Raw genomic sequence first — 140,272 nt, 5'->3', positions numbered from 1 at the left:
TATTTATTTATTGGACACACAGAGAGAGATCACAAGTAGGCAGAGAGGCAGGCAGAGAGAGAGGAGGAAGCAGGCTCCCCGCTGAGCAGAGAGCCCGATGCGGGGCTCGATCCCAGGACCCTGAGATCATGACCTGAGCTGAAGGGAGAGGCTTAACCCCCTGAGCCACCCAGGCGCCCCAGACTTTTTATTTTTTAAAAATTTACATGGGCTGATTTTTGAAAAAGAACGACAATTTTATCATTCCCATTTTTTTTTTCTAACGGATAAAGTTACATTTTTTCTTTCTTTTTCTGCCGATCGCCAATTTTGGTGTCTCTGCAGGGTAGTTGCTGGCACAGAAATTACTTCTCAAATTTGAGTTTAAAATGCATTATGAAACAGTCTACATAAATTCTGGAAAGGGAAACTGCATCTCCTTCAAATACACATCCCCATTTCTGTGCTGTAATTTGGAATTTAAAAAGAAATCTCATCACGCAAATGAGGAGAAAATTGCCCCAGGCGTCCGACTGATGAAATGTCAGTGCTGATAAACGTCACGATATCCAGCAGAATTGGTCGATGGACGTTGTGCACGCAGCTGGGGTTTTGCTATAATCTAGCACGGGCCATAAATATTCTGCCTTGTGTCCTTGAAGAAACAGGAAAGAAAGGTGATAATACGAAAAATCAGATTTGACAATTCAATCGAATCAATTCAATTGAATCGAGTTACTCAGGGCTGCAAAGATCAAGTCTTCAAATATAGGGTCTTGGACTGCGACATTGAGACACCTGACTTTCACTGGCCTCCAGTGAGATCCCCCGACGGAATGGGCATGTGCCGGACGGGGGCACCCAGGGCTCCCCGAAGCTGGCCTTGACCTGAGGCCTCTCTGCCATGCTCCTGACTGGCTCAGGTGGTGAAGATGAGGTCCTCCTTGCAGATGGAAGGGGCTCATGGGCCAGGTTATCGTGTCTGGGGGGGGCAGGCGCTCACCCCAACTTCAGGCACTGCTCAGGGCAGACGTCCAGACCAAGGAGGCGGGGGGCTGCCCATCTCTGCAGGGCACTCAGGATCACAGGGAACCTCGTTTCCTCACTGCACACTGAGGCCCAGGCTGGGGCTGATCCCGGGGCTCTGCTGACACAGACGCCCAGCGTGCCCCTCCCCCCTCCACACTGTGGAGGCCCCAGCGTGGCTCCGCCTCCTCCCGTTTTGGGGGCTGGCACATTTGACCTATTTGGCCTCAAATCCATTCCCAGACGGTACTCGCCAGGGACATGCCCCCGGCCCCCACGCCGCCGACACAGGCCAGATGGGCTAATTCCTTCCCTCCCACCTGCGCAGGGCTGCCCACCAGCCTCCCCTCCCCCACACTGACCTGCATCCTGGGCCAGCTTGGGGACAGTCCTTCCAGCTTCCATGGGCCGCTCCCCGGCCCGGTCCTTCCTGGCTCAGCGGCCTTCTGACCCCGCGTGCCAGCTCCTGGTCTGCGTGGATGGCCCATACATCCAATTACATGTGCATTTATCGAGCGCAGAGTGAGTGGTACCGGACAAGCCCCAGAGAGGGAGGAGGCTTCCCTTGCAGGGAAGGTTAATTGCTGTGCGGCCCGTGATTTCCTACTTTCTGGCAGGTAGTGACGGATCCCTCGGATCCTTCGAAGGGCCCTGAGGGACAGAGGCAGACAGAGCCGCCCCCCTGCCCCGCAACCTGTTCTTAGACCTAAGCTCTCGCCGCTGAGACGGGGGGGGGGGGGGTGGGCATGCAGCCCTCACTGTGGGTCCTACCGTGCGCCCCTCGCTCCCTGCCGTGGCCAGGGTCTGTACACCCCACCCCTGTTAAGGGCTGGAGAGCAAGTGCACCATACGGCTCCTGTCGCACCTTCCCACCCCGCCGCCGCCGGAAGTCGGCAGAGGACGTGAAGGCCCCAGCGTCTCTGCGCCAGTAAAACTTGGTTCACATTCACAGAAATCCGAATCCCATGGAATGTTCACGCACTGGGAACGGTCTTCTCTTTGGACTTTCTTCAACTGTCTGAATAGAAACACTCTTCATTTACAGGCTGTGTAAGAACGCGGTGCTGGAGTTGGGGCAGGGGCTGTCCTGTGCTGACCCCTGCTGCACGGTCGGCCCTGTGGGAGGTGCGAGGGTGGCCCTGGGCCCCTGCTCCAGGAGCCTGCTCACATCCCACGTCGGGGCTGGCCACCAGAGCGCCCGGAGCAAACTCCGCACCCCTCATGGAGTGGGGGTGCTGGGTGAGTTCGGTTACACATCCCATGCCCCAGCCCCGAATCCCGGGGTCACCTCGTCTGCACAGCCCAGTGTGACTGAGCTCCCGACTGCTCTTCAGGGTCCTTCAGGCTAGGGCAGAGGTTACCCCATTCTCTCCAAGATCTTGGAAAGCAGCAACGGAGAACAGGAGATCCACACTCCCCAGTGAACTGTTCCTGGTCCTCTGGGCAAGACAGCTGCCCCCAGGCAGGGGCTTCTGTGCCTGTTCCCTGTGGGACCCCAAACTCGAGGGCAGCAGGGTCCCTTGTCCCACAGCCACGTCCAGAGCTGGAGCAGCCCCTGACTGGGCCTCAGGAGAAGATGAGACCTGTTCCATGGCACCGGAGGGAGCTGACCGCCCTGTCATTCCAATGGTTGGTTATTCATTCAACAAACCTTTATTGTGTGCCTGTGTCGCCCATCCTAGGGGCATAAACTGGTGAAGCAAACAGATACTTCTGCTCTCACAGAGTTTGTGTTCTAGAATCTTCTTCCACATCATGGCAGGAAAACCTGGCTGCTGGAAGCAGTGAAAGCCCAAGACGGTCCTCATTAAGTCTCTCACCCGCCCACCCAGCTGCAGAGGGGTTCCAGGGTCAATCCCCTCCCCAGGGCACTGTTTCGGTCTCCTTGCAGGGTGCTTGAGCGCTGTCCCCTGGCGCTGTCTGTCCTCCAGCCAACCTCCATCCCCCCTACCGTCCCCCACGCTGGCTGGCTCCTTCCTCGACAGATCCTAGTGTGGTCACCCAGGCAGAGTGCAGTCGGCCGCCAAAGTTCTCCCTGCATCCGCCGCGGCTCTGCTCCCCACTCCGACCTCGCTGTACGGGCGGACATCTGGGCAGCCCCAGTGTGTGTGGTTGGTGATGGCCGCTGCCCAAGACGCCGTGAATGATTTCCCTTCCATGGCTTCCCGGAAATTCACCTGCAGAGCTCCGAGAGTTTGATCTGCGTTTTCTTGATTGGTAGTAAATACAGAACTTCCTTAAATCAAATCAGACTGTGTGAACGTGTATGGACCTTCATTAACATCGCAGAGACCTTCTAGGATGGTGGGAGCTGCCAAGGTAAATAAGACGTGGTCACTGGGGCACCTGGTGGCTCAGTGGGTTAAGCCTCTGCTTTTGGCTCAGGTCATGATCTCAGGGTCCTGGGATCGAGCCCCGCATCGGGCTCTCTGCTCAGCGGGGAGCCTGCTTCCCCCTCTCTCTCTGCCTGCCTCTCTGCCTACTTGTGATCTGTCTGTCAAATAAATAAATAAATAAATAAAATCTTAAAAAAAAAAAAGACATGGTTACTGACCTCAGGAGAGCAGCCATTAGGCTGCCTGCTGGTGACTCAGTGACTGGTAAGTGTGAGTCCTAAGCCAAAGGCAACAGGGACAGGCAGTGCCCGGAGCCAGGGTGACTGGAACATGTCCACATGCAGGAGAAGAAGACAGCGGGCTCTGTGCCAACGGACCCTGAGGTTCTCAGGGGTTCCCAGGACATCTCGGGACTAGGTCTGGATGAGCACGGGACAGAAGGTATGTATCCTACCAGTTATAAGAATAGAAAATAAAGGGAAAAAGTCTAAGGAATAACATTTAAATTGTCAATAATACTTCTACCGAGAGATAACCACAGTTAACCAGTGTTGTGTGTTTCCTGCTTTTTAAAATTTTATGTCAGGTGTAGAATTCTCGCATATTAGAGCCTGCTCTAAAGCAGAGCTTTATCGACGGCATGGTATGTGTGGCTGGTGTGCCTCTGTGCCTTTGCACACCCGACTGTTGGGCATTGACGTCGTTGAATTTTATTGCAACCCACACTTGTGAGAACTTCTTCCTGCAGGAGACTTTCCCTGCACGTTCACGGTCCCCTCGACTAGACTCCCCCAGGTGGGATGGCCCATCAGAGCTTACAGTCCTGGCAAAGCCCTTTTCCATACGGCACTGGCTGCTGCAAGGGAAATTCCAAGTTCCTCCTCCAGACAGGCGAGGAGGACTCTTCTCAGGGTAATCGCGTGTTGAACATCAGCACCGGCGTGTGAGTGCGTGTGTGTATGTGGAAGCCTGTGGGTTCCTGAGTGCGAGTGTGTGTGTGTGTGAATTTGTGTGCATGAGCATGTGCATGGGTGAGTGTGTGCACAAGTGTGTGTGTATGAGAGTGTGCGGCTGATGGTGTGACAGGCGTAGGAATACACATGTATGTGCACGTGTGTGCTTGCACATGAGTAAGTGCACAAGTGTGTGCATGAGTGTGAGTGTGCAAGTGAGCACGCATGTGACCATATGTAGGTGTGTGCATGTGAATGCGCATGGGTGGGTTTGCATGTGCGTGTAAGCGTGCAAGGGTGAGTGTGCCCATGTGTGCACGCGAATGTGCATGTGTGTGAGCATGTGTGGGCGGGTATGTGCGTGTGTGGGCAGGTGTGTGTGTGTGTGAGCGTGCGTGGGCGGGTGTGTGTGTGCGTGCGTGTGTGTGCGAGTGTGCACGGGTGGGTGTGTGCATGAGCATAGGAGTGAGGAAAGATGAATTGCAGAAAAGCATGAATGACCCCGCTCTGCGGAGACCCCGCTGCCAGGCTGTCCTGTGGTTCTGTCCGCCAGCTGGTCATACTGAGTCACAGGACACCAACGCCACCGACCTAAGGTTAGGACTTGGATCACTCCATCTCCTACCGCTGCCCTGTCCTTGCTGCTCCCGGATTTTGGTAGAAATAGCGGAGTTTAGAATCATGCTAGCAATCCGATCTTGACGGCTACACCTGCCCGGCATGTCCTTTGCCTTCCTCCTCCCCCGCGTCTCTGGACTCAGCTCTGCTCTTCTGTCCCCTTTGCAGGGTGTTGGTTGGTAACGTGACAGCCTTTTCTGTGATGAGCTGAGTGCTGCGTGCATTATTTCTAATAGGTCATGACATTTAAAAGCCAGGAAGCACGTCCTTGTAGATCAACGTGGTCAAGCAGATGTGCACTTTAAAATGCTCTCTGTTCCTGTGGCAGAGAGAAGCAGGCGAGAGGAAGAAGAACCGAAGCACAGCACGTTGTATCTCTGTCGACAAGAGGAGAGGACGGAGGGGCTTCTAGTGGCTGCTGAATCCATGGGTCCCCGGGGTCCAGTCCGGCTGGAGAAGCGCTGGCTGGGGCTCAGCCTCCCTCTGATCGTGGGTCAGAAGGGGCTGCGCCAAGCTCCCGGGGCCTGTGTCTGGGACGTGGCACCGCCTGCCCCCTGGGGCCATGTTATTACCAGAAGTTGTGGGCCATGGGGATGGAGGGACCGGCTGGAGGCCAGAACAACTAGATCCCCACTTGGGCTGGTGGAGGGGCCGAGGGCAGAAGGAGAGCCAGAGAACAACCCCCGCCCTCGCGACCTGTGCCTGAAAACCCAAATTCCAAACCATGTGAAGGGACCAAGCATCACAAATGTGGCACCAAGTGCTTTAAAATACAGGCCTTGCGGGTGTCTGGTGGCCAGGTGGGCTCCCTCTCCTCGCCCTCCACTGGGTTGTGCAAAATCAGGCCAGGCTGCAGTCCTCGCTTTATACTCTGTTCTTTCCAGTGGCGATACTCGGGAACATGTTAGGGCTCAACTGTGCCCCCAAGGACTTGTATGTGGAAGCCCCAGGTCCCCAGACCTCAGAGTGTGACTGTGTTTGGAAATGGGGTCAGTGACTGCGATAAAATGAGGTCGCTGGGGTGGGCTGTCCTCCCACAGGACAGGTGTCCTCATGGGGGCATCAGGACACAGACCTGCACAGAGGACAGCCACGTGAGGACACAGGAGGAGACGGGGCTGGAAGAGGCCTTGGGAGAGCAGCCCTGTCTGGTCTGGACCTCGGGTGTCCACCTCCAGGAGTGAGGACTGAAGGTCTGGGATCGAGCTCTTCTCTGGGGCCGTTACTGCGGCCCCGCTGACTGCTGTGGTCCGGACGTCACTCCTGGAGAATTGGCTCATGTTGGAAGCAGAGCGGTGTGCTTTCTGCACTTGCCATGCACACATCCCAAGAGCCTGCCTGCCCCACCCGCCCCAGGAACTGGGAGAGGGGGCCTAGGACGCGTGGGGACACCGCCAGGGACAGCCCAGAACCTTGGGTTCTTGCTTTCTCTTCTTGGCTTTTCTTCTGTTACTGCAGCATATTTTTAAGTAACTTCCAAGAAAGGTGCAAACCCAGATGCTTCTGGAAGCTTCTGTGCGTCTGGCAGGCTCTTGGCGTGGCTCCTGCCTGGGTGCACAGCTCAGGCTGGGCCAGCCTGGGAGTCTGGAATTTCTGGCGACCCCTCGGACCCTGCTGGGTTCTGTTCCCTCTGGGGGCGACCTGCTGGTTTTCCGTGAAAGCCCCGTGGGTCCGTTGCCATCAGCGCCGTCACCTCCTGGTGGCCTCCTGGACTGCAGCTTCTCCGTGTTACTTCAGGGGCGGACCCGAAACACCTCCCGTCCAGCCGCAGCCGTCCTGCTCTGACGTTCTGTCTGGCTTCAGCCTCAGCTGCTTTCTGTGCTGGCTCTCGGCCCCATTTTTACCCGAAAGGTTAGTACCATTAGTCAGTATGGTTTCTGAAAGGCCACCCTCGCTCTCCGAGTGTCCCTTTTTTGTGGTATCTGGGTTTTATGTTTGCTCCGTCTTCTTGAATAGCTCTGAAAACCCAAACTCAGAGACTCTGCAAAGAGCCCTTCTGGGCGGAGCTGTCGACTTTCTTCCGAGGTGGGCGTGGGTGGGCTCTCTCTGCTTTGCCCTCGTGCTCTGGGCTCTCCCTGGGTTGCCTCCTGGGCTCGGAGTGGCCTCTTTCGGGCCCTGATGGTGTAGGCCCACCTCCCAGAAGCCCTGGAGCTCCTGCCAGTCCACTCTTTGGGGCGGAGCCCTCTGGGTTCTGCCTCTCCATGAGTGGCTTGTGCAGGCCCGTCCTGCCAGAGTGACCGGGTGGCAGGAAGGGGGACGTTGAGGGCCTGACGGCACACCGGAGGTGGCACTGGGGCTGGTGCTGGGTGTCTCTGCCCCCCATGCCCGGCCTCATTATTTGTGCTGACCTTGAGGTCAGTCTGCCAACTTTGACTTTAGTGCACTGAACTTGACCTCAGTGCACCAAACTTGTCCTCGAATACTGATCTTGACCTTAGTTCGTGGACCTTGAGCTCAGCGTCCTTGGGCGGACCTCCAGGGGCTCCTGCCTGTGACTTCCCTTGCTCTGTTCCCACGTCCACACACACCTGACTCCCTGCCTCTGGTCACCCACTCGCCTAGGCACACCTTTTCTTCCTTCTGTGCGCTGGGCGTGTGTTCTTTTCTGTACTTCGAAGGGGCCATTCAGCGTGGTATCTGCAGGGGCGAAGCTAAGACAAGATCAGCTTTTACTGCCTCAAGTTCAGGTGACAAGAAGGCGTCTTGTCGGGGTCTTAATTTTCATTTCTTGGCTGGATTTTCCTCTGAGTTGTCCTAGTCACTTGTCTTCTCTTGGGACATGACTCTCTGCATCCTTGACAATAATCTGGGCTTCGTGTTTTTTTGACTGATCCGAGCTCTTTGTAGATAAGAAGTTGCTCACCGCTATTATATCTGCTCACAGGGCGCCTCGGGAATGTGAAGGAGAGGAAAGCCACAGCGAAAACTGCGTCTTGATCAGTTCCCGCCTTATTTGTGCCTCACCTGGGATCCGCCCTTCACGGCTCCCCTTGAACTTAACCCAGACGTCTCCCGCACACCATTTTGAGAGCCCCCCCCACCACCGCCGCCTCCTCTGCAGAGTAGGAGGGAAGCCAGTGGACCCGGGGAGTCTGGGTTGCCAAGGGACAACGTCACGTGCTCCCCGTAATTACCTGTGACTTGAGAACTTGTTTTTACATTTGTCAGAACCCGGTGGTACCAATCTGGCTTAAGAAAAAGCCACTTGACAGCATTCCGTGTGAGTGCATATGGCCTAATTACATAAATCAGCTATTTGTGCTCCAAATTGAGGTTTGAAAGCTGTTCTGAGTCCTTCACCGGCTCCCTTTGAGCCCGCACAGTCACGCCCAGGAAGCCAAACGGCCAAAAATACGCAGAGGTCACCACGCTGTGATGGTCTGCTGTCTACCCTAGGAGTCTACCCCGTGTCGCCGTCCTGTCAAGCGGGTTTGTCCCACCCCCTCCCCGAGTTCCCAGGCGGCTCCAACGAGGTGACCTCTGCCCCTGTCAGCTTGGGCATCCACGACAAAGCCCCACGCATGCGCGGCTTAAACAACACACAGTCACTCCGCACGCTCTGGAGGCTGGACATCCCTGATCCACCTGAGGCAGGGCCGGTCCCTCCCCAGGCCTCTCCAGGGCGTGCAGATGGCCGTCTCCTCCCCGGGTCCTCACAGGGTCGACCCTGCATGTGTGTCTACGTCCTTATGTCCTCTTCTGATGAGGACCCCAGTCACACTGGAGTAAAGCCCACCGTAGGGACCACGCTTCATCTCAATCACCTCTTTAAGACCCTTCTCCAAGTACAGAGCTGTTCTGAGGTCCTGGGGTTTGGGAGGGGACACAGTCCAGCCCACAGGGACTTGTGTGCTATGTGTACACCCTACAAGTCTACAGATATTTTGAAAGAGTCCCTAAAGGAGTGATGTAAGGGACATAGAAGATCCGAGTCCCTCGCCAAGAGCTAGTGGTCACCAGGGCAAGGGCTGCAGCTGGAGTCAGCTCATGGTCCAGGAGCCAGGCCTGTGGCATCTGGGAACAAGGTCCCCCCGCCCCCCGTAATGCTTGGCATCACTATTTCCCAATGATAAATCGTCATGGTGGCAGTGGTGCCCTTTGAACCAGATTTCCCCAGTCTCCCCTAAAAGAGCAGCAAGCTGGTGACCACGGAGGACGATGCCATTGACCCATGAAATTTTATAACTGGATGGTCTGGAGAGGGCTCAGGACTTAAAGCCAGCTTGAGGTGGGAGGTGACCCGAAGTATTGGTCCACACGCTTACACGGAGCAGGCCCTCCCGTGCACCCCACTCACCCCTCCGGCTCCCCAAAGCCTCGCACGCCTGGTCTCTTTGCACCGTGGGGAACTCTTACTGCCTTGGCCACAGTGAGCCTCAGAACATGACCACGCTCAGGAAGGAATTCTGGCCTCGACTCCCCGTCATCTTGCTGTGTGACCTCGGGGGAGTCCCCTCCAGCATCAGACCTGGTGTTCCCATCTGGAAAATGGGATGTTGGGCTCGGAGAGCTTTTGGGTTTCCTGTGTCAGGAGAGAGGTGTTTGCACCAGCCTCTGTGTCCTCTGTCTGTCCTTCCTACCCACATCCCTGTCCCTCTCCAGCACGCAGAAGTAGGGCTGGGGGTGATGCTGGGTCTCGCCACAAGGAGTTCCTATGGCTCCCCTTCCTTCAGGAGGTTGGCACTTGTCTCAAGGGCCAAAACTTGGAAATCATTGAGCAAACTCCTCTGGAATGAATGGCTTGACTTCCTTTCCAATGTTAATTGGTGGGAAGGGAAGACTTTTCTTATGCATCTAAAACTTGGTTTAGAAGGGTCTGTCTACTCAACCTGCAAACAGGAAATCCTGATTTCTCCTAGCAAAGCAGTGCTCAGTGCTCTGTACCTCACAGGACGAGAGCGGGATCGCTGGGTCATGTGATTATTCCATCGCCAACTTTTGGAGGACCCTCCATACCGTTTGCCACGGTGGCTGCACCAGCGTGCATTCCCACCAACAGTGCACGAGGCGTCCCCTTTCTCCACATTTTTGCCAGCACGAGTCTTGTGACTTCTTAGAGACTAGCCGTTCTGACAGGTATGAGGAGATGTTGGACTATACGTTTTGATTGGCATTTCCCTGACGATGAGCGATGTTGAGCGTCTTTTCATGAGTCTGTTGGCTGTCTGGATGTCTTCTTTGGAAGAAATGTCTTTTTAGGTACTTTGCCCATTTTTAAGTGGGTTTTTTGGTTTGTTTGTTTGCTATTGAATTATATAATTTCCTTATATATTCTGGATATTGTCCCCTTATTAGTTGTACAGTTTGCAAATATTCTCTCCCTTCCGCAGGCTGCCTTTATGCTCTGTTCCCTCCGCTGTGCAGCAGCTTTTCCATGTGATGTTGTCCCACTTGTTTATTTTTGCTTTTGCTGCCTTTGCTTTTGGTGTCGGAGCCAAGAAATCATGGCCAAGACCGATGGCAAGGAATTTTTCCTGATATGTTCTTCTAGGAGTTTTTTGGTTTTAGGTTTCACAGTCAAGTCTTTAATCCATTTTGAATTGATTTTGTGTGTAATGCCCCCCCCCCGTGTTTGTTGTAGCGTCCTCCACAATTGCCAAGTTAGGGAAACAGCCCAAGTGTCCGTGGATGGAGGGCTAGGTAAGGAAATGTGATCTGCAGAGTAAATGTGGTAGAAGATACACGTATGATGGGATGTGTTTGTCCATAAGAAGAAGGAACTAGTGCCATTCGCACCTTCGTGGATGAACCTGGGGGTGTTGCCCTGAGTGCAAGAAGTCAGACAGAGAAGGGTAAACCCTGCGTGGTGTCACTCAGGTGAACTCTAAGTACGATGGCGGAGCTCACAGAAGCAGAGTGTAATTGTGGTTGGATGGGCATGGGGACGTTAGGAGGGTGCGGGCCAAGGAAACTGACCCAGTCACAAGGTAAGCGTAGGGAGCGACCCTGCAGCCGGCGGCCATGGCCAGCCGCACTCGCCACATACTGGAAATGGCGAACAGACTCCACCTGAGACGTTTGCTTGGAAAGAAAAGAAAAGGTAACTATGAGAGGGGATGTGTTAATTAATTATTTCCATATGTGCGTCTATTAAATTGTCACAGTGCACACTTTACATACATGACAATTTTGTCAAACACACCTCAATCAAGCTGGAAAAAACAGCAAAGTCAACAGACACTCAGACTTCATTACTTCTAGTGATTTTGTTACGTCTTACTGTCTTCTCAGGGTTATTTCTGCGTCGATTACCTCTCTGTGGTGGACAGACTCTGTAAGGGCACACGACGTGCATTCCTTTATTGCTGTGTTTTTTCCCAAGAGGTGATTGTTAAGCTTTTGTGAGCACACGACTGATTATGCTCTTAAAACACCTTAGGTCACATACATACATTTATTTATTTATTTATTTATTTATTTATTTGACAGAGAGAGATCACAAGTAGGCAGAGAGGCAGGCAGAGAGAGAGAGAGGGAAACAGGCTCCCTGCTGAGCAGAGAGCCTGATGCGGGACTCGATCCTAGGACCCTGAGATCATGACCCGAGCCGAAGGCAGAGGCTCAACCCACTGAGCCACCCAGGTGCCCCAGGTCACTTTCTTGCTTGGGAATTGTCCTCGGCCTTTCCCTGCTAAGAGGGGTGACTTTAATCTCGGTGGGTCACCCAGGAGTTGGTCTCCATTGGCCCCAACTTCTTGCCCTCTGCTACCATCCCTGTTTTCTACTCCAGGTATACATTCATTCCAGCCCCATGAAGCTCTGACTGATGATAACATCCAGCCTTGACCCCCTACTCAAGGGCTAAGTGTCCAAGTAGTCTAAGTTGGATATTAAGGAGATGTGTACAAGTGTCACATGGTGAGGGGTACCTTCATGTCAGTGGGCTAGGCTATGAGGCCCAGTTTTTTTGTCAAACGAACGTTGCTATGAAGGTATGTTTTAGAGGTGGTTAACACATACATCAGGCACTCTGACCTCGAGTAAAGCAACTAACCATCTGCAGTGTGGGTGGGCCTTGTCTGGTCAGGTGAAGGTGCTCAGAGTACAGACTGAGGTTCCCACAGAAGAAGTCCTGCCTGAGGTTCCAGCTCGCTGACCCGCTCTGCACACTCTGGTGGCCCCACCATCACATGAGCCAGTTCCTTAAAATCTCTCTCTTGCTGCCAACATCCTGTTAGTTCACCTTCTCTGGAGAACCCTGACAGATACATCAAGGAGAGATCACTGAGCTGAAACACAGAGAAAAAGATGAAAAAAGGAAGAGGCAGAACTGCTGGGCAGCGTCAGATGTGTGATGTGTGTGGACCTGGAATATCAAGAACAAAGAATTCCATAGCAGGAAGGAGAAGTAAGTAATTTCTAAGACACAGCTGAGGGAACTCATTGCCAGCAGCCATGTCACAGCAGAATGTTCTGTTAGGAGGGATGTTCCAGGTAGAAGGAAAGTGACGTAGATCAGACATCCCCTCGTGGTGACGGGACGGCTGCTGGACAGGGTGCGCTTGAAGGAGGGACACAGCTTTTATTGGTCTTGCCCTTAGTTTATCTGAAGCACAATTGTTTTCCAAATGAATAGGAATGAAGTGTAGGGTGACTAAGTGAAGGAAATGATAGCAAGGCAAAGGGACAATTTGGGGACAGGCAGCACCTCTGTGCATATGGAGTGGTAGGTATCACTTTGAAGGTGAGCTAGGATTAGTTAAAACTATACAGTGTAATTTCTAAGGCAGCAACTAAAATTCTAAAAAGTGGGGCACCTGGGTGGCTCAGTGGGTTAAGGCCTCTGCCTTCAGCTCAGGTCATGATCCCAGGGTCCTGGGATCAAGCCCTGTGTCAGGCTCTCTGCTCTGCAGGGAGCCTGCTTCCCTTCCTCTCTCTCTGCCTGCTTCTCTGCCTACTTGTGATCTCTCTCTCTGTCAAATAAAAAATAAATAAATAAAATAAAATTCTAAAAAGTATATGTGCTGAGAAAATATAATACCCAGTCATATAAATGCTCAATCAAAACCACAGAAACCACCAAAAGAGGGGGAAAAAGAGCAAATAAGCAAATAATATGAAAAGAAGACTGCCACAAAGATAGTAGACATCCGTGCAACCATGTCACTAATCACTTTGACTGAGATAATTTAAAGACAGACTCACAGAGCGAATTGCCAGAACCCAGCTGTATGTTGTCTTTAAGAAACCCATATTAAATGTAGATATTTAGGTAGATTTAAAAAAAGGCATGGAGAAAGAACTGCCATGCTGCTAATCAGAGACTAATAAAAAAAAAAGCTGGAGGAACTGTATTAATTTCAGGCAATATTGACTTCAGAACATGAAGGAGGTTCAGGGATGAAAAGCACCATAACAATAAAAGGGCTGATTCTCCAAGGAGCCAGATTAACACTAAACACATATGCACCTGTGAAAAGTACGCCAAAACACAGAAGGCAATAGAACTGCGTGGAGAGGCACACACACCTACACCTGCAGTTGGAGACTCAATTCCCTTTGTCAGTAGGTGATGCACCAGGCAGAGCAAGGTGCATTCAGTGCAGATGACCCGCAGAACAGTAGTGGTCACCTGGGTCTGATGGACACCTGTGGAGCTCTCCCCGCAGCAGCAGAACTTGCTGTGCATTCCAGGCCGCAGACCACGTTCTGGGCCATACAACACGCCTCAGCTGATTTAAGAGAATAGAAATCGTACAGAGGATGTGCTCAGATGACAGGGGACTTAAACTTGGCGTGAATAGCAGGACGATGGATGAAAAATCCCCAAATATATGTAGAGTTAGGAACACACGTCTAAACAATCCATAAGTCAAAGAAGACTCCAGAGAAACTGCAGAATATTTCAAACCAAATGAAAATGAAAATTATGAAAATTTGCTGGGAGCAGCACGAACATTGCTTCCTACGACATTTTTCATACAGAAGAGAAGCCTTAAGTGAATAATCTGGGCTACGAGAACCAAACTCAAGAACCTACGACAGACAAAATAAATGAAGAGTGAGCAGACGGAAGGAGGTGGAAAAGGCAAGAACAGAAAATCAGTGAAATTAAATCACACTTGCACACCCCCCACATACACCTTACAACCACAGACACACGTGCACACCCACACCCACATACACACATGCACATACCCCACAACCACATAATAATGTGCACACCCTCACACACCCATAACCACATGCACCCACACCCACACTGCACACACACATGCACACACATACATGCATGCACACACCCCACAACCACATACACACGTGCACACCCATGCACACACCCACACCCACATGCACACGCATATGCACACCCCACAACCACATACACACATGCACATATCCCACAACCACATAAACACTTGCACACCCATGCACACACCCACAACCACACACCCGCATGCACACACGCACCCACACCCATAACTACATACATACACATGCACACACATGTGCATACCCTCAGCCACATGCACACACATGCATACTCCACAACCACATACACACTTGTACACCCACGCACACACCCCCACACACGCACACACATGTATACCCCCCACAACCACACCCACACATGCACACATGTGCACGTGTACACACCCATACTGCACTACACTGACATGTGTATACCCACACCCTGCACTGCTCCCCGCACAGGCGCACACAACCCACACCGCTCCATACGCTGCCCTCCCACTGCTCCCCCCGGGCATCCCCTGCCTCAGTGCCCCTGGCTGAGCCTTGCCTGCGTCAGGTGCTCACCAGGGGACAGGAAGGGTGAGCTTCTCGGCAGCCGCCTGTGGTTATGGTCTGGCTGCATTCTGAAGGGCAGGATTTTTTCTCTGCTGGGCAGGTGGGGAGGTGCTTCATTGTTCTGGCTGAGCCGTGGCTTCCAGAGGAAGGAGTGGGTATAACTCTTGTTTCCAACAGAGACAAATTAGGGCCGCTTTTGTTCTCTTCTCCCTCTCGGAGGGTTATTATGGACTCATGGATTTTTTTACAGATGGCACGTGTCTGAGTCAACCAGTCATTTTTCTTGCTGTCTCCTGGTCTTCTCCACCAGGGCTCGGTGGGAGCCCTGCGAAGCTTACTTCTGCATCCTTATTCCTCACTTGGGGTGGTCACGTCACACACTTTTGGGGAGCAAATCTCAAGGCTGCGTTTATTCCAATTAGACGTGATCTATGTTCAAGGCTGTTATGGTAGCATTTTTGGCCCAGGTTCAGCCCAAGGCCCACCATTTATTCCAACCTGGAGGTTCCTCATTTCCCATGATGTGCCAAAATACGCCCCCTCGCTTCAGCAGGCGGCGAGCGAGAGCATGCACACGTTAGCTTGTCATAGTGAGCGTCAGGCCTGCTCCTCATAGCCTCAGGGGGGAAGCTTTGGCTCCAGCTATCATGTCACCTTCCAGGCAGGAATGCATGGCTGACTTCTGTTCGCCTCTCAGTGCTCTTCAGGGAGGGGGGTTGTTTAGAAAAAGGCAGTGAACCATTTGACTTTTTAATTGTTTTGGAAAAAATTATATATATATATGTCATATTATATATATATAATTTTCAAAACCCTTCTGAAATATTCTGAAGGAAAAAATAGAGAAGGGAAAAGCTCTGCACATACATCTCAGGGAACAGTCTGACTGTCAAATCTTTTATTCATTTTTCCTAAATTGGAGACCTCAAGAATAATTTATGACGTTTGTCAACAGGTCCTGCTTAAGGAAAGATTTAGCTACTATTTTGTGTCCGTATCAGGGGCATCCTGCCTCTAGGGCATACGGGGTCAGCCGAGAAGTAGAATCAGGGAGCACAAGCTCTGGGCAGTCATCACCCCGGGGCCCCCGACAATCAGGAACCAGGAAGGAAGTTCCGGAAGGTTCCGGCACTCCTGCACACATCCTAGGGCTTTAGTGAAGCCAGGGCTTATGGAGAATGTGCAGATCTCAGAAAAGACATGACCACTTTTTTGAGTAAAATCTGGGAAAAAGTAAAAGACCATAAAGATTTTACCTAATAGCGGCCATGTCTACACGGAGCATCAGAGCCATGGTCACCGCGGGCCAGGTGTGTCTGTAAGGATGGGAAGCTCGGCTCCCCACCCCCACACTAGGAAATATGCTCTGTGCACGGTGGATTGTATCCGCAGAAGGAAGGGGTTCCTGGACCCGGAGGGTGTGGCACTCAGAAGATAAGCTGTCACCAAAGGACAGGTCCCACACGGTTCCACTCTGCGAGGCCCCTGTGTTCAAACCATAGACACAGAGAGTAGGGCTGAGTGAGGCGAACAAGCTGCTGGGCTCTGCTACACACGGCCGTGTCCACGGGCAGCACTACGTCGGTTGAGAGGCACGTGGAGGGCTCTTACCACGATAAAAAAGGAAAATCAGAAACTAGAGAAAGACGAAAGTCCTTCCAGGCCTGATTCCGAGGCCGGGGTGCTCTGCCCATCCTGTTGCTTGGGGGTGGAGGGAGCTCTGCCTAAGTGTCTAGCCGGGTGCCTGTGCCCCTGAGATCAAAGAACACTGCCAGGGATGTACCTAGCCTCAAACTATTTGTGGCTTATCTGACATGAATTGCAAATATCTGTTTCGTTCCTTCTCAATTACACCTCCACCAGGACGCGCTCTCCTTGTCAGTGCTTTGAGGCTGTGGAACTCCTTTCAGCTATATCACGCCTTCCACGTCCGGGGTCGTGCATCTGCAGCAGGGCAACAAGCTCCCGGCTTCCTTCCTGTGCCCGTTGACCTTGCATTGATGAGAAAACATGCTCAGCATCAGCACCGGGAGCTGGTCTACTGCACACGTCCTGGCCTCATGCGGGCAGGGGTTGCCCCAGGATTGGGATCCTGCGGCTGCACACTCCCCCCCCCCCCCTTCTACAGAGTAACTCCCTTCCCCATTTTTCAGGATTATAGTGCATCTCCTGTTCCATAATATTTGTTTTTTATTATTTTTTAAGATTTTACTTATTTATCTGAGAAAGCGAACACGAGTGAGAGAGCACATTGATGGCGGGGGAGGGGCAGAGAGAGAAGCAGACTTCCGCTGAGCAGGCAGCGGAAGTGAGATAAACGTGAAGTTTAACAACGAGGTGGGCCGTGCTTCAGATCCCTGGTCTTGTCAGACACGATGGACGGCTCGGTGTCCCAGGGTGGAAGGAGGACCTTCCCGGGCCTGTAGTGGCTGAGGTCACAGAGCCGGACTTGGGGTCTCCTTTCCCAGACGGCACACCCCTCGGGGCTGCTGTGTTCGTGGCTGGGCCACCAGGACTCCTCTGGACCGTCCGTGCCCAGGGTACTCTGCTGCTCCGTCTGCTGCCCTCGCTGCTGCCGAGGACGCCGTGTGGCAGGTGCACGCCACAGTTCCTGCAAAACCATCAGACCGTGGATGGGCGGGGCGGAAAGAACAGCTTCGCGGCAAATCTGAAAATGAGAAGTCTTGGCTTCCCCAGGAACACCTGTCAGGGCGCGGTGAGGAAAGGCATCCGGTGGGGACTAGGAATAAAACCACACAAGGCACGAAATAACAAGATTAATGAGAGCTGTCCTGGCCCTGGATGCCTCCCGGAGCACATCGGAGGAGACAGAGCCCGGGGTGGGTTCCCTGACAAGCAGGTAGAATATTGCTGTTGTGATGGCTTGCTCCAAACTAATCTGTGTCTTTAATGCAAAGCCAAGTCTTTCAATGTCTTTAAAGGATTTGGGAATGAATGAAGCTCTCGAGAAAAGAGCCTGAAGACCCAGGGAAGACAGATGTGCGGGGCTATCAAAGCTTCTGAAATGAATAAGGATCAGGAGCTCCCGTCCTGGAAGACGGTGCCACCAGATGAAATTTACAGGAGAAGGCGTCAGCAGAGGGGTAGGCTCACCGAGCAGAGGAAGACCCAGGAAACAGGCCCAGTCGGAGACTCTGAGATCGAGTTTCCAAGGAAGGACCCGTTAATGAGCGTTCTCAGAACAAGTGGGTATAGCAGCCTTGAGAGGGAGCATCCTGGATCCGCACCTTCTATCACCAAAATTAGATTCCGCTAAATTTAGACTAAAGAAGTACATGGAAAAGTATGATTTTAAAAACTAGCAGAAAGCATAAAATTATATCATCATGGAAGACGGTTTCCTCAGCACCAAAGCAATGGGAGAAATCACAGAGGAAAAGTTACATTTTTAACATGAGAATGTTAAACTCGCGTATCATTAGAAAGATCTGAAGTCAGATGGAGGAAAGCTGATTGTGGGTCCCTGCAGGGTGAGATAATCATCGTCATTCGCAGGGTCTGGAGGGCTCTGAACACGGCGATGGACAGAAAGCTCTAGGTGTAGACACTAGCAGAGCTCCTGGTCACGGCCACGTTCGGGCTCTGTGGCCCGTGGAGCCATCCCCGACTTGTTTGTGGGGAACACCGTGACTCTGTAGAAGAATCTTGAAGGGAAGAAATTGTTTTTTCCCGGGTTCTTCTTCTGTTTGAATTCTTTGGTCCTGTAAGAGGGAAGTACACACAGTAAACAGCCGTCTGATAAACGGGTCCCCTGCTTTAGGGTTTCTCAACGGACAAATGAGAGCTTCTTTGAATCTTTCAAGCCAGTTCAAGCATCGCGTAGAAGTGGGGGGAAGGATGCAGGTGGTGCTCAATGCTGGCCCGAAGCCCGTGCACTGCCGGACTGCTGTCCGTTCCTGCAAACCAGCGGAAGCAAAGGGAGGAGGGCCGCAGCCCAGGGAGCCCCGGGGGCAGGGACTGTCATCCCCACCCTGGAGGACGCTGTCTCGTGGGCACCGCAACCAAGAACTAACTGAATTCTTTAGAAGAGAATTCATCCTCCCTGTAAAAACCAGGGAGAGACGCCCACCTCCCAATCCCCAGAGCTTCTACTTCACAAAACTTGCGACTGTAAGTTCATTCTCTGCCCTTGGAAATGCGTGGAAATCCGTTCGCAAGCACGATCAGCTTCTTGCCAACATCACAAACCAGGGGTGTCCTTCTCAAGGACCTGGAGCAACCTCTGTGGGATGGAAGCACCCAAGAGATACCGCACCCCCACCCCCGCAGTGTCCGCGGGAGGCTGACCCCTGTGGGCGCCGTGCGATCTCCGTGTTGCTGTCTCCGTCCGGTCAGGACAGCAGGACGCCTTTACTCTTCTCCTTCTAAGACCAGCCAGCGCAGGGCCCCCACCGGAGCACGGTTCTGTGTGTCTTGAGAATGCACGTGGAACAGGGGACGTCTGCAGACCTCTCAGGGATGGGCTTTCTTTCCAGCTCCTCGTGGGAGCTCCTGGGGGAGCTCCCTAGCAGGCTCCTGGGGTGCACATCACATTCCTGTTACTGATTCTTCAAAAATAAAGCATTTTCCTTACTGCCTCTGAGAGCAGGTTTTCTGTGCTGGGAGAAGCTTCAGTGTCCCTGAGCCATGAGCTGTGTGGGCGGCGGGGACCACGAGCCTTTGCCAGGGACCAAACCCTCCCAAAATGAAGCGCCTACCACCCTTCTGTTGGGCTGTCATGCAAATTAAATATAGTGTGCAAAATCCAGGAGTTCCGATTGCCTTGGGCTCCTGTCCCCCCACCGGGCAGGGAAAGGAGGAGGCTCCAGGTGGACGTGGGGCCCAGTCCTGCAGCGATGGAGGGAAAGCCTCCCATCCACCCACCACCAGAGACTTGCCAGCAGGGAAGAGACTCCATCCCCTTTTACGTTTTCAGGAACATCTGCTGGGAAAGGTGGCCACGGAGTGCAGGCATGGTGTGCTCAAGGTGGGGCGAGGCGTGGGAGGACAAGTGATAGCTCCTTGGGCACGTGTTTTCAGGGGTTAACCCAGGGGGTCCCGTGCCTCCCTCTGCATCCTTACATCAGTGTGAGGCTGGTCCACCCTCGTTGGTCCAGAGGGGCCTGCTGGACATGGGCCGTATTTAAGTGAAGTGGATAGTATATGTAAGTCAGGTTGTCTGCAAGAGGCCAGGCTGGGAGGGAGAGGGAGCATCCTGCTGACAGTGCTTGGCCCCTTCTCTTGTTGGGGGGGATAGGGAGGCGCCCCTTCGCCTGGCAGACCCACCTCCTCCGGGAAGACCCCCACCCTCAGGATAGAGGGGCTGAAGCGACCCGTCTCTTGGGGTCTCCCCAAGGAGAGGCCTCCAAGGGGTCGGGCCCCTTCTCCATCCCACAGCCTCACAGAGCCCCCTGCTCGCAGGAGGAATATAGCACTTTTCATCAAATTGGGTTGAGCCCAGCAGAGTTTTAACTGGCTCCCCGGGAACCCCGTTCTGCCTCTTGGGTCCCGGAGAGATCGATTTTTAGTGACTATTTTAGTTTTGTTTTCTAAAGTGAATGAATGTGGCAAAGGCCCACTGGGGTCTCTCTGATCATGATGCTCCTGCAGTCAGAACCGGCCCCGCTGTCTGGGGGGGCTGGCAGCTCCTTCAGGGTGGCCCCCCTCCCTCCACCGGGGGAAGCGGATGCCTGGCAGACAGGATTCTCTGGCCGCAGCGGGGGTCCCACATTTCTGGTGCGACCTGACATGACCTTCCTGAGTTGGCACAGGCCCCACAGGTTAGGGGTGAGACCCCAGGCCTGACGGCAGCCAGCAATGGGGGACCGCCGGCTATGAATTCAGGGCTCCCACAACCCCTGTCCAGGCTTGGTGATTTGCTGAAACAACTCCCAGAACTTGGAAGGCACCATACTTGTGATCACAGCTTTGCCACGAAGGCCACGGAGGGGCAGCAGGAGGGTGGGGAGCCCACACAGTGAGGTCGGGGAGGGTCCCGCGAATGGGAGCCGCTGTTGGGGGCACGTGTGTCCTCACCGAGCCCCGAGCTCCCAGCCTCTTCCGTGTGGGTGGTCTGAGGCTCAGAGCGTTGTCCTTGGTGCCTGCTGGCCAGGGTCCGGCCCTTCCCTCCAGCAGTGCCATCCGTGGGGCACCTCATTCCCATGACAAAGGAAATTCCTGGGGTGCCTGAAGCTCATGGCGCCCCCACCCGGGGACAGAGACCAGGGCGGCCTTCACTTACTTTACAGGCTGGAGAGAGAGGCGAGGTGTAAGCGAATCCCACACTACTTGATTCCCTCCCCCGACCCCCCTTTCCTCCACACACAGGGCTCTTGGGCGGCCACTGGTTTAATTCAGCATCGGAGGAAACCGAACGCGTTCGATGGCCTCGATGTGGGAGAAGTTTCCCCAGCATGAGAGAGGCACGCCATCTGCTCCGCGCCCATACATGAGGCGATAGCAGCCTGCCTCAGTGGTACGGGCTGGACCGTGCACCCCCAGTCCACGTGGTGAGGCGCCGACCCCAGGATCTTGGCCGGGCCTGTATCTGGACACGGGATTCTCACCTAGAGGTGATCAAGGAGAAGGAGGGCACCAGGACGGGCTCTGCTGCTCTCTGGCTGCGGTCCCATAAGAAGAGGGACCAGGACACAGACACACATGGAGGGACGACCCTGTGAGGCCCGGCGAGGAGATGGCCATCTGTAAGACCAGGAGGGGACTCAGGGGGACCGGCCCTGCCGTGCCTATATCAGGGGCGTCTAGCCTCTAGACCGGGGGCAGTGGAGCTGTGCTGTCCCCCAGCTGTGGGACTCCTTCAGGGCAGCCTGGGGGACAACAGAGTGCCAGGCTGCTGGGTTCTGGCACGGGGCCTCTGCCGCCAGGGGCCGTGGTGGGCCATCATCAGCTGGGGCAGCCACGGACTGGGCTTTCTTGTGGCTCTGGAGGCTGGACATCCCAGACCAGCTGCTGGCTGGTCAGCTGCCTGGCGAGGGCCTTTTTGTGGCCCATCACGGGGGCCCCACTCTCATGACCTCTTCTAACCCGGACCACCTCCCATCCCATCTCCTGAGGGTTAGGGTTAACTGCATGAATGACCACCAGGACCCTGTGCGAGCCCAAATCTGGTGCTCACGGGGCTCAGCATGGCTGACCCCTGCTTCAGGGGGGTGTGTCTGGCACCAGCTGAGCCCTGAGCACCAGAGGAGCCTCGGTCCTTGCTATGGGCCAGCTGCTGATCTAAGTGCTGGTCTCCGTCTCCTGTAGGCCCCCTATCTGCCTGCAATGTGACCGTGGGGGCTGAGCTGTGCTTGGCAGGATGTTAGGTCAAATCCAGACCTGGGAACGACTGATTTTGAGTCCATGGTGGGACAGGAACAGTTCTCCTTCCTGGGGCTGTGAGGACCAAGGAACACAGATTTGGAAGCAACAAATGGCCTCAACAGTGGCCCCAACAGTGGCCCCCGTCACTGTCTGGGGGGCCACAGATCCAGGTGTCCCCGTGTCCTCCTCATAAGGACGCCCGTCTGGACTGGGGACCTTCCTAAGTGCAGAATGGGCTTGTCTCCAGGTCCTGAAGCAAGTACGCCTGTTTTGGGATAGGGCCCTGTTCTGAGGTTCGAGGGGGACGTGAATGTGGGGCAATGCTGGTCCACGGATGTGCGGACGTCTTTCCTTCCACCGGTGTCCTTGGGCTCCCCTGCCGTTTGCCTCCACACTGAACAAGGGGCTATGAGGTAGGTTCTTGTCTTTACGATCCGGTTGTCGCGAGCGTCCCTCTCCTCCCTCCGAGGGACCTGCCTGTTCTTTTCCTCGTCTGTCTTTCTGTCTCCTAGCCTAACTCCTGCAGGAGCAGAAGGGTGAGCAGAGGACCACGGGCCCCGGGAGGGCGGGTCAGCAAGGCCAGCCTGGTGTGGTGAAGCCACGTCTGGGAAGAGTCCACGAGGCCACGGCCAGGAAACGGGAGGTGCTGGTGAAGGGGGGAATGGGAGCAGACGGCTGGGTGCGGCTCCCACGTCCCACCCAGAACAGCAGGGGAGCTATGCTGGCTGCCGTACCGGGTCGAGGCCTGTCCCCCGGCCCCAGTGGGTGGCCCCCAGCTGCGTCCCTCCCCAGCTGAGACACCTGCAGGCTAAGCTCCCCTGCTCCCCTCTCTGTGCACACAAATCCCCGCCCCAGAGTCCACTCCGGGCCTGGCCATGATAGTGTCTTGGGAGGGGGTTGCTGTGAGGACTGAAGCCGAGCATTGCCGGATATGAAACCCTCGCCCTGCAGGTTGTCTTCCAGGGCATCTTGAGAGGAGGCAGGTAGATTTTGAATGGGGGGCCAGGGAGTGAGGCGAGATCCCCCCTCATTAGCTGAGGCAAGCTGGGGGGGTCCCCTGCTCAGCTCCACGTGGGAAGGAAGCCCGCCTCTACTTCCTCTGTGTGCGGCTTTGCAGCTCCGAGGCAGGTCGCGGCCGGAATCAGACCCCACGCGGGCAGGTGGTCCCGGAGCAGGAGCCCCGCGGGAAGCGGGTGATGGTACCGGGTGGTGACGTGAAAAACCACACACTTAATTGCTCCAGAAAGTGCTGCGAGCATCAGATCTATATCTGGATTGGAAGGGCTTATTGGCAAAATATTGGAGCAGATGCCGGAGGGAACGGCTTAAGGGGGGGGGGGGAGGGCGCCCGCTCGGTCTCCAGACTTTCTGAGTTCGGCACAATTTAATTTTTATGAAATATAACATCTCTTAAAAGGTCGAGAGCTACAATATAAGCCATTTGTGGTTGTTAGAACGGTGTTTTTCTTTTCAAGATAATTTAAAGTGATCTGTAAGGACTGGAGAGGACGGCGGTTTCCGGGAGCCTCAGGAAGGACATGCCGCCACCGCCATGTCCACCCCATGATTTAATCTGCCCTTCACACCAAGCCCCCAAAACTGAATAATGGTCTTGCTCCTTTCAAAATAAACGAGGCATCACAGAGAGCCAGTGAGGAAAATTGATTCCATCGTGTCTAATGAGGACAAAGCATTGCACTCGAAAGCCATAGGATCCTCGAGGCCCATTTGCAAACATCTTCCCAGGATGTGCAGTCAATGTCAGTGGGCCAGCCTGGCCTTCTTCTCCAGGAACCGTCTCAGGGCTGGCCCCTTTTCTTCCTGACCCCCAGCTGGCTGCTGTCGGACACAGAGGGACGCCTGACAGACTGAAATCTGGTTTCTCTGCGGGGCAGAGTGAGGAGAGGCAAGGAGAAGCCACACAGCCGGGCAGCGAGCTTGCAGAGGGACGTGTTTGCTCTGGGCTGACGGGTCCTGCCCGGCCCTGCATCATGTGAGAAGCAGAGAGCCTGGATCAGAGGCCCCAGACATCACAGAGCCGCCTGGATGGCGTGTGGCTGGGCCCAGCTCCACGTGTCTGAATCAGCAGGTTCGGACACGGTGTTTCTGGTAAGTTCCCCGAAGATGCTGATGCTGCTGGCCTGGGAACCACGTCGGAGATCCACAGCTCTCGGTGAGCCCAGAGACGCAGTCTGGAGCAGAGGACACTCCGGGAGGGCAGAGAGAAGAAAGTCATTGCTCTGTCCTGACACCACGGTCCTGATGCAGAACGGGGCCAGGACCCATGACCGTGTGAGAATGAGCTGCGCTCAGGTACAGTCTACTCTGGCCACTCAAAAGTTCATAAAATAAGCCAAGATGAGGTTTCCAACTTCAAAAAAACCCCAACATAAACACACATGCTTTTCTTAAAGTGTACTGACTTCTTCAAAGATTTTACTTATTTATTTGAGAGAGAGTGGGAGTGTGCACAGCGAGAGAAGTAGGAGGAGTACCAGAGCTGAGCCTGGAGCCCGACGTGGGGCTCTATCCCACGAGCCCGGGGCCATGACCTGAGCTGAGGTCCAGTAGGACGCTTAACCGAATGAGCCACCCAGATGTCCCCTTAGTGATTTTCCATGCTGGTCTTGCATCCCGTGACCTTACTGAACCCAGTCCCTGGTTCTAGGAATTCTTCCCATAGATTCCTTGGGTTTTCCGCGTAGTCTTGTCATCTGCAGAGAAGGACACCCTCGTCCCTGCGTTCGATGTCTGTGCTGTCTCCTTCCTTTCTCACCATACGGCCCCGGAGCAGCCATGCATCATAGAGAGTGAGTGGGAGTACTCGGGTCTCCGGCTTGTTTTCGGCTCAGGGGAAAGCGCTCCTGGTTCCCCTGTGAACTACAGTTTAAGTTTTTGTAAGTCCTGGTTATCAAGTGGAGAACTTTTCCTGCTATTCCTGGTTTTTTGAGGTTTTTTTTTTTTTTCCAGTTTTGAGTTTCTTGAGAGTTTTTTTTTTTTTTTTAACGATTTTATTTATTTATTTGACAGAGAGAGTGATCACAAGTAGGCAGAGAGGCAGGCAGAGAGAGAGGTAGAAGCAGGTTCCCCGCAAAGCAGAGAGCCCGATGCGGGGCTCGATCCCAGGACCCTGAGATCATGACCTGAGCCGAAGGCAGAGGCTTAACCCACTGAGCCACCCAGGCGCCCGAGACTTGTTTCTGAATTTTGAAGGTGTCAGGTGCCTTTTTCTGCGTTGGCTGACGTGACCCTGTGGTGTTTCTTCCCTCGCTCATTAACGTGGTGGTTACCTCGGCTGCTCCTTAGAGTACGAGCCGCCTCCGGAAGCCGGACTGAGCCCCATTCGGTCAGGGTGTGCACCTTTAAGAACAGAAAAAACACTCACCGCGCTTGGTGACTTGTGTTTGCTTCTGGTTTGTCGCGGATTTTGCAACTATGCCCATGAGGGAAGCTGGTTTATGTCCTTGTCTCTGGGCGAGTGCTCGTCTGACTGTTATCAGGGAGATCTGGCTGCGTGGAGGAACCGGACAGAGCGCGCTCCACTCGCTCTTCAAAGCCAACACCCACTGTCGTGTCCTCAGGCTCCCAACCGTCACATCCTCGCCTGCAGTGGTTCCCCATAAGGATGCCCCCCCCCTTTCGACGCTGAGCCATTCCCCCAGCACAGCCCCAGCCCCAAGACTTTGAGGCAAGTAGATAAGCTTTGGACTGTCCAGGACAGCAAATACGCACTCCATCACAGCCTGGAAAGCGGCCGGGCCCGGACTGGAACCCGAACATGACACTGGGCCCTGTGTCTGGTTCAGGGAAGGTGGAGAGGCCATGCTGGGGGGCGAGGGCTTGGTCATCAGGTCACCCTGAGTGGGGACAGGTGAAGGGGACCCTCCCAGCAGAGGAGGTGCCGGATGCTCACCCGCCGAGGCAGGGCTGGCTTCGCTCATTGTCAAGGGTCCCAGGGAGCAGGGCTGTTACAGGTGCGGGGGACCCTCTCCACCCCTGCGGCTCCGGCCCTGGAAGGGGGCTGCGGGGGCTGCTGGGCCAAGTGCAGGAGGACGCTGGCCGGCTCTCAGGGTGCTGCCTTCTGGGTTCTTTGGGGAACCTCGACAGGACTGCAGAAGCTGTTTGGGGTCCGCTCTAGGGACAGCAGCCCTCTTGGTTGTAGCCTCCAGGGACAGTTCCGGAGCCGACTTGTGTGGGGCCACATACTGTGCCCCTTGTGGTTTTCCCTTTGTGGTGGGAACAATGTAACTTCTGCATAAGGTCCCGCCTCGGTCAGGCAGGCGTCACTATTCCTGCGTTTGGCAGCCGAGGGAGAGGAGCAGAGGGTCTGGATGACAGACCAGTCGGGGCGTTGGAGCCGGAAGGTCGGAACTGCAACTCTGGTCTGGGTCATAACCAAGAGGTTCAGACCGGCACCAGCTCTGGCGCTCCCGGACCGCTGGCTCTAAGTGACAATTCCCGATGCCCAAGCTTCTACGGGATTCCCTGGTGCAGCTTGGGGTGAGAGCCCGCGGGGCTGCGTGGTGCAGAAGTTGGCGGGTCACCCCCGAGGCCCCTGTCACTGCCCTTCCTCAGTCTCTGTGGTGTGTGGGACACAGCCCAGAGCCCCAGCTAGGACAACAGCGGGGTGAACACAGTGGAACCCTTTACCGTGACCTCATATGTCGTCCCCTCGAGGAGCCCAGAGGGGTGGTCAACACAGTTCTTGCTCTCGGGGATGTGGACGCTGCTCCAGCCTGCGAACAACTTCCTAACACATGAGAGGGGGAGGGGCGAGGCTGGCTCAGTTGTTTGAGCGTCAACTCTTGGTTTCATCTCAGGTCATGATTCGGGGTCCTGGGATCCAGTCCCACGTCGGGCTCGCGCTCAGCTGGGGGTCTGCTCGACATTCTCCCGCTGCCTCTGCGCCTCCCCACTTGCACTCGCCGTCTCTCTTTCTCTCTCTCAAATAAATAAATAAATAAATATTTAAAAATGTGAATTTTATGGTAGGTGAAGCATATCTCAAAAGAGGAAACGCAACGTAAAATGAAAAGAAAACTAGCCAGAGATTATTTACCACGTTGACCACAAAGAGTCCTTGTCCTCAGTATCCATAAAGGACTGTTGACATCCGTTTTTTTAAACAACGTGGAAACATCAACAAAGGACGCAAGGAGACAGCCTCACATGAGGTGAAGCAGATTTCAAAGGTAGGACAGAGATGGAGAGATTCTGTTTCCCCAGAAAAGGAAAAGGAGATACACATCGTTGATTCGTTCTCATAGTTCCCTGTATTTTTTCTTTTTTACATCTTCTGCTGTGTGAGCTAGTTTTCTATTTTAGAATCTGGAAAATGAATCTTTTAAGATGTGCCATTAACTCTGGCCTTGGGGGCCATGGTGGGAGCCAAAGCAGCCGCAGGAGGGAGGGGCGTGGGACCGCCCGTTTCTGGAGGACACCTGTATGGCCACCCTTATGCCCGGGGGGCTCGGTGGGGGAAGCTGAGTTCCCAAGCTCACAGACGTGACTCACCTTGGCCACATGGCCACGTCTGTGTGGGAGAGTGGATCCCTGTTCCCGTCTGCCCAGACACGGAGACTCCTGTCATCTGCCACCCCCTGAATTGGCCGTCCCAGGGGCCTCGGGGTTTTGGGGAGGGGCAGGTGCCCAGGCAGGTGCAGGACGGCATCAGGCAGAGGGAACCTGCCCTTCATGGAGGGGGAGACCGCACAGTTCCTCACAGGCGCAAAGGCAGACAGACACCTGTCTGGACACAGGACAGACAGTATCACGGGGAGGCAGTGGGCATGGGGCCAGGAGAGCCCAGGCAGCCCTAGGGACGGGCTCCCTTCACAACTGGGTGGGGGGCTGAGCCACAGAGAGGTGACCGCTGGAACACCCAACTCCAGGTGGGGGCTGGGAACAGAACCACGGCAATCATCCGAGTCCCAGCAAGGACTGGATTATTAAGGGGCCGTGTGGCGGGAGGGGGGTGCTCTGGGGAATGAGGGTTCAAGAGCGGGGTATGGCTTCTGGATCGTGTGTGTGCACGCGTGTGCATGTGCATTTGTGCTTGGGTGTGCGTGCATTAAGGGGCATCCTTGGGTGTGTATGGGTGCCTGTGTGAACACGCGTGTCTCTGCACCTGTGAGTGCACGTGTGCGCGAGTGAGTGTGCACATGCCTGTGCGTGTTCGTGTGTGTGTGTACAGTCGCACGTGCTTGAGGATGTGTGTATCCCTGTGCCTGTGTGTGTGCATGCCAGAGATGCACCTGGGCTGGGGTGTCCCTGCAGGTGTGCACACATGAACCCGTCATAATGCGGGTGTGCATGTTGCGCGCGTTGCTGCCGAAACTCGCTGGGAGCCCGGGTCTCTCCCTGTGCACGTACTGGGTTCTCCCTCTGTGCACGTACTGGGTTCTCCCTCTGTGCTGCCTTCTTCCCAGTTCCCTAAATCAGGAGGGGTCCTTGACTGCTGCTGTGGGACTGAGGGCAACCCCCGCCCCCCGCACCTCAGTGTCCTCTCCTGTCCTCACTCGGGGTTCATGGGGAGGACGGCAGGAGGTGGGGCTCGGAATCCAGCCACCGTTCTACATTCACCGTAGAAAGCGTGACAGTGTGTGTGTGTGTGTGCACATGCGCGCCCGTGTGCCGGGAGCTGTATTCTCCGCACAGGGAATGTAGCTGCACGCCCAGAGTCGCCCCGCACGCACACGTCTGACCTTTACTTCCCCACTGAGCATGAGTTCACGAGAACCGTTGGGCCGTTAAAAGCTGCCTGGCCATGCACACACCAGGAGCCTCCTGTTCCTGTTGTAGAAAGGTCTGACCTAGAAACTGGGAGGCCATGCTTCTCCTTCTGCGCCTCTTCCAGAAGCCCTCCAGGTGAGGAAGTGGGTTCGGGCAACACGGAGATCCTTGCTCCGGCTCCCTCCCCACGGTGCCGTGGGGTCAGCTGGGTCCACTGTGCCCTGGCGGCCACGCTGTGTGCGGGTCAGTGGACAGGAAGTGCGCGACCCTGCGAGACCACGAGGCTTCTGTCACTGTGCAGTTAAATGTACAACACACCGTGCCTGGCAGGTGCAATGCTTTTTAAAAAATTTTTTTAAAAAAGATTTTATTTACTTATTTGACAGACAGAGATTGCAAGTAGGTAGAGAGGCAGACAGAGAGAGAGGAGGAAGCAGGCTCCCTGTGGAGCAGAGCGCCTGATGTGGGGCTCAATCCCAGGACCCTGAGATCATGACCTGAGCTGAAGGCAGAGGCTTTAACCCACTGAACACCCCAGGCGCCCCGGCACGCACAATGCTTAATGTCTGCTCCTGTCCAGAGTACAGCAAATGCATATTTTAAGGATGGAAAATAGTTTCCCAATGGTGCACAGTCCCATCCTTTCGTTTCATAGGCTGGTTGAGGAAGGAGAGAAGTCCGGTGTCCTCGGGCAGAAAGACACATTTGCAGGCGGCTCTGGGAAATTGGTTAAAAAGCGCTGCCTCGGGCGCCTGGGTGGCTCAGTGGATTAAGCCGCTGCCTTCGGCTCAGGTCATGATCTCAGGGTCCTGGGATCGGGTCCCGCATCGGGCTCTCTGCTCAGCGGGAAGCCTGCTTCCCTCTATCTCCCTCTCTGCCTGCCTCTCCATCTGCTTGTGATCTTTCTCTGTTAAATAAATAAATAAAATATTAAAAAAAAAAAAAGCGCTGCCTCAAGCCCCATCCCAGACCTGCTAAACCAGAAAGTGGGCTGGCAGGGGGGCAGCCCTCCAGGGGGCAACCCATGCGCGGTACAGGCCGGGTTTCCCAGCCACAGTCTTACAGCACGGGAGTGGGGGTGAAATTCCCGCTTGCATCATTCGGCAACGTGCACGCACACGCACACACACGTGTGCACACATATATTTGAAGGCTCTCTGTATGACCTCAGATAAAGGACTGAGCAGGTCATCTGTGAATGAGGGATAGCTTGAACTTGGCTGTCCCTTGGTCCCCCCACCCCCAAAACTTGTAAAATAGATTTGTTTTGTCTGTTTCTCACGGAGCAGGGAGCCCGATATGGGGCTCGATCCCAGGACCCTGGCATCAGAACCTGAGCCGAAGGCAGACGCTTCACAGACTGAGCCCCCAAGGTGCCCCATGATTTCCCTGCTGCTTTGTAGTGGGCGGCTGGGTCCTGAGCTACCTTTCCTGGGACTGGGTGTTGGGGTCGTTTCCAGGGTTCTGTCATGGCATCTTCTGCACCTGGCTTTTGGTGCAAGACCCCAGAGAGTGAGTTCCAGGCGACCTGGCACGTGGACACGGACATTGGCAAGATGACATCAGATCGTTTCCCCGAGAGGCATGGCTCGGCGGACCCTCCTGCTTGGGTACCGCTCCTCAGCGCTCAGATTTTTCCCTCCTGTGGAGGCGGGCTTTTCGCTGCGACCTCCATGGGCATCTCCCTTGGGACTAAGGAGCTGGAGCATCTTTTCCTTTACATTTATTTGCCAATTACAGTTCTTCGCCCTTTGAATATTTTGTTGCCCATCTGCTCCCCATTTTTAGAGTATGGATCGTTGGTCTTCCCAAGGGTCCAGAGTCCTGTGGGTAAGTTGGTGAGAACTCGGTCTGAGATGTGTAGGTGGTGCACGCCTCTCCCCGTCTCGTGGCCTGATGAGCAGAAACTTTGCATTGTAATGTCATCAAATTCACTCAGCCAGCCAGCATCTTGCTGGGTTCTTGCTGAGACCATCCTCTCCGGCCCCAAAGTCAAAATGCCTCTCGTCGATGTTCTTTCTTTCTTTCTTTTTTTTTTTTTTTTTTTAAGATTTTATTATTTATTTGAGACAGAGAGAGACAGCAAGAGAGGCAGAGTGAGAGGGGGAAGCAGGCTCCCTGCTGAGCAGAGAGCCCGATGTGCGGCTCGATCCCAGGACTCTGGGACCATGACCTGAGCCAAAGGCAGAGGCTTCACCGATTGAGCCCCTAGGTGCCCTCATCAGTTCTTTAAAAAGGGCTAAGCATTGCGTCTCGTGTTCATTTTTGTTCTAAGGAGACTGAGATTTAGGGTGCCGTAGAAAGTCCCAGAACCTATTTTTCATGTCCTAGCTATTGAATATCTGAGTTATTCATACAGAATGTGTTAGTTACTGAATATCTGCCATTTTCCTAGGGGTCCGTCACCTGCCTTTGTCGCATAACCAGCCTCCATAGTCACATGGGTCTGTTTCTAGGTCGCCCTGTTCTGTCCCATGCCCATTGCCCCTTCTTCAGCCACAGCATCCTAGCTCCCCGCCGTGCTCTGCCCTCACACAAGTTTAGAACCAGCTCACCGATTTATTTTTAAAAACTCTTAAAAAAATTCTTTGTAATACTAGATGATCTCTATTTGGAACAAACACTACTAGAAAATATTTAGAATAAATTGTGCATTCATTTATGTTATAAATTACAATGACAGATTCCTATTAAAACAATACGTCAAAAAAAAAAAACTCTTTGGGGCTTTCGATGCCACTGCGATAGGTTTATAGGCTAATTTGGGGAGAATGGACACTGGGTGTTGGGTTTTCTCAGCCACGCATGTAGAATCTCTCTTTCCATTCTTTGGGTTCTCAGAAATTCCCCTAAAGTTTCGTAATGTTTCCTCACGTGACTCATACCTCTTTTGTTAGACTTCTTCCTTTTTGATTTTTGCTTCTATTGTAAATGGGATCATTTCGAAACTTCCGTCTCTCTGTTTCAGAGATGAGTAAATATACTGTTACATTTTTAGGTTGATCATTTACCAAGTTATATTGTTACAGGCTGATCACTTCCAATAATTTAGGTCTAGAAATTACCACAATTTCTTTGTGGAGTATCATGTACCATTCAGAGAAGGACAGCCTGGTCCCTTACAATTTTCCTGTGCTCTCTTTGTTTTTCAGAATTGTTTTTATATTCATTACCCTTTGCAAGAACCTCCAGTAAATCCTGAATATAAGCTATGAGACCGCATTCCTGATTTTCTTTATCTTCTCCCTGCCCCCAAGATTCTCTCCATTTTTTCATTAGAGAGAGAGAGAAAGAGAAAGAGAGAGGGAGAGAGGCAGAGGGAGAAACAGGCTCCCCGCTGAGCGGGGTGTCCGAGGCAGGACTCGATCCCAGAACCCTGGGATCACGATCTGAGCCTAAGGCAGACAGCCAACCATCTGAGCCACCCAGGGGCCCAGCATTCCTGATTTTCAAAGAAAGTGTTTCTAAGATTTTATCCTAAGGAAAAACGGTTTCTGAACATTTTTGCTAGGCACACATTACCGGGTTAGGATGTTTCCTCCCATTTGTGTTTAATTAGGTTGATCATGAATGTGGGATGAGTTTTATCCAAGGCTTTTACTGTTTTAATGAAGATGATCATATGGTTTTCCCCTTATTAATATGTTTATTTGGAGAATGATATTTGCAGATTTTGCTCACACTGGCAGGCAGAAGAGCCCACAGAAGAAACTGGCGTGTCCTCCTTGTGGTCTGGAAGCCTGTGTGAGTCGGTGGTGGTGGGGGGGGTGCTCACCACCATGTCCGTGGCCTCCTGTCCCCCAAGCTACCGACCCAGCCCTCCCAGTGGCTCTAACGCGACCGAAGCTTCTGTTTCCTGGGGAGACGTCTGTAGGTCACATCTTTCCAGGACTGGTTTGGTGTGCTTTCGAATCTATTGGCACAGATTTACTCCTGGTGACGTCTTCATTTTCTCTGAGCTGTGGTTTCTCTGAGTAAGGCCTTTTTTACATTCCTGACGCCCCCCTTGAAGGCCGTGTGTCTCTGCAGAGGACTCCCGGTGTTTAGCGGTCTTTTCAGAGAACCCACTTGGCTTTGTTGAGGTCTCAAGATCGAATACTTGTTTTCTAATTCATTTTAGACTTTATTTTTTACTAACCGCGTCCTCGTGTGATATTGAATTTGTTCTATAGTTCTTTATTAAAAAAAAAAGATTTATTTATCTTGGGGGAGGTAGGGAGAGAAAGAATCCAAAGCCGACTCCACATTGAGCATAGAGCCTGACGCAGGGCTCGATCTCGTGACCCAAGGATCAAGACCTGAGCTGAACTGAGATCAGACACTTGACCACCTGAGCCCCAGGCACCCTATGCTTTCGTTCTGTATCCAGACTCTCAAGTGTGGTTCTCAGCTTTTTATTTTCAAACTCAGCTTTCCATTAAATGCCGTACCCACTGTACCTATGAGGGGTCGGTAGGCAGTAGTTTTTATTATTTATGTATTTATTATTATTGTTTTAAAAGATTTTTAATTTATTTGAGAGACAGAGTGACAGTGAGAGAGGGAACACAAGAAGGGGCAGATGGAGAGGGAGAAGCAGGCTCCCCACTGAGCAGAGAGCCTGATGTGGGGCTCGATTCCAGGACCCTGGGATCATGACCTGAGCCGAAGGCAGACGCTTAACGACTGAGCCACCCAGGTGCCCCTGTATTTATTGTTATTTTAAGTATTTTAGTTGTTTCTGTTATTTCGTTTTGAGTCGTGAGATACTCAGACATACGGGGATTTTAACAACATTCTTCTATTTACGTCTGTTCTCATTTTCCTGGGGCCGGATGACCGGTATGGGATTGTTGAGGTTTCTTCTGTGTTGGACTTTTGCTGACACTGCGTGTGTGCCCAGAAGCACGTGTAAGGGATCAAACTGATGAAGTCCCAGAACCTAAGTCAGGTTCGGTGGGGTGAGGAGGTTCGGAGCCGACGACTAAAGAAAGAATTCTTAAGACGTCGTTGGTGCAAAATGGTGGTTTATTAAAGCACGGGGACAGGACCCGTGGGCAGGAAGAGCGGCTGCCCCGGGTTGTGAAGGTGGGCATGTTATATACCCCGCGGTTGTGGGGAGGTGGTGAGGGGATGGGAGATTTCAACAGAGTTCTCACATGCTAGGGAGGGCCTACAAGGTGCGGGGGGGGGGAGTCTTTGCCCTTATGGCCTGATCAATGTCGTCTTTAGGTCAGGCATTAACATCAAGATTGTTGGGAGATTCTTGGTGGGGTGTTATGATCCTGCTATCATTTACATTCCCTTCTACCCCAGTCTCCTCCAGTTTATGGTGGGAGGGGGACATTAGGGCTTCAGGAACCAAGAGTTATTTGCCTCTGGAAATTTGTGCTATTGATAAGGTAACCTCCCTGTTTAGGTCTCTAGGACATCTGTAGAGCAAGGGAGATTCCTGTCCTGCAGGATTGCGATCCCTGCAAGTTAACTATTTATCGTTTTATGACGATCAGGGGTGCCTGAGGAATGCTACACATATGGAGGGGAGCGGGTGAAGAGGGGGTGCAAGGTGCCAGCCCCTGCTCCGTTCTCAGCCAGCCTCCTGCTCCCTCATCAAAACCAGCGGGTTCACGGTGCTGTTCAGCTCTCCTCCATCTTTGCAGACTGCCCGTCCGCGTCATCGCTTCGAGTGGAAACAAGAGCATTACATTACCCGCCCTGACGATCTGCTTCTCCATTTCTTCTGGCAGTTCTGTCAACTCCTAACTCAGATTCCTACCCCCTTTCTGTGGGTAAGTTTAGGGGGATTTTATCGTGTGGACCGAATGCTCGTATCCCTGCCCCAAACATCTGCAGCGAGCTGGAGTCAGGAGATGGGGCCCCCTCGGTGGGTCAGTGTCCTGGCAGGAGGAGCCCCTGAGAGCCCGTGTCCCCTACTGCCCCCAGGGAGGGGATGGTAGCCTGGAAGGGGTCCTCAGCAGACCCCACATCTGCCGGCACCCTGGTCGAGTGCTGCGGTGTGCGGGCCGGCGAGGATCAGCCTCTGCCTTCTTGGTGGAGGTCTGAGCTGAGCCCACCCGGACCTGGATCTCCCTGGGGAGTCGAAGCGGCAGTCCCCGTGTGTGGGCGTGTCCAGCCTCTGTGGGGCTTGTCCTATGGAAGGTCGTCTCTGTGGGGCTTCTCGACGTCATCCTGACAGGTCCGCTCCTGGTCCACCTCTGTCCGCCGTCCGTGGCCTATGCTTGTGTCCGGTCCCCCTAAGATTCAAGAGCTTGGCCGCTTGTGAACTCTGTCACTTTGTGGCAACACCTCCATGTCCTGTAAAACGTCCTGTAAAACGACGCGCAGCCGGCTCGCGCTCCGTGTGCGATCCTCACAGAGTCTCAGGTCCTCAGGCCCAGAGTCCACGCTTGTGTCTCCTGCTGCGTCGGACTCAGTCATGGGCTTCCTTCCGTCATTCATGAGGACACAGGCTCGCTTGGGTCCCTCTGAGGACCAGGGCCGCCCGAGAAGCCAGCCCCCCAGGAGCCTCCCTCCCGTGTCCCTTCCCGACTGCCAGTGTCAAACATGCAGAAAAGCAGAGGGAGGTCTTCCCTGATGGAAGCCATTCAGGGAAAGCTGTAGGCGCCACGTCCTGAGCACGTGGTATCCACGGCCCGGGATCGGGGCACGCCTTTACCCTGTCATCTTCCATGAGGAAGGGCAGGCCGGCGGGCACTTACTGAGGGCCTGGTGTCGTCGGAGGCCAGCTGTCCCCATAGCCACCCCTCACGGTGCCCTTGGGATCTCCCGTGGACTGTGAACAGCGAGGACCCAGTGGGGCCTCTGTGTCACAACTGATCCTGGTGCCTGTTATTCCAGAACAATCCCCAAGCCTTCCTGTACAAAAGAAGGGCTTTATTTCCCCTCACACAGAATTTCCTGAAGGGCGTGGCCAGGGCTGGCTCCAGCACCCGCATGGAGGGAAGCCCCCCACCCCTGGGTGTCCTGGCTGGATGTCCCTTCTCTCCCAGCCACAGGAGGGAAGCTGGGGACATGGAGGACGGCTCTCAGGGCCGGCCACAGCAGTCGGGTGCCCATCTTCACAGCGGGGAGGGATCAGCAGGGACATCTATTTTCAGATGATCCTGTGGAGGCCAGAGGTAAGGGGGGCTCAGAGCGCTCCTCTGCGCAGGGGGAGGGCTTGCTCTGGAACGGTCCACGGCAGAACCAAACCCAGGCCAGACACTGAGCTCTGTGGGCTTTTGCCGTGTGAACCATACCCCTGCCCTGGGAACTGCTACCCAGATCAAGGTGTGCCGGGGGGCAGGGCACACTTCCGGCGCAGGTGCCCATGCCAGGGGACGGCATGCTGTTACCCTTGCTGCCCCCAGAGCCGTGTTAGGGAGATGTGACGCACACCTGTGCCCGCATCCTGATGTGACCCCCCACCCCGGGGACAGTGGAGCCTCCTTGGGGCTTCGATCCCGGTCCATGATGACTTCTTGGCATCATCCTAAGTCCCTCCTTGGGGACTTCAGTTCGAGCCTGGTGGTGAAGTGGTTATTCCCGCTCGCGGAGGCACGAGGAGCAAAGCTGGTGGGAGATCACATGACCATCGGGGGGGGAGAAGGAAGGCTCACCTGCGTCTCGTCTGACAACCTCTCACCCGATGAAAGGTGCATCGACCAGACCCCCCCACTCGCTGGGAGCAGCGCTCTATAATGCGTACCCGGGAACGCCAGCACGGGCCTGCTTTCCTCTCTGTTTGTAGCTCGTCTTGACTTCAAAAGAAATATTCTTACAGCCCTACGTGTGTTTGCCTACACTTTGCCAGAGGCAGGGTCTCTCCCTGCACGTTGATTTTTTTCACCGGTCTCACGACAAACCTGCAATGTTCTAGACTTCGACTGGACCTCCTCGTATTAAACTACATTTTTCTGATTATAAAAATTTGTCGTAGTGCTTTTGTAAACAGGTACTCGTAGAGAAGGAGGGAAAACACCCACGTGCTCTCTCACCAGAGGCACATGGCTTCACACGCTGTTGCCGACCGGGGAGCCTTGCCCCCCATTCCCGGGTCTGCAGCACGTTGACGAGGGCGGGTCTCCAAGGACACAGGTGATTCAGTAACCCGCCCTGACTCAGTGGCCCTGCATCTTCGAAACGCTGGACCCTCGATTTTGTGAGACTCGATGCACCTTAATCTGTGAACATCTGCCTGGTCCCGGTGCTTGGAGGTGAGCCCCGGGGCCCCAGGAGTGGGACCTGTATAATGTGGGTAAGAAACGGTCTCTGTGCTCAGGAGCTCACAAGGGAGGGACATGGATGAAGCCAAGGAATTGTCCCTGGAGACCTTACCAGTGTCCTGGGCTGCTGTGGAAGTGTGACTGTTCAACAATGCAAGTCCCCTTTCCCACCACCTGGCGGCCAGAGGTCCCGGTCCCTCCCCACCCTGGCCTCATGGGAGCTGCTGGTGGCCCCAGGCTTGTGGAAGGGTAGCTGCAGCCTCTGTCTCCTCCCCTCAGGGCTGCTTCCCTCTGCATCCTCTGCTCCTCCTCCAAGGGCCCCTGTCCCACGACTTGGGGCCTGCCCTGAATGCAAGATGCCGGCATCTCAGACCCTTAACTACTTTTACCTACAAAGACCTTATTTCAAGTAATTATGTTCTGGGGCTCCAGGCAGACATGAGTTCTGGGGGATCCCACTCACCCACACTGCAAAGATGGACATTTCTGCAACACCCTTTTACCTCAGGGTGGATGCAGGGTCTTGGGCTGGGGCTCTGGTACAGCAACTGCCCCAGGGTGAGCTTGTAGCCCTCGCAGGGCCGGAAGGCTCTTGGCCAAGACCCCAAGTGCATGTGCAGAGGGCACTTTCCCATTCAGGTGTTGACCCCGAGCAGGAGGCTGGAGCAGCTGGGCTGTCTTCTCAGGCACGTGGACAGAACTGATCTGGAATGAGCCAGGGCACGGGGTGCACTTCCCTGTGCTGTGTCCCTCCGGCTGCAACATGAAACACAACTTGGGCCAGTACCTGTCACAGACAAGGGTGAATGAGCCCGGCGGCTCTGGTTTCCAGCCCTCTGGCTGCTGCAAAGGGCAGAACTCTGGGAGACAGGGGAGGTTTGATCCCTGGCCACGCAAGGATGTCCAGAACAGTTAAAAAATCACCAGGAGGTCTGGGGGCAGCAGGCAGGGGTGCAGGGTAAGGGAACTGGGCAAGTGTGCTGGGCAGGGGTGCTGGGTGGAGGTGTAGGATGGGGGGTGGTGCAGGGCAGGGGTGCTGGCCTGCCCAGACTTGCCTAGAGCGCCCTCATGCTAACCAGTGCCAGCAGGTGTCCTGGTCAAGTCACTGCCAGGCTGTGTGAAACCAAAGTCAGTGGGGTCTTGCCCAGGGCATCTCCCGAGTGGGTGGGACACAGCAGCTTTCCTGAAAGTTCTCCCGAGGACGCCTCTGTTGCAGAAACAGGCTCGGGAAAGCTCTGAGGCAGAAGGAAGCCTCTTTCTTTTTAGAGCAAGGAATGGATAAGACCCTCCCTTCCTCTACGTTTTAGGGAAATGGAGCAGGCGACTGGGTGGCGGGAGGGAGGGCGGTTCCCCGTCCTAGCAAGAAACCACGGGCGTGGATGGAGGACTGCCTGCACCGTGCAGGAGCAGGAGGAGGCTCCTTGCGCCCAGGACGCGCCCTGGCCCGGGGCGATGGAGGGTCCCAGGCAGCGGTGCGGGGGTGGTGAGGAATGGGCAGCGGCTGACCCGCCCGCCCCAGGCGGCAGGGTTGGCGTCTCGGCCCCGCCCCCGCCCCCGCCCCCGTCCTGCGCGCCCGCCCGCCGCTGTCGGTGTTGGTGCCGAGCACCCTCCCCGCGCCGGAGCCGCAGAGCGCACCGCACCCCTGCGTCGGTTTTGGTTTTCCTGCGAATCCCAGATGGCCTTCTCAGCCTCTGGCTCCTATATTTAACTTATTTAATGAGATTTCTTTTCCAGTAATTCCTGAAACTGGTAATCTCTAATTGGGTCAAATTCTCTACCCACAAGCCAGCGATGCTATTTTTAGCGCAAATCCTCCGGCTGAAGCTTCCCTGCCTTTTGGCCGCAGCTGTCAGAGCGGACTCTGCTCTGGGCTCCCCGAGCAGGCCTCATTCTCAGTGTCTGCTGAGGAACCTGCCCGCCTGCGTCCGGCCTCCCCACCTTCAGCCCTGACCCCCCCAGGACCAGGGACACAAATCCACTTAAGGCTCGCGCCTGGTCTCGTGCCACTATAAATAGCCCAGTCGGGAGGCTTTGGACAAGGCCAAGGCTTCCCGGTTCCCTGGCCTTTTGTCCCCGCCTGGCACCGTCCCCCAGGAGAGTGAGCACTACGGCATTGTTTCCTGAACCGCAAGCACCCGGAACGTCCCCAGGGACCACGTTGACCCACACTAAATGGAATTCATAGAGAATCCTGCCCTTGTCCTCATTCAGCCAGGGGACCCTGCTCCGTTCAGGGGCACGCCACCCTGTCTCCAGGGTGGGAGGCCCTCGTCCTCCCTGACTGCCCTGTCTTTTCCAGGCTTTGGTCCAGGAACAGAGCAGGCTTTCCAGTCCAGGCCCCCTGCCCACTGGGCGCTAGTAGGACCACACAGCGTCCTTCCTGAGAGAGCAGCGGGGATGCGCGGTTCTACACCAGCCCGCAGGTGCTCTTGGATGATGCTCAGGGCCAGGCCAACTCCCTGACTGCACCTGCCCGGCATCTTCCAGCACTCCTGCCCCAGCAGCCAAGGCTCGCTGTCCCTCGAAGCCGTACTCAGATGTCAAGGCACACATGGCAAATACCGGCAGCCTTTGCGGAGTCCTTTGTCATGCTCAGGGTGACCAGGGACAAGCGAAAACTGATCTGGGCCCCGGAGCCCGGCAAGGACAGAGCCACTGCCTGATGAGGGCACATGTCCCTGCACATCCCTCATCCGGCAGAGGGTCCCCTCCTTCTCGGAAAACGCCTGCCTGGAATGCAGTATCTTTTGGATTTAGTAGAAATCGGTCGTGGTTTAGAGGACTCTCTGGGGATACGCTACGTTCGGCCTCTTGAGGGAGGTATGGTTACACCTGGAGGAAGACTCTTCCTTAGAAACCCCCGAGTGCAGCAGGTGGGCTCGGATGAGGGGCGTGGCCACCTGAGAGCCATCATGGTCATGCTGGCCTTCCTCTGGGGATCATCAGACCCCTCCACAGAGCCCATGGCGAGTGGCCACCGTCCTTGGGGTCACCAAGAACTTTCCGCCTGCCCCTGCTGACCACCACAGCCTTGCCCCCGGGCTCCTTGGTCTCTCCTACCAGGCCACGGCCAGCATCTGCTCCTTTGAGGCTACTCAAAGGGAGGGGGTGGGGCGGAAGGGGCGGGGGAGGGAGGAGGACACAGACCTCGCAGGACCCCGGGCTCCAGGGAGAAGAGCTCAGGACCCACGGCTCTGTGTCTGGGTCTCCAAAGCTCAGGGTTCCATTTCTGCCCACTGCCTCCAAAAGCACACCTTTCTGGGGGCTTGGGTGCCCCTCTGTGCCCCTCTGTGCTCCCTTTCTGTGGGAGCACTGGGCACGGTTTTGAACACATATTTATCGGTGGGATTCCTGTGCTGGCCCCAGCCTGGAGGCTGGCCTCTCCCACTGCCCAGGGGTCCTGCTCCTTTCCGGCTGAATCCTGGTGCCCATCATGCAAACCTCCTCCTGCCAGCCAGGTCTCCCCGCAGACCAGGTATGCAGTCTGGTGTTATCTGGTGCTTATTGCTCTGGGCTGGCCTGAGACCCTGGCACTGAGGCAAGGATGCCAAGTCTCTGGGGACCTCTGAGCCTGGGTCTGGGCGCAGGAAGGTGGCAGAGCTGGTCGTGAAGCCAAGGTCAGCAAGGTGTGAAGGAACAGATGTGTGGGCCCTGTCCTGCTACTTCGGCTGTGTGGCTCAGGGATCATCACCCGCCCATGCAGCTCCAGCCCCTGGTTTGACACTCACCCTCTGTTTTGGCCACCTGGGCCATGCGCCCCAGTGGCCTCAGCCAGACTGGTCAGCATCCTGCTGTAGGGGGAGGATGTGACCACTTACTGCCCAGTGTGGCCCTCAGTCAGCCATCCCAGCCTCCAGCAAGGTAAGCAGACAAGGCCTCCAACTTTTGGGTTAAGGGAGCTGAGCTGGTGTCCTGTCCTGTTCTCGCAGGAGGAATCCTGAACAGACCCCTGGGGCCATTTCCACCACTGTCTACACTGCACATCCCCCGCCCCAACAACCAGCCCAGCAGAATGTATCCAAGAGAGGCGTTTGTGGGGCAAATGCTGCACTCAGCCATCCAGCCGCCAGGGGAGAGGAGGAGGCTGAGCCCCCACGGGGGTTCTCCTCCCGCCCTTTGATTCCTGGAGACAGCTTGCATTTCCACAGGGTTTCCAACAGACCCACAGGGGAAATTCCATCCCAAACACAAAGTGGGAGCCTGCGAGGGACACTCGTCTGGAAGCTGTGTCTCTGGCAGGAGTCCCAGGAGCTCGGTGAGTGTCCCCAGGCGGAACCTGGATTACGACGACTTCTCCAGCTGTTGGGGACTGCTGTGTCCGGAGGGTCCGACTCACCCAGCTCTCGGGGTTAGCATGACGCTCACCTGGTCCTGTGTGCGCAGAACATGCACAGCAGCGGTTGTCCTTGTGTCCACGGTAACCTTGTGGGCTGGGAGCCGTGACAGCCCCTGTTTGTGGAGGAGACGAGGCCCAGAGAGGGTGAGTAGCCTGCCCCAAGTCACACAGCCGGGAGGGGTGGCACGCGTCTGCGCTCTTAGCCGGGACACTGCGCGATGCTGGACTGTGCTCCATGCTGGGCCCCTGCCACACCGCGCCACACCCCTGGTCCAGAGCGCTTCAGGTCCTTGGAAGGACAAGGCTTCAGCAGCTGGGAGCCTCGAATGCAAAGAGACAGAGATTTGCAATCCACAAAAAGTCCAAAAAGTCCGAGGGAGGCCTGGCGCTGTTACCGCTTGAGGCCTGCACTCCTGTCTCAGACGAGGTGCCTGCGATTCTTGGTGGTGTCCTCCTGGGCCAGCAGGACACACAGTGACCCTGATGCTCCCCTCCCTCTGCTCACCTCCCACGCGGAGGGGCTGCTTTCAGGAAGGGCAGAATTTCCCATCTGGGTCTGCGCTCTGCGTGGCCCCTTTGCACCTGGTCAATATTGATGCTCGGTAACAATCAACGTTCTTCAGGGTGGACCCTAGGCCAGAGCGCTAGCTGGCCAGGGCCGCCTCCCGAGGTGCCAGAGCCCCAGCATGGACAACACACATACTTTCTCACAGCTGTGGAGGCCGGAAGGCTAGGATCTCGGGGTTGCAGGGCTGAGATCCCTGGGCAGGGGGGTGCTGGGGGAGGAGTCTCCCGCCTTCCTGTAACTCCGTGGCTTACGGGCTGATGTGTCTTCAGGCTTGCTCTCCTCCTAAGGTTCCCTTTGTATAAGGACACTGGTTATACTGCATCAGGACCCACTCTAGTCTAGGGTGCTCAGCTTAACAATGTCCGCAGTGACCTTAGTCCCACAGACGGTCACATTCCGAGGTACGGGGGGTCAGGTGCAGCATATGGGGGGACATGGTTTAACCGATGACACTCATGAGAGCAGGGGGCGTGTGCACGGTTTCTCAGCCGACTTGTCCATCATCCGTGGATGCAACCCGCCTGCTAGTGGCCTTGTCCTTTCAACCCAGCAGACGGGGGCAGAGAGGCGAAGGGGACAGCAGCCCACCACTCTGCCCCACAGCGGTGCAGTGGGAAGCTCCCACGGAGGTCTGGCACCTCCCGTCTCGGTGAGAGAGGTGGGTGCTGATCCCTCCCCGTGAATCTGCTAGTGGGCTGGGAGGGTGCTGTCGCCTTGTGACCTTGACCCCAGGATACTTCTTCATCCCTTCGTTCCCAGGTGGCTTGCCCAATTTTTGGACAGTACTCAGCTTTCCTTCTCTAGTAGCACTAGGACATAAAAACACCTATTTAACAAGAGAGTCTACACATGATCCTTGATGCTTGAAGGATCATGCAGACTTGCTACCACTGGGGACAGGTGGGGGACAAGGTGAGGGAGATGGGATCTCGGGGATGTCAGTCAAAACAGAGGTGGGGCAGGTAACTTCCAGTTCCCCCTCGGCCCAAGGGGCTGCCAGTTCTAAGAGGGGATGGGGACAAGTTACCAGGTGACCAGACAGAGCGCCAGGTCCTGGGGGCACTGGGAACTGGTGGTTGGGAAGTCAGGAAGGCTTCACAGAGGAGGTGCCCTGCATGGAGAGGCCTGTCCAGGAGGGGGGGGGACCAGGTGGCCACCAAGAGCGCACTGATGTGAGCTGTTGGGGATGGAACAGTGAGAGCTCCTGGCCAGGGTGACCATGAGGTGCCACTTCTGATGGGTGACACGTTGTGTCTTGTACAAAAACAGCCACTTCTTGTGGCCTAATACCCAGTTCCCCACCTTCTAGACCTTGAGCCCATATAACAGCACACGGCCAATGGCTCTCACCTAGGAGTCTACTTGAAATCCCCACAGTGTCTGAAAAACAGATCCACGCCTGCCACACCAAATAAATCCTGGTGTCTGGAGGTCACCTGGAAAGGACCTCCTGCAGAGGGGCTAGGCTCCTGGTCTCTGCTGTCTGTGATTTTGTGGGACCCCCAGGTCCAGCTCCATGTGTATGGAGGGGTAGACAAGAAGCCGCGTGGGCTCCTGGAGGGGTCAGCGCTTTGCCCAGAGTCCTTATCTCTCCGTAAGCCTCCTGGGGCCAGCCGTTCACCTCTCCTAGTGTGTCCGGGGGACAGGTGCCCGCCCCCGGGGGCCCCTGTTAGCGCCAAAGAAGGCAATGCGGTTTAAGTGAGGTGCAAAGCCCCTTCCCGAGCACAAGCCGCGGGATAGGAGGCGCTGGGTGGGGCCCAGACATGCGTGGACACCACCGCACCTATAGTTGTCCCCTGCCAGAAGCATACAGCCCTCTCTCACTTGGGTTTCCAGTCTCCCCGCCCCCAACAGGGCAAACTGCAGTGTCCCTTCTCCCTGTGCTTCCCACCCGATCCCTGCACCCAGAGCTGCGCCCCCAGCCAGGGCTCTGGCCTAACTCTGTGTCTGTACCGCCGGGAGGCGCGGCCCCACGCCATGCGTCCCCGTGTTCGCTCGCGGGGTTAGCAGGAGCAGGGCGCCTGGGTCCCTTGCGGCGGCGCCGGGGGTGGGAGGTCGAGCTGCAGGCCCCGGGGTCCCACCGCGAGCTCCTCTAGAGTCGAGGCAGGATGGAGCCCCCCCGCCTCATCCCAGGGCATATCGCAGGATTCGTGCGTTTCCCACGCCCCGAGAGACGACCCCGCGGGCCGCACCCTGCGCCGGCGGGGAAACTGAGGCCCGGGGCGCGGCGGGCGCCGGGGTCACGCCGCCCCGCGGCTCGGCGCTCGGCGGGGCGGGCGCAGCTGGGCCGCCGGAGGACCGCGGCCGGGCGGGCGGGAGGCGCACTGCGCAGGCGCGGCGGCGGGAGGGGACGCGCTCGGGGCGCGCGCGCGGGGCAGCCGGCGCCCCGAGTCTGCCCGCCGCGCCCCGCGCCTCCCGCCCGCGCCCGCCCGCCCCGGCGCCCCGGCCGCCGCCGCATGGCGCTGAGATGGCGGGGGCGCCGCGCGGCCGAGGCGGAGGCGGCGGCGGCGGAGGCGGAGGCGGAGGCGGCGGCGCGGGCGAGCCCGGGGGCGCCGAGCGGGCGGCGGGGCCGGGCGGCCGGCGCGGGCTGCGGCCGTGCGGTGAGGAGTTCGCGTGCCCCGAGCTGGAGGCGCTGTTCCGCGGCTACACGCTGCGGCTGGAGCAGGCGGCCACGCTGAAGGCGCTGGCCGTGCTCAGCGGGCTGGCGGGCGCTCTGGCGCTGGCGGAGCTGCTGGGCGCGCCGGGGCCCGCGGCCGGCCTGGCCAGGGGCTCGCACCCCGCTCACTGCGTGCTCTTCCTGGCGCTGCTCGTGGTCACCAACGTGCGCTCGCTGCAGGCGCCGCAGCTGCAGCAGGTCGGCCAATTGGCGCTGCTGTTCAGCCTCACCTTCGCGCTGCTCTGCTGCCCCTTCGCGCTCGGCGGGCCCGCGGGCACCCACGCCGGCGCGGCTTCGGGGACGGCAGCCGCCGACCACGGCGTCTGGCAGCTCCTTTTGGTCACCTTCGTGTCCTATGCCCTGCTGCCCGTGCGCAGCCTGCTGGCCGTCGGCTTCGGGCTCGTGGTGGCCGCCTCACACTTGCTGGTCACGGCTACCTTGGTGCCCGCCAAGCGCCCGCGTCTCTGGAGGACGGTAAGTGCCGCTGCGCGCCCTCCGTCGGGTCTGGGATACACATCTGCCCGGGAGGGACCGGGAACACCGGGGGAGCCAGGCGTTAGTCTACGGATTGGGCGGGTGGGGAAACTGAGGCCGCGAGTGTGGGGGGCGTTCAAGGTCACTCGGCGAGCCGAGGACGCGGTGGGGGCTGCTAGGGCCGGGCTCTTTTCCTAGTGGCCATCCACAAAGCTCTCCTGGGTGTGGGCTGTGGAGAGGGGAGCGTGGAGAGGGCAAGGATTGGCCCAAGGTCAGGCAGCTGGTGAGCGGCCAAGCCCGGCCAGAGCCCTGGCCGGCGCTCTTTGGCTGCACACATCCCAGAAGAGGGACGGGAAGTGGGTGCGGGATGGGCCCCTGGCGGGCAGGGTTCCTGCTGGCTGTGCAGGGCTCTGGGCTCCTCTCCAGTGTGCCTGGACCTCGTGCAGGGCTGGCAGAGTCTCTCTCCCAGCCTGCGGCACCCTGGGGAGGTTGGGAGGGGACTGGGACTTGGGTCTCCTCCAGCCTCCCTGGCGCCCGTTGTGGACCCGTTTCTGGTCTAGAAAGACAGGTTTGCCAAGGTCGAACAGGGCTCCTCCAGTCCTTGCCACCGCCGCCCTGCCGGGGTCTGACCAAGGCTGGGAGCATCGGAACTTCGCCACTGCCTTCCAGGAGGGCCAGCGAGACGGTAGCTGGGGACAAGGACGTTGCCGGCTCCCACGGGCTCCTCCCCAGACGGAGACCCAGGAGACTGGAGGCAGTTGTCCTTGCTGTGTGGGGCTCTCCTAGCCTGACCCAGCAGTGAAACCCACCCACCCAGCGGGGCTTGGAGGGCCCAGAAGGAGGGTTTTGTTTCCTCCTTTGGCAGCATTTTGGCAGGAGGATGGGGGAAATCCGAGGTGGTGGGCAAGCCCATCCAGGGAGAGAATGTGGCAGATGGAGGAGGTGGGGGAGATGGGGGAGATGGGGTGAGGAGGGGAGGCTGCATGGAACAAGCTCTGGGAAGAAGAAGGGGGTGCGGGGAATCCGACTGTGGCCTGGGGGGACCGAGGGCCCCCCACGAGGACCCAGGGAGGTGCTCTCAGACAGAGATGTCAGGGATGCCCATGGTCAGAGGGATCATGGATGCACAGGGCAGACACTGGAAGTGTATTTTGGGGCCCAGAGAGGCCAGCATGTGCTGGGGGCTGGGAGGGGAGGAGGAAGGAATGGGGGAAGGGGCCTGGAGGTGGGGAGAAGAGAGGGACAAAGTAGGGGCGCCGCCAGAAACAGAGGTGAGGCGGAGAGAAGGGAGGAGGGTAGAGGGCTCCCTGCACCCAGGGAGGGGAGGGGGCCTCCGTTCTGGGGGGTTCCCAGCAGGCCCCTGGCTTGTGGCCTTGCCTGTCGTCTGTCCTTAGGAGGTGCTGTTGGACCCTCCCCCCATAACATTCCCTTCTGTTATGTGTTTGGCCCCCATGGTGTGGGGCCCCCCAGCTGGACCGCCTCCCCACCAGGACCAGAAGGGTGGCCCCGCGGCCAGGTCAGCTCCGGGTGGGGAGGGGAGGTCTGAGATCTGGCATATGAGGGGTTCAGCTGGTTCAACGAAAGGCGGTGCTATTGTCTTTTTCCAAAACAATTTTCCAAAACATTTCCAAAACAATTTTCCAAAACAATTTTGTTTACAGTTTCTGGTCATCCCTTCTAGAGAACTGAGGGAGAGGAAAGGGTTTGTAAAGGTCTTGGACCCAGGGAGCTCTCCTCCAGGATAAGATGAGCCCCTGTACCCCCGGGGGGCAGGGAGCCGGTCCTGTAAGCCTGGATTCTTAGGGAGCAGGCGTCTGGCGTTTGCTGCTGCTGGCTCCCTGGGCGACACACACCCTTCCCGCCCAGGGCCTCAGTTTCCCTACTGCAGAGCTGGCATGCAGGTGGAAAGCCTGTGGGAAAAGCCCTTATTCGGTGTCCTGTCACCTCCAAGTTGCTTTGGCTTCCAGAACGTTCCTGTTCAGATCCACACGTTGCTGCTGGTGGTGGCGATGTGGACAGACGGATGGGGTGGGCGCCGACAAACACGGTGAGGGGCCTGTGTGCTGCCCTGGGGCTGGAGTTTGCCATGGTCCGGGAGGCCGGTGGGGAAGGTGGGAGGCTCATGTACCCAGTGGGGCCTCTGCTGCCCGCTGCCCCACACCCTCCAGCTGCCCTGCAGTGCAGCCATGTGCCTAGAGCCCCATGTTCCTCGGGAGCTGGTTTGGGGCAGGACGAGAGGTGGAAGCCCATAAGGACAGGGCAATGGATGAGCGGAGCAGTCTGTGCAGGGCGGTTGCTTTTGCTGGACCTTCTGGGCGGAGTATCTGTGCCGTGGGAGGGAGAGAACTGCTCCTGCTCTGGGCACTGAGGCTGGGGGGTCTCAGGGGGTTCGGGGTGTCTCAGAGCCTCTGCCCCTCCACAAGGAGTCTCTGGGGGGTTCCCACAGCCATCCTGCCCCGCCCTGGTAGGCCACGTGCTTTGGGGACCCTGTGGCACCCAGGCTGGCCCAGGCCGGCAGGCTGAGGGCGCCCAGGAGGTCGGTGACCGCACGGTTGGGATTTAGATGCTGCTCGGCTGCCCTTCCCCGGGAGGCGGCGGGACCTGCTGGCTCACGCCCGGCCCGTGCTGCTGCTGTCAGCCAGGGCACAAGGAGTTTGGGGAGACAGTCTCACCACCCCCCCAGCCCAGCGCTCAGGAGGGCGTAAATATTGACCAGGCTGGGACCTTCTTTCCGCCTGTTCCCTCCTGCCCACGGTTGTATGTACATGCAAAGCACAGAAACTCATTCTTATTTAACTGAACAACAAGTCAGAACCGAAGGCATCATGTTGGGGAACCCTTGAAGTCTGCTCAGGGACATTGGGGTGGCAAGCCAGGCTGGACTGGGCTGGAGACCTGGGGTGGGGTAGGGGGTCATGGGGGCGGTGAGGAGGAGGAAAGGGGGAGATGCCACATGTGTGACCCCTGCTCCCCAGTGGTGGCACTGGGGGACTTGAAGAGTATGGCTTGAGGAGGGAGTGACTGTGCTTGGGGACCGGGGATGGAGCCGGGTTGCTGGCAGTGGTAGCAGACAGAATTGTGCATGCCAAGGTCATGGCTTTGGAGTGGTGGAGGGGGGCAGCAGGGTATGCCTGGAGAGGAGCAGCGGGCTCAGGAGACACCCGGAGGCCCTGCCTCTCACAGCTGTGGGTGTGCACATCCGCCTGCTCCAGCTTCCTTCCTTCCGGGTGCCTCCCCCCCCCCCCCACCATGGCCCCAAATGCCCACTTCTTGGCCAGGGTGGGGCAAAATTGCTGTATCTTCCTGGGCTCATCCGGGGCCACTGCTGTGGTCAGATAACTGCCTGTCAATGGAAGAGGCATATATTTCCAACTCCTCCCTCCCCTCTTCTAAGCCCCAGGCAGGAAAACTGAAAGCACCATCAGGCAAGTGGGTGTTGGCGGGAGTCCCTGTGCCCCTCCAGGTTGTCTGAGCTCTGGGGAGAGCTCGCTGCTGGCAGGTGGAGCGATGTCACCGCCCTCAGAGCCCAGGTACACAGGCGTCCAGGCCGCTCACAGCGCGTGCCCCCAGGTGTGGATTGTCTGCTTCCCGCCTCGTAGTGCCAACTCCCTGCGCTGGGACTCCTCCTCCTCAGAGTCGCCAACCAGACCTAAGCCCCGCCCCGCCCCGCCTGCCCCGCCCCCTGGCTCCTCTAAGTCGCCCCAGCACTTCCCCCTGGCCCCTTCTCCCTGGCTCTTCCCCCCACAGGCCGCGCCCCTGCTCCCCTTTCTTCCTGGCGGGACCCTTACCCAGCAGGACCCCTCCTTCAGCTGGACTCCGCGCCTGCTGGACCCCCTCTCGGGGGCCTCCTGCCCTTCCTGCCCTCCACCAGGCGGCCAGGCCCTTTACCCAGGCTGGACGCTCTTCCTCGCTGATTACCGCCCCCGTCCTCCCCTATCTTGGCTGGGTCCTGTGGCTTTGTTTGCTCACCTGCTGGTGCATCCACCTGCCTCTGCTGACCCCGTGCTGCTAGGTGGAGGCTGGAAAGGGGAGGGAGACAGGTGGGACCTCCTGAAGGCGAGGAGGGGGTTTCTCTGCCTTGGTTGGCAGTGACTCCAAAGACCGCCTCGGTGGCCTAGTCTGGACCCCCCTTCCCCAGGCCTCTGGTCGCTGGGCAGGGCTCAGCTCTTTCCACCTTGGGCTTCCTGTCTCTCTCCTATTCTCTGAGCAGCAGGTGGTGGTGGGTGTCCCCGCCAGGCCTCCAGGTCTGTGTCCAGTGGGCACCCTGCTGGTACGCCCGATTCCCACCTCTGCATCTGCAGTTCCCCTCCCCATAACCTGGTCTGTTTCCCTGGAGAGTCGGGTTAGCCTCCCTCTGAGCAGCTGGCCCTAAACTTGAAGTCTCTGGAATGGGTCAGGCCAGGGCAGAGGAATTGGGCTGATGGGAAATGGGATCTGGACACGGGGACACATCCCGGCTTCAGGTGAGGGCTGGCACCTGCTCGGGGAGTGTCCTGGGGACTGTTGTCTGCTGCCTCCCACGTGCCCCCCAAGACCCATGGACTGTGTGTGTGCTGGAGTCCGGCCCCACTGGTGGACCCGGTGGGGGTGTCTTCTCTGGAGGATGCTGTGATCCACACTTGGGGGCCAGGCCCCGGGCTAGGGGCTGGGCGCCCTATGGAAACGAGACCCCCTGCACTCCAGGAATTTACTGTCTGTGGGGGACACTGGTGGGCACCTGGGACTGCAGTCTGTGCCGGGCCGGGGGGAGTCTGAGTGACCTCCGGAGGTGTGTGAAGGGGATAGGGCAGACGGAGGACTCCGGGTGGCTTCCTGAGGCCGGTGTGCTCCAGCCAAGGCCCTGGACAGAGGAGGGCTGGGGATCAGCCAGGGAGGTGGGTGTGCAAGAAAAGGCAGGTGCGGGGCACATGGAGTGTTTCCTGTTTCTTTGGAAAATGGCGCTGGGCCCTGTAAGCCTTGTCAGCAGATAGGTCTGCTCAGGTTTCTGTTTGGGGGGCCCCTGGGATGCAGTGGGGAGCAGGGGTCCCATGAGTGGGCATGGGTGCTGCTGCCTGGCTCAGACCGGAGCGGTGTCCTTAGGGAGGTGTCTGCTTGCCACGGTCCCTCCTGCTGTGAGAGCTGTCCACCTGCCCTTCCTGGGAGCCGAGGCTTCTTGGGTGATGTCCCTCCTTTTCCTGTGCCCTCTCTGAGGTTGGGAGGGCCAGGGTCAGCTCCCAGGTGGACGGACAATCTGGGCTGTGTTTCTGCAGTCTCCAAGCCCGGAAATGTCCTCATCGAGTCTCCTAACTCCGGTGGGGTGGTGGGCTCGTGTGGAGGGTCGGTGGAGCCCCTGACTGTGGGACCTTGGGTGGGGTACTTGCCCCATGCCCGTGTTTCTTCTGGGGGCTCTGTGGCTTTTTGGGAGCAGATACCTTTTCAGGCACCGTCCTGTCCCTTGAGCATGGGGCCAGTGCTTGGCTCAAGCCTTTGGTGACCCGCGAGTTTTGTGACTCCCTGAGCCTGTGTTTGGTGTTTGGTCTTGGAGGTTGGAAGAGACGGCTGGGACGTGGGCGGCGGGCATCCTGTCTGGACGAAGACAGACCCTGGGTCTCCTGGCCCACTCAGTAGTGCTGGTCATGGGCGGGCCCTCGTATGGCGCGTGTACACACGTGTGCATATGGACAGACACGCGAACTCCCATGTGCACCTACAAACACAGTCGTGCACACAGGCTTCATGCACATGTCCTCATGCCTTCATGCACACGTCCACTTTCACACACAAACACACCCACTTGCACACCCACAGGCTGTGCTGGTGCACACCGAATGTCAGCCCTGTGTGTTAGCATTACCATGTTCTTGTGTGATGGTGTGTGCGTGGGGCCCTCCTGTCCGTGACCTTGGGTGGCATCGGAGACCACCCAGGAAGTGAGCGAGGCTGCGCTTCCTTGGGTGGGGGGGTTGGGCGAGTGGCCTAGAACATGGGGAGATTGACAGGGCCAGGCCCTCTGGCCAGCCTGGGTCCCTGCCCCGGAGGCTCCCGTCGTGGGACCCCCAGCCCCCCGATGCATGGGGTGGGGCGAGGGCTGGGGCACGCTGTCCCTTATTGCCATGCCTGGGTCTTCCCTGGACCCACCCCTTTTCCCTAGACCCTGGACCCTCTGCTTCTGGGCTGGGGGCGTTAGGATCTGCTTTGACCTTTGGGGTGCTGGGGTCCAGGCTGCCTCTAGACCTCCTGGGAGGAAGGCACCCAGCTGATGAGAGGGGCTTCCTGCTTCCCAGCGCAGTCGGCACGGGGCCTCTGTGTGTGCACACGCGGGTATGACCGAGCACATGTGTAATGCACACCCACCTTGGTGGCCTGTGTATGAGTTCCATGCACGTGTGTGTAGCCTAGTGTGCACATGCATGTGTTCACACACATGTGTACATGGGCGTGTGTGGTAGTGTTCTGAGGCCTGAGTCCCACGGAGACCCCCAGGGTCTGGATATGTGGGTATGAGGCTGCTTACTCTCCCGCTGCATCCAGGACCCACCTTGCCCCAGCTCAGCTTTGTGGTGGTCTGTGGGCCTAGAGCTTGGGAGCAGGGACAGCAGCAGGGCCGTTGGGAGTCTAGGTGTGTGTGGAGTTAGGGGGCCTCCCCTTGGTGGAGGATGGGGCTGGGAGGGATAGGAGCCTCACCAGGTAGGAGCAGCCCACGGTGACCATGTGAGCCGTGCGGCTGCGACAGGCCCACAGGGTCCTCACAAACTGCTGAGGAATTCCAGGGAAGTGACCTGGGTGGGGGGACAGGACGCCCACGGAGGGACCCAGGTGTGGGCAGATTGGACGCTGATGTGGGGGACCCAGGTGCGGCGGGACGGGACGCCCACGGGAGGACCCCAGCACTCCTGGCACTCCTTTGCTGCTGGGTGCTGACCTGTCCTTGGGAGGCACTCCCCGTGTGCAGGCCTCCCGGTGCCTCTGCCCATGTGAATGTGCGCTCTTCGGGGCAGGGGCCTTGTGCTGTGCTGGGGCATCTGGGTGAGGGAGTCCGCTCTGGAAGGTTCTGCAGGCCTGGCTACGGCGACCCCGCTCCATGGCCTTCTGCAGGGTTCAGTGCGTGCTTCTTCAGGGGTCTTTGCCTGGTTTCCCGTGGGAGGGAAGCATTCCCGTGAACGCTGTGCCTTCGGAAGGTGGAGGGATCTGGAATCCTTGCTCGCAGACCTGAGCCCAGCTGCGGAGCCCGTTCCAGGATCATCCATTTGGCCTGAGGGCTTCAAAACATCTCTGATTCTTGTTGCCACAGATCTCCACTTAACAGACATCAGCGTGTTCCCCTGTGATCCGACGGTGCCCTGGGGGGCCATGGGCGGGGCTCATTTCCAAAGTCCGGTGTGTTCAAGCCTCAGACCTGGGCCATGGAGGGAGAGCCCCTCTGTGGCTAGAGCGAGTGGGCGTCCAAAGGTACAGGAGGACGTCGGAGCGTCCCAGGGCTGTGACCAGGAGGTTGGGGACACAGAGGCCCAGCAGTCCCGTGGTGTGGACGGGCCATGCCTGAGCAGGCGGTGAGCTGGGGCTGGGGTGCCGGAAGGCCCTCACACCAGGAGCCGCGCTGGTAAAGCCATCAGGGGTCACAGAGGAGATGCCACTGTGATCTCGCCGTGGCCCCCAGGGAATCTGGCTCTGGGTGTGGCAGCCTCAGCCCAGACGGTCCTCAGCTTCTTCAGGGGGTGGGACCCAGGGCAGGAGCTCACAAGAGCCCATTGGAATCGTTTTTTGTTTTTTTTTTTTTTCTTACTTTCTTTCTTTTTTTTTTTTTTTTAAGATTTTATTTATTTATTTGACAGAGAGAGACAGCGAGAGAGGGAACACAAGCAGGGCAGTGGGAGAGGTTGCTGAGCAGAGAGCCTGATGTGGGGCTCGATCCTGGGACCCTGGGATCACGACCTGAGCTAAAGGCAGAGGCTTTAACTCACTGAGCCACCCAGGTGCCCCTTGTTTTGCTTTTATTATGGAAACTTCCAACACACGCCCCAGTAGAGTAGCAAGGTTAACAGAGCGCTTTCCTGGGGATGGGCGGCAGTGTGGACACTTGTCCGTGTCCTTCCCCCCCCTCCTGAGGATGCGAATCTCAGGACACTTTCATTAGTTGGGCCACAGAGACACTCCCAAGCAATGATGTGAGCTTAGAAACACACTCTGAGCGATGTGGGAGAGCTGGCTGGGAGCACGGGGAGGCAGGATCCCATGGAGCCCTTCTGCGTGCAGCTGGGTGAGAGGGACCCCACCAACCAGACGTGAGAGACCTTGTGTGGCAGGGAGCCGTGTGTTGATTTAATAAATGGGATGCTCTGTGTAGGGTGGGGGCTCTGCAGTGTGGGCGGAGCTCCCCCCTTTTTATCCTGGGGATGAGCTGCCCCGAGTGAGGGTGAGTGCACCTGCCTGCCTGCGCTGCCTGCAGGAGAGGCTGTCCCCCTGTGCTGGGCAGTGGTGGACGGCAGCTTGAAACTGGAGTGAGTTCAGGGGAGAGGTTTGAGCCCTAACTAGGCGGGATCTTGGGGCACGGAGGGGAAGGCATCCATCCCCGCACTCCAAGAGCTTCAGGGTGCTGGAGAAGACATGGCTCCTGCGTGAGCTCAGAGAGGCTGGGGTGAGGGGTCGGGGAGGCCTTGCGGGATGCCAGACGATGAAGTGCAGGCCAGTGTTCAGAATTCCTTGTGTGCACCATGTGCTCACGTGACCGGGGCTCCCAGCCGTGCTGGAGAACTTGGCCAGGAGCTGGCATCTGACCCCGGCTCTGGTGCGGGGGTGGCGGGTGAGGGCTCTGGAGGGCAGCTCCGTGTGCTCCTGAGTGATGGCGGAAGCTCTGCTCTGCTGGCCGACCGAGGGGATGTGAAGGACAGGGTCGGGGGTGCACCTGCCCGGATCGCTGCCCCGCACCCTAAGAGTGATGAAGCAGCACAAGTGCTAGGAGTGCCATGGAAAGATCGTGGGTGCGGGGCACACTGTGGGCTGCTGTGTCCTGAGGTGATTGAAGCCGGGCTTCTGGTGCCATCCCTGAATGCAGGTGCCCGGGAAGCCCCAGCCGGGCTGCTTGGGGCAGGAACCCCAGACACAAGGCAAGGTGGTCTCCTGCTTTCCCACCTCGGCCTTCAGGTAGTGGCCCTTAACCTCTTGGCCGGGTCTAGCTCTGGGGTCATGGCGGGAGTGGAATCATTTCCATGTGCCAGACCCAGTCCTATTCAGTTTTCATCTCTCTTGGGCACTACTCAGAGCTCATGTCCTCCAACATGGTCATTGTCCACGTGGAAGGGATCTGCCTGCCACGGTGGACGTCGGGAGAGTTCATGGTGGTCGATGACTGGGGCCCCAGGCACACGTCGGCTTTTCCCGTCTCTGCACCGGCTCTCCTGACCATCTGAGGGACCCAGGTGCCCACTGCGGGGTGGGGCTGGGCTGCTCCCCTGGGGGCAGAGGGCTGATGAGCCTGTTAGGCCATGCACACCTGTCTCCAGCAGATCCCATCCTTTCCCCCGCAGTGCCTGTCTCTCTGGCAGTCTGCCCAGGTCCACAAGGCAGGGGTCTACTTTGATTCATTCCTGCCCCTCCTGGCAACACAGGAGGGACCCTGAGCAGCTATCCCTGCTGCACGTGGCCCCTGCAGCCCATGTGCCCCGCTGACGATCCAAGGCTATGCCTCTCAGTCAGCATGCAGTGGAGCTGACGGGAGCAGGACTTCCTGCTGAGGCAGCGGAAGACCACGCTTTCCAGTCCCGTGGTCCCTGTGCTCTGCAGTCAGGTGGGAGGAGGACAAAAGACGCTGAAATGCTGTGGGCTGCTTTTCCTGCCACAAGCAGGCACCCTAGTTGACAGTTTCTAGAGGTTTGTTCATTCACAGTGATGCTGGTTCCCTGACCAGAGTCCGCTTGCCCATGAGCCACAGCCATTACTGCTTCAGACATGTCCTGGGTAGTTCCCAGAGGGGTCAGTGTGATGCCTGCGGAGCAAGCGGGCCTGAACAGCCTGGGGCACACAGAGGCCTGAAGCCCAGCTCATGTTGTGTTTGAGTGGGTGGTTGAATGGGTGTATGTACATATCGATGGATGGATGGATGGGTGCATGGGTGGATGGGGGGTGGGTAGATGGATGCATGGATGGATAGATTGGTGCACGGATGGATGGATAGGTGGATGGATGGATGGATGATAGAATGGATGGATGGATGGATAGATAGATGGATGCATGGACGGATGATAGAATGGATGGATGGATGATGGGTGCATGGATGGATGGATGGATGCATGGATGGATGATAGAATGGATGCATGGATAGATGGATGGATGCATGGATGGATGATAGAATGGATGGATGGATGATGGGTGCATGGATGGATGGATTGATGCATGGATGGATGATAGAATGGATGGATGGATGATGGGTGCATGGATGGATGGGTAGAATGAATGGATGGATGGATAAATAGATGGATGCATGGACAGATGATAGAATGGATGGATGGATGGATGGATGGATTGATGCATGGATGGATGATAGAATGGATGGATGGATGAAGGATGCATGGACGGATGATAGAATGGATGGATGGATGAAGGATGCATGGATGGATGATAGAATGGATGGATGGATGCATGGATGGATGATAGAATGGATGGATGGATGATGGGTGCATGGATGGATGGGTAGAATGAATGGATGGATGGATAAATAGATGGATGCATGGACAGATGATAGAATGGATGGATGGATGGATGGATGGATGGATGGATTGATGCATGGATGGATGATAGAATGGATGGATGGATGAAGGATGCATGGATGGATGATAGAATGGATGGATGGATGAAGGATGCATGGATGGATGATAGAATGGATGGATGGATGGATGATGGGTGCATGGATAGATGGATGGATGCATGGATGGATGATAGAATGGATGGATGGATGATGGGTGCATGGATGGATGGATGGATAGGTAGGTGGGTGGATGGATGGATGACTTGGATATATGGGTGGTTAGGTGAGTGGTTGGAAGTCTAGATGGATGGTATGGATGGATGGTTGCATGGATGGGACAGATGGATGGATGGAAGGAAGGATGATGTGGATAGGTGGGTGCATGGATAGGTGGATGGGTGGGTGGGTGGGAGGAGGACGGATGGGCGGGTGGGTGGGTGGATGCGTGGGTGTGTGGAGCTCTTCCTGGGGAGTCCTTCACAGCTCATCTAGGAAGGGTGGGAGTGCAGGCAAAATTGAGAGTCTTCTCTGTTGTATAGGCCTGCAGGGGGGCCGAGAGGGAGGGCCTGGGAAGGATAAGGACCTGCCCCTCCCCCAGTGCTGATTACTGATCCAGGGCAGTAAGATCTGGTCCACACATGCACGTGTCTGCGTGCCATGTCCCCATGCCACTGGTGGCTCCCCCCAGGCTCAGTCTGCTCAAGAAGGCATGTCACTTCCCATGTCAGGCTACACCGAGGACTTGCCTCTGTGTGCCTCTGAGGGTCATGGGAAAGCTGGGGTCACTGTCCACCCTTCTGATCCCAGATGTGGGGACTGAAAAATGTCTCGCAGGGTCCCATCCAGATAGCCCGGAGCAGGTGGCAGTGCAGATCTCCCCTTATCAGCATCATGGCTGGGACTGGCCCCTCACTACCCGTGTCCCCTTAGTTATTCATTCAACAAACATCAGGGCGCCAGGTTCACGAGAGGCTCCATCCTAGGCTTAGGGGTCTGTCGGCAGGCCCGACAGGCCAAGACCCTCTCAAGGGGCAGAAAGGGGGCTGGGAAGGTGGTAGGTGAGTGAACCTTCGTGTGTTGGAAGCTGGTAACAGCTGTTGCAAACAACAAAAGGAAGGGGTACAGAGCTGGCTCCCGGGAAGCGCTGTGATACACAAGGGCTCAGAGTCTGCTGCTCTGAGAAGGTCACGTCTGAGCTGAGCCCCTGGAGTCTGGGCATGAACCAGCATGGTGGCAAGAGGGCCCCTGCCCAAGGAGAGGCTCTGAGCAAGGCAGACCAGGCCAGGAGCACATGAGGAGGACAGGAGGGCTAGGGCCCACAGTGCTAGAAGCCAGGTGTGTGGGACAGATGCATGGAGGCCAGGTGTGTGGGGCGGGAACATGGGGGCCAGGTACGTGGGGCTGCAGTGTGTGCACTGGCCCCTTCAGCCTGGGGCTGGCCCCACTTAAGCGCTGGTGTGTCTGTGGAGTGGATGCTGGTGGGAGTGGCAAGGACCAGTTCTTGGCCCGAAGTCATGGGGTCATGTGGCTACATGCCATGGACTCTGGAGGTGTTGGCTGGGCCGTGCTTCCCGGGACCTCCTCTCCTCCCACACTCCTCGCCAGAGGAGTGCTGAGCTACCAAGGCAGGAGCTCAGTGCATAAAGGACGAAGAGGGGCCTGGTGTTCCCGGGGGCAGCATCCCAGGGTGTGACCTGGTGTCCTGAGTCAGGTGTGGGGTCAAGAGCAGTGCGGGTCGTAGCCCTCACGTGGCTGGGGAGCAATGAGGAGGGGCTGGGCCTGGCAGCCCTGAGACCCCCAGAGTTAACAGCTGGAACAGGTGGGGCCCCAAGGGGGTCTAGGTTTCCTCAGAGAGGAGGGAGTCTGGCAAGAGACGAGGGGTGTCTTAGGGCGCGGACCTCCAAAGGCCGAGCTTGGGTCCCCCTTGGCCTGTTTTGCCCGTGACAGTCTGTTTGGCTGCCAGTGTGAACCGACACCATGTCTGGGCCACACCTGCCAGCAGGTGACTCTGGGCACGGTTCTCTGTGTTGTTACCCTCATCATGGCCAGTGGTGAAACCTCTCTGTGGCCCATTGGGCGGTGGCTGTGCCTGATCACGGGGGTAGGGGTGAGTGAGGGAGGAAGGGGAGGGCAGATGGGCAGCAGGCACTCAGCGACCAGCCACTGGGCCTCAGTTTCCCTGGGTGGATCATCATGGTGGGAGGAAAGGGAAGAAGTGATACGGGTGAGTGTGTGTAGAGAAGTGACCTGGTCTGCCCTCACTCTCCTGGCCACTTCTCCCTTGACCCCACGGTCTGCCCGGTGGCCTGTGTCCTATCTCTGCCCCACCTCCCTGGAGACACCACATTTCCGCACTCGCACTCCTGGTGGGCTGAGGACTTTGTCTCTGGAAAAGCCGTGTTTGCTGGCCAGGGAGGCAGGGCTGTTGGCGTCTGGCCCCGTGCGGCACTGTCCACGGTGCTGACCCCTCCGCGTGGAGGCTGGGGGCGCCGGGTCGGAGGGCGTCTCAGGAAGGTTGGTGCTGGGTCCCAGAGGGTGTCCTGTGTCTCTCTGGTTCCCTTGCCTTCCAAAGGTTCCTTCGAGGCCGGGCGGGGGCACGCAGAGCCAGACCAATCACGTGTCGACCGGGAAGAGCCATGTGCTCTGTGCGGTGACGCAGGACTGTTTGGATGTTTGGAAAAGTGCCTGTGATGGTGCTTGCGGGCGTCTTAACCACGTGCAGCGTGTGTTTAAATATTGACTCTGCAGAGCTGCCCTCCATCCTTCCATGCGCTCCGGCGTCCTGCCGCCTGCGACAAGCGGCTTCGTGAACAGTGTGCACCGATGACCCATCCGCAGACAGAGCTGATGGCCTGAGGGGACACTGCCCTGGTCACTGGGACACGGCATGGGCCCCGGGACGGCCATGCCAGCCCCCCGCCCCCACCACCCTGGGCCTACTGAGGGGCTAGTACAGGCACCGCAGAAGCAGTTCCCCCCAGCCTGGCACCTGCTTCAGGCGAGGAGTGCTCTCACGAGGGTGGAACAGCGGGTTTAGAGGGACACAGGAGGATGGCTGGGTCACACAGAGATGGTCAGATCATAGGGAGGGGAGCTGGTCACATGGGGGAGATGGGCTCACTGTGGTTATAGGACTCGGGCAACTCCTGGAGCATCACAGGGGCAGCAGTTTTCCGACTGTGCGGTGTGGGCCGGACGCTGTCCTGGTGGTACGTTCCTGCGTCCTTTGAGACATGAGCTCAGCAGGCATACGTGAGCCTGGGGTCCCCGGCGTGCTGGCAGACTCTTCTGTGTTTGGGGGGAGGACAGTTCTGTGCGAAGCCCTGGGGATTTGTGTCCCTGGCTTTTCTCCTGTCCTTGTCACCTTTTTGAACAGCTCTGCTGTTTGCAGCCGCGACCCTGTGTGTCCCTCCCAAGGGACATGTCACCGAGGCTGTCACGATCCCCAGTCCTCTGTGCCAGTCTGCCTCCTGAGTCTGTGTCCCCCGCCTGCTCCCGGCTCCAGCCTCTGGCCTCACCAGGTGCTGCAGTTTCTCCATCCATGCGGCCTTGTGGTCTGCTCTCCCTTGTCCTGCTGCTTGTCCCGGGCAGGTCCCTCTGGCCAGAGACCGCTGCCCACCTGTTTCTGTGTTTGTTTTGTCCCACATAATCGTGTGCAAGTCACAGTGCCTGGTGGAGAGCAGCAGGGACACCCGGACCCTGCAGGAAGTGTGTGCGTCCCATCAAATGTCGAAATCTGTGCTCTTCACGGAGACTGAGGGCAGTGGCTTGTGTGATGCTCATACACATGGCAGCCCCTTGGGGAAGTGGGTGTGGAGCCTGGGTCAGTGCCATGGCCCGAGACTGGTGGGACAGACCCCAGAGGACGCTGGGTGGGGATGTGAGGTCTGATCCTCCCTGGGTCTGCCACGACCTGCGGCGTGGCCGTCGTGGGCTTCCGGGTGGTCCGCACTGGCCGAGAGTTAAGGTTGCTGGAAGCCGACATCCTGCTGGGCCGTCTTCCTGGTGCAGCAGGTGCGAGCCTCCGAGTCTGGGTTGTGGTCGGTGTCCCAGGCGAGTCTTGCTCACTGCCCCTTCCTTGACTCTCATCCTTGGAAGGGAGCGGGCGTCCGGGGATGTGGGCTGAGCAGGGGGCTCCGGACGCTGGGTTCCCTGGACGGTCACTCATCCCGACGGCTCCCTTCATGCTCCCGTGTGATGTGGTCCTTTCTTTCGCTTCCGATCTGCTTCCCTACACTTCCCTACTTGCGAGCATCGGATCTCTCCTGGCGTCATGTTTTCTCTGATGCTGTCCTGGGGCGGCTGTCACGTGCAGCCCAGCCCAGCGGCCTGAGCTCAGGCAGACGTCTGTCCCTCGCAGGCCTGGAGGCTGGACATGTGGAATCCCAGAGTGTCCTCTCTGGGTCCTCCCAGGCTCGTTCCTGCGTACACGGCTGTGTTGTGGTCCCTTCATGTTAGGAGGACACCAGTCACACGGGCCTCCCCAATGACCTTGTTTTAACATAATGACCCCTTGGAAGACCTTATGTCCAAATGCAGCCACACTCTGGGGTGCTGGGGGGACGCTCCTCATGTGCTGTTCCGCTCTGGGACCGCAGGAAGCGGCCGTGCACGGTGGGTCCCGCCGGCACACCCGCCACCCTAGGCCGCACGGTCGTCACACGGGAGGCTCGGCGGAGGGTGTGGGAGCCACTGCCTAGCTAGCGCCCCACGTGCATGGTGCTCTTGTTCTCTTCCAGCTCGGTGCCAACGCCCTGCTCTTCCTCAGCGTGAACATGTACGGGGTATTTGTGCGAGTCCTGGCCGAACGCTCCCAAAGGAAAGCCTTCCTGCAGGCCCGGAACTGCATCGAGGACCGGCTCAGGCTGGAGGACGAGAACGAGAAGCAGGTCAGTGCGGTGGGGCTGCGGGCTGCAGGGACGCTGGGCATGGGGAGCGTGGGGAGGGGCGGAGGGATGGGGGAGGGAGCGGGGGGGGCATGGGGTGGGGGGAGGTGCATGGGGGGTAAGCAGGGAGTAGGGAGCACGGGTCAGGGAGGAGGGGAGTGGGGAGCACGGGGTGGGAAGCACAGGGTGGGGAGAGGGGCACGGGCTGGGGAGCATGAACCTGGGGGCACGGGGCTGGGTGGGGGGCGTGGAGGGTAGTGCGGGCCTGGGGTGCAGGGCAGGGAGGGGGTAGTGCGGGCCTGGGGTGCAGGGCAGGGAGGGGGTTGTGCGGGCCTGGAGTGCGGGGCAGGGAGCACAACGTGGGAGCACAGAACACAGGGTGAGGATGGTTGGGGCTTTGGACCTAGGCTGGCCCCCTCGGCGAGTCTGAGGAGACTGGGCAGCTGCAGTGGGGGCCCCTAGATGTGGAGATGGAGGGTCTGCCATCCTGTGAGGCCCCCCCCCAGCCTCAGTTTCCCCATGGGTGAGACAAATGTGCTCAGGTGACGCTGTAGGACTAGGAGGTCAGGGAGCACCGCAGAGCTCGCTGTGGGGGTTGTTGCTCCAGGGCGGGAAGAGCTGTTTGAGAGTAGGGGCTTGGGGGGTGTTCTGCTTGTGGGGGCGGGTGTTGGGGTGGGATTCTGGTGGAATCAGCTTCTGCAGAGCTGGGAGGTGGGGATGACGAGGCAGGTCCTGGCTGGCCCTGGCGCAGGTGTGCCGAGCCCTGACCTGCTGGCCACAGTGACCCACTGGGAGGCAAAGCCTGCAGTGATCCTGAGGGTATCTCTGTGCTTGTGGTCGTCGTGGCAACCCTGCAGCAGCAGCTGGGCCGTTAAGCTGGGGCACACCTGCCCGGCTCCTACCATAGCCTTGCTGGGGCAGCAGGACCCACCCCCAGTCGAAAGGATGAGTGGGACCACCCCCCACCACCCAGAGCCACTGTCAGCCGTGTGTCCCTGGACTTGTCCATGTCAGCAGTGTCTCCTGCTCCGCTGCTGTCCTGGGCCCCAAGGATGGTCTGGGAGCTCCAGTCAAGGCCCATGACTGGGGGAGGGGGTTTCCCGGTTCTGCTTTATCGGAGTGTCGGTGGCCGAGCCTTGTGCCCGTGGGGGTGGCAGATGGGCTTGCTGGGTATGCACAAGCCCGCTGGGCTGCAGGTGCCGGGTGTGGAGTATGGGCTGCATGTTTAAACGCACACACGTGTGTTTATTTATAGACACCGTAACAATACCTAGTGTTGACAGCGAGGGTGTGTGATGGTGAGAAGCACACGGTGTGTGTGTGTTTCGGAGCGTGTGTGTATCAGTGGATGGACTTGACTGTGGGAGTTACATATTTGTGTGTACATGTATGTGCACACGTGTGATGTTCATGCGTGTGCTTGTGTTGTTGCACACATGCGGATCTGTGTGTATTTGCATGTGCCTGTACGTGTGTGTGTGTGGCATGCTGCAGATATATGTGTCTGTGTGTTTGGATCCACACGTGTGGGTTTGCATTCGTGTAGACTCTGGTTGCCGAGGTGTCTGTACACGTGTGTGTGTGCATGTGTGCAGACATGGGATCTCTGTGTGGGTGTGCACATGTGTGCACATGTGTGTAAATATGTGCAAGGCATATACACATGTTTATTATGTGGCATTGATATAAGTGTGCACGTGTGTACATGCACATGTGCAGGTGTGTGGACATGTGTGCATATAAACGAGGACATGTGCATGTGTGGGTGTGTGCACATAACTGTGCATAAGAGTGGAAGCGTGCATGCACGTGTGTTGCTGTGTGTCTAAGCATGTGCGTGTGCATGCACGCACACACGTGTGTGTGGTTGTGAGTCCTCGGGGGCTGTGCCCCGAGCATTTCTGCTGCCGGCATTACTCCCACCGACGGAGAGACTCTTTACCAGTTCTGAGACGCTCGATTGTGGTGGTGTCATCCCCCCTTCAGCACCTCCCCGACGTCCTGGAAGAAGCCCCATTTGGGGCCACCCCCGTATGTTTCTGAATCTCCCTTTGCTGTCCCTCCTGGCTTCTGTCTCCTATGCACTTCCTTTCCAGTGTCTTTCCTTGCTGGGTGTGTGTCTGTTTTCAACTCTTCTCTTACGTGGGCTGCCTGTCCCCCTGACTGCGTAAGGTTATGGCCCTAAGGCATCTCCTGGGGCTGCGTGCGCCTCCGAACTTGGGCTTGGCCACGTCTGATGCCCCGGCGATGGCTGCAGTGTGGACCACACCTGTGTGCACGGACTCCCAGCCTCTGCCCAGCACGCGCCCCAGCCCCGGGAGTCAGAGGTCACACGTGCTCCTGCCGTCATGGGGTGGCAGTGTGGGCCCAGCACATGTGCTCTGTGTGTGCTGTTGCACGTGGGCTCCGAGCAGCTTCGCCCAGCAGAGCCCCCGGTCGTGCCGGGGCTCTGGGCTGCGGTTCTTACGCAGGAAGTCTGCTCCATGGTGAGCGTCCACCAGTCCCGCCAGCCCGGGCAGTGCTCCGTGTCCTCCAGGTTTGGTCTTTGAGCATCTTTTCCCACGTCGTCGTCACGCTGGCATCTGGATAATGATATTTTCGGCCTTTTCCACTGATGGACCCACCGGTGCTTCAGCTGTAGCTCGAGGGGCTGCTCCGTCTTCCGCGTGTGCGTGCATGTGACTGTGCTCTTGGCAGCGACATTTAGCCCCACGTGTTAGAAACGTTATCCGCACGAGCATCGTGGCTCATGGAGGCTGGGCATACCCTCGGTTATGTTGCTGAGGGAGCAAATAGGATGTCGCTTCTTCCCCTGGGTCTGGTGGGTATTTTCCAAATCACGCCTGCTCTGTTTTATCTCTGCGTTACCCCCAATGGCGCCTGCCAGTCCGGGGGTGGGGAGCGGATGCAGGCCCCATGGTCGGGTTCTGGGGTGTGGACTGGCGATGCCCGCCCCACACTGCTAGGACCGTGCCTCCCGGCCCCTGGGTCACGCAGACAGCTGCTTGTCCACGTGCTTTTGTGCTTCTCCGTGGCGAGTGCGTTTGCATCCCTCCCGGTCCGTGCTCTCGCTGTCCCTGTGGCTGCGAACGAGCCGCTCACTGTGGAGAGGCTGGGCTTCTTCAGGAGGGATCCCCGTGTCCCCAGCTCTGTTTCTGTGGCCTCGCTTTGCTGTGTGTAAGAATGCACTTGTTCCTAGTTCCAGACCTATCTGTTATTTCTCTTGGTGATTTCATCGGGTGTTTCGGGAACAGGAGGGTGAGTGCTGACGGGTCCCTTCCGTGTGTCCCTGGCCATCTCAAGACTAGGTGAGTCAGGACCGTGACCTGCATGCCTTAACTGTTGGAGCCTGGGGCTTGGGCCTGTCACACGGTGGTGGCTCCCTGGGTAGCTCCGTCCCCTCTCCTCAGGGTCGCTCCCTGCTCCTGGCTGGCCCGGCTGATTTCAGCTCCCAAAGCCCAGTCTCTGGGATGGCTCAGACAGGCTTGGCCCCTCTTGGGGGCTTCAGGTACCTGCAGGCACCTGGTGCCTCACTCCACCTGGGGACGGCCCAGCAAGCAGGCCAGGGCAGCAGGAGGTGGCCGTGGCGGCTGTGGGCTACAGGTGAGGGACATGCAACCGTACAGCCTGCTCAGAGTCAGTGCATGTTTTCACATTGTGACTCAATCAGCAAAGAACCCAATTTCCGAGCCGCTTTTAGGGCCTTTTCTAGACCCTGGGCCGGAAAGCGGCTCACTGGTGATGTGTGAGGGGCTATTGGCTGATGCGCCCAGATTCCAGGAGGGGTTGCTGGGGCTGCACCCCAATTCTGAGGAAGGGTTCAGAGGATATGCCCCAGTTCTGGGGGAGGAGTCCTGGGGGGACGTACCTGATTCTGGGACAGGGTCCTGGGGGCAGGCTTTGGTTCTGGGAGGGGGTGCCGGCTGGGATGTCCCGCTCTGGAATGACCACTGTGTGGGGGCAGTTGAGCCCACTGGCTTCTGCAGGCGGCAGCAGATGCTGGGGCGGGGGTGTCTAGGAACGGGGTCTTGGGTGACATGAGCCGGGAGTGTGCATGGTGCATGGTGGTCACGGGGGGCCTTCACGTGTGGCCTCAGCTGTGAGGACCCGGGAGACAAGGGAAGGGGCAGGGAGGTGTGTGCACATGGCCGCGTGCAGGATCTCCGATGGGTCCTCGCAGGAAGGAAGAGGGTTCAGGCCGAGGTGAGGACATGGAGCAGGGGCGGGCGCTATGAGTGTGCACTGAGCAAGGCCGGGGCGGCTTCCCAGAGCAGGACACGCAGCGCGTCAGAGCGCGACCAGGTGCTCCCTCCTCCCCAGGGCTGTGTCTGCAGGACTGACCTGGCTTGGGTGAGCAGGGCCTGCGCTGAGGTGCAAACCCCGGGCGTTAGAACCCGTCTGTCCCAGCGGCGGGTCTGGACACCGTGGGACGCACGGCTCTGCTCCCGAATCAGGCTGGACGGCTCTTGTCTATGATTTGCAGATCTGATGCCAACACGTTCTCCACGTCGGTCTGTTCTGCTTTGGGGCAGGTAGGGTGTTTGGTGCCCCCTGGGAGGAGCTGCTAGTCGCTCCCCTTCCCCCACATTGTCATTTAGAACTAACAGCCTTGTGTCTGGGAGACAGATCTTGAGGACGGTACAGCTGGTTTGCTTGCAGGACTTGAGTGAGTGTTCCTGCCTTGCCGGCAGAGCTGCAGGGTCTGGGCGAGGGTGGGCAGGGTTGTCTGCTGCACCGGACGCCTACTCTACTTCTAGAAGTGTCTCTGCCGTACATTTAGAAGCTCCCTGAGTTGCCAGTGTCCCCAAGGCTGACTTCTCTGGGAGGGACTTGGCGTGTGGAGACCATCCCTCCCACAAATCAGTGTGGACACGGGCCGCTATGGCCCCTGCATGGGGTTGTGGCCGAGCACGGGGGTGGGGGGGTGTGATCCAGAATGTTCTTGCCGCCCGAGTTCACACCCCGATGCTTCTGTGCTGTGGTCTGGGGCTGGCTCAGAGTTTCTGACTCTGGAGTGACAGAGTAGCCGTGGCAGCGCGGGCATAGCAGAGGCCCAGTGTCCCCAGACAAGCCACGTCCCCCATTCCCAGCCCCGATGTCCTGAACCACGCTAGGCTCGGCTTATGGATGCCCAAGGTCACACCCTCCCAGAGGACCTGCAGGGTCTTTTCACAGGGGTCTTTCACTTTCAGAACAAAAATGTCCAACATTGCATCTTTGAAACAGAAAAGCCTTAGAGCAACCAATTGGGAAGAAAGAACAGGTACCCAGAGGTCTCGGGGATGGGCAACGTGGCTGCAGACAGAGCCGGGCTAAAAACCGATACGAGGGAAACACTCAGGAGGCGTCGGCACCAGAATATTTGAGAACTTAGACGAGAGGCGCCAATTCCCACAAGGCGTCCACTCCTGAAACTGATCCGAGGAGCAGACGAAGGGTTTGGAAAGCCCATGACCGCCGACTTGGTGCTCACGGTCACCTCTGGGTCGGGGGTTCCCCCGCGAGCCACGTGGGCATCCAGGGAGGACGCCCTCCCCGCCCCCATTGTCCTGGGGACGTGTGTGCAGGGTAATCCTCCAGAGTCGCCAACAAGCACACACGGGCAGTGGCCCCTGCTCCCAGGGCGCTGCCTCCTGGTGCTGAGTGGAGAGCGGGTTTTGTCTGGACTTCTTGGCACACTGAGATGCCGTGTATGGAGCTCTGTGGGGGCTGCAATGACCAGGTTGTTGTCCCCACAGTTGCCCGGACTCCACGGAAGCAGAGCTGAGGCCACAGCGCCCAGCCCTACGCCCCCGCAGCACCCCGGGCTCAGGCCGGCACCGGCCCTTCTGACTTGTGCCGTGGGGCGCAGCCGGCACGGGATGCCCTCCATCCCTCCTCCCGCACGGAGCCAGCTCTGGAGAGCAGGGCCTGCCCAGCGTCCCTTCGACCATGCATGCGGGGTGCTTGCAGTGGGTGGTCCCTCGGGAACAGGGGGTCCTCTCACCTTCCCCTGGGACACTTCATTTCTGCCTGCACACGAGGCAGGTGCCTCCCGCTGGGTTCTAAAAGCCCCTCACGTGGTCTTTTCTCAGGGCTCGGGCACAGAGACCCATGTTGCTTTCTCTTCCTCTCAGGACGCTAGTCTTGTCAGACTAGGATCCCACCCTTTGGCCTCTTTAAACCTTAGTTGCCTCCTGAAAGCCCCTTCTGCAAATCATGTTGGGGATTAGGACTTCAACCCAGGACTGCTGAAGGGACACCCTTCAGTCCATGGCACCTGCAGAAGCCACGTGCATGGTGGGAAGGTGAGGAGAGGCTGGCCTTACGTCCTGGCTGGGTCATGGTCAAGAGGCCCCCTGGTGCCCGGGGCTGAGTGGGCCCCCGGCCTCGGGGTTCCCTACGTGGCCTCTTTCCTGGGTGCCACGGGAAATAGAACTGAGCAGTTGGAGGTGGAGAAGCAGGCCTGGGCCGATGGAGGAGGCCTCCACATCTGGGCTTGTGGGGTCATAAGTTCAAGAGCTGAAGCAGTTACGGGATTCCCCTGTGGGCTGTCATCCACAGCTCCACACATCTGAATGCATGGCCCATGGCAGGCTCTGGAGACACTGGGCTGCTGGGAGGCTGATGCCAGCCTTCACTTGGCAAGACTTGATGTAGCTGTGCGTGGGACACAGGTCCTGCCAGTCTCCACAGGGTGAGCCATGGGGAGGATGTGGGGGCATCCATGGGATGTATAGTGTGGAGAAGGAGCAGGGCATCATTTGGCTGGGGGCACTGAAGGATGTGTAGGAGTTTTCCAGGTAGAGGCTGGGAAATGGGTGTTCAGGCAGCCAGATTGGGAGGGTCACCAGTGTTGTATATGACATAGGGCAGCAGGTGGTGGCTGCAGCTCTGTGTTCCTTTGGCTTGGAGGGGGTCATGATGGGGCTAGAATGGCTGCCCTGTTGAGACCGCTTGGTGGTCTCAGCATGTTCCTGGCCCCGCACTGGGGTCTAACCTTGAGCTCCGAGGCTGTCACAGCTGGAGAGCATGGGGATGGGGTGAGACGCCTCTGAAGGTCACCCCAGACCTCCCCTGACACTCCCCCCCCACCCCGCCCCCAGCCAGGACGCCTGTCTGACAAGACCCCGACACGAGCTCAGCCTCACGTCCCGGGCACAGGGGCTTCCCCTCCCTGGGCCCTCCTGTTCTTCAGACACCGACCAGTCGTGATTCCAGAACACTGTCTGGCCGTTTACAAAGCCCATTCCCGGTTTGTCATTGTAACAAAGAAAATGGGCGTGTTTGATCGCCCCCTGTGTGAGGACCCGTGTCGGGGATCTGGGATGGGTTTTCCAGGGGGCCTGTCAATTCCTGGAGCCCTCAAGAACTGCAGTTGCTACTTATTTTTTAAATTAAGAAGAAATAAGCCTTATTGATCTATAGTTTACACACTGTCAAATTCAGTTTAAAGGCCAAAACTACTGCCTGAGTTTCTCATATTTATGGTCATCCTCACAATGATCTAACTGTGGAATGTTTTCGTCGCCTGGGAAGAGACTCGTGCCATGTGGCAGTGACTCCCCGCTGCCCTCCCAGACTGGGCCACACCCTGGTCGTGCTGTGTCTCCGTGGACTTTCTCGTTCTGGGCTCTCTGTAGGAACAGGGTCATGTGGTACGTGTGTGGCCTCTGGCCTGTGGCTTCCCTCCCTGAGCACGGAGTCTGGGGACGTGTCCACATTGCAGCCTGTGAGCCAGAGCTGTGTGGACGTCCGGTCGTCCCCACTCGGTGCCTGTCCCCGGCAGGGCTCCCGAGAACACGCCCGTGTGAGTGTCGGGTGACAGCAGTTTTCGTTTCCCTCCGGTGGATGGCCCAGAGTGGAGTCGCGGGCCACCTGGGGACTGGCGAGCGTTTCGCACGTGGCTTTACCGTTTCCGTTCCCACCAGCAAGGTGTGAGGGTTTTCTCCACACTCGGATTCGTCGTTTTCCCTCGATGGAGCCTTCTAGTTGGCGCTCATTACAGGTGCATGTGGGGCTGTGAGCCTCAACACAGAGGCATCCCTTGTCCCCTCCATCTTGCTTCCCCAGCAGCAGGGGACGGAGCAGGGGCGGCCAAGACACAGAGCATGCCCGTGCCGTGTGGACCCCCATGCCTCCTCCCCGCTGCCAGCTTGGAGCTGTTGTCCGTGTCTGTAAACGTGTCGTCTCAGAAGTGGACCCGCGTGGAGTCCTGCTGCATGCAGACTCTCAGGGTTAGCGTCTTCCACAGTCTGCCGAGGGTCGGTCAGGTTCTTGCTGTCCGCAGTTCACCCCCTTTGCTTGCCAGCCATGTTCCATGGCGTGGATGGCCCTCCGTTGGCCTGACTGCTCACCTGCTGGAGGACATCTTGGAGGTTTCCAGTTTGTGGCGATCGTGAGCAAAGTTGCTGTGAACCTTCCCACAGTTTTTTGTGTGAATTCAAGTCTTCAGTGCTCCGGTGTGAACGTCTGGGAGTACAGTTGCTGGGCCGTGTGGTGGTCGCGTGTTCAGTTCACTGAGAAATTGTGAAGCTGTTTTCCAAAACGTTTGGATGAGGCTTCACTCCCAACACCAAAGCACGAGGGATCCCGTTTCTCTGCACCCCCGCCAGTGGAGGCTGGTGTCACCAGTGGCTGTTGTAACACTTCTGATAGGTGTGCACCGAAGCATCAGAGCGACTTGAATTTGCATTTCCCTGGTGGCCGTGGCACTGAACATCTTTTCATGGGGTTATTTACTGTCTCTGTGTCTTCTTTGGAGAAATGTCTTTTGATGTCCTTTGCCCATTTTCTAACTGGATCAATCGATGTATCATCTGTCTGTCTGTCTATGACCTACCTATTTGTCTACCTATTATCTATCTGTCTGTCTATCATATCTATCATCTGTCTTTCTACAATCATTATCATGTAGCACTCATTATGGAGCAGAGAGGGTTCTTTATGTATTATAGATTCTAGTTCTTTGGCCTGTATGTGGTTTGCAAACGTTTCCTCCGGGTCAGTAGCTTGTGTTTTCATCCTCTTAACGAGGTCTTTTGCAGAGCAAATGGTTTTGATTTTGATGAAGTTGGAATTGTCAGTTTGCCCTCTTATGAATCCTGCTTTTGGTGTCAAGTCTAAAACTCTGTGGCTCTAGATCCCAAAGATTTCTCTTACGAGTTTTCTAAAAGTTTTATAGTTTATGTTGAAATATATACTCTGAGTTAATGTTTGCATCATGTGTGAAGTTTACATCCAGGCTCTTTTTTTTTTTTTTTTTTGTCTGTGGGTGTCCAGGTGCTCCAATGCCATCTGTTGAAAACGCTGTATGTCCTCCATTGCCAGTTTTATTGAGATATGATGGACATAAAACATCATCGAGGTTTAAAGCATGCTGCATGATGATTTGGTATATGTATGTGTTGGGAGGTGATCACCACAATAAACTGAGCTAGCCTCCTTCAGCTCACATAGTTATACCCCGCCCCCCTGATGGGACCATTTAAGATGGACTCTTCCAGGTTTTCAGTATGGTTAGCTACAATCACATGCTGTACATCACATCTCCATAACTGACTTATTTTATAATTGGAAGTTCAGACCTTTTGATCCCCACCACGTCCATTTTCCCTCCCACCCCCTGAATCTCCGGGAACCACCAATCTCTTCTTTGTATCTGTGAGTTCAGTTTTTAAAGATTCTGCATATAAGGGAGACTCTACTGTATTTGTCTTTCTTTGTCTTACTCCGTTTTGTGTAATACTCCATAGGTCCATCTGTGTTGTCACAAATGACAGAATTGCCATCTTTTTTACAACTGAATACTAGTCCATTGTAGGTATGTCCCGTACTTGTTTTCATCCAACCAGGGACACTTAGGTTGTTTCCACGTCTGGGCTGTTGCAGGTAATGCTGGGTTGTATCATAGTTCTGTCTGCCTCCACTGAATTGCTTTTGTACCTTTGTCAAAAATCCATCAGGTGCCTTTGTGTGAGTCTTTCCAAGGCCTGTGCTCTGTCCCATTGCCCTGTGTGTTTCTCCTTCCACACAGTCTTGGTGATTTTGGCAATATAATTTCAAAATCAAGTAGAGTGATTCCTCCCACTTTGTTGTTCTGTTTCAAAATGATTTTAGCTATTATTGTTTCTTTGCTTTTCTGTATAAGTTTTAGAATAAATATGGCTTTTGTCTACTAAAATCTTTGCAGGGATTTTGATAGGACTTGTGATAAGCCTGTCTATCAATTTGGAAAATATTGACATCTTTACCATGTTGAGTCTCCCAGTCCATGGACATAGTATGTCTCCCCATTTATTTGGATCTTCTTCAGGTTCTTTAACCATTGTTTTGTAGTTCTCCGCATGCAAGTTCTATACGTGTTTTGATATATTTACCCCTATCAATTCCATTTTTTGAGTAATTGCCAATGATAAATTGTATTTTTGGTATCAGTGTCCATGTGGTCATTCTTAGTGTATAGAAATATAGCTGATTTTTGTATGTTGATCTTGTATCCTGCAACCTTCTGAGCTTTTGTTTCTGTTTTTGTTTTTCGATATTGTTTTGTTTTGGCATGGTTGTGCAGAGTCCTTCATATTTCTTACATGGATCATCATATTATCTGCAAATATTTAGAGTATTATTTCTTTCTTTCCAGTATGTGTGCCTTTCATTTCCTTTTTTTACCTTATTTCACTGGCTGTACTTTCCAATGCTTTATGTTGAATAAAGGTGGGAAAAGCAGACATCCTTGGCTTACTCCTGGTTTCAAAAAAAAAAAAAGTTTAGTGTTTCAACATTAAGTGTGATATAATTTGTAGGCTTTTTTCTGGGTGCTCTTTATTAAGATGAAGAAGTTACCCCCTCTTTCTATTTTTCTGAGGATTTCATTAGGAATTGATGTTAAATTTTGTCAAGTTCTTTTTCTGAATCAATTGTTGTGTGATTAAAAAAACCTTTTTATTTAAATATATGTTATACTTGCAGTGTAATTACAATGTGCAACAATGTTACATTAGTTTCAGGTGTAGAACATAGTGACTTGACAAGTTTCTAGTTATGCTAGCTATGCTCACAAGTGTAGATATGTGTTTTTTATTCTCTATCCTCTTGATATGGTATAACATTGATTGATATTTCTATATTGAACTCGCATTGTATCCCCTGATTAAACCCGGGTCAGGTGTTATTATGTATTGCTGATACACTAATATTGTGTTAAGGGTGTTTTCATCCGTACTCTTCAGGGATATTGGTCTGTAGTTTTCTTTTTATTTTGATCCAATTTTAGTGTTAGATAATATTAACTTTATATAATGAATTGGGTTGTGTTCTCTTGGCGTAATGTATCATATTCAGTAAAACCATCTGGATCTACAGATTTTTTAAATTAAGAATTCAGTTTACTTAATAGATTACAGAGCTATTCAAATATTTTGTTTATAGTATTTCTTTCTTCTTTTTTTTTTCTCTCTCACCTTGACCGCTTTTGATGTTTTTTGTAGTTTTAGAGGAAAACAAAGTGCACCCTGACCTCCCTCTCAGAGAGAAGCCTCAGTCTGGCTGCAGAGCCCAAATAAGATCCCCCTTGGCCGCTGGCAGAGCAGGTTCCGAGTCACAGTCCCTGGGGATGCAGGATCTTTTGCTTGTATCCAAAGCCATGGCAGTGGTGGCTGTCTGGGCAGCTCCAGACCACGAGAGAGGTTCCAAGCAGCAATCGCACACTGAGATTTTTCTGCCGGCCTGGGCTGGGAGTGCCTGGTCTTTCTGGGTCTAAGAGCGCCTTGCTTGTGTGCACCTCTTTCAGGGGAGGCTGTGGGTCGTGCACGGGTCTCAGGCTCTGAGAACGGGGCGCAGGTCCGAAAGCACCAGGCTGCGCGCACCTCTCTTGGGGGAGAGTTTGGTGCACGTGTCTTAGGCTCTGAAACAATGGCGTGTATCAAAGGGCGCCAGCTGGGCCTTTGTACCTCTCTCAGGGGAGGATGAAGGATGCGTGCATCTCAGGCTCTATAGCAGGGCTCGCGCGTTCTGCCATCTGGCATGGCTCCCATCCCCTCACAGGAGCCGGACCCCACGTGTTCTTGGGCGTGCTGGTGGCTTAGGGACCAAGACCTGGTTTCTCTGCTGCACTCTCTCTGGCTCAGCGCCAGGGGAGGCTGTCCTGGGACCAGGGACTTATGCCCCTGTCCCTAGCCGCCCCGATTCCCACAGTCCCCCCCACCACCAAGATCCTTTGCTCTTTTGGAGTGCTTTCAACCAGTCTCCAAGTTAATGCTGGTCCCCAGATGCAGGGCACTCTCCCTCTCGGTGACTTTTCCAACCAGTCGCCTCTGGTGGCTCCCTCCCCCTTTTGTTTATCTTCCAGTATCAGTCTGACGTTCCCACTCCGCTTTACCTGCCCACTGGCGTCTTCTGCCACTGTAGAGATCCAAACGTGTATAATTCTGATCTCAGGCTGATTTCATGGGTGATCGGAGTTCTTTGGTAGGTAATCAGCTCACTTTAGGGTACAGGTTGGAAAGGCGCCTCCTCCTACTTCCCCGCCATCTTGTCCCACTCCTATAGTATTTATTTCTTATTGGATGAGTTTTAGTGGGTTATGCTTTTTGAGAAGTTTGTCCATTTCTTTGAAATTGTCAGATTTGTGTGAAGAGTTGCTACTATTCCCTTTAACCTTTTGCTGTCTGTAGGGTCTGTAGTGATAGAATTTTTTCCTGATTTTGTGTATTTGTGTCGCATCTGTCTCTCTTTCTCTCTCACTGGTTTTGTTAGAGGTTTGTATATATATTTTTATTTTTATTTTTTTATTATTTTTTAGAGGTTTGTATATTTTATTGATATATTTAAAATATCACATTTTTGTTTCATTGATTTTGGTTTTTTTTCCTCTTTTCAGTTTCACTGATTTCTTCTTTTGTTTACTATTCCTGTTTTCTTTAGATGGAAACTTAGATTATTTATTTGATAATTTTCTCTTTTTTAATGCAAGCCTATAGTCTCCTAAATTTCCCATTCGGAGCTGCATGCTACAGATACTAGTGTGTTGTATTTTCACTTTCATTCAGTTCTGTGTATTTTTAAAAGTTCCTTTTGGGATATCCTTTCGGCTCCTGGATTGCTTAGAATTATTTTGTTTAATTTCTCAATATTTGGGTTTTTTCTTTTGTTTTCTGCTATTGGTTTCTAGTTGGAGTCCATGAGTTTCCAAAGCCATACTCTATTATTTGATTTCTTCTAAATAGGCTAAAGTTTTTGTCGTGATCCAGGCAGGAAATGGCTTGTTCTGGTGTGTGTTCTGGGATGCTTGAAAAGGATGTGTATTCTGCACTTCTGTTGATTATATACTGTTGTATGGTGGTCCTCCTGAGTGCTTTTGTATTATTGGTGGTCTCTGTCCAGCTTTTATATCGCTTTATTTCTCTCAGAAGCCCTCAGCTAACATTGCAGATTTGTCTCTTTCTTCTTTTGGTCCTATCAGGTTTTGGTTCACATATTTCATAGCTATGCTGTTTGGTGCATGCATATTTAGGATTGCTGTGTTTGGGTAGACTGTATTTTATCATGTGTAATGTCCCTATCTGACTTACAGGATTTTCCCTTGAAGTCTAGTTTATCTGATAATAATACAGACTCTTCTTTTATCTTCTGATTAATGTTTGCGTGATATTTTTTTCCCATCCTTTTCCGTTGAGCCCAACTATTTTATGTGTGAGTTTCCTGGCAACCCTATAGAGTTGGGTCATGCTTTCTTAATCTGGTCTGCCAGTGTCTGTCTTCTGTGTGTTTAGAACATTTATTTTTCACGAGATTATTATGTTAGAGGAGAAGTGTTCCATTTTATGTTTTGTTTTCTGTTTTCTTCTCTGTTTCTTTTCCCTGTTTTCCTGTGAGTTACTTGAATATTTTTTTTAGAATTCAGTTTTGATTTATCGTCGTGTCCTTGAGCGTGTGTCTTCCTCAGTGAGGCTCGAGGTTTTACACTATGCGCATAACATCACATTCTACTGTTGTTGCCATCTTACCAGTTAGAGTAAAGTGCAGAAACTCCACCTTCCTGTCCTTCAACCTCATCTGTGAGAAACCATCTTAAGTCTTTCTTCTGCACACATTTAGAGCCACATCAGGTGGTGGTATAATTCTTCCTTCAACCAGCACATAAAGGAGAACAGAAATATATTGTAATCATGCATATTTTTGCTCGTACCGTGTTATTTCTTCCTCCCTGATTCCCAGAGATGCTTCCTGTTCTTCTTTTCTTTCTGTTTGAAGGACTTCCTTCAGCCATTCTTTTGGGCAGGTGTGCTGGTGACAAATCCTCATAGCTTCCCTTGTCTGAGCTCGTCTTGATTTCTTTCATTCCTGAAGGGCTCTGGGTGGACTGTTCTTTTCTCTCAGCACTGGAGAAATATGCTCTTTTCTCTCAGTACTGGAAAAACATGCTACTTTCTCATGGCTTCTATGATTTCTGATGAGAAATCTGCTTTAATTCAAACTACCTTTCCTCTGAGGGAGAGGCATTGTTACTCTCTCGTTGCTATGAAGGCTACTCTGTTGTCTTCATTTTCTTTTTCTTTCTTTTTTAAGATTTATTTATTTGACAGAGATCACAAGTAGGCAGAGAGGCAGGCAGAGACAGAGAGAGAGAGAGAGAGAGAGAGAGGAGGAGGTAGGCTCCCTGCTGAGCAGAGAGCCTGATGCGATGCAGGGCTCGATCCCAGGATCCTGAGATGATGACCTGAGCAGAGGCAGAGGCTTTAACCCACTGAGCTACCCAGGTGCCCCTGGTGTCTTATTTTTCTGATGTTTGGTTATGTTGTGTCCTGGTATGGACTTCTTTGGTTTGTCTCTATTGGGGTCTTCCCAGTTTCCCAAGTGTGGAGGTTTATGTCTTTGGTCAACTTTGTGGACTTTTCATCCATTATTTCTCTGAATATTTTTACAGCCATTTTCTTTCTTATCTTCGGTGATTTCATTGACATGAATGTTGGATCTTCTATTACAGTCCCATGGGTCACTGTGTTTTTGGGATTTTTTCTCCCAGGCTTTCTCCTAGGCTTTCCTCTCTTTTCTGCCACCTGTCGAGCTTTTTATTTCATTATTTTTTTGGGTTCTAAAATTTCCATTTGATTCTCTTTTGTATCTTCTATCTCTTTGCTGGAGTCCCCCCCCCCCTTTTTCAAATGTGTTTGTGGCTGCTCATTGAGTTACTCTTGGAATAGTCGCTTTAAAGGCTTGTTAATTACTCTGATTATTGTGTTTGTCCGGGTGTCGCTGCCTGTTGATTATCTTTATTCATTTGCTGAGACCATTCTGGTTCTGAGATGCTGAGAGGTTTTCAATAGGAACCAGGACTTTTGGGGTATAAGGAGTGAGACTCTGGGTCCTGTCTGGACCTTCTGTTTTGGGCTGGTTTTCTGTGACTCCTTCATTTGGCAGGGGAAGGGGACACCACTTGCAGGTGCGGTGGAGAGTCTGTGCTCCACACCGGGCCTCTGCTGGGGCTCGTGGTGGTTCCTCCTTACTGCCACGCTGGAGGGGGGTCTGGCTCCTGCCTGGGAGGGAAGAGCAGAAGAGCCCTTGTTCTCCCCTGACTTGAGCAGCAGGCTGTGTGTGCTACTATCCAGAAAGGCCGGGCTGCTGGTGCCCTGGTGTGCATGCTGCCTCCTCCCAGTGGAGGAGTGTGGTGATGTGCAGGAGTTTCAGTGGTTTGTCTGGAGTGGGACAGTTATCTAGAGTTTTCCTCTCAGGAGGCTGCCCCTCTCCTGGCCTTTCGGCCAGAGAGAGCTGGGTTTAAGGGGAGGCACCAGCTTGGTGCCTGCTGGTGTTTCTGGGTATTTCTGGGCTGCCCTGTCTCCAGCTCCCAATCTGGGAGACAAGGTGAACAGATTGCCTATGGTCTCACCTCTGGGCTGCTCCTCTGTCCCCACATCTGTGCCTCCTTCCCTCTGCCTTCCAGAGTCTTCTTGTGACTTTCACATGTAACACCTTGGACTTGAGTACACGTAGCGGGAGGAGGAAGACAACATCTCCCAGAAGCAGAGTCCTCCAAGCTGTGACTCAAATATCGAATTTTTTTAAGGAACCGTACATTTATTTTAAGCTTCATTTTGATAGTCAGGGTCAGTGTCGTCAGGTTCACAGGATGCTGGGGTGCTTTGTATGATCAACAGATACTTTGTAGGTCCACTTTCATAAACCTGCCCTTTGGATATCTGGCTTTGTATTTTATTGTGCCGATTAGAAGGCATCCGTGTTGTGCCCCCTGATGCCGTGTTCGCAGTGCTCACTGCTGCCTGGGGTTTAGGGCTAGTTCGAGATTGGGTGTGGATTGCAGGTAATGTCTTTATGATGTCAGAGAATGACTCTGTCCCAGGTTTTGCTGTTTTTAATCGGGGATGGGCCCTTGATCTTGCCAGATGGCGCTTTGCTCCCTATGGGAACGTGGTGTGCCTTTACTCCCGGTTGTGTGTGCTGGGTTTAGGTACCGTCCCTAATCTTGTGCACGGAGCTGATACTGAGCCTCTGGCCAGAAGGACAGCCTGCCCTTAGGAATTTCATATGACAAAGGCTTATGCAGGCAAGCGTGCTCTTTCTCCCTCATATACAGGTTCCTGGGAGTCCCTTTATGGTTGATGTGGCAGAGCTGATCCGTGTGACCCTGACAACCCAGTCTCCATCTGTTAACTGGTCTGCCATTGTCAGTGTGTGTCCCCTCATTCTCGTGAATCAAGATGGTGGGTAGAGAGCCAGACATCGTGACTGTATTCCCAGCAACAGAGGGAGAAAAGGAAGAACAGGCTCTCTTTAAGGAACATTCCAGTAGCTCTCACATGACCTTTCAGACTCCATCTCATGGGCCACCTCTTGCTATGTGGGGAGCCTGGACCATGAAGTGTTTATTTTAGGTCACCAAGCCCCAGATGAGAGGAAGGGGATAGACGATTGTGCTAGAGGTGGAGAAGGGATCTGAGGACAGCGGCCAGCTCTGCCTTCGCCTCTCTCCTAGCCCCTGACGCCACTGCCCAGCATGTTGCCCTCCCTTTGGCCCAGTCTGCCTTTTCAGGCCCTCCTTCCCTCCTGGCGCAGCCCTTGGTCTGTAGCTGTCTCTGTTTCCCTGTCCTAACTCCAGATCGTGGAGTGAGGACAGCTGGGGTGGTGCACAGACCAAGTCCCAGAGCTGTGTCCTCAGCCGGATCCCCGGAGAGAGAGAGCGGTTCCAGAGCGTTAGGAGAATGGGGTGTGTGTGTGATAGACGCGGGGGAAGCGGCCTCCCTTGTTAGATCTGATACACCATTTTTATAGGAGCTGATGAAGGATTTCAGTGCCAAACCCAGGACAGTGGGACTCGGAGGTTTGGCAGGCACGATGGGGCGTGGGGCCCCACGGTACCGTGACCCCTTCTCAGACAACACCTGCCTGTCTCCTCGTCTCATGGGTTGGAATTCAGATAGTGCAGGACTGACCCAAAAAGGCAGAGCTGGGATGCGAGGCCAGGCTGCCGTCCTTTTCCCCAGGGACCCTCCACGCAGGGCACTCCCTCAGGGGGTAGGTGCCACCCCCCGAGCCCCTAAACATGGCTCGGTGGCGTAGGCTACCTGGGGTGTGGGGCCCCGTGACACAGGGTCCTTCCCAGGAAAGAGCGTGAAGCTGTGTGTTCTTTGGGCCCTTCGTGGCCGACCTTCTGTAAGGTCCAGCTCTACCTGTGTCCCCGCCTGTGCCTCACAGCATTTCCAGAAGCTTCCAAGTATGTGCGCGTTGCTAATGCTGCTCTGGGCCTCTCGTGGTAGCGCGTGTGAGCCCTGCCGTGCCTCTGGGCATGGCCAGCCACCCGCAGACTGTCTCAGTCTTCACCCCCAGGCCTCCTGGCTAAGGGGGGGCTTGGCGTCCACCTGCCAGACCCCAGTCACCCACCAGCTCCCATAAACTCTGTAGAGGCTTTTTAACCCCCAGGGCTGTCCTCACACGCTCAGCCTGGACATGTCCACGTCTGGACTCCATGTGCTCGGCCAGGACCTGAGGCCTCTCCCCACAGCTGACCTGACGTCCAGAGTGGCCATAGGCCATTGCACCATTGTGAGGTCCCTCTGCATCGGAGTCTGTCCCTTTGGCAGCCGTGTGGGTGGACCTCGGGGTACAGCCAGGCCTCACTCCGGGCACAGGATCTGGGCCCGAGACCAGGGCCGGCCTCCCCGACCCATGCTCGGCTCCAGCCACATCTCGCGGGGCTGGGCCCGACTTTCCCCCTTGGCAGCTTATGTGGAAACACGGTCCCTGTGGAAACTTCTCAAGTGTGTGGGGTATGTTGTCGCAGGCCCATCAAGGGCTCTGTGGAATCCGGAGCCCGCACACCCTGCCCCAGGCCTCCGTGGCCATTTCCCAGAGGACTGCTGGGCTCTGAGTGACTGTTGTCGCTGCCGCCGCTCCCACCGTCCTCCTGAGGTCGTCGCAGGGGATTGTGGCTGTTCCGGGCAGAGATGTGGCCTCACGGAATGGATCTGTGGTCCTGCAGGGTCACTGGCTGCGTACGCTGGGCTGGCGGATGCCAGGTGCCTGAGGGCTCTGCTGGAGTTCCTCTGGGAACGGAACCGGCTGCCGATGAGGGCCTGGGGCCAGAGCAGAGCTGGGCTGGAGGGATGAAGTGAGGGAGGAAGGGAGGGGCTCCTCTTGCCCTGTCTCTGCCTGTGTTTGCTGTTCTAAGGTGGCTGTCCTCCCTAATTCTACGGGGGATCGCAATGCCAGTTTTTCTCCCTTTGCTTTCGGAAGCAGGGTGGGAAAGGGCATGAGAGGGACCGAGGGAGGGGCCTCTGATGCAGGTGCGGCCGGCTGGTCAAGGGCCGGTGGGGTTGAGGTCAGGCAAGGATCCCTGGGAGGAAGAGAGGCAGAGTCTGCATGAGGAAACCGGGTCCTCAGAAGAATGATGGAGTCTCCGGGGCAGCCGTGCTCCTCTGGAAAAGCCTAGATGTTTATTCCACTCTCTGCAGGGGAAGAAAATCTGACCCCCATAGAGAACGAAGAAACGAGAAGACAAGACCAGGGGGAAACGCAGTGTTGTCTGTCTGTCTCTGTGAGATCATGGGGGCCTGTCGGTCCTGGGGAATGGGTGTTTGCAGCCCATCTTGAGGTCCATCTCAGCGCCGTGTTGGGCAGTGGGGTGGCGAGTGAGGCCGGGCCATCCTGTGTTTCCTGCCTGTCAGCCCTGCACGGGGCAGCTGGGGCACACGGGTCGGGGGGAGGAGGGTTGCTACGGTGGCCTGGGCGCTCTGGTGGAGATGCGGGCCCCTTCCCAGTTCTCTGGGAGCGAGTCACCGGGGAATGAGAGGCCAGGCCTGGGCACAACCCGCCAGGGCTCGGGGGCCAGGCAGGGATCTGCAAGACCAGACCGCGCACTGGTGCATGGTGGGAGGTGTGGGCCCTCATGCAGGCAGCTCCCCGGTGCCGACCTTGGGGTGATTGAGGACTGGTGGGGAGGCCTCCGCTGTGTCACACGGGTCTGTCTCTCCTGTCCAGGAGCGGCTGCTTATGAGTCTTCTGCCCCGGAATGTTGCCATGGAGATGAAGGAGGACTTCCTGAAGCCCCCCGAGAGGATTTTCCACAAGATCTACATCCAGCGGCACGACAATGTGAGGTAGGGCTGACGCCGGCTGGCGGTGGTGGGCCTCGGGCAGCTCCACTGAAGGAGGTGTGGGGGGAGGAGGAGGCGATTGCAGGGACGGGTGTTGATGGAGAGGGTGAGGGCAAGGGGATGGTGGGAAGTGAGGGAAGCAGAGGTGATGGATACGGGCTGCTGAGGGAGGTAGAGAAGGTGACGGAGACAGGAGGCGATGGTGGGGGGTGGGGGAAGGAGGTGAGGGGTAAGCGTGGGGGTGCGGGTGATGGCAGAGGTGGGAGCCGTGGGCCGGTAGGGGTGGAGGGTCCCTCGTTTGAGGGGAAGAGGGGCTGGGTGTGGGTCAGGAGGCCCAGGTGAGCACCTGCCGGCCGGGAAGCAGGTCCCACGGAGGGCGGGCCAGGAGAACACTTGGCTGACAGTGTCACAGCCGCTCTGTCCCCCTACTCCTCACTTCCTGTTTCCTGTGTGGGCTCGAGAGTGGAGAGGGTTGGCACTCTGGCCCTGAGCTGGTTTGGGTGGTGGAATTTGAGCGGACTTGGCCCACATTGGAGTGACAGCTGAGCGTTCTTCTGCTCGGCGCTGGGGCCTGGGGTAGACCTCCTCTTGCCCATGCTCTGTCTCTCCCGGCGGCCCCGGGAGGTAGGGATTGTTCCCATTTTACAGGTGAGGAAACGGCCTTGCCCCAGACACACTCTGGTGTTTGTGTGCTTGTCTTTCGAGACCCAACTAAAAATAACTGTGCTCCATTCCATCGTGCCTTCCCCGGGAGAGCACTTACACTAGCTAAGTGTGGCACCTTACTTAGGTGTCACTCAGGCAGGCGCTGGTGGCTGCCACGCGGCCCTGCAGACACCACAGAGTAAAACCCTCCTGGTTGTGTTGAGTGCTGTGGACTGAGTCTCCAAAGGCGCTGACATTCACCTAGACTTCCCCTTCATTCCCTTTCTCTCCATGGTGGGTAAGGACAGGGCACAGTGACCCAGCCCCCTGCTGAGACAAGACCACCGGAACAATCCAGGGAGGGCCTGAGGGAGGGGCATAGAGCATCTGCACACAGCAGGGAAGGCATAAGACGTCAAGAGCCTCCTGGGGTGGCAGGTGGGGGGGTGAGTCTGGTGCTCAGTGCCCATGTGCCTTTCTCTCCCTTTTTTCTGGCCTACAACAACAAACCCCCTTGTGCAAAGTCACCATTTCCTTCCACCCACATGCCCTGGGGGGGGGGGTGCCACGTTTCCCAACAGGTGCACGTGTAACAGCTCTGAGATAAGAGAAGAAGCCGAGACTGGGTCCCGTCCTTGACGGCACGAGCCCCAGCCTAGCTTCCCTGGCCACGCTCACATAGGGTGAGAGGTGCCTTCCTCCAGCCCAGATGTGAACATCTCACTGTCCTCCTCACCATCCTTGTTAGAATCCCTCACTGGTTCCCCACCCCATCAGGATTAAAGACCCAAGTCAGTACTCCACTCACAAGTAATAAGGCTGATGCCTTCAGGAACAGTGGTGTAAGGACATCTGTAAATCCTCTCCTCCATAGAAGCCTTGACAGTACTGACAAAGACTGTCAGAGTCCGCGTTGTCAGAGCACCGGACATGAGCCAAAGCCTGAGGAATCCAGGAATGGTATTTAAGAGAAACAGCTAAATCTTGGCAAAAGCAGTGAGCTTTGTAGAGTTCTCACTTACCCTGTTCACTCTTTTTAGCTCTGCGATGGCTTTGAAAACCACTGGCTGCAATCTCAGTGAAAACCTGCCCACTGACAGCCATCTGAGGGGACAGAATGGGGTTAGGGCTTTGACAAATTCTCAGAGAACTGTCCTTATTTGACTGTCTGGGAATTCCCTGGAAAACCTTGCTCAAGGCTTGTCTTTATTTGACCTGACTCAACACTCATTGTGAACAGCTTTTGCCCTGGGACATTTGTTAAAAACAATCAGTGACAATTGTTTTAACATCATGGCTGTCACAGGCAGTGATAGCAACTGAGGCCAGCAGCAGGGCACTAAAATCTTAAAACTGGGGAATGAGATGTCTGTCAGGGCTCTGTGAATGTTTCTGGGAATCAGAAGATCACGCCAAACAGTAGGGCTGTGTGCCTGCTCAGGAAGGACCACGAGGACTCTGGGCTGTCCTTGAGGTCTTGAGGCTGACCTTGAGGCCATGTGCAACCAGGAAGAGTAGAGTCAGGCAGAGCTGGAATCTGCTTGGCTACGTGCCCATCATCAAGGACTGAGAGACTTACTGGCTGCAGGCATGTGAGGAAATTTCTGTCTAGCCATTAACGGACCATTAGGCTAACCAACCAGAGATTTTAATGGTCTCACATGAGGATTTGTTAGAAAAGTCACTGAACAACAGCAACAAAAAGTCACTGAACAGATAACAACATAAATAGCAACAAGAACAACCCCAATCCTGAGGGTGGGAGGTGTTCTCAATTTCAGACTTGCCACCTTATACTATTCAGTTTTCCATAAGAACATGTGCAATATGCAAAAAACACAAATGTATGGCTCATGCAGGAATGAAAAAAGCAGTCCATAGAAGCTGTCCTAGAGGAAGCCCACACATTGGACTTCTAGATAGAATTAATTCCCCATTTTTAAAAAAGTTTTTATTTGAAAGAGAGAGAGAGAGAGCATGAGTGGGGGAGGCGTAGAAGGAGAGCGAGAAGCTGACTCCCCGCTGAGCAGACAGCCAGACATGGGGCTCCATTCCAGGACCCTGAGATCATGACCAGAGCTGAAGACAGATGTTTAATTGACTGAGCCACCCAGGGGCCCCTAAATCACCTGTTTTACATACATTCAAAGAACAAACTGTGTTCAAACAAAGGAGAACATGAGAAAGACTTCCAGAAATTCTGACTTTGAAAAATATAATACTTAAAATGAGAAGGTCACTGTGAGGTCGGGGAGGGGTTCCACATTGAGCAGATGTGAGCAGGTTGAAGAAAGAATTGGTGAACTTGAAGACAGGCAGTTGCGATCGTGGAACCTGATGAACAGAATGAACAAAGGGTGATGGAGCAAGAACAGAGGCTCAGAGACTCCAGGGACACTGGCCAGTCCAACAGCACACCCATGATGAGTCCCAGGGGAGCGGAAGAGGGCAGAAAGAATATTTGAAAAAGAATATGGCTCAAAATATCTCAAATTTGATGGAAGGCTCTCACCTACACATTTGAGAAGCTCGGTTAGGGCACACACAACAAGGACACCATTAGACATGTTGTAATCGAGCCCTAAGGGCCAGACACTAGGAGCAAACCTGGAGAGAAGGCGTGTCACAGGCAGGTGACTGCCCACAAGACCAATGTGTGATTTTTCACAGGGAGGGCTAGAAGCAGGGGCTGGGGTGGCACGTTCAAGGGCGGAATTTTGTACCAGGCAGAATCACAGTGAGGGCACCGCTGTGCTGCGTGAGGCAGAGGGAGCCTGTGCGGTGGGGGGTAGGGGGTGGGCGCTGTTGTTTCGACCACCCCACTCTGTAGGAATCAGATGCCCACACACCAGGCTTCCATCCCGCAAGGTAAGGCCCTGTCCCGACGCACACCCCAGCTGGGGCTCCACTGCGGGGCTCTGTCGCCTGTCAGCCGGCAGGAGGGGAAATGGCGAGAAGGCCCACTCGCATCCTACAGGCAGCCTTGCGCTCACTGGCTGCTGGCCACTGGCCTTCTTGGGCTGGGGGCAGGTCTGGTGGCCATGGAGTGTGCCCCGCCCGTATCCTGGGAGGTCAGCAAGAGCCCTGTGGCCGCATGGGCATTCCTGCTTCCCCCAGCCATGTCTATAACGGGAACCCGGACACTTCCCTTCCAGCCCGCCCTGAGGAGTAAGCAGGTTCATGTTGGGGGATGGTGAGGGCAGCCCTCTGCGCGGCTCTGGGCCCCCGCATGCCTGTCGGGGAGGCAGCCTGGTGCCTTTTCCTTGCAGCATCCTCTTCGCGGACATCGTGGGCTTCACGGGCCTGGCGTCGCAGTGCACGGCCCAGGAGCTGGTGAAACTCCTGAACGAGCTCTTCGGCAAGTTTGACGAACTGGCTACGGTAAGCACAGTCCCCATAAGCGCAGCCCCCATAAGCACCACTCCCATACGCACCACCCCCGTAAGTGCAGGTCCCTGGAGCTGTGGGGGGGGGGCTGGAGCTGTGGGGGGGGCGGGGGGAGCCCAGCTGGCTGTGTCTGGTGGGCTCCAGGGTACCACAGCTCCCGCCCGGCCACCTGAAATTCCTTTGCACAAAAGAAAGTGCTCGGCCTCACGTACCCCAAGTACCTCTAGGTGGGTCCGAGCTGGAAGATGCTGGCTGGTCGTGAGGCCCTGCGCAGGCTGCCCTGCCTTGAAGGTCATGTCTGGGGTCAGCTGGTGACGTGTGACGATGACAGAACCCCCTGCATGTGGCAGGAGAGTGCTGGCGTGCTGAGACCTTTCTGGGACCGGTCACATTCAGCCCCGCAGAGGTCAAGCCCAGGCCTCGATAACCAGCCCGGCCTGGGCTTTGGTATGGAGGCAGCTGCCTGCCTGTGTTCCTTGGACCGTGACCCCTTCCCTGTTCTGTAAGGACTTGGGGGGACCCAGGGACATAGAGCCACGCCCACCGGCCCGGCCAGCCTCCCTGGAGGTGGATGCAGAGGGGTCCTGAGCAGGGGGTTGTAAGGGAGGGAAGCTCTGCTCAGAGTCAGGACTCTTCTCAGGAAAGATCACTGCTAAAGGGCTTGCTAGAAAGAGTGGACGATGTCATCACACTGGCTGCAGTCTCGGCACCGAGCACGGGCGGGAGAACACTCGGTGTAGGGGGCGAATGGCAGGCCAGACCTGGACGCTGGCCCTGACTCCTCCCTGCCGTTTCCTTGAGGGGTGGCAGGAATCAGAGACGTCCAGCTGTGATGTCCAGATGGGTCGCGCTAGAACCCTTCCTCCTAGGGCACACCGGCGAGGTCCTGGGCCCGTGCCCCATTGGACCCTGTTGGTGGGAGGCTGCTTCCTCTTTTCCAGGATGAAGGTAGGAGGCAGCTCGGCACCGCAGGCGGGCGCTGCTTCTAGCCATGAGGTCGTTCCACGGGGTGTGGAGCTGCCTGTCCCTGGAGTCCCAGCGGCCTGTACTCAGGGGTCGGGACACTGGGCTCGTGCCCTGGGAGCTGCTGGGGCTCTGCCCACACGAAAGTTCGCCGGCGCCTTCTCCCTACCTGACACCTGCGGTTTGGGGAAGTACATGGAGGAGTGAGGAGTGTGAGCGTGTCCCATGTGGTGTGGGGAGTGTGAGCACGTCCCGTTTGGTGTGTGTGGCTCGCTGGCACGCGGGAGCTCAGCACCTCCTGTGTGTGGGACTGAATGTGTGTTTCGTCCAGTGCCTGGGCACCTGGTGGCCCGGGGCTCTCTTGCTGCTGCTCTGAGCTTTCCTGGGCTGCACCAGCCTCCTGCCCTCCTGAGGAAGCTTCCGGATGAGGCTTCTGTGGCCACTGAGCTGTCGGAGCACCTGCCGCTGGTGGAAGGCTGTGCCCTACCCCAACTGTCCCTATCCGTCTTCCCAGCGACCAGAGGTCCGCATCCTGGCCGCAGTGGGGACGTGTTTGCTTGGTGACTCGGTGATGAGCAGTGCCACCCGCCCGGCTGCCCCTCTCACCCCCCACTGCCCCAGGCGACTGTCACCACCCCACTCTGGTCTTCACAAGAGCACCTGCCCCTGCCCCCAGGACACACCTGTGTCCTTCGGCTGGTGTTCTCACTCTGCGTCTCTACTCACGTCCCAGCTGCTCATTTCCTCAGGTGCCGAGCGAGGGCTCTGCTCTGTCTGCGTCCCCTTCCATCCTGCCCCTTTTGCTGCCTGTGTTCTCAAGCTCTGCTGTTCGATTCCTAAACATTTAGGGTTCTGAGGTCCTCTTGATGGACTAACTCTGTCTTTTTTTGGGAGGGGGCAGAGGGAGAGACAGAATCAGGACAGACCCCCGCTGTGCCTTGAGCTGGATGAGGGGCTGGATCCCAGGACCCTGAGACCACGGCCGGAGCCAAATCTAACGTCGGGCACTCAACCGACTGTGTCACCCAGGTGCCCCTAATTAGTTCTTTTTTAAGAAATGACCCTCTTGGGACCCTTCGGGAGCTCAGTTGGTGAAGCGTCTGCCTTTGGCTCAGGTCACGGTCTCAGGACCCTGGGATCGAGCCCCACATCAGGCTCTGGGCTCAGAGGAGTCTGTTCTTCCCGGTGCCCCCCGCTTGTGCGCTAACACTCACGCTCGCTCTCACATAAATGAGATCTTGAAAAGAAATGTTCCTCTTTACCTGGAACCTAATTTTGTCCTGTGTTAGTATGTCTGGTCTAGCTTCCCTTTGATTATTGTCAGGAAGCGTGTCTTTTTCATCTTTTTCCACTGCCCCCCCCAACCCCCGCCCATTGGTTTGTGTCCTTTTAAAGGGCTGGGTTTGCCTTTTCTACCCGGAATCCGACAGTCCGCATTCGCCGGGCTGTGCAGCCCACTGTGATTCATCTCTGTTTCTTGTCGTTGTTTTACTTTTCCTGCTGGTCTGTGAGTTCTGTGACGTGGCCCCTTGTGCCCGTGGTGGCCGACGCGTTGGCGCCGTAACCACGGGGACTGCCTGGGGGTCTGCGGCAGAGCCCTCGACTCCGTCTGCGAGGCTCACGGGACACGTCTGCCTGCTTGGCCCTTGTGACGTTGTGCACGTTGTACGTTTTGTCATAAACCCCGTTCTGCATTGTTACCATTTTTGCTTATTCCCCTTTGACGTGAGGAGGCACAAGGGCAAGGTCGTGGGGGTTCATTCCACCACTCTCGGCTGCGTGGGATTGGTGGGCACGTCTCCACGCGGTTCTGCTGCTGGAAACAGGGCATGCGGGCTGGCCACGAGTCCTCTCAGTGTCCGTGTTTCTGAGAAAACTCTTCGTTTTTGTCCTCATATGTGGAATTTCTTGTCACTGGTGCAGAACGTGGCTGACAGGCGTTTCCTGGGTTCTCGCCAAGGACGGCGCTCTGGTCCTCCGGATGAAACACGCGGAGGATGTCTTTTTTCTCTGACCATTTGCAAGATTTTCCCTTCACCGGTGGCTTTAAGCGATTTGATTTGGATGTGCCTCCGCGTGGCTTCCTTCCTGGTGTTTGGGGTCCCACCTCGATCGGTGTACGGGTTCCGTCATCTTGGGAGGAAGCTCTCGGGTTTTCCTGATGCGCCTTGCCCTTGACTGTGGTGACCCGCATCCGAGCCGGCGTTAGTTATCTCGGTTCCTCCGAGTGCTCCCGTGCAAACCAGTCTGAGGGCGGAGCTCGCCGGGGAGTGTGTTCACATCCGTCCCTCCTGTGCCCCATCCTTTCTCCTCCTCGGGCTTCCCTTGGGCTTGAGCCAGAGGCCGGGACCCGCAGGGCAGCTGCACGGACTCACTGGGACCCTCGCATCTCGTGCCTTGGCTTTCTGGCCCAAGAAACGTGAGAGGCGGAATGGCCCGGTGGCCCGCTGTCCCTCCTTGCCCCACCGTCCTTGTCCCGGGAGCCGCTCCGAGCTGTCGGTGCCGCGTGCCTGGAGCGTGCCCACCCGCGGGCTGGGGGTCACGGCTGGGTGGCGCTCTTTCCGCAGACGTGCTGTGCACGCGCCATCGGGCTTGCATGCGGCAGACCGACGGGGGAGCGAGGGGCTCTGGCTGGAACGTGCAGCGCAGGAGGGAGGCTGGAGTGGGGCCGAGCGCAGTCAGAACCCGGACCAGCTGGGAGGAGGACGCGGCGCGCCTGTCGTCCACGCTCCGCTCGGGCTGACCCCAGGGCAGATGTGAAGTGGTCAGCGTGTGTGCAGGATGGCCCGAGGGGCGTGACCCCTGCTTCCAGAACGCGGGTGCACACATGGGTGCGTGCTGTCGGGGAGGCTGGAGGGACGGTCCCAGAAGGACTGTGGTTCCCGCAGAGTCGTGCACCCCGAGTTTTACTTTTCGGAGCTTCCTACATCGCTTGGGATGAGGCTTTCCTTATTTCTTAATGAGCAGGAAATCCACATCATTTCCCGAAAAACCAGTAGTGTCTGGATTTCCAAGGAACTTGTTTCTGGGAGGTCGTCCGCAGAAACTCGCCCTCACCCTGCCTGCTGGCGGCCGCCCCGGTGCTCCTGCGAGGTCCCTGGGAGGTGGGAGCGGCAGCGGGAATCAGGGCGTCCTGCTCTGGGTGCTGTTTCCTTGGGCAGACACTGCCTTTGCCGCTGGAGGGCTGGCTGCACGCCCATGGGCCGCGTGGGGTTGTGGTGGCCCAGGGACCACCAAGGGAGCATGTCCTTTGCATGCCCCTGAAGGTGGAGTCCCAAGCAGACAGCTTGAACCACGTTGGCATGTCCTTTCTGGGAGAAGGTTCCGTGGGCCCTGGAGTATGACCATTATTGCCTGGACCATGGGTGTTGGCAGGGGGCTTGGGGACCTTCTCCCCAGGGTCACTCACCGGTCCTTCCTGCTCTGCCTGCTTCTGGGGGCAGAGATGTAGCCTGGGGGTGTGCCTCAGGGGTCCCTCAGGGAGGGGACGTCCTCTCTGCGTCCACGGCGGCTCAGAGCTGTGGCATGGCTCCTCCTAGGAAGGTGTGGGGAGCCCAGCTCATGTGATGCTCCTGGGCACATGGTCAGGGAAGATGCAGGGAGAGGCATGGTGGCCTGGGCGGGTGGCCTTGCCTGCCATGCAAGGGAGGAACGCAGTCGGTCCCCCGTGTGACACGGAGGAGGCAGGGCTCACTGCGGTGCGCCTACTGTGAACAGTCTAGCCTAGATGATGGGAGCAGCCTGCGCAGGTCAGACCCGGCCCTGCCCTCAGGGGCTCCAGAATTCGTGTATGGAAATTTCTCTCCTGTGTGGTGGGCAGGGGGCGTGGCAGCCTCTGCCAGACACCCCTTCCCTCTTGTCGACACTGGCTGACGTCTGTCCTGTCTTGCTTGGTCACGCCTTTCCTCCGAGTCCTAGATGTCACCTCACCTTGTGCCCACAGCCTTGGCCCTCGCCCTTCTCTTGAGCACGACTGGTCACAGCGATGCCTTGTCACCCGCCCAGTGGACAGATTCCCTCTGGGCCCCGTCACCTGCTTGTCACGTCAGGCATCCTTCCCTCAGCAACCTTGTTCCAGGCGGGGTACTTGTCTGGGTGTAATTTGTGGATGGCACTGACCACCAGCACAGAGCCGGTGCTGTGTGTCACAGCCCCTCAGTCCCAGAGGACGGGCACGGCAGGGTGTGTGGGAGGCTGAGGGGCTGGGGGACCATGGCAGGGATCGCTCGGGGTTTCCATGGAGGAAGAGGTGAGGCCGATGAGGGGATGTGGATCCTGGGCTCCGGGTGGCCCCTGTCCTGGCAACCCGGCCTGGGGGACAGAGCGGGTTTGCGGCTGGGTGTGGGGGTGCAGAGAGGATGTGGGGCTGTGGGCTCCGGACCCCTGGGGTTGGTGGAGTACGAACAAGCAGGACCTAATTAGCAAGTTCCCCTGATGCCCGTCAGGACATAGACAGAAAACGGGAACACGCACATCGGACCCTTGGGGCCCCCTCCTGTCACCTTCCCTGAGCCCGCAGGCCACCAGCGCTGGGGCTCGGGTGCCTGGGTTTTCCCTGTGTGTTGGGGAGCCTCCCAGAAGCTCCAGCGGTTTCCCCATTCCTCCCCTGGCGTGTCCATCGCCAGCTCCCGGCCAGGTGCAGCGTGTGTCGTGGTTCCCGTGGCTCCCACGTGTGTGACCCCCCCACCACCTGCTTCCTGTCACGTCACACCTAGGTGCTGGGGCAGGTGCCCCGAAGGCGGGCTGCTTGGCTATTCACTGGGGTGCGTGTTTCCTGTCATTTTTCCCGCTCTTGTTAGCTCGTGATTCTCTTAATAGAAGAATGTTCTCACGTCCGCTGATGGGTGATCCTCCCAAACCGTACGTGCTTGGCTTGCGGCACGGGTCCGTTTTCCAGATGAGGGATCCGTGCCCTAGAACCTGCCAGGGGTGAGCAGGGAGCTTCTTCCTCCTGGTGCTCCATTCTGGGTGTTACTGGGGTCTGTGGACTGGGTGTGCGTGGACACCTTCTGTCCGTTCCCGCTGCGCACGCTCACGACTCCCACCCGTGGGCGCCCATCCTGGCGCCTCTGGTCTCCCTTGGACAAGACTGTCCCCCACCCGTGTCTAGAGACAGCGCCACACAGACGCGGCTTCTCCGGGAGCCTGGCTTCCTCCCAGAGCGGGTAGGTGGCCTGCTGATACTCGGCCTCTCAGGGCACGGGGATGGGCATATTTTTTTGAAAAATAACAGCAAATTCTGAGTTTGTGTGGGTGTTTCCAACTCACCAAATAACTTCACTCCTTCAATTTTTTTTTTAAAGATTTTATTTATTTATTTGACAGACAGAGATCACAGGTAGGCCGAGAGGCAGGCAGAGAGAGAGGAGGAAGCAGGCTCCCTGCCGAGCAGAGAGCCTGAAGCGGGGCTCGATCCCAGGACCCTGGGATCATGACCTGAGCCAAAGGCAGAGGCTTTAACCCACTGAGCCACCCAAGCGCCCCAATTTTTTTATTTTTTTAAAGATTATTTATTTGACAGACAGAAATCACAAGTAGGCAGAGAGGCAGACACAGAGAGGAGGAAGCAGGCTCCCCGCTGAGCAGAGAGTCTAATGCAGGGCTCGATCCCAGGACCCTGAGATCATGACCTGAGCCGAAGGCAGAGGCTTAACCCACTGAGCCACCCAGGCGCCCCTCAATGTCATTTTTAAAAGTGTGTAAACTATTTGCACAGCTCGGTTCCTCAGTGCAGACCCGAGACAGGGGTGCGAGGGAGGACCGCCCTGCCTGCGAGGTCAGACATCGTGCTGCACGCGGGGCTGTCCTTCGGGTGCTCTCTCGGCTCCAGGCACCAGGAGCAGGTGCGCACAAGTGACCGCCTGCTGCCGGGAGGTGCCCGTGATGGGCCCATCTGGGGCTATGAGACGGCCCCACAGCAGGACAGACATCTGCTCCTGGACAGTCCCTCCTGGCGGGCGGAGGATCTGGGACAGCAGGCCCCCATCTCACCCAGGGGCCCGCGCAGACGAACAGAGCAGATGCCGTAGTGGAACGGAAGTGGAAGCAAATGGTGACGTGTGCCCCTCCCAGTGATCGCCACTGCTTACGTCATAGGGTCCCTGCCCTCTGAGGCCCCCGAGCTGCCTGCATGGCAGGCCTGGCCAGTCAGAGCTCCTCGGTGAGCCTGCAGTCCCCACCCGGCGGGCTCAGCATGAGGCCTTCCCACCTGGATCCCCCACAGCCGTCTGGGTTCCGTTGGCTACTCCGCCCCCCAGCCTGGGTGGAGGGACTGTCTGGATGCGGAGGACAGAGGTCTCGGGAGCAGCTGTGCTGTCGTTGTAAAGGTTTGGGCTCAGCTCCAGGAACCACGGGGACGATTTTAAATCAAAAACACACCAAGGTCAATGAAAACACCCCTTTGGTCTCTCAAGCTGGTCAGCGACAGCCAGGACATCGGACAAGAGAAGGACAAGACGAAACGTTAGCCACTTACTGCCCCTATCTGCTGGGGGCCGCGTCCTCTCCCAGCCCTGCAGCGGCCAGCCAGGAGGAGCCGAGGCTTTGTGCTGGGGGACGGTCACCAAGGTCACGTCTGCCGCTGACAGGCTGCAATCAGGAGGCTGTGGCCCCGGATGCCCCCTGCTAAGTGGCTTTGCCCCCGGCCCTCATGTGGGGATCAGCCGTGCAGAGCAGTAACGTTCACGCTCGGGCCTCCCCGCGGGCACCTCCCCTCCTTCACGCAGCTCACACACACCTGCCCATCCCGACACAGGACACGTAGAGAAGGGCAGGAGGCTGCAGGGGGCACAGGGACGCCCCATGCAGGGGCTGATGGGCACATGTCACTCTTGAGGTACCAGCTCTGGCGATGGGTGCCCCCCCCGAAATCGTCAGCAAGAATAGTGCCGAACCCTCCGTGGGCATTTCGGTGGGCGGGCGCCTGGAACCCCAGACTGATCCCTAGGAGGACGTCTTGACAGCCAGGAACGGGCTGAGGCTTGGCAGCAGCTCCTGGTGTCCTGCCTGAGCCCTGGGCGGCGGGCCAGGGAGAGGGGGAGAGGAGCTCCCAGTCGCTGGCCTGTTTTGACGGCTGGGGACAGGGACGATGGGGACAGGGGGTTCCAGTGTCCAGCTCCAGTGTTGCCCGCTGGCCTGGAGGCTTGGGGAGCGTGGCCAGAGAAGCCTAGGGGGCTGACTCCCAGGGCCCAGGCCTCGGCTCTGCAGTGGGGATGCCTGCCGCCAGCCCTCTGCCTCTGGGCTCCCCAACATCGTCAATGGGACAGGTCGCCCCCGGCATGGCCTTCCTGTGGGACGCCGGGACGTGCTCTCAGAGCAGGAGCTGTGGGGTTCTGGGCGTGCAGGACATCTCGGGACCTGTGAGGTTCTCCTCACCTGGGACGCGCTGGCGAGACCAGCCCCTCGCAGAGGCCCACGGGTCCGAGGCCACGGGACCCTTGCAACGTGGAGAGAAGCCATGCTTCTCAATGCCTGTTTGTTTTTGGAAATGTCCTGTGTTTTCATGAAATTTGGAGTGTGGACGGCAGCGGATTTGCTGTCACTTTTCTGTGCGTTAGTGCATTTCGTAGAGTGTCTCCACTGTATGTCGTGGTGGACGTCCACAGACAGGACCCGCTCATGGGAAGGAGTTTTGTGAGGCTGTCCATTATTTTAGGGATGTGAATGCGAGCTTTCTGGGGGCGTCTGAGATGTGAAACTGCAGTCACAGCCATGTCACAGCCATATCACAGCCGAGACCGATGGGCTGGCCCACGGCAGGCGCCAGAAGCCCCTCCCCCTGGGACTGAGGTGGGCGCGACAATCTTAGTGTTGGATAAATGCTGTGGCGGACGTTCTGGGTGTCCCTGTGGGTGGTGAGGTCAGGGTGCAGACCCTGACGGTCCCATGGGGCTCAGGGCCCTGGCAGGTGATTCTTTGGTGACAGCTGCCCACATGTCCCTTGGACCTCCACCTCAGGGACACTCGGGGGCGTGCACCTGCCCGACGGTGGCTGGTGTGTGTGTGTGTGTGAGGGGTCTGACGTGACGCACAGTGTCCGTCACGAGGCCGTTGGAGCCAGAGGCCAGGAGGGGCGCTGTGCTGGGCACCCGGGGCAGAGAACATCCCCGGGAAAGCTGCTGGCTCTGACTTGGGGCAGCTTCCCAACCTTGAACGGGGCACGGGTTTGGCCAGGTGGGGTGGAACCCTGTGTGGGAACAGGCCTGTGCTCCGGCGTGCCAGCCCCCAGGCGCGTCACTAACGTGTGCTCTGTTCTCTTGGCCCCAGGAGAACCACTGCCGCCGCATCAAGATCCTTGGGGACTGCTACTACTGTGTGTCGGGCCTCACCCAGCCCAAGACCGACCATGCCCACTGCTGCGTGGAGATGGGGCTGGACATGATCGACACCATCACGTGAGTGCGTGCGAGGACCCGTCCCCCTCATGCCCCCATGGGCCCCGCGGGCCTGCGCTGTGCTGGCCGGTCTGTCCCGAGGGGCCGGCGGTCCCCTGGCTGCAGAGAGCTGGGCTGCACAGTGAGGCGGGGTGGGGGAGCTCCCGCCCAAGCTGGGTGCCCCGAGACCTCCCATCTGTGGTTTGCTGGGACGTGTCCTCATCCGTGGCCATCTGGGGCGTGGTCCGGGATGCATCAGGGGTGCAGGAAGGTACCAGCTTCACCACTTAGCTAGACAGGACACCCAGGGAGTCAGTGGGGAGGTCCGGCTCCAGTCCAGCCAAGTCCCACTGAACGGGGCTGCTCGTGCTCGTCTTCGCATGCAGGGGTGTGTGGGGGCTCTCTGCCGAGGGCACTCCAAGGGAGCAGGGGCATCTCCCGGGAGCACCACGGGCCGACTGGACCTTTCAAGCCAGCCCCTTCCTGTCGGAGTGGGATGAAGAGTGAGGGATCCTTTGTCGTACAGGGAAGGCATGGGGCTGGGGGGCCAAGCTGGCGGCCCCTCTGAGCAGTGTGGAGCAGTGGGTGTGGTCCGGGGGCATGAGGTTAACGGGGACCGGTGTAAGGGTCCACACTTGGAACCGGGAAGTGGTGGCCGCACAGTTGTATGGGAAACACAGAAGAACAGAGAGAGAAATGCAAACCAGGAGGCGTGGTGGGGCTGACCTCGCAGACAGGCCCTGCAAGGCAGGGTGGGGGCATCCATGAGCGTCCAGGAGGGGGTCCCTGTGCCAGTGGCGGCAGATCTGTGGTGGAGAGACAGATGCCCAGTGCTGGGGTCAGGGGAGGAAGACAGCCCAGGGATGCCAGCGGTCTGCTGCAGCTGAGGGGTCCTCTGGGTGGACGGGGGCTCCAGAGCAGGGGGTGTTGGGGCCAGTTCATGCAGACCCCGTGGTGATTCTGGGGAGCTCAGGATCGGGGGACACTGCTCGTTCCGCCCCGGGGTGACCCGCTCACCAGCTGCACATCCATTAGGGTTTCTCACTGTGCAGACATGACAGTTCTCCCATGTGTGCGCTCAGGACGGGCTTGCGAGGGGGGGCGTCTCCTGCCACTGGACGGGGCGGTGCCAAGGATGATACCAGGGAGGGGATGGATCTTCTGGAGGGCAGGTGCGTTCAGGCCCCGCCCCCTGACTGGGTGCTGACCACTCCTGAGGCTGGAGAGGGGTCCAGCCTGTGTTCCTGGTCTGGCGGGTGTTGGGAAGGTTTCAGTTTCTGTGTTGAGGACTACACCAGGAACTGGTGTGGAAGTGAAAGCCCAGGGCTCCCCGGGAAGCGTGTGGGCAGCTCCTCTGCACGGGCCCCTCCAGCTGCAAAGTGTCAGACTTGCACATCAGGCCAGAGTGCAGGGCAAGGCCGGGTGTCTTGGTTTGCGGTGCTGGATCAGGGGGCATAGATGGCGTGGGCTCGGTCCTCCAGGACCCACCCTTGAGCTGGTGCGGCCGCTGTGGCCACTGGCAGACCCCGACACAGCTGGCCAGAGTAGGGGTGGCCCAGGGTGGGAGGCCGTCTCCGTGGCTCTGGAGGCCCCTCTCTCGTCTCCTCTGTTCACGGCACACGTGTCTCAATGAGACCATCCCTGACGCACGGTTTACTGCGACGTGAGTGTCCAGGTAACTGTGCGTCTTCTGGTACCAGGATCCAGACGTGAGGCAGAACCTTCTGGAAGAGGTGAGGGTGTGCGGGTGGCAGGATTGGGTCCCTGTGCCCTTTGCCCCTTCCTGGCTCCGTGGTGGAAATGCTGTGAAATGAGCAGAAACAACATTTCCTGTTTTCTTGCTCACGTTATCCTGTGTTCCTTTCCTTCGCAAATTTAAAAAAAAAAAAAAAATTCCAAAATTTTAACCCTGTTGTGTTTGTTTCTGCACCTCTCACTAGAGGTTGACCCATGACTGAGAAATTAAAATAGAAAATGCATTTCATATGCACAAAGTTTGGTAGGTGTCGAGGACACGTCTACCGTCAGACCCCCGAGTAAGTGTTGCTGTAAACCCCCGACTTGCGGACTTCCGGACGACGCGCACCGGGGACCCTGGACCCGACGGGAAGCACTTCGGTCGCTGCTGTCCAGGCTCCTCGCAGACCGTCTCCCGGTGTTTCTGCACCTGGGTCTGGTCTGCCGGAGCGGGTTAGCGGCGTGTGGGCTGTGGCCTTGGTCCTGGAGGTGCCAGGGTAGCTGGGCGGCGGTCGGAGCCCGTCAGTGCTCATTCAGCCTGTCCTGGATTGTACACAGGGGAACAGAGACTGGGAGAGGGCAGGGGTTGGCTGGGCTGATGGGACATCCCTAGAAATGAGGGGCCTCCCTGCTCACGTGTGCTCCCCATGCAGAGTGGCCGCCTTTGCCCATTTGAGGGTCTGAGAGCCAAAGTCTCTAGATGGCCTCCTCGCCAGGCCCCATGTCCATGTCCTGTCTGTGTGTTCCAGACGGAAGACTCCATGGTCTTTATTTCACCATTGAAGCCTCTTGTCTTCTTTTAGAGTTTCTAATTAAGATGTTATAAGGGACCGGGGCACCCCCGAGTCTCTGGTCATTTGGGCCGCCAGCCTGCCTGGTGGCCAGGGTGTGGCCGGGAGCAGTCTCTGACGGACCCTGTTGAACCCTCACCAGGAATGGGGCCTTAGGGATGAAGGTCAGGATCTGGGAGGGCTTCCTGGAGGCCGCATCTCTGCTGGGCCACATCGTATTAGGAATAAGTCAGGTGAACGCACATCAGTGCCAGGTCTTAAAATAGGAAGGAGATTTGTATTGAATTCCCGGGCTTCCTGCTCTCCTAGGTGGGGTGGGGTTGGGCTTCTGCACATGACAGGGCTGCAGGGCATCTTATGCTGGGAGGGGACAGAGGGCAGCTTGTCTGGCGGGCCGTCCCTGTGTGTCTCATGTTTCCTGGTCTCTTCCCCTCCTGACAGACCTCTCTCCATGGGGCTCCCGTGTCCCAGGCTGCGGCTCAGCCTCCTGGCCCTTTCTGGTTGGGCTTTGCCATGGACGGGGGAGGCCCGTTGGACACACCTGCCACGGGGCCCCTGTTGACAGGCCGCCGTCCCACGGCTCAGCGCTCCCTCCCACAAGGCCTCGTTGCACTCCTGTCCCTTGGAGCCCACCAAGAGCCCGCTGCTTCCTCAACGACATGCTGTAGTGTGTTCTGTAATAACATAACTTCTGCCCGCTGGGGGAGAGTGGAAAACACAGGAAGACAGCATCGGAGGGCCTTGGCACGGCTGCCACATGTCCCCTTTGTTCTGACTTGTGCATTGTGTGCCTCTGACCGTGGTGGCGAGTCCTAGAGCTGGGGAAGGTGTGCCTGGTACCCCTTGGTCACCCCACATGACCGCTTGCACAGAGCTGCCTGCAGCAGGCAGTGTCCCCGGAGGCTGCAGGGACTCACGCTGTCCTGTGTTCCCCAGCTTGGGGGTGACCTCCCCACCTGGGCCTGCCGCCTGATTTTGACATCCACACACTTCTCATCCCATAAAGTCTACTCGAGGGTCAGGTCTGGAGCTTGGGGTCAGACCCTGGCCGTTCCCAGGTTGCTGCTAGCGGTCGTCACAGCGGCCTCTGGCCAGTGAGCAGGCACGAGCTTCTGACCGGGTCAGTGGGCTACAGAGCGGATTGGAGGTCCCAGTTCATGTCCCATGGGGGTTGCTCTGTGTGGGGAGGGACAAGGGTTGGCATGGACACACCGTGAGATGCCCGGGGGCCGGGGAGCTGGGGATCCTGGCCTGGAGCGGCCCTGCCCACCTGGGGCCATGCCCGGGAATCGTGGTCCCGTCCTCCCGCCTCTCCAGGCTCCCCTGCATGGGCGAGCTCACGGGTGTGGACGAGGGCCCAGCCCCACCCTCATGACGTGTCTGTTGCAGGTCGGTGGCCGAGGCCACGGAGGTGGATCTGAACATGCGTGTGGGGCTGCACACTGGCCGGGTCCTCTGCGGGGTCCTCGGCCTGCGCAAGTGGCAGTATGACGTGTGGTCCAATGACGTGACGCTGGCCAATGTTATGGAGGCCGCCGGCCTTCCCGGGTGAGTCAGGGCGAGGTGGTGCACTCTGGGCCGGAGGTGCCTGCAGGGGGCCCCCGGGATCTCTGGGCTCCACGGGAAGCCGGCGGCGGACAGAGAGGAGGCCCGGTGGTCGAACCACCCCGTGCTGTTGCTTCTCTCTGCCCTGTGCTCCCCCCGGGAAGGCTGGGTGCGTTTCCACATGGTCCGTGCCATGCTCCTCTGTCCTTGTCCTTCTTCAGACGGTCCCCAGAGCCAAGGCCAGGTGCTCCCGGGTGGCCGGGAGTGGAATGGGGCTGCAGGAGGGCTCCGGGATGCTCAGCACCGAGCATCAGCGGCGCTCGCCCCCGCGGCGGCCTGCGTGGTGCGTCTGTTACGTGTGCACCTGCGGGGACGCCCCTGGCTCTGCCCCTTCCGTCCCCCACTGCCTGCCCCAGAGGCCGGGTGTCCCTGGGATGCTTCCTTCCTCCTCCCTCCTGGACGGCCCCTGGGGGACGCGGCTGAAACAGGCAGCATCTGTCCTGACACGCCTTTCAAGGTGGGCTCAGAGGTCGTGCCACTGTCCTCTGTGGGTCTGGCCGTCTCTGGGCACCTGACCCCTGGACACTTACAGCCACCCGCAGACCTGTCCCTCCCACACGCCGTCTGTCATGCTCCACCTGTCCATTCTGCAAACACCCACCGTCTGCCACTGGGCGTCCAGAGAATGTGGCCAGACCAATGGGTGGATGGACGGACAGATGGATGGAAGGATGGAATTCACATGTGACTCCCCAATCCCAGTTTCATGCTGGGACCCCTGTGGCTAGGTTTCTGGGCTCCTCCTTGAGGCTCGAGTCCCTGAGCAGTCTGCCTGGAGGGACCAAGGCCAGGCTGGGGCGCAATGGAAGGTCTCATACACCCCGCCTTGTGGCCTCATACTGCCATGATTTCCCCAAACTCGTGTGCTGGATGAACGGACCAGGCTGCCACAAAGCGGTGGGCCTGGGTCCTGAGCAAACTCTGCCTGCTCCAGAGGTCCCGGGGGAGCCACGGTGGGCATCACCATCACCCCCCCACCCCCACCCAGCTCCAGACCTGCGTCCCCTTCCCCCTGCCAGCTGGGACTGTCACACGCGTAACTGGGCCTCCAGTCCCACAGGACTGAGAGGCAGTGGACGCCAGGCATCTCCTCCCCATCTGTCCAGGGAGGGTGCTCCCGGGGCTGACTCCGGGCTGGCCAGGCTGTGCCTCGGCTGGAACCCCCAGTGGCGTCCGCTCCCACCGTGTGCTTACACCTGAGACCCCTGCTCCATCCCTGAGCCTGGAATGCTGGCCGCTGACAGTCAGTTCTGTGACTCTGCGGCGGGGTGCGCCCCCCATGCCCGTTGCCGGAGGAGGACGCTGAGTGCAGGGGCAGACGCCTATGCACCTCCTTGCAGACAGCCTCGGTGCTAGGTGTCCCTTTGCAGTTCAGGGCCAGGCTGGCGGTGACCGTGTCCCAGAGCCCACAGCCCGGAGGCTGTCCCAGAGCCACAAGGCGGCAGGGGCTCTTGTGCTCTGGTGCCCGGTTTTTCCTGCAGGAAATGGAGGGGACACAGTGGTGTGGGGACTCTGGGCTCACAGGTGCTTTGCTCGCTGTGGGCGGTAGCTTTGGGCCCCGAGGCCCCGTGCTCAGGTGTCTGGGAGGAGCCAGAGCTGCGGAGTCCTGGGGGCCACTGTGGCTCCTGGGCTTGTGGCTGTGCTCAGGAGATGCGGGCTGAGGGTTTCTCCTTCCATCACCCGGAAACACACTGGGGTGAGCATGAGGGCTGTCCCACCCCGTGTGGGGGAGGGGCAGCATGGTATCCGTTCCCCTCCCCCCATTGCCTCCCTTCTGCCTCCTGCTCCTGCTGACGCTGGGCCCACTGCGCCCCGGTACAGGCTCCGAGCCCCCCCCACCCGCAACTCCCCCCTTGCTGGGCTCCCTCCCCCTCTTCTTCCCAGGTGACCCATGCTGCCCAGCGACCCGGGGAGGGCCCCTCCCGGTCCTCGTGTCCGCCACCGCCCCAGGCCCCAGGCACGGCTGTGCTGCTGTTTTGCAGGAAGGTCCACATCACGAAGACGACCCTGGCTTGCTTGAACGGGGACTACGAGGTGGAGCCGGGGCACGGGCACGAGAGGAACAGTTTCCTGAAGGCTCACAACATCGAGACCTTCTTCATCGTGCCGTCACACCGGCGGAAGGTGGGCTCCGGGACCCGCTCACCTGGGCCTGGGCCTTTGGCTGGGCGAGCTCCTGGACCCCCAGTCAGGGCCCGGGGTCCGCTCAGGCACTCAGCCATCCTGCATCCTCTGCCTCCCCTCATCTCCCTGGGCCTTTACCCTGCTCCTGCAAAACAGGACAGGGATGGGGGTGCACTGGGCACACAGGGGGTGCTGGGCACACAGGGGGCCTGTGACCGTTGTGTGGGGCACCCGAGGTCGCTCTGTGTAAGGGAACTGACCTGGACGTGCTCGGGAGGGCTAGTCCCTCCAGAGTTCAGGGTAGTGATGGAGGGCACAGGGGAGGGGCTCAGAGATCAACTGGGGGGTACAGGGTATAGGTGAGGGTCTCGGGGCACAGATGGCCCCAGTACTCCTTCAGGACATAAGCAGGTGGGATAGGAGGAAGAGCTTCAAGCTTTGCTGTCCTGTGTCCATGGATCAGGGCTGTGCTATCCCTTGTGCCCTAGGGACCGTGGCTGTGGCGGGCTCCGGGCCAGGACAGGCTGGGCTCAGTGAGCTCACTCCGGAAGAAGGGGAAGGAGGGTATGGCAGGTGTTGGTGGTGTGTGGAGGAGGGCCGGGTAAGGCGTTGGTGCTGGACCCCAGGATAGCAGGAGTCACCCATGTGGGTGTGGAAGGTGGGTCAGAGGGGCAGGGAACCCGGAGGTGAGTGGGTGGTGGTCCGCAGCCAGCTGCTGGCCCAGCCAGTGATGTCCAGGCTCCAGGGTCCCCCCGTGGCCTGGCCCCAAACCTTCCCACAGCTCCACTGGAGGACTGAGGCCTCACTCTGGTTTTCAGAGGCCCTGGGTGTAGCTGAGAGCCGTGTGCTGTGGGCCTGGCTTGCTGGTTCTGTCCACCTCTGTTTGTCCTTGAGCACACGGTCCCCGTGACCTCCCTGTCCCCGTCAGGTTCCTGCTCCCGGCCCGGGGGCAAGGGCGCAGCGCGGGTCTGCTGACCGGTGTCTGTGTGCCGGCTGCCCGCACAGATATTTCCAGGGCTGATCCTGTCCGACATCAAGCCCGCCAAGAGGATGAAGTTCAAGACCGTGTGTTACCTGCTGGTGCAGCTCATGCACTGTCGGAAGATGTTCAAGGCAGAGATCCCCTTCTCCAACGTCATGACCTGCGAGGACGATGACAAGGTAGGGGAGGCCTCCTGCCCCTGTGGGGACCTCTCCACCCAGGGCCGCCTGGCCCCGTGTGCTCTCCAAAGTGTAAATGCTGTTCAAAGCCAGGCTGCTAGTGTGTTCCTGGAAAAATCTTTCTATCGTCTTGCCTTTTTTTTTTTTTTTCAACTTGGACTTCCATGTGTTTGTGGGTAAACATGTGCATGGACCCCAAGCAGCTGTCCCTGAGGTTATCCATGCTGGTCAGATGCTCTGCCGTGAGGTTTGGAGCCTTGGAGATGGCCCATGAGCCCGGGCGCCATTGGGCAGGCTTGTCTCTGGCTGCCCCCACCGCCGGGTCTTCTGCTGTGCACCTGCTCGCCCCTCTTTGTGTTCAAAGCTGTCCAGTTCATGGAAGGTGGCCTCCGCTGGGGGTGCCAGCCTTGTGGCCTGGCTGCCAGGATTTTCCCCCTTTCCTCTCGGGTTGGTCATCGCTGTCTCTGGGTGTTCTGGTCTTCTGCTGGGTTTGGGGGGCAGTGCTGCTCCGTGGCGGTCCCAGAGTCCACTTCAACCATGTTGGCCTTGTGTCTCAAGGGGCAGAGACCCTGGTCATCTGGGGCAGGGGTTGCATCCCAGGAGCCTGGGATAAGCCTGGAGTGCCGCCCCTTTCCCTTCTGTGTCCTCATGTCCTGGGCCCCCCAGCCCAGTGTGGCTCCGTCCGTGACCTATGTCCATTTGCCAAGAACGCGCTGCTATCCACCTGCTCCTGTTTTCCCTGCCGTCCGGGATATTGTGCGGTGACAGGGAACTCCATCCCTGCAGTTCTGGGGTTGTTCAGGAAGAAGCGAGATTCTGCCAGGCACTCTTGGGGGTTCTTGCCGCATAGGTTTTTGTGGTTTTGACTGTGAGCGCACATTTGCGAGAATTTTGCTGGAAGTTCTTGAAGAGCTGCGCTGACGTGGGTTCTATCAAGACTGGCCTTCCCCTCAGCCAGTGTGCTTGGTGGATTTTGGAAGTCCCAGGCAGGCAGACATGTGCAGATGTGTTCCTGGGGGTCCCCTTTGTGCAGACCCTGGTCTAAGAGTGTCCCCCATGCAAGGGCTCCCCTCACTGGTGTTTGTGATGGGGCCACTGGAGGCAGGCCGTCTTAGAGCTTTGACCTCACTGCCTGCCCTGCTCTCGCCCCGTATCGCTGTAGCTGGCTCGTGAGGGATGATGGGCTCTCTAAGCTCCCCGGGTCTCAGACAGCAGCAGTAGGTCAGTCACTTGCCCAGCCTGGGTTCCCACATCTGGATGTCCTCTAGTGACTTTCTTACCAGCTTCACGTGCATTTGAAAGTGTGTGTGCGTGCACGTGTGTGAGGGTGTATTTGGGTGTAGGCACGTGCACACACACACACGTGCACGCACCACTGTGTCACACGAGCGTGCATGTACACACATGTATATGAATTGTGCACATGCATGCACGTGTGAGTGTGCGTGAATATGTCCATGCAAGTGTGTGCTGATGAGGGCACTGATGTAGGCATGAGTGTGCACATGTGCATGCACTCCATGTTCACGCATGAGTGTGCACATGTGGACATGTGAGTGTGACGCATGAGCGTGTGCATGGAAGTGTCCACATGAGTGTGTGCATGTATGAGTGTACACATATGTGCCTGCACGTATGGGTGTGTGCACACACAAGTGCACATGTGCATGCACACACATGTGCCTTGTGATGAGTGTGAATGCATGTGTGTACATGTCTGCATGTACAAGTGTGCATTCATGCACCAGTGCGTGCACACGAGTGTGATGCACACACGTGAGTGTGCATGCATGAGTTTGTGTGTGCAAGTGTCCACATGAATGTACATATGAGTGGTGCACACGTGTGCCCATGTGTGGGTTGTGCATGTGTGCATGAGTGTGCACATATGTGCACGCATGCCTGTGTATGTATATAGGTGCGTGTATGAGTGTGTTACATGTGTGTGCGTGCATGCACGTGTGCCTGAGTGTATGGGTGCATGCATGTATGAATGCACAAATGTGTACGTGCACATGCGTGCCTGAGTGTATGGGTATGTGTACGTGCACATGTGTGTGTGGCCCTTCCCACCCTGTTGTCTGCAGTCGCTACTGGATCCCTCGCCCCCGTCCTGCTCCTCCTGCCCCTCCTGAGAGCACAGAGCCGGTTTCCTCCTTTCCCTGCATCCTGATCCTAGCCCAGTCCCTGACACCCCGAATCTGAGTGTGGGGGGGCTCTCAGGTCAGGCTCCGCCCACCTCGAGACTCTGCTCCTTCATCTCCATGTGCTGCAGCCTCCCTCTTTGGGGGACACCTGCTGCCTCACGCTCTCCCGGGTGCCTAATGCACCGTGCAGGTGTGCGCCCCTGCCATTGTCCCTGTCACCATGCCTGGTGCCCCAGCGTCCAAGGCCGAGCCCCCCAACCGTCCTGTGGTTTCAGGGCTCCCCATCTGTACACAGCTCCCCGAGCTGAGAGGGTCTCTGAGCCCCAGGCTTCACCCCATGTCTGGTCCCTCCCCACCAGCCAGCACTCCCGGCCTCCATGGCCCGGGTGGTTCCCCTGCCAAGACAGAGGCACAGGCAGGTAGTGGGTTGGGGGCCCGCGGCTTCCCCTCATCGTCATCTCCTCATGACGACTGAAAATAAGCCCCACCGTGCAGGATGGCAGTGTCTACATTGTGGGAGGCCCCCCAGTGGTTGGGACAGGGCAGTGACAAGGCTGGTGGTCTGGACAGGGTAGAGAGGCGCAGAGGCAGGGCCGGCCCACTAGTGAGGGCACCTGGGGAGATGACCATCTAGTGACCTGAGGGACAGGCCTTTCTGCCTGCAGACACTGTCCTCATGGCCCCCAGAGCCTGCGTCCCCTTCGGCACAAGGTCTCTCACTGGCCCTGCGTCCCGATCCTCTGCGTCCAGGGCTGACTTCCATGCGGGCGCCCTCGTGTGTGGTCAGGGTGGGGGTGCTGACCGGACAGCACCAGGCGGGTCTGTCCCGCTGCGTACTGTGTGTCACGTGTATGAATTTAACGAAAGTCGGCGGCATGACCTACGTGTGGTTTGGTCACTTGTTTTGTCACCTGCCAGTATGGCATCACAAACGTTTCTCATATTAATAAATGTTCCTCCAAAATACGATGTTTATGTCACTGTGGGGGTCTCCAAACTGAGGATAGACTGTGTTGATTCTACGTCTATTGACGTTTAGGTCATTTATGAATCTTTTATTTCCCGGGTGGTGTGAATAACTCACAGTGTTTTTCTCATGGAGCTCGTGGACGTCTGTGGTCGCCTTGGGACACGCATGTCTGTGGGTCCCGGCTTGGCGAGAGCAGTGTGTGGTCCATGCCCACACCGCACCCTGCGCCCTGCCCAGCGCTGCGGGTCCGCACACCTGCTCCTGCGTCTGTGTCTCCATCCCGGCCAGCAACTTTGCAAACATCGTTTCTACCATTTTGGTGGGAACTTAACAGAGAGAACATTCAGCTCATCTGACACTCATCCTGCTAACTTCCTCCTCCGCTCTTGGGTGTTCTCGATGCACGGTCAAAGCGTGACTGGCTCCTTCTCCACCTCGTACTGTTTCCAGCGGGAGAGGCACTCTTTTTCCTTCTGGCTTTGCAGACTGTCACTGTGACGCTTTTGGTCAGAAACAACCACCCACGTGGGCAAGTGTTGGCACTTCTGCAAATGAGTGGATGTGCCATTTCAGAAACTGCATTCAGTAGCTACTGAGATGACCTGTCCGGTGGTTTTCTCCCTGACTCGCACAGTGATGGGGCACAGGATCCTCTGGCGTCTCCAGGACGCTGAGTAGCTGCTCTCGCTGCCTGAGCCACACAGTCAGGAAGCCTGAGCTGTATACCCAGCCTGGGCTTATCTGCTCTCTGCTCAGGAAAGCGCTCTCTGCCGACATAGTCATGCATGGGTCCCTCTCGTGTGGCTTCCAGTTGTTGCTGGAGTGGACGCGGTGAGCCCTGTGGCCGCCAGCAGCCCTGGGCAGGTCAGTCCCGGATGGGTCAGCCCAGGGCACAGTGGCTGTTTTAGCCGCTTACCACCTGGCACCCCGGCTCCAGTAGGTGTTCCCTGACTGTGGTCGGGTCTCACGCCAGGTCTGCCATCTGGTGATAGCGTGCACGGTGCTGAGAAAGCCAGGCCGTGTGTGGCATCCTTCCCTCTCAGGCCTTAGCAAGGACTGTTCGAGCATGGGCATGGGGTCTCTCAGTGCCCTCCGTGCTCCTCCCCTCCTGTGTGTCCAGCCCGTTCCAACAAGAGGTTCTGTTCCTCTCACTGAGGGAACTTTGCAGCTGTTTCACCAAGGCCTTGGGTGCCCAGGCCTGGCTCCCCCCTGCTGTGCCCTGTCCTGGGTGGGGAAGCCCGCCTGTTCCCAGGGTGACCGTCATTTCTAGAAAGTCACCTGTGAAGTGATACCTTCAGGTCAGGGCCTGGAGTCCTGGGGCATTTCTGCAGCATGAGGGGCGACCACACCAGGGAGAGCAGGAAAGGAGGGAGACGGGGGTACAGGATGGGAGGGAGCAGCCCCCTGCTGACTGCACCCCAGAGGGCCCAGTGTTGGGTAGGGCCGTGCATCACCGTGCATCGCCGTGTGCCGTCCCCAGCTTGTGCGTCGTGGGTGGGAGGTGCTTTTGCTCGTCTCTGCTGCTCTCCTGCCTCAGGGAGCAGTGTGTCTAAGCCAAGCCCCAGGGAGTGCCCTCCTGCCCACCCCCACTCAGACGAGGCCATCACTGGGTGCTGCAGGAGGTGCCGTCCTTCCTGTCCACCAGCTCACCACCCGTGTCTCCTAGTACCCACATCCCATGGTGGGGGCGCAACTGGGAGTGGAGGGGCAGATGGGTACTGGCCCCCAAGGACACAACCTCACACACGGGTGTGCTCAGAAGTCCTGCTACCGAGCAGTGGGCTCCGTGGCATCAAAGAAAACCCCAGTCATGGTGACTTGAATGAGAGATTAGCTTTCTTAGGGGGAGAGCAGACGATATGGGGCTAATGTGGTGGTTTCACAATCATCTTGCACTCGAACTTTCTGTGATACTATTATGGCTTGTCTGCTGTCACCTCATGGCCCAAAACAGATGCTGGGGCTCCAGTCATTGCATCCATGTTTCAGCTGGTAGAAAGGAGGGAGAGCAGGTGAGTACATTTCAGCTGCCAAACCAGCTTTCCTAGCCTGCCCAGGCCTGCTCCTCCATGTCCCCACAAGCCCTGCCTATGACCAGAGCCGGTCACGTCTCCTGCCCTGGGTCAGTGAGCTGAGTGGTGGCTGTCAGCCTCCCAGGAGCCCACCCCGCAGCCTGGCCTTTCTTCCTGGCTTCCCAGGAGGAGCTTATAGTTCTCGATGTGTCTGCGTTGTCTGGGTCTCCATGTGGACGGGGCCTTCAACCCGCCTGTTGTCGCCACTGAGAATACGGAGAGCCAGCTCGAGGACCCGGTCTGGGCCAGCATGTTTCCCCTCCTCCGAGGCATGAATGTCTCAGGTCCTGTGAGAGCGCCCCTCGGGGGCCCCCTTTGTTCTCAAGTGTCAGACCAGGAGGTTGGAGCACGGAGAGGTTAAGCAGCTCAGTCATGGTGCTCAGAGCCCAGCGTTCAGGTCTGCACTGAAGCCGCCAGCCTTCCCTTTTGCAGGTGCAGAAAGACTCGGGCAGCCAAGTTCCACAGCAAAACGAGCAACAGTTTTCTCTTAACCTTGATTTTGAATCGTTTTCTAAGGAAATACATGTTTATTGTGGAATGTTGAGAAAAATATGGAAAAGAGGGAGACCGTGATCCTACCCCCAGGAGGTGGCCACAGCTGCCGTCCTGTCCCGTCAAAGAGGCCACAGGTCAGGGTGCGGCAGGTCCTCCTGTCTCGCTGCCCAGACTCCCCTGAGTGCCCAGAACGGCGCAGTTCCCCAGAAATCAGCCCTGCCCGCGTTGGCCTCTGCAGACCTGGAGGCCACACCTGCTCCTCCCGGAATAACTAGCACCGTCCTGGAGATCCAGGGGCCGTGGTGCCCACCGGCCTTTCCCTGCATGCCGGGTGCTCACGGGACCTGACCCGCTGTCACGGGAGGTGGCGGGGTGCGGCCCCACCCCCCGGGGTCATAGCTCACCCAGCGTCCGCATGGACCAAAACGACGGCATGGACTCTGGTGACTGGTGTGTGTGGTTCTGGCCTGTGTCATCTTGGTGGTCACACCCCAGATCCGGAGCATTTCCTTCACGGCCACGGTCCCCCTTGTGCTGGGGTCACACCACTGCCCTCCCCAAAGCTCTCCGTCCCGTGTCTCACAATTGAGAGTGTCGTATACACCCTGTGACCTTGGCTCTTTCTTCAGACTCAGCACAAAGCCCGGGGGTCCATCCAGGCTGTTCCCGCCTCCGCAGCTGCCTCCTGGCCGTGGCCGGACGTGTTCACGGTGGGGAGGGACCGCCGCTGGCGTGGTCTGTTGAAGGACCTTTTGGTTGTTTCCCACTTGGACTGTTGCAAATAAAGCAGCAGCAACCGCTCACGTTCAGAGTTTCATGCGCACATAACTGCGCATTAGCTGGGGAGATGCCCGGCTGTGCTGCCGCTGGGTTTTTGTTATTTGTTTTATTTATTTATTTTTTTTTTTAAGAAACCGCCAAACCGTTGGCGGCGTGATTGCCCCATTTCACATTCCCGGCAGCCACGTGTGAGAGATCCGGCTTTTCTCACCAGCCCGAGGCACCGGCACTGTTTCCAGAACGTTTTGGCTGTCCCAATAGGTGTGTAGTGACGCCTCAGGATTTTACTTGGCGCGTCCCTGATGGTTAATGAGGCCGACTGTCGTTTCCAAGTCCTTATTTTCTGTCCGCATAGTTTTCTCTTCTGTTTTTGGGAAAATGTCTGGCTTGCTTTCTCATTCGAGTGATTTCTTGGTGCTGTGGAATTCCGGGAGTTCTTGATCAACTCTCGATTGTTCCTTCGCATGTGTGGTTTGTACGTATCCCCACCCAGCCTGCGGTTTGTCTTTCACAGGACAGACATTTTAAATTGCGAGGATGTCCAGTTTACCGATGTTTTTCCTTGTGAATGGTGTTTGTGTTTGGTGTTGTAGGAGCTCTCTGCGTAGCCCAGACCCCGAAGATTGTCATGTTTCTTCTAAGAGTTGATCCTTATCTGTTTTATAGTTAAAGCTATGGTGCGTTTTGAGTTCATCTTCTATAAGGTGCAAGGTTTGGGTCAAGATTTACTTCTTTGCGTGTGGACGTCCATTTGGTTCAAAGCCATTTGTGGAAAAGACTACCCCTCCCACCATTGAACTGCTGTTGCGTTTTTGTCCAGAATCATTGCCCGTACTTGTGTGAGACTGTTTCTGGGCTGTCTCGTGTGTTCTGTTCCTCTGCCAGCAGCAAACTCTCCTGATCAGAGGAGCTATGCAGTAAGTCTAACATTGGGTTGAGTGATTTTAAGAAAAATGTCTTCTAATCCATGAGCACACGTGTCCCTCCGTGCACTGAGATCTTTGATGTCTTTCATCAGTGTCACTGATACTGATGAGAGTATGTGATCGAAAATGATGGAGATGACGAGAAAACTGATCACGTTTTCAGCATAAGAGTTATGTATGTGTTTTGTTAGAAACATATCTAGTACTTCATTTTCCCCTGTGATTATAAATGGCTCTGGATTTTAACTTTGGTCGTCACGTGCTGATTGTTAGTTTAACAAATATCTTTATTTACTTGTCTATTTTGAGAGAGAGAGAGAGAGCATGTGTGGGACCGGGGGAGGGGCAGAGGAAGGGAGAGAACCTCAAGGTGTCACCCCACTGAGCGTGGAGTCGCAGGTCGATCCTGCAACCCTGAGATCACGACCTGAGTGAAAACCAAGTCAGACACCCAACTGACTGAGCCACTCCAGCGCCCCAATAAATAGCCTTTTTATGTTTATCTTGCATCCGATGACCTTGTGGAATTCATTTGTCCTAGGACTTTTCCTCCCCTTGGAATTTTCTATGTAGACCATCATGTCATCTGCAAACAGGGCCAGTTTTGGTTCTTTCTTTCTAGTATTTGCCTTTTATTTCCTTTTCTTGCCCTATTGCCGTGGCTGGGTCTCTAGTGCCACTAAAAGGGGGAAAGCGTTCCATCTTTCACCAGCGTTAGCTGTTGGGACTAAGTAGGTCTCCATCTGGTTGGGGGATTTCCCTCCCTCCCTAATTGTCTGATCGTGTTTATCAAGAATGAGTATTGGATTTTGTCAAGTGCTTTTTCTGTATCAATTGACACACCATGGGATTTTTTTTTAATCTGTGGTTAATAGGGTGTTATCCTGGTGTAGGCTTCGGTGTACGGATGTGTAAGCAGACTTGCGTCTCTAAGAAAGGTCGTGATGTGTGCCGCTATTTATACACTACTGAATTCTGTTTGCCGACGTTTTGCTGACAATATTGAAAGACATGGCCCGTACTCTTCCTTTTTTTGTACTGTCTCTGTCTGATGTTGATATCAGGATCACACTGAATTTATAAAGTACATTGGAAGGTGTTACCTCTTCTGTTTTCCGGAAGAGATCGTATAGAATTGCTGTTAATTCTGGTAGAATTCTCCAGTGAAACCCTCTGGGCTTGGAGATAGAGTGTTCAGGAGTTTTCTGGTTAGAAATTGAATTTCTTTAGTAATTATAGGACTAACTGTGTACTCTTCCATGTCGGGTGAGGTGTGGTCGTGTGTTTCGAGTAGCTCATTGATCCGAGTCGTCAAATCAGCACGTGTCACTGTTCACAGTGATTCCTGCTTGCCTTTCCGACGTCTGCGCGGCCTGTAGTGGAATCAGATGCCATTCCCGCGTTTGTGAGTGCCGTACTCTTTCCTTCTTTGTCACGCCTGCGAGACATCTGTCCATCTTATTGACATTTTTGAAGGACCAACCCGTTGTTTCATGGCTCTGCTGGGTCCCGTCTCACACGGGACGCGGGGTGCCACGTGACCGTCGTGTGTCCCCATTTGCAGACGCGGGGGTCCTGGCAGGGAGGACAGGCTCGGTGACCTGGGGTCTCAGCGCCAGCAGGTGGGGGAGCCCGGACCGCGTCCGAGCCCTGAGCTCGGCCCCCCAGCCTGCAGCGGGCGAGCCCACGGGCCGGAGGGCGCTTTCTCCGCAGCAGGTGGGGTGACGTTCTTTCCTTCCTCCGTGGCCGCAGCGGAGGGCGTTGAGAACCGCATCGGAGAAACTCAGAAACCGCTCGTCCTTCTCTGCTAACGTCGTGCACACCGCGCCGGGCACGCGGGTCAACAGGTACATCGGCCGCCTCCTGGAGGCGCGCCAGATGGAGCTAGAGATGGCGGACCTGGACTTCTTCACCCTGAAGTACAAGCACGCGGAGCGCGAGCGCAAGGTAGGCGCCAGCTGCGGTGCGTGCGGGGTGGGGGGGCCGGGACCTGGCTGCAGCCCCCGTGCTTGTCCTGCTGACTTGGGGCGGCCCCCGCATGGCTCGGGCCATCGCTGACGGCCGGGCGCGGTGTCTCCTAGTACCACCAGCTGCAGGACGACTACTTCACCTGTGCCGTGGTGCTCGCGCTCGTCCTGGCTGCTGTGTTCGGCCTCGTTTACCTGCTCATCATCCCACAGTAAGTGCGGCGGGCCCCGCGGTGGGGGGAGTTGGGCCGGGAGCCCCCTCTGTGTCTGCCGCCGGCTCCTCCGTGGTCCCCATTCACAGGGACGGCGCTGGCCAGCTGCCCCGCCACCCGTGTGTGGGGGGCGCTCGCTCCTGGCTTGTCCCTTGTCAGGCGAACTCTCGTAAGACACCCGCCGTTCTCGGCGTTTCCATCCGTACCACGTGTACCCTCGACTCCAGGACCAATGTTGAGGGAGAAAAGGCATACGGGTTTCTGGGTGTGCATCCATTTTGGACACTTAAAAAAGAGGAAAAGTGGTTTCTGGAAAAGGAGGAAAGTGTAGGAATTTAATGGCATTCGGTTATCGAAGTCAAAGTGAGCTTGGTTGGCAGTGCTTGTTTTCGGCGGGAAGACCCACTCTCCTTCCGGACAAACCACTTTCTTGACAAGACATCCCTAGGGGAGTCATTCCCTTTTGTGTTTCCAGAGTTTCCAGAAAGCACAGGAAGCTGCCCTGTGCCCAGACCCTGGGAACACAGCAGCCACCTCCAGCCCTGTGTGGGGACCAGCTTTTTCTAGAAAAGCTGCTCCCAGATGACATCCAAAGAGAGGGCTGTGCCCGTCCTTTGGGAGGGAGGACCTCACGGTGCACCCAGGTGGAGGGAAGTTGGGGTGGAGACAGGAACGGACTTGGCAGAGAGCTCAGGGGTTGGAATCACAGGCTCTCCTTGGGCACACCATGCTCAGCCCTGCCCTCAGTGACCCTGTGGCTTCTGTCCTAGGAGCGTGGTTGTCCTGCTGCTGCTGGTGTTCTGCATCTGCTTCCTGGTGGCCTGTGTCCTGTACCTGCACGTCACCCGTGTCCAGGTGCGTGTGTGCGTTTGTGTGTTCCTGTGCGCATGAGTCCTGTCCCAGCGCGTCACCCGGTTCACTGTGTGAGCCCCGTGGAATGAGGGAGGCTGGCTGGCGGGGCCGCGTTTGCTCACCTGCAGACTGAGGACAGCGGGGTCCTCACTATCCTGCGGGAGGACGGGATTGGGGGGTAGCCTGACAGTGCCTTGGGTGCCCTGGCCGGCTGCGGGTCTCGTGAGCGCCCTGTGCAGACTCCCTGCCATCTTTACTTGGGTTTTTGTTTCACATTTCACGAGTGTGACTCTGAAAAGAACTTGGCTCTTTTACCCATGAAGTCACCCGTTGAATATTGCAAAATGTACCTAAATGGGTTAAATAAAATTTCTCGTAACAAAAATGACTGCGAAGCCTCTATGACAAAAATGTTAGAATGTACTTGAAGCCGATAAAAGAAGACCTAAATAAGTGTAACTTCTGGTTACTTCTGGATGGAAGGATTTCCTAGGACAAAAATGTCACACTGGCCGGTTCTGTTCCTTTCAGCGCCAGAGTCACAGCGTGGGGTACGTGGTGGCAGGTGGGGTTCTTTTTAATTAAAGAGTTTTGGTTTTGTTTCTTTTTTTTTTTTTAAGATTTTATTTATTTGACAGAGAGAGAGATCACAAGTAGGCAGAGAGACAGGCAGAGAGAGAGGAGGAAGCAGGCTCCCTGCAGAGCAGAGAGCCTGATGCGGGGCTTGATCCCAGGACCCTGGGATCATGACCTGAGCCGAAGGCAGAGGATTTAACACACTGAGCCACCCAGGCGCCCTGTTTTTGTTTTTTTTAATGTGGGCAGTTTGTTGACCTCGTGGGGGAAGCAGGAGCTCAGCCCAGGATTAGGGTTGGGGGGAGCCGCACCGGGGTCCCGGCTACTCGCAGGGCGCTCTGCACCGTCTGCCTCGTGCCTGTTCATAAACGCCTGTTTTTACAATAACCTGTTGTGTGGTTCAGTGTTTTCCAGGATGCCTGACCATCCAGATCCGCACTGTCTTGTGTATTTTCATCGTGGTCCTAATCTACTCCGTGGCCCAAGGCTGTGTGGTGAGCATTGCAGGAGGCAGCAGGGTGAGAGGAGTGGGATGTGGAGGTCGAGGAGGCGGCTGTCTCCTGGTGAAGGGACACCGAGCTCCTTTAACACGTGCAGATGACAGAAGCTCTCTCTCAGGCAGAGAAGCAGGACAGACTGGGGCAGGAGTGCCAGGAAGGAGGTGGGGAGAGAGTGCAGGGGAGCGGGGAGCTACAGTAACAATAGGGGAGGAGCCGGGACACCCAGAGGAGGCTGGTGGTCTGAAGAAGAGGGCAGGGGTCTCCAGCCCCTGGCCCCGCCCACCCTGCTGGGAGGAGCTTGGAAGGCAGAGTAGGAGGGAAGGTCCTAGGCCCTCTTGAGGCCCTGTGTGGGGGTAGGGGTGTGGGTCACATGGGGGGCGGGGGTTACCTGGGGTGCCTGTCCTGAGAGAGGGCCTGTAGCGGGCTAGTCCTGAGCAGGTGTCTCCCCGCCCCTCTGTCCCCTCCAGGTGGGCTGCCTGCCCTGGGCCTGGAGCTCCAGCCCCAACAGGTCCCTGGTGGTCCTGGCGCCCGGCGGCCGGAACGCCCTGCTGCCCGCCGCGCCCTGCGAGTCGGCCCCCCACGCCCTGCTGTGCGGCCTCGTGGGCACCCTCCCGCTGGCCGTCTTCCTGCGGGTGTCCTCGCTGCCCAAGATGATCTTGCTGTTTGTGCTCACAGCGTCCTACATCCTGGTCCTGGAGCTCAGCGGGTACACCCGGGCCTCGGGGTAGGTGCGCTCCCCCAGCGGGACATGCCTGGGTGGGGTCGTTTGCGCCCCCTGGGGCACTGCCTGCTCCGGCCCATGGGTCAGGAAGCACCTGGGCTCTGCGGCTTCTCTATGTGTCTGTCTGGGCCCCGGTCTCCGGGCGAGAGTGGCTCGGGCCTGGGTCCATGGCAGGTGCTGGTGAGCGTGGTGTCCCGGGCCGCACAGGGCCAGGTCTGGGGCTCTTAGTGCTGACGAGCTTCCCTTCCTCATGCCCTGCAGGGGTGGTGCGGTGTCTGGGCGCAGCTTCGAGCCGATCGTGGCCATCCTGCTGTTCTCCTGCACGCTGGCCCTGCACGCGCGGCAGGTGGACGTCAAGCTGCGGCTGGATTACCTGTGGGCGGCACAGGCAAGACGCGCCCTCTCTGCCCCGTGGAGGGGGGAGGGTGGGTGGCTCGGGCAAGACGCGCCTTCTCTGCCCTGTGGGGAGCTGTGCGACAGAGGGGCTCCTCAGGACGGGGATAGAGCTTGTGTGGGTGGAGGAGGCAGGGATGGGGCCCGGGAGGAGGATGGGCCAGGGTAAGGCAGGGCTGGGCAGCTGGTGACCGTCTAATGGGCTCTGCCTGACGGGCGCACGAGTGTGGTGGTGTTTCAAGCAGTGAGCTGCCCATCCCCAGAGGCATTCGGGCCTGTGGGGCTGCGGTGCACAGTGGCCCTGCCTTCTCTGGGCTGCCTGTGACAGCGGGTCTTCTCAGGGTCATGGGAGACTCTGGAAAACACTGACGCCTGCACCGTGCACCCCAGATTTAGTGGGTCTGTGGGTGGGGGAGGGCGGGAACCTCCATCATTTCCAAGTGCGCTGGCAAATTCCGGCACCAGAGTCCTCCAGGGGGCTGAGGGGTGCAGATGCGGGAGCTGTCCCTGGGCCCCTGGCCCCAGGGAGGGAGGCAACGACCACCGGAGGCTCGCTCTGCCCACCGGCCTAGTGACCAGCACCCAGAGCACTTCTGGGCCTTTCCTAGGATGCGGGGCTGGTGTCTCCGGGACCCGCTCGTCACCTGCTGCGTCCTCAGCCTTCAGATGGGGAGGCCATCTGGCTTTCGGGGTCAAGTTCAGACTCCATCTGTGCCACATGCAAACTTCTTGACGCTGGGCAGATTGCTTCTGCTCAGCTCCCCCATCTTGGCGTGGGGAGGAGGCGTGCCGCAGGATGGAGGCCCAGGAGTGTTAGCCCTCCAGGGTTTTCTTCTTCTGATGTATCCAGAAGCAGCTTTTTGGTGTCGGGGGCATGGAATTGTGTTTGTTCTCACAGGGGTGGGGCCTGCAGGTGGGGAGTGGAGCACGGAGGCATGGGGCCCGCACCCAGGCGGCTGGGACACGGCTGAGCCGGGATGACCAGGGGTCCAAATGGGGTCTGTGGCAGCTGGGAGCCTCATCACTCTGGGAGCCCCGTGTGCAGCCAGAAACCTCATGGGTGGGGTCAGGGCACTGGGACACCTGCGGCCCGACACAGAACGGGGAAGCCCAGAGGACTGGGCGTGAGGTCGCCCACGCCGGGGAAGGCCATCTGCTTCATTCAGGCGGCAGTGCAAATGCTGACCCCTCCTGAGACCTGCGCAGACCCCCAGAAATGATGTTCGCAGGCCGTCTGGGCACCCTGTGGCCCAGGCCAGGTGGCACGTAAACTGTTCATCCCGGGTAGGGTACGGTCACTGTAGTTTCCCATGAGGATGGGGTTGGTGGCGGTCCTGGTGCGGGGCAGGTGGGCTCTGGCGGCAGAGCGGGCGGCAGAGTGGGACCCTGCCTTGCTCACCTCCAGGGATGCCTTGCCTGCAGTGGCCGGTCCAATACTTCTGGCAAAGACAGGTCCTGGCCAAGGACCTCAGGGCGGGATGCTTATCCAAGATCCTGAACGAGGATTCTGTTACTCTGAGCAAACGAGAGAGAAGACAGGCACGTGTGTATGCACACGTCTATTCTGCAGACATACGTGTATCTGCGTGTGTCTACATATAGACACACGTGTGCTGGGGGAGGATGTGGCTTAATTACTCTGTATTACGTGATGGCCGCCCGGGGTAGGATTCCTGCTCCACACTACTCGTTCCTGGGAAGTATGCAGTTCGGCGGTTTTCGGTGTACTTCGATGACGGTGGGGTGGCTCACTGCAGGCAGCGTTAAAACACGGGACGGCCCCAGAAAGGACCTGTACCCATCAGCGGTCGCTCCCAACTTCTGCCATCCCAACCCCGATCTCCTTACTGTCCCGGCGGAGGTGCCTGTTTTGGTTCTTCTCCATCCCGTGTGCTCAGTGTGTGTCCGCTCCAGGCATTCCCTGCCCCTTGTGCCGGAGAGACCCCGCTCCTGAGGGGCCGTCCAGCGCCGACAGCCGCGTACATGGGCTCCCAGGAGAGAGGCCTGACTGCAGCCATTGGCCAAAGTCTCGCTGGGTCACAGAGAATGGCCCCTTTTGTGGGCTCTGCCGAGGGACCTGGTCTTGTCGGGCTCTGGCTGGCTGTCCAGGGTGGCCGGGCTGGCTGGTATGGAAGGGTGCCCACCCCGCGGTCCGTGGGCCCCTCCGGCTTCTGGTCTGGGTTGTGACTCGCTGCTCAGAGCAGGGAGAACAGCCTCAGGAGGAGCCGGGGAAAGGGACGGGCTAGGGGCCTGCGAGTCTGGCCTCCAGCTCGTTCACCAGGCGCCTGCTCCGCGGCTGCCCTCCTGGACCCAGGCTGAGGCAGCGTGTGCTCTCATCTGGTCCTGCAAGCGCATTTCTGGGCATCGGCGTCCCTTGAAATGTCGGTAAGCCCGGCCCTTGACCCTGCCCTGGGGTCCTCCAGCACCCCGTGCCACACCTGGCCCCTGCCTCCAAGCAAGCTTTCCAGAGACTTCAGTGCTAGAGAGACCATCCCCGTGTCACCAGGAACGGTCGCCAACACGCAACCCATGGACGTGTTTTTCCAAGGATGCATAATGGGAAATGCCACCTCACCTTCCCGTGAACCCAGCAAAACAAGGCCATGTCTATACTTCGCCTGTCTACCCTCTGGGTACCTAAGCCTGTCTCGCAGACATCACGGAGTCTCACACTGTTGTGAAATGGCCAGGCCAGAGCCAAGGGGTTAATGAATGACTGACCCTGGGCTGTCCGCAAAAACCTGCATGCTCGGGCTTGCCTCTCTCTGTGTGGCCGTCATGGTGCTTTCGTTCCAGAACTGTGTTTTCTTTGGACTCCCCAGGAATTTTGATGGTGATAGGGCAGCGGATGTCTGTACCAGAAAATGCTTGACTCAGGAGGGTGGTTCCCATGGGTCCTGGCGCCATATTGGTGGTGCTCAGAGGGAGGGCAGCCCAGGAGGGACTTGCGTGTGTCGTAGAACGGTTCTACGTATGGTTGGATTCACTTGGCCAAAATTCAGTACGATTATTTGCATTCTGGATCATGAGTGTTGTTCTGTAGTCTTGGAGGGCAGAGAGGGCTTTGAGGTCCGAGTGAAGCAGGCCTCACGAGTGGGGACACGTGGCTTCCTTTTTGGGTTTCCGGAAGAGCCCGTAGAGTTGGTACCATTTTTTCCTCAGATGTTTGGGGCCGTGAAGCCTGGGGGCTTGGATTTGTTTGTATGTGTCCAGGGTGGGAAGGGTTTAACCAAAATCAGTATTTCTAAAGGTAAAGGGCTGATATCAGGTTTTCCATTTCTTTCCGAGGCATCGTTGGAAATTTATATTGTTCCCTGAACATTGTTCATTCTGTTGTCACAAAATTGTTTTTACTCTTCTGTCCTTACCCGCTTGCCATCTATAGGATTTGTGGTGACGTCCCCTCTCTCCTGCTGAGGTAGAATTGTGTAGACTCTTTTTTGATCAGCGTGACCAGAAGTTCATACGTTTTACTGATCTTCTCAAGAGCTAGCATTTGGTTTTATCGATTTTCCTGTTATTTTTGAGTTTCCCGTTTCAGTGGAGTCCACTCTCATCTTTATGTTCTTCTGATGACTCTGGGTTTACTCAGCTCTTACCTTCTACTTTCTCAAGATGATTTGTATCTTCTCTGATTCCGGGGTTTTGTTACCCATTTTCCTCCAAGAGCTGCTTTAATCCCACCAATTTTGACATTTTATGTCATTTCATTTTCCTTTGATACAAGGACTTTCTGGTTTTGTGTGTGTACGTGTGCATGTGTGTGCGTTTAAGGTCTTCTTTGGACCAGGGTGGGAAGGGTTTAACCAAAATCAGTACATCATCTTTCAAAGGTTTCCCAGCGATCTTCTTGTTTTTGACTTTCTACTTAGTTATATTGTGATCAGACCTTATGCCTTGTAGCCTTGGATCCTTTAAGCATCCTGAGAATTCTTCTATGCTCCGTGCTCCGTTCTGTCGCTATTGGGTGGTGGGTTTTTAAGTATCAGGCCAGCCGAGAGCGTTCCTCAGCCCCCCAGGCCCTCACAGACTTTCTGCCCATCCTGCTGGTTTTTGAGAGAATCATGTTGAAACCTCCCACTGTGCCTGTGCACGGAAGGCAAATGCCTTTTGAAACGAGCTTCGCTGAGGAGGGGACAGCTTGAAAACAGCGTGTTGCTTGCATCTCTCACACAGTGACAGGGACAGTGCGTGCCGCCCACACTAGCTCTTTTTCACCCATACTTAGGGTTTCCGGGTTAGTAGGAAAATCTCACAAAAAGAGAATTTCATTGGGTTTTCTCATATTTGTTAAAAACACAGTAACAACTTTTTCTGCTTAATTTGTTAGAAGATGGACACACGTCACGTAAACTTTTGCATGTGGAGATGCATTAAAAAACAGTAATTTTTTGCTCTTCTGCTGGAAATAAATGTCAGTGAATTCTAGGTCATTTGAAAGACACTGAACTTAGAACCAAAACTTTGATCACAAAGCGATAAACCAAGATTCTTTATTTTGCAAAGTTCGAGCGCCTTCACTTGCGTTGTTTTCTGTAAGGAATCTTAGCACTAACGATATTTGGGGGAGAGCAAAATTTTTAGTGCCGTCAACAAATAAAACCGCTCCCTTAAAAATACTGACTTCCTCTTCATCTCACCCTGCAGAAAGCTTCTCTTGCGTCTGTCGGTGTGCGTGTGTTGAGAGGTAATGACCTGCACGTGTCCTGGGAGAGGTTCCGGCTTCCTTCCGGCACCTCCCTCTCTCCCACGGCCGCGGCCTCCCTCCTGCAGAGGCCTGCTCGTCTCCACCCAGTCTTGTAGCTTCTGGGCTCCCTCTCCCGTGCCCCTTGCTGCCCGATGGCGCGCTGCGAGGGGGACAGAGCCCGTCCTGTTGCCTTCCCCAGCACAGCGCCCAGAGGAGGCCCAGGGCTGCTGGCCTCACCCCTCATCCTGGCCGCACCATCCCCTGTGCTCCAGGCTCCCTTGTCCTTGTGCCTGGCTTCTGCAGCTCTGCCGCTGGGAGTCGCCACTTCTCGCTTTAACTGGTGGACGTTGCACTGAGTTAACAGTAACGGACAGTTCTGGGCTTAGTAAATAGTACACGCTCCCTAACCCTTGATAAGTAAGAGTGTGATCCTGAAATGGAGCATTTTCCCTGCATTTTATGATGAGGAAGCTGGAGCCTGTCATGTGGCCATGAAGCGGGACCAGAACTGGGGAGGGTTGCCTCCAAGCCCAACAGCCATCCCTGTGTCACTGTAGAGGACAGTGTCCCCAAGCCTGAGGCAGCCCGAGAAATGTTCTCCAAACTCTTCCTTTCACAGATTGGGCTGGTGTCAGGTTTGGGAGCTCGGGTGAGTGACCAACGGCCTTCTGGTGGTTTTAGTGTCTGAGGGCTGGCGTGGTTGCTGCAGCAGGGTGGGAGTCACTGCTGCCAGCTTCACTAGTCTGTGCAAAGGCCCTGTGGTCCAGAGGTCCTCCAGCTGCCCAGGAGCATACCCTGGGAGAGCCCCCTTGGGCCGCTCCACCTGCTCTGGGGAGTTTGCGCTTGGCTGAGTCCTGTTGATGCTGTATCTGTCCCAACCCCAGGTCCCTGCAGGTCTCCCTGTCTAAGGGCCCAGGATGTCAGTGGTGCTGGCAGTACGGAGATTCTAGAGGAAATGGGATTGGCTGCCATTTGGGCATCCCAAGTGATTGACACAAGTGGCAGATGCCTGTGAATGTTCTGGGGCACATTGGAGGCTGCCTGGGGGAGCCTCAGGTGCTGCAGGGGTCTGGGTCCCAGAAGGCGGTGGGGAGTATACCCTGGAAAAGGGGTGAACCCCCCACTGTCCTTTGAAAGTCACAACTGATTGGGGTGGGGACTTGCCCAGAAATTTGTGGCTCCTCTAGGCCCCCAGGATGTCCATGCAGGGGCTCTGCCTGGGGCGGGATGTAGAGATGAGCCTGTGTAGACTATGGGCCGGCGCCCTTGGGGTCTCTTTTGGATGATTGCAAAGAGCCGGGTACTGTAGGAAAGCTGCACCCATGACCGGTGTGGGACAGATGTCATTTAAAGCCATCAGCACAGGTGCGGCACGGGCAAGTAGGGGCTTGTTTCCGAGGAGCGGGTAGGGGTCGGCAGACAGAAAATCACCAAGGGGAAATGTCAGGGGTGTGGGGTCTGAGGGTCTGAACTAAGAGGCTTCCGACTGGGGGCAGCGCATGGTGTCGGGTGTCCCCTGGGGGTGAGGGGCTGGGGAGGCCCGTCTGACGTCTGGGGGGGGAGTCGGGCTGGACTCCTGGTTCTGCCGACTGCAATGCCGAGGCTCTCAGATGCCCACGTAGCGCTCGGCTCAAGGGGTGGGGTCGGGGTCTGCCTGGTCTGGGGCAGTCTGTCACGGGGGTGACTGGCAAGGGGAGGAAGCCGCGTGGGTAACGGAGGCTCTGCCCGCAGGCGGAGGAGGAGAGGGACGACATGGAGAGGGTGAAGCTGGACAACAAGCGGATCCTCTTCAACCTCCTGCCGGCCCACGTCGCTCAGCACTTCCTCATGTCCAACCCCCGGAACATGGTGAGCGGGCACAGCCTCCTGCTCTGCCGGTGGGGCTGCCTGCGGCCGGGCGCCCACCCGGGGGGACCCTCCCATCACATCTCTGCTTGGAGTGGCCAAGCTTGGCCTCTTCTGAGCCCGGGCCGCCCCGAGGCCTGAGTGGGACCCCCTGCATCCACCCGCCCAGGCACCAGGAGGCTCTCTCAGTCCCGGGAGCGCCTGCCACCCCGCATGGAGGGAGAATGGGCTTCAGGAACCCGCGTTCAGGGCAGCCAGGGGTCCGAGCTTGCTGCGGAGGGAGACTGCAACCACCCACAGAGCAGGGCTCACATGCGCCAACTCAGATACAAAGAGGCTTGTATCTCAGCCTGACTGGCTTTACCCCGAAGCTACCAGGGCTCCCGGGGCAGCTCAGAGCCCATGCGTCCTCCCCCGCCACCCCCTTCCCCTGCCTACACCTGCCGCCCGGTGCCGCGGCTGACCTCACCTCTGCCCCCAGGACCTGTACTACCAGTCCTACTCGCAGGTGGGCGTCATGTTTGCCTCCATCCCCAACTTTGACGACTTCTACATCGAGCTGGACGGCAACAACATGGGTGTGGAGTGCCTGCGCCTCCTGAACGAGATCATCGCTGACTTTGACGAGGTGATGGAGCCATGGCCCCCAGCGTGGCATGTCCCCCACATACGGACCTGAGAGGAGGCGCATGTGTTCTGTCCCCTGGCGGGTCCAAACCGGCCCTGACCATGCAGGAGGGGCCTCTGCCGCCCGCAGGCACTGAGTTCTGGTGGGGGGTTGCTGGTTCCTGTCCCCTAAATAGTAAAGGCTGGGCTTGGATGGTGGCCTCACCTCCAAGATGGAGGGGAGGGGCGGGCAGGAGCCTGGGGTCTGCTCCCTGCCCCAGGGCGTCTCCTCAGGCTGAGTCTCAGGCCGCTGCTGCAGGGCAGGGTGCTCGGCTTGGTCCCTCCTGGGCTCCTCTTTCCCACGCCCTTGCTGGAGCCCCTCAGATCGGCCCAGGCCTTGTCCAGTGCCCACAACATAAGAGACATGCTGCTTCCCAAAACAGGCTCGCCATCTGCCCTGGGGTTGTACCCACAGTGGCTTCTCTTGGTTGTTACGTAATGTTTAACAGTTTTGTGTTTTATACCAAGCTCATGGACAAAGACTTTTACAAGGACCTGGAGAAGATCAAGACCATCGGGAGCACCTACATGGCTGCAGTGGGGCTAGTGCCCACGACAGGGTCCAAGGTGGGTGCTGTCAGGGGCTTTGCTGCTCAGGGACTGGGTAGTCCCTGAATTCTGCCCCAGACTTCTCTGGGACTCTGTGCATGTTCCCTGATCTGGGCGCCAGTCTGTCCTAGCATCGGGTCAGGACAGTGGCCTCTGGGCTGTCCATTCAGGGGCCAGCTCTCTCCAGACTGTATTGTATGGAAAGTCAGCCCCAAGGCCAGTCTCAGGGGGCTTGCTCTGGCCCTGCCCTGCCCCACTGACCCTCCCTCAACAGCCCTGCCTCTTCCTCACTGGCCCTGCCCCCTCCCTACCAGCCACACCCCAGCCCTGCCAATGCAGCACCATGGAGTGTTCCCCTTTTCCAAAGCAGAATTGTGAATAAAGCCCTCTGGTTGCCATTAAAAAAAAAAAAAAAAAAAAGCAAGAAAAGAATTGTAGAGGTAAAAAAAAAAAAAATGCAATGAATGGAAAACAGTTATAAATATGGGAGATACTAATTCAGCTCTATCAATGATCACTTTAAATGTGAAAGGAAATATGCCAATTAAAAGAGACTGACAGAGTGGCCAAAAACACAAGACCCAACTAGGTTTGCCACAAGAAACACACTATAAATATAAAGACACAGATACCTTAAGAATATAGGATGTAGAGGGAGGTTGCATTCTAGCACTCATAAAACAAAATTTAGGTGGCACTCAAGACAAAACAAACTTCAGATCAAGGAAAATGATCAGATAAAGAGGGAGACTGCAAGATAGTAAAGGAGTCAGTGCCCTAGGAGGACGTTACGGTCTTTAACATGTACGCGCCTAATAACAACACATCAAAATACACAAGGCAAAGCACAGATGGAACCATGAGGAGTGACAGACGGACCTGCTGTCATAGTTGCAGACATCAGCACCCATCCCAGTCACGGGCAGATCCAGCAGGCTGCGCACCGCGAAGGTGGTTAAAGGGAACAGCATCACGAAGGACCTGCATAAAATCCGCACCTACCGGCGACTCCATGCGACAACAGCAGAACACACATTCTTGCCGAACTCAGGTGGGACATTCACCAAGACAGAGCACATCCCGGGCCACAGAACACACCTTAACAAATGTAAAACCATTGAAATCCTACAAAGTATGTTCTCAGACCAGAATGGAATTGAACTAGAAGTCAATCAGTGGGGAGATAACTTGGAAAATTCCTAAGTATTTGGAGGCTAAGCAACACTTGTCCAAATGACACGAGCCAAAGAAGGAATCTCAGGAGAGGTTTAAACATGTTTTGAACTAAATAAAAAGGAAAATGCAATATATCGAGGTCTGCGGGATGCAGCAAAAGCAGCCCTTAGAAATTTATGTCACCGAAGTACTATATTAGAAGACAAGAGCAATCCAAAACCAGTTATCTGTGCTCGCACTGTAGGAAACTAGAGAAAGAACAATAGAAACCTCCGGTAAGAATGGGGAGGAAAAAAGAGCACAAATCAATGAAATTGAAAGCAGGTAGGCACTAAAGAAAATCAATGATGGGGCACCTGGGTGCCTCCATCGGTGAAGCGTCCAACTCCTGATTTTGGCTCAGGTCATTACGTCAGGGCTGTGAGGTCCAGCTCTGCGTTGGGCTCCCTGCTCAGCGTGGATTTTTCTTGAGATTCTCTCTCTCTCTCTCTCTTGCCCCTCCCCTTGCTCGTGCTAAAAATATACAAACAAACAAATAAATAAATAAAATATTTTTTAAAAAGAAAATCAATGAAACTAAAACGTGGGCTTTTGAAAAATCAATAAAGTTGATAACCTCTGGTCATGCTAACCAAGAAAGGAAGAGAACACAATTACTAATATCAGAAATGAAAGATGGGCCATGTGTACTGAACTGAAACATGAAAAAGTATGTTATGAACAACTCTGTGCCCACTAGTGTCATAATTTTGATCAAATGGACCAATTCCCTAAAAGGCAAAATCTCAACAAGGGGAAATTAAACATTTTAACAGGCCCATGTCTATTAAAGAAATTGAATCAATAATTAGTAACTTTCCAAAAGAGGAGTAGACCCAGATGGGTTCACTGAACATTTAAGGAAGAAATTGTACCAGTTCTCTAAAATCTCTTCCAGAAAGTGGAACTTTGTAACTCATTTCTTTCTAACTCATTCTATGAGTCCAGTATTACAATAATAAGAAAGTCAGATAAAGAAACTACAAGGAAGGAAGACCACAGGTCAGTATTTCTCATGAGTAGGGATGTGTGCGTCCTCAACAAACATTAGCAGGTTGAATCCAACATTGTATGAAAACCATAGAGCACAAGGAAGTTGGAGTTGGATGTCAAGATACCAAAGCTAGAGCAACGTTTTGAAGTTCATGAAATTTACTATAGCAACCAAATAAAGAAGAGACATCACAGGTGACCATGTCATTTAATTTCTGCAGAACAGTCACTTGACAACATCCAGCACCCCTTCCTGATTTTAAAAAACAACTGTGAGCAAACTCTACGAATAGGAACCTTGTCAACTGGGCAAGGAACTTCCACAAAAGCCCGGTAGTTTTCCAACACACCTGATGAGAAACAAAGCTTCCCCCTCAGATCAGGAGCATGGTAAGAATGCCCCTTGTCATCACACCTATGTGACCTTGGTATTGGAAGTCTTAGCTAGTGCAATAAGACAAGAAGAGGAAATAAGTGTATGTAGACCGGGGAGGAAGAAATAAAACACTTTTCACAGATGACATGATTATGTAGAAAATGAAAAAGAATCCACAGAATGTCTGTGATAAGTAACCCTAAGGCGGTAGTAGAAAAAAAGATTAACAGATAAGTCAGCAATAAGCAGGTAGAATTTGAAATTAAAAACACAGTGCCATTGATTGTAGCCCCCCCCCCATTAAATACTAGGTCATGTAGCTACAATGCTATCTCTGGGAGGAAAACAATCTTTGATGCAATAAATCAAAGAAGATCTAAGTAAGTGAAGACGTAATGTTCCTCTGAGCGTTGGAAGTCCCATGGTCTAGAGGTCAGTTGTGGCCATCGATCTTATGGATTTACACAGTTCCACTCCAAAGTCCAACAGATTGCTCTGTGATGTTGACTAACTGCTTTGGAGTTTACATAGAGGTGAAAGCCCCAGAGTAAATTAACACAGTACAGTAGAACAGAACGGGGTTGGAAGACTGACACTCCTGACTTCAAGGTCAACCAGAAAGGGTGCCGTGATCAACACAGTGTGATGCTGGGGGAGAACAAACAGCTAGATCGATGGAACAGAATAGAGCCAGACAGACCCGTCAGGAGAGTCAACAGATCCCCGACAAGAGGGCAGACGGAGCAGAGGTAGCCAGCAACACACAGTGCTGGGACCCCGGCACATCTGTCTGTGTAGCCAGATATTAACTCAAGATGTGCTAAATTAACTCATAATGGATCTTGGGTCTCTGTGTAAAAGGCAGGCATGTTAGACCTAGAAGAGAGAGTAAGAGAAGATCTAGGTGACCTTGGGTTTGGTGATGAGTTTTTAGATACAACACTGAAAGCATGATCCGCAGAAGAAAGCATCATTCTGCTGGATGTAAATTAAGAATTTAAAATTCCATGTGGGAGATACTATAATGAAAAGACAACCCACAGACCGAGGGAAAATCTTTGCAAACCACTATCTGATAAAGGACTTGATCTAAAATATACAAAGAACCCCCCAGGGCACCTGGGTGGCTCAGTTGGTCAAGTGTCCGACTCCTGATCTCCGCTCAGGTTTTGATCTGAGGGCTGTGAGTTCAAGGCCTGCTTTGGGCCCCAAAATAGATACCAAGAACTTTTTAAACTCAGCAGTAAGAAAACAAACAAGCTGATTAAAGAGTGGGCAAAAGATCTGAACAGATCTCTTCCCGAAGAAGGCACCCAGGACAGGTAAGTGTAGGGAGATGCTCTGTGTCACGTGTCATCAAGGAAATGTAAATCAAGACAGCAAGGCCCCACTACACATGGATCAGAACGGCCAACATCCAGAACCCTGGGACACCCAGTGCTGGCAAGGACCTGGAGTGACAGGAACATGCCCCCATGGCTGGTGGGGATGAAGAGGGGCATGGTGTGTCTAGAAGACAGTCTGGCTGTTTCTTACAGAACGAAGCATACTCTTAACCCTGCGATCCAGCAATCACAATCTTTGGCATTTACCCGAAGGAGCGGACAGTGTGTGTCCACACAATATGTGACCTGGGTGCTCACCGCGGCTGTACTCGGGACTGCCGAAGCTTGCAAGCCTCGAGTGTCCTTCATTGGGTGAAGGGATAATGCACCGCGGTCCATCCAGACAAGGAGATGCTCTTCAGCACTGAAAAGGAACAACACGTCACACGATGGCAACACGTGGAGGAAACTTGGATGCGTTTTCCGGAGGCAAGAAGCCAATCCGGAAATGCTGATGCTAGAGGATCCCAGTTATGGAACGTTCTGGAAGAGGCACAACTGTGGAGATGGTGGAAGGATCGGGAGTTGCCAGGGGGCTGGAGGAGAGGGATGAACACACGGGCATGGGGGACGGGGTGGGGGACAGTGACACTGCTCTGTGTTATGGTACAATTGTGGGTGCACGAAATTCTGCATTTGTGGAAACCCACAGGATGTATACACATACCTCCAAGCCCAGTGTGACCTGTAGTTAGTAACCGTCATGGGTCACTGTGGGTGCTTCGGTGGTAAGGAAGGTCCTAACGCAGGAGGTGACCGGGAGGGGAACCATGTGAGGGAGGTGGCCGACAGGACTCTTACCAAAGGAAGACAATGGACCGTTGTCATTATTTGGCACGAGAGAGGTCGTGTAGCAGCCCAAAGCAGTGGGAGCCACAGGCTCTGCGTGAGGGGAGACCTCCCTGCTTCCCTGTGCACCTTGGGCCGTGGCAGCCCCTGCCCCTGCCTGCAGGGGTGTGCAGCCTGTCGAGCGGCCGACCCTAAGCCAGCACCCAGCCTGCATGCGGTGGACATGATTGTGCCTGTGTGATCTGGTCCCTGACCCCTTGCGGGGATGGCAGGGCCCCTCCCAAGCATTCCCAGCTGTCAGCTTTGCCCTCACTCCTCCAAACATGGTAACTCCCGTCTGCTCACGCACAGGCAAAGAAGTGCATCTCCTCACAACTCAGCACGCTGGCCGACTTCGCCATCGAGATGTTTGATGTCCTGGACGAGATCAACTACCAGTCTTACAACGACTTTGTGCTCCGCGTCGGTACGTGGCTGCGGGCGGCCGCCACTCAGGCCAGCATGCTGCGCCCACCCAACCCGGGGCTGGGGGACGCCCACTCCCACCTACGTCAGGGCCCCAGGAGCGAGGGTGGGGCCTCCCGGGGCAGGCCTGGGGACATAGGGACCCTCTACCCCAAGGGGCACCGTCCAGCTCTCGAAACACCTCTGCGTCCACATGCGGCTGGAGGAAAATGCCCCCAGAGGTGGTTCTAGAATTCAGACATCCAGTGTCCAGAGAAATACCTAAGATCCAGGATGGCGTGAGGGTGGCAGTGCGGCTACCAGAGCCGGAGGCATTCTGAGGCTCCGAGCACAGCTCTGTCTGAGGCCTGGTGCCCGTCCGGGTGCCTGCCTGGCCTGCGAGCCGCGTTCCGGCTTTGTCCTCAGGCCGGAGCTCCACCATCCATGCAGCAATGTGCTGGGAACAGACACTCCTGCCCCCGGGGATCTGGTGGGGTGCGAGCCCAGGCCCTTCCACCCAGCAGGTGGGCTCTGTCTGGCCCACGCCCCTGCAGTCACGCGGTAGGGGGATGATGTGGGGGGAGCAGCTGCTCAGGCCCCTGTCGGGTCCCCAGCTCAGCCCCAGGGCCATCCCACTGCCGGGCCTGAGGCACGGATGAGGCCAGTGGCCCCAACATCATTAGCACCCGTGCCTAACTTGGAAAAGTCTGTGTGTGGATGCAGAACAGGGGACATGTGACGTGGTGTCAGCAGAGCCAGGAAGCCCCATTGTGGGATGGCTGCAGGGGTGACTGGCGCTCTTCCAGCAAGTCGGGGGCCTCTGCTCCCTACTTCAGAGATCCTGGAAGACCGAACAGCGGTGGGCCCCACACCCTGAACGCCCTGCATGGTGGCAGCCTAGGAAACCGTCAGGAGCCACTGTGCCTCCTGGAAGGGGACTGCGGGGGGACACACTGCCGTTCTGCAGACTGAAAGGCCTCCTGGCAGCGGGGTTGCTGGTCCAGGAAATGGGACTCTCTCCGCTCCCCGGGGCTCATGTGTAAGCAGACATTGGGATTGGGGACTACCTTGTCCCAATGAGGTGGGTCCTTACTTTGGGAAGGGGCCCTGGGCTAGGTGACCCCAGGAATCCATGGCCCTGAGAGGGGCAGCTCCTTCCCCCGAAGCCTTGCCAGTGCTAACGGCACTCCGTGGCTGTCTTCCAGGCATCAACGTTGGCCCCGTGGTGGCCGGGGTGATCGGGGCTCGAAGGCCACAGTATGACATTTGGGGAAACACGGTCAATGTAGCCAGTCGGATGGACAGCACCGGTGTCCAGGGCAGAATCCAGGTCAGTCCGCTACAGTTGCCTGGGGCGTGGGTGCCGTCCTGCAGGTGTGAGGCAGGTGCAAGAGGCCGGGGAAGGGAGGTGGTGGCCGGGGAGCAGCTCAGTGTCCCTCCCCCGCCTGCCTCTTCCGGGCAGGGACACAAAGCCGAAGCTGCCTAGTGCGTTGTGTCTGTGCCCTGCAAGGCAGGACCCGAGACCCGGGGTGGTCTTGGTTTGGTTTGTCTTGTGGCCCTGGGGGTCGGCTCCCTCGTGGCCTCGTGCTGAGTCAGGGGCACGGTGAGTGCTGGCGTCCCAGCGAGCCCGTCCAGCATCCAGGACTCTGCCCACCTGCCTTACACGGAGGGGCTTCCTTGGGTTTCGAGGGTGGGTGCTGTGGGGCTGCCTGGCTGGGAGGCTGTGGGCAGCTCTGACACTCTGCAGCAGCCCCCTCTCCTCCGCCCCCCGAAAGGTTCTGGGACGGTGTCTGCCCTTCCCAGGCACGCACAGGTATGAGCGGCTCTCGGGATCCCCCTTCCAGCCATGCAAACCCAGGTCTGCCGGGGCCTGCACAGCAACCCCCGGGGGGCCTCAGAGGAGGAGGAGCCTGTCTCCTAGTGTGGCAGCGGCTGGCCTCTGGGCTCCCGCTGGGCACTCTGAGCGACACTGGGTCCAGTGCTGGCCTCTCCCTCGGGCCAGATCCCCGATGAGGTCCTCCTCGGGACCCCGGGTGTACTCAGGCGCCGGCCCGCTCTCCCAGGGCCATGTGTTCAGTGCCCCGCCTGGTCGCTGGAGGGCGCTGCCTCCCTGTCGGGTGCCTGGTGGGCCCTTGGGGTCTCGTTAAAGTTTAACTGTCAGGAGGCTCTGCTCACAGTGGCCCCAGCTGTAGTCCTTCCTTTGAGTTTCTTGTGTTATTGTGAAACACACACAACGTTTTTACCAAGTTCACCATGCGTGAGCGTGCTGCTTGGAGGTGCTAAGTCACACCACCGTCCCACAGCCTGTCCTGGGACACCGGGCCTCCCTGGGCCAGGTCACCCCTGGGGGGGACTTGCCAAAGCCCCATCCACTCTCCAGCCACTCACATGCAAGTTCATAGTTTCCACGATCACACTGTGGTGAGCCCCTCCTGGGTGCAGCACCAGGCCTGTCCCCGGTGTGCCCCCAGGGCCATTCTCCGTGATGTGGCTGCTGCTCAAGGCCTGGCCTCCCCCGGCTGCCTGGCTGTGGGCGATGTGCCTCTCCAGTCTGTGTCCCCAGCTGCACGCAGGGCACCCCCTGCCACCACCCCGCCCCCTGCCTGCTCGCGGGTCCCCTGTGGATTAAGAGTGAGGGCAGATCCCCGGGGGTACCTTGGATGACCACAGCCCCACGAGCCCCCATTCTGACCCAGGCACCTGCCACACAGGGTCCCGCGGGTCCGACAAGCCCTGTGACCCCCCAGGTGGCCACTCTGCGTGCTGGGGTGGTCTTCCCACGCCCCCCACTGCTGCCACCCTGCGTGTCTGTGTCTGGACTCCCCGAGGCACAGAGCACTCAGCTGCCCCTTTAACGCCCCGTGCCCCAGAGGCCCTGCGATAGGGGAGCTCTGTGCAGACGGGGCCTCTCCCCTCCATCAGGCTCAGTGTCAGTGTCCCGGGTGCGTGCGCCAGGGTGGGACCCTTGTCTGTGCGGGGAGGATGCGGTCTGTCCGTTGGGCCGCCGGTGCTGCCTACACCCTCTCTGCCCAAGGCACCACTCCCGCCAGTGGCCCCGTACACGTGCCTCCTCCTCCGTTGACAAAGAGCACGCCCCCACCCCACTGCTCCTTTTAGGAGTCCTTCCTCCGCCTCTGGTCCTTTCCTTGAAGGGCGCGCGGGACGCCGGTTAGCCATCCAGCTTTGCTTGTCCCACTCCTCCGTGTCCGGGCCTCTGGCGTGTGCCTGGGGTGCCCTGGGGCTCACGCCCCGTTCAGGTGCTACGTCTCTGTGTCCTGTCCAGCCTTCTGTGCACCCTGGGCCCTTCCCCCGCCAAGAGTGCTGCTTTCCAGAGCCTGCCCAGGCCTAGTGGGCAGCTGGGCCTCTCGCGTCCCCTGGCGCTCTCTGATGTTGGGGACAGGTCGCAGGGGTGGAAGAGGGAGCACTCTGGCAGCCCTGCCCCCGGGATCCTCCCCTGCTGACCCCGGGGACACTCACCTGCTTTCCTCTGCTGCAGGTGACCGAGGAGGTTCACCGGCTGCTGCGAAAGGGCACCTACCGCTTCGTGTGCCGTGGGAAGGTCAGCGTCAAGGGCAAGGGGGAGATGCTAACGTACTTCCTGGAAGGCCGGACCGATAGAAATGGCTCCCAGGCCAGGTCCCTAAACGCAGAGCGGAAAATGTGTGCTTACGGGCGACCTGGCCTCCAGACCAGACTGGGCACAGGCCCGCCACCAATGGCCCCCATGGCTGGTCCCCCAGTCAGAGCTGGGCTGGGGGCTCTGCAGGGCTCGGGGCTCCCGCCGGGCCCTCATGGCCAGCACCCGCCCCCCGGAGCAGCTGGGAAGGAGGCTTAGTGGAGCCCACGCTGGCTGCTGGGGGCTCCAGCAGGGACCAGCCCGGCCCACAGAGCAGGGCCTGCAGCCAGAGGTTGGGCTGCAGAAGGGGTGCCGTCCCGGCGTGACCCAAAGCAGCTGGGCAGTGACGGGCCGGGCGAGCCCTGCCCACCTGGATGCTGCCCACCTCGGTCCTCTCCTCGGTGGCCGAGGAGCGGCTGCCTGGGGTTGGCCAGCTCAGCGTCCAGCGTCGGGACCTTGGGAACATCCGCCACGACCCCAGGCTTCGGTTCAGCGGGAGCCGTGGAGCTGTGGCCGGCAGAGTGGGAGCACGCCCTCAGAAGGCCTGCAGCAGTCCGGGCTGGGAGCCAGGCCTCACGTGTGTGTCTGGGCCCGGCCTGCAGCGCGCGGTTTGGGGAGAAGCCGTGCAGCACAGAGGGGGGCTGCTGGCTTCCTTCGGGAGCCCTTTCTCGAGGGCCAGAGGCGGGTCTTCTGGAATTCTTGGGGCCCCGAGCCACGTCTCTGTGTTGCGACCAGCATCATCCCTGCTCTGCCTGCGAGTCCCGAGATGTCCCTCAGCCCCCGGATGGCCTCGGCCCTACAAACCCTGGCCTCACTCGTCAGGGAAGGAACCAAGATCGGGGCCGCTGGGCCCTTGCTGCGCCTGTGTCTGAGGCTCCCGCTCTCCTCACAGCACAAACCTGCATGGATTTTGAAACAAGCGAACCATACCTTGCCACAGAGAAAGCCCCCTGCGGAGAAGGCTGTTTCCTGGACGTGGGATTTCGGAGTGAGTTTGGGGGACACCTGCAGGGAGAGGGCTGCAGGGGACTCTGGGGAGGCCTGGGGGTCTCCCACGCGCACAGGTGCAGACCAAGGACGCGTGGGATGTGTTGCTAGGGGCGCTGGGTGGCAGCTCCGACCGTAGGAGGAAGGCAGCTTGGCACCGGCGGGCAGGGGCTGGGCTTACTCTGGCTGAGCCCCTGTGCATGTCCCCGGGCTGTTCCTGTGGTGGACCCGCGAGGCGTGATGTCCTTCATGAGGCCTCAGCCCTGCCCGGCCGTGGGGCAGCATGGTCGGCTGCCGGGCCGTGCGTGGATAGCCAGTGATGCGGGACTCAGGATGGAGATGGGTGGGTGGACGGCCTCCCTCCTGAGAACCAGCTCTGCGCGGGGCCACCAAAGGCCATTGCTACCATCACTACTGAGAAGGACTCTGTGGCCCAGCCGTCCCCGCTCAGCCTTTAGAGAGACATGGCATGATTTCTTCAGGGGAACCCGAGTCATCTTGGGAGTCCCATGAGCATGTGGCCCATGTGGTGTGCCCGTCTGTGCCAGGCTGCGGGACTGAGGACCTGGCCAGGGACCTGGAGCCTGCCTGCCGGTGGATGCCAGGCTTCCACCAGGGCAGTCTGGGGGGCAGTGGATCACACTGAGGTCCTGACCCCGTGCTTGATTGCATGGCAAAGGGACTTCACAGACAGAACTGAAGGTTGGGGTTAGGCCAGGGACAGGATCCTGAGTTCTCTGGGTGGGCCGCCTGCCTCCTTGAAGTGGACTCAGAGGCAGGGTGGTCAGGATGGCCCAGGATGAGGTTGCTGTTTAAAGATGCAGGGATCCAGCCATCAGCCATCGGGGAGAGGAGCTGGCTGCCCCTGCAGAGACACGCCGTGGACTCCTTGTCCACCCAAGTGACCTGGGGTCATGTGGATGCCACCGAGAGTCTCTGTGGCCCCCAGCCCTGCTGGTCCCAGACCGGGGGTCCACAGGACCAGGAGCTCTGGAGCCCTGCCTTGTGCGTGGCCGTGGCGGGAGGCCGTGAGACCACCCACGGCGCCAAGGCCCAGCTCCCAGGAGCATGCGACACGTCGGTCATCAGCAGTCCAGACTCTACCGTTCCCGAGGGCGTGAGAGCCACCGCAGTGACCCTCGGAGGCGGGTGCACGATGTCTTCCTCTTTATTTGTGATGAGACTGTATGATCTTGCCTTATTTATTTTTAATCTCGTACAGTATTCATGGGCAAATGTTAGCCTTTCAAGTAGGGTTCTCTCTAAATTATTTAAGACACTCTGTAAATAGTGCACTGTTTCAGGGGACACCTGTTCACTCCCACCAAAAATGAGAACAGCTCCCCAACTCCTGTGCGCATGGCACTCTTTATCCAGATGTGTGACGTCCCTAAGGCACCACGCCCCTGCTTGGGGGCGCCTCAGCACTACAGGGGGACCCGCGTGTCCCTCGTGCACCACTTATGCCCAACCTCAGTAGTGCAGAAGGCAGCACCAAACTTCCAGGCGCTTCCACAGACCGCTGGGCCTGGGGGGTCCGCTGCACGGTGCATGTAAGCTACAGCGTGGAGCACCCCCCACCACCACCACACCAGGCCCTCCCAGGCTGCACGTTAGTCAGACCCCAGAGCCACAGCGCTTCCAGACACTTCCTGTCTCCAGAGGCAATAACTAACCTGTGGAGACAAGGCCAGTCCAAAGCCAATGGTGATTCCAGCACAAGCCATGCACACAAGTTTGCCCACATTCAACCACGCCATGGGGCGGGGGGGCGACACCTCTGTGGCCGCCCAGCCCCTCTTGCAGACTCCGCTCAGGCCCCGGGTTCTGTGCGGTTTGTTGTCGGTGTCCCAGGCACAGGGAGCGGAGGGCCAGCCTCAGCCCTGTCAGTGAAGTCACCCTCGGGGCGAATGCAGGTCTGTGCACACCTGCAACCCTTGTAACCCATCTCAGTGCGCGCACTGGGTGCAGTGAGCCTCCGGGCTGGGACACCCGTCCTGCCTGATGAGCTTGCTCTGTGTGTTGGGTCTGGGCCCCGACGGGATCCAGATGATACGAATGCCTGCTCCCGTCCCATCAGCACCCAGAAGTAGTATGAACCCCTCCTTGGTCCTGCTTCTGAAGAAGGAACGGTCCTGTGGGCCTCACGCTTGTGTGCCCCGACAGGTGGACCTGGCTTCATTTCAGCATGTGTTCCCGGGATTCCCCAAGTCTGGGGTTCTACGGGCCCCTCCCTGTGTGGCCGTCTCCGCCCATGACATGCATGCGCAGCCCACGAGGCAGGGGCTCCCTAAGTGTGCACCTGCCACTGTGTGGGAGCCGGACATTGGGGGTGGGAGGGCGCCAAGCCACGTGGGAGCCGGGTCTCCGAGATGGGGGGCACCCTGCAGTGTGGGAGTCGGGTCTCGGGGGTTGGGGGCGCCCCGCTGCACACCAAGCAGCTCTCTGACTCAGCGGGTCACAGAGCACTGACAACACTTGTAATTCTGAAGCATACGGGCCTGTTGGGTCCATAGAAAGTCGCCCCTGGAAACTGACATGACCTGATTTTGTAACGGCTTCAGTTTTAAAAACAACAAAACTTAAAAAGCAACAAATCAACCTCCTTACAGGAAGTTGGTTTCAAAATGTTTGGTTTGGGGGATGACTAAGGGTCGGGGAGTGGCCGGCTGGAAGCCGGAGGGCACAGCTGCGCCCCTGCACCAGCGTCATGTCCTCAACCCCCCCCCCCCCCCCCCAGTGTGTGCTTGGAAAGCCGGGTGGGGAGTTGGAGCCCCAGCACTCTCCGAGGGGATGCGGAGACCAGGTGGGGATGCGACCTCTTCTCACAGTTATCTGGGTTTGCATTTCCACCCGTGAGTCTTAGACTGGGCTGGGTTGAAGTCTGGTTCAGGGATTGGGTTGCTAGGGGTGGCCTGAGGACTCCCCCCCACCCCCGCCGGAGGGCGGGGTGGGAATGAGGTAGATGGTCAGGAAGGCTGTTTGGCTCAGCTTGAGGAAGAAACTCCAGCTGTGAATTTTGTCAGATGGACTGAGGCGGTGGGGGGTTGGCGCTGACAGGCAGCCGCCCGGGATGTGAGACAGAGTCCCTGATTCTGGGTGGTAGGTAGCGAGGAGCCAAAGGCAGTCCCTGTGCCCGGAGACGGTGTGGGCCCGACAACTGTGAATGTAGGGGTGCAGGGGTGGGTGTGCAGGGGTGCCAGAGTGGGAGGGATGGCCTGCTGTGGCCAGGAGCATGAGGCAGGGCCCCTTAGCTCCTCCCTGTGCCCAGGGCCAGACTCCACACCCTCAGGGCGCTCCCGGGGACACCCCGGCTCCAGACACCAGCTCCTGTGTGCGCACACTGGAAGCCGGTCCTGGGATCCTGGGGCGCGTGGTCACCTCCATGTCCAGTTCAGCGAAGTAAGCCTGATTTCAGAGGCCACGTTTCGGGACTAGACCTCCCTAAACAACCTCATGGTAATGACTCATACATTTGCATTTCTTAAATTTCCCTGAAAATTGTCATCTATCTACTCCCTGTCAGATCTGCTCATGGAGAGAAACAGTAACTCTTCTGCTGGAGCCATGCTGCGATCACATCTGTGTGCATGTGTGCACACGTGTGAACGTGTGCACGCATGTTTGCGAGCATGTGATTGTACACGTGCATGTGTGTATGTGCACATGTGTGTACGCGTGCTTGCATGCTTGTGTGATTGTACAGTGCGTGTATGTGTGTATGCGTGCACACGTGTGTGTGTGCACATGTGGGTGTGTGCATGCATGAGTATATGCCACACCTGGCAGGGGAGGGTGTTCTAGACACAACTCTTTCTCCCTTTATGAAATCCATGCATTCCTTCCTACACCGGATTGTGTAGGTTCCGTGCTAAAGCCGCAGGAGAGGCCAGTAGTCATTGGCGCGTGTAGTGAAAATCTCTCTCTTCTGGAATTCTCCATGTGGCCACAAACTAAGGGAACTGCCATGGCCAAGACCCACATCTACTTGGTAGCCCCAGAGCACCTTCTCCACCTGTCACCCATTGGTCGCTTACGGCCCCCATGGTGTCGTGAGGAATCTGGGGCTCAGAGAGGTTATTGACTTGAGCAAAGTCACACAGCACTAGTCGCAGGACCGAGACCCATGCCAGCCTGTCCGAAGCCCTTGGTTTTCCATCCTACTCAGTGGCTCTTTGCTGACACCGTACTGGGTTTGATGGAACCCCTCGGCTGGTCTGCACCGAAGTGCCCACTGTGGTGGGGACCCTGGCAGGCTGGTTTGGAGTGTTGGCCCCACTGCTTGCTCCCGGGTGCGCCCTGGGGAGCTCAGAACGCTGTCCTCAGCGGTGGACCCCCCAAGGACACTCAGAGCTAGCCTGAGAAGTCCCACCTTGTGTCGCTTTCTATCCTAAATCCTAAATCTGTGTCATGCCCACAGCCTATCCTGTCTGAGAACACACAGACCCTCCTTCAGCAGGAAGGATGGTTGCCCATGTCTTTCTGCACGGCCTCTCTGGCATCAAACAGGGGAAGGGGGCCCCAGAAGCTCCCAAACCACACACGCCTACCCACGTGCATGAAGCCAGGTGGCCCCCAAGTGCTGGTCCGCAAGCACCTGAGCCCTGGGAGGCCATGGGTCAAGCTGGCCGTCTCTGCTCTGTCTCTCCTGGTGGTCGAGCTATCCAGTGTCTCACGCCACAGGCACGAGGTGGGTGGTCAGCGCCCCTTCCTGCGGGTCGGATGGCCATGGTCAGGTTTCCTGGAGAATGTGTGGAAGGCAAGACGGGGGTCGCGGAAGCTAGTAGGAAACGGGGCTCCTCGGCCCCGACTGCTTCGACTCTGGGCAGCTCAGAGTTGGTTCAGAAGCTCGATGTGCAAACAGCTCGCATCCCGCCCTGAGAGCTGATGTTTAAACAGAGAGGTTGTCCTAGACTAACGCGCGAGATTGCTGGGCGACTCCGGGGCTCCCTGAACGTGTGTGGGGGTGTGTGCAGGAACAACCACGCAGAGCGCCACGTCTCTGGGCTCGCGCTCCCCACGGCGCGGGCTATGGGCCCACCAGCAGCCAGAACTGTTTCTTGCCTCCCACCAGCAGCACCCCCAAGCCCCGTGGGCCCAGAAGCACACGTCTCCGGGGACTGGCCCCCAGTTGTGGGAATCCCGAGGAAGCCTGCCACCACCTCTTGCACACATGGGAGCACCCGCACTCCCAAGTGCCCGTCCCAGAGGGGCACGCGGGCTTGCCTTCCCCCTGTACAAACTGGGCTCGCACGCATGTGCACCCTGAATTGCATGCCCTGAGATCCCCATGTGTGTGAGACCCACTTTGAACTCGGAAACACGCAGCATGCGCGGAGGGACGGGCCCGCCTTGGGCCATCTGCCGGCTGGCCGCAGAGCGTCCCCGCGACCCAACGCAGCCTGGGGCTCCAACCCGTGTGGTGGTGTCTGCACTGGCCACACAGCGTCTCCCAGCCCAGAGGCCCCCGCCCCAGCCGCACAATTGCATACCATCTTGCACAAAGAAGGTGACATATCGATCACAAACACCTTAAAGTAGCTTGATTCTCACCGAAGGTCAACCAATGGCCCACCCCGGATTTTCTTGCCTCGCCGAGAAAGGCTGTATTCGCCCCTGCACCCTTCCTGTCCAGCTGGGGGATGGCCGCGCCACTCGGTGGAAGGCAGGGGCGGGGGGTGGGCAGGGGGACACGCTCGCCGCCTGCGGAGCTCGCTCGAGAATGGTTCTGTAGACCCAGAACCCTGGGATGGGGTCAGAACGACGGCAGCTCACGGTCACCAGGTAGCTTCTGTCGATAGATTTGTATAATCAATACGGGTCTATTTTTACGCCAGCCCACACTGTACCTTCCAGTCTTTTCCAAGATTGTTCGACCGAGACAAGTCACTGAATAATGGGTCCTATTTTTATTAAAAAACCAGTGAATGGACTGAAATGTTAACGTGAATGTACATTTCTTAATTGCGACTTTTCTACTGAGTGTTTGCACTATACTTTCTGGAACCTTATTTAACAAAAATAAAGGAAAAAAATTGCTTGACTAAACCCTGTGGCTGTTTTACTTGCAAACCACAGGGTCATGTGGCCTGTGTGAAAACGTGCCTTCCTCAGGGGAGACTGTGGTGTCCTCCAGAGTCGGTGCTGTCCTCTGGGCTGGGCTCTGCTCTTCCTGTAACCGCGGGTGGGGGGGTGTGGGGGCTCGGCTTCTGCTCCCAGCCAGAGACTCTGCGGAATATGATTCGTAATGCTTGGGGTTCTCAGACTGGTCTCGGACTAACTGGTCGGGGACTGTTGTTGAAGGCAGACCGAGGGTGGATAGCATGGGTGGGGGCAGGCCATCAGGAGGCCGAGCCAGGATGGTTCCTAAAACTGGGCTCCACAGGCCAAGGTCAGGTGAAGTTTGGGGTCCAGCAGAGAAGAGGCCACGAGGCACCAGACCAGAATGTCAGGGAGGGTTTGCCACGGGCCAACCTCCACCAGGATGCACCTAATGCCACCATCCAGAGAAGCCCCCTCCTACCCCCAAGAGGGGGCAAGAGAAGCAGGTTTGGTGCAGGGATCACAGGGACCTGTAGATGGTGGGGAGGGGAGGGACTGGGCCAGACTCTGGGGAACATGATAATGTGGCCCAGGCTCAGCACATCTGGTAGAGCCCAAGACCCCATCAGCAGGGGAGGGCTGGCGGGGAGTGGGGTGGAAGAGCTGCCGGGCTCTGCCTCTTCTGAGGACACCCTGAGCCCCAGGGCAAACTTCCAGCCCCTACTCACTGGGCATCTTCCCTTAGAGGTCTGGCAGATGCATCACAGGGAATGCACCGCCCTGAGGGGTGTGTGTCTGAGAGAGACCAACCATAATTTCAAGGAATGGCTCCCCCAGTCACGGGGCTGTCAAGTCCAGTCTGCAGGATGGGCGGCAGCTGGAGACACAGGGAGGAGCTGATGTTGCATCCCAAGTCTGACGGCCACCTGGAGGAAGAATCCCCTCCTCCCCTGGGAGGACCTCAGGCATTTTTTCTTAAGGCCTTCAACTGATTAGACGAGGCCCACCTGCAGTATGGAGGGCAATCTGCTTTTAATCAAAGTCCACTGCTGGAAGTGTTGATTTCATCTAAACTGTACCTTCACCCTGACAGCCAGACTGGTGTTTGACCAAACTGGGCACAGCAGCCCAGCCAAGCTGACACATAAATAATCACAAACCTATATCTTTAGGTTCAAATAAAAGCAATCCAGAGTAAAGGAATTTAAAAAACGCTTATGAAAAAAGCATAACATCACCGGAGAAGCCGGGCGTGCATGGACTCCTCCGAGAAAGGGCTACAGGAAACAGGTGGACACTTGTCCAACGGAACCATCCATGAGACAAATGCACAGTGAGAACATGGAGGAGCCGTGTCACCTTCCCAGTTGGTACCTGTTTCATTTAGTTTTTATGATTTGGTACATGTTTTAAAAGCCATCATCAAACTAGCAAATCTGAGAGCTCCCTCAGACACCACTCATGGGCCTCCACCCCTTGCTGGGGGACTGCACAGCACCAATACCTTTTAACCCACAAAATGACTTGTAGGAGGCTAACAAAATTGGTAGACATTTGTACAAAGGGCTCTGTGTCGAGGGGGCTCTCGTGTGGACTTGCACAAGTGGATCCCAAGATCCCACACCGCCATCCCCAACCCTGTGAGTGGGGTACAGCATACCCTGCTTGTAAACTCGGTGAGGTGACTGGGCACGCTGGAGCCCAGCCAGCCCTCAAGCAGGGGATCCACAACATGGACAGGTGGGGTCCCACCGAGGCAGCCACGCATACATGGGTGGGCCAAGGGCCCTTGTGTAGCCGGGCGGCGATCGACAAAGGAACGGGGCCCCAGGTTCCTCTTTCTTGCCCAGATGCACAGGGTGAGCATCTGCTTGGTGTCCGCTCAGAGAGCCCAGGCGGAGGTGAGCATAGGTTGTTTTCAGCCTTTGTTTTGCAGCAGAAAATTAAAACACCAAGTGCTAAGACTTAAGTGAAAAACGTTGCACAAACTAGATGTCTGCAGTGAGGCCACCTGAGCCCCGGACGCCGGCAGCCCCTCAAACCAGATCTCTGACACAGTGACAAGGGCCATGAACATCAAATACAGACACCCTGGGTAAATAGCTTATTTTAGGAAGAAAATGTACCATTTAGATAGAGATTAGATTAGAAGGGGATCCCTTCTCATTTCAGGTTAAACAGAAACCGCACAAGGAGAGGCATTTTACAGGGTCGCTAGCTGCGGTGCCGGCATGGTCCTGAAGATGACCCCTGCTCAGAGACCCCATGAGGTCCCCGTCTGTGCAGCCTGAGCCGGCAGTGCCCACGTCCTGAGTGCTGGTCTGAGGCTGCCCTCCTGCCCATGCACAGCCCGGGTCCCGGGGACACGGAGGTCAGAGGTGGTCGGCGTGGACAGGACACCCTCCCCATGCACCACGTTCTGGCTTCAGGTGGTGGATTCGCTCCTTCCTTGGCCTGCTTCCCCGCCACATCTTTGCATGGCCAGAACACGCTCACGGTCCATGCTGTTTTACTTGTGAAACGCCCTGCAGGATTGCATTTCAAACACCAGCTAGAGGGCCTATGCCCCATTTGCACATGTTCCTTTGCACAAATTTAAGAATGTGCAAAAATGTAAGAATCTGTTCTGCTGACATGCAACATGAACATCTAGGAAAGTATCTTACCAACAAACCATTTCCTTCTGAGCCCCTGTAATTTCTGAGCTTTCAAAGACAACCTCCCTGAAGTCCCTCTATCATGCCTTCCTCCTCCCTGGTCTCATTCTGCATCTGAATTCGTCAAGTGCTGTCAGCGAGACAGAGAAGCCACGTGATGACACATCTGAGTCCCTTTGCATCAGATGCAGATGCTCAGGAGAACTGTGAACCTGCTTCCAGTACTACAGGTGCAAAGGGTTTGCACTGATGTATCCCCCGGCACACAATTCCAGGCACACTTTCTGCTTTGTGGTATTTGAAAAACTAGTAAATTTATCATTTCCATAATCCAATAATGTTATAATGAAGGAAGAACCGGGTCAGGACGCTTAGTACTGTGCAAGCCCACTGGACAGTAAACCTGCTCTTCCCGCAAACGCAACGGCGTTTGAAGTGACTCACCACGTGACTGCAGCCCGTTGCCCCCCCACCTGGC

General features: G+C 57.0%; 1 protein-coding gene across 3 annotated transcripts; it reads left to right on the top strand.

Moving 5' to 3' along the window:
- Positions 1-44,292: 44,292 nt before the first annotated feature.
- Positions 44,293-137,143, top strand: ADCY1 (adenylate cyclase 1). Of its 3 annotated transcripts, XM_013059645.2 has the most exons (21): positions 44,367-44,955; positions 60,415-60,564; positions 80,032-80,150; positions 84,062-84,173; positions 93,408-93,535; positions 97,432-97,590; positions 99,630-99,771; positions 100,777-100,932; positions 110,075-110,269; positions 110,404-110,501; positions 111,272-111,356; positions 112,334-112,423; positions 112,897-113,153; positions 113,412-113,538; positions 119,962-120,078; positions 120,557-120,703; positions 121,210-121,308; positions 126,400-126,514; positions 127,698-127,822; positions 129,989-130,051; positions 131,001-137,143. In XM_013059645.2, the coding sequence occupies exons 2-21, from the start codon at positions 60,451-60,453 to the stop codon at positions 131,232-131,234; spliced, it is 2,682 nt and encodes an 893-aa protein (XP_012915099.1). In that variant the 5' UTR covers positions 44,367-44,955; positions 60,415-60,450; the 3' UTR covers positions 131,235-137,143. The 3 variants fall into 3 exon arrangements, with proteins under 3 accessions (XP_012915104.2, XP_012915099.1, XP_044945515.1); XM_013059650.2 differs by having other exon boundaries at positions 44,293-44,955; positions 129,989-131,143; XM_045089580.1 differs by lacking the exon at positions 129,989-130,051.
- Positions 137,144-140,272: the final 3,129 nt, after the last annotated feature.

Source organism: Mustela putorius, unplaced genomic scaffold, assembly GCF_011764305.1.
Source record: "Mustela putorius furo isolate JIRA1106 unplaced genomic scaffold, ASM1176430v1.1 tig00003845_pilon_pilon_pilon, whole genome shotgun sequence".
NCBI classification, from domain to species: Eukaryota; Metazoa; Chordata; class Mammalia; order Carnivora; family Mustelidae; genus Mustela; species Mustela putorius.
The sequence above is the reverse complement of the archived record's forward strand: the minus strand, read 5'-3'. Positions and strand labels throughout refer to the sequence as shown.

Excerpts from the sequence above, each read along its gene's own strand:
- ADCY1 (XM_013059650.2), top strand. The coding sequence starts at position 44,293 with ATGGCGGGGGCGCCGCGCGGCCGAGGCGGAGGCGGCGGCGGCGGAGGC. Across the intron at positions 44,956-60,414 it reads GCCCGCGTCTCTGGAGGACG|CTCGGTGCCAACGCCCTGCT; the intron begins GTAAGTGCCGCT and ends GTTCTCTTCCAG. Across the intron at positions 93,536-97,431 it reads GACATGATCGACACCATCAC|GTCGGTGGCCGAGGCCACGG; the intron begins GTGAGTGCGTGC and ends TGTCTGTTGCAG.